The following is a 144,179-nucleotide window of genomic DNA, read 5'->3' as shown; positions in this document are numbered from 1 at the left end:
CGGCATGAATGAAATCAATGAGCGGACATCTGTTGCAGACCTTTGCCTTCTATGTTTGACAAGCTGTACCCACCAGATGCGTTTAGGAACGTCTTGTTCCTTCCTCAGTGGTGAAAAATGTAATATTACCTGCTCGCTAGATATTTAAGCATTTTAGAGTTGATGATAAAATATGGACCAGTCTATTCTCAATGGTTTTCACTTTCATTCATTTGGTTGGGTGCACATCTTGCGTTATTGCACCTCTATATTAATCACATAGTGGTAATTTCATTCTATTCAGTAGAACACTCAGTTGGTTATATATAGCAATATGAAATAAAATAACGATAACGAAAAATAACAATATTCTAAGAAAATACTAAAAATAATAACTGAATCGTAGGAGGAATTTAAAGCTATCAAAAATTTTGTCAATTAAAGAGTTAAAGCAAAATCTACACTGAACAAAAATATAAACACAACACTTTTGGTTTTGCTCCCATTTTGCATGAGCTGAACTAAAAGATCTGAAACATTTTCTACATACACAAGACCCATTACTCTCAAATCTGTCTAAATCTGTGTTAGTGAGCACTTCTCCTTTGCCAAGATAATCCATCCCACCTCACAGGTGTGGCATATCAAGATGCTGATTAGACAGCATGAATATTGCACAGGTGTGCCTTAGACGACCCACAATAAAAGACCACTCTGAAATGTGCAGTTTGATGACACAGCACAATGCCACAGATGTCGCAACGTTTGAGGGAGCGTGCAATTGGCATGCTGACTGCAGGAATGTCTACCAGAGCTGTTGCCCGTGCAATGAATGTTCATTTCTCTACCATAAGCCATCTCTGGGGAAGATATATTGACAACATCCTAGTTATTTGGGAAGGATCACACCAATCTTTATTGTAATTTATAAGAGAATTTAACAACAATCAGTATAATTTGAAGTTACCCCCAATATAGATACACAGACTGGAATTTCTCGATTTGAGAATCGAAAAAAAAGGAAGAACATTCATCTGTAGTACATAGCAAAAAGAAGTGGTCAGAAATACAGGGAGTGCAGAATTATTAGGCAAATGAGTATTTTGACATCATCCTCTTTATGCATGTTGTCTTACTCCAAGCTGTATAGGCTCGAAAGCCTACTACCAATTAAGCATATTAGGTGATGTGCATCTTCCTTTCCTTTGGCAAAATGGGTCAAAAGAAGGACTTGACAGGCTCAGAAAAGTCAAAAATAGTGAGATATCTTGCAGAGGGATGCAGCACTCTTAAAATTGCAAAGCTTCTGAAGCGTGATCATCGAACAATCAAGCGTTTCATTCAAAATAGTCAACAGGGTCGCAAGAAGCGTGTGGAAAAACCAAGGCGCAAAATAACTGTCCATGAACGGAGAAAAGTCAAGCGTGCAGCTGCCAAGATGCCACTTGCCACCAGTTTGGCCATATTTCAGAGCTGCAACATCACTGGAGTGCCCAAAAGCACAAGGTGTGCAATACTCAGAGACATGGCCAAGGTAAGAAAGGCTGAAAGACGACCACCACTGAACAAGACACACAAGCTGAAACGTCAAGACTGGGCCAAGACTGATTTTTCTAAGGTTTTATGGACTGATGAAATGAGAGTGAGTCTTGATGGGCCAGATGGATGGGCCCGTGGCTGGATTGGTAAAGGGCAGAGAGCTCCAGTCCGACTCAGACGCCAGCAAGGTGGAGGTGGAGTACTAGTTTGGGCTGGTATCATTAAAGATGAGCTTGTGGGGCCTTTTCAGGTTGAGGATGGAGTCAAGCTCAACTCCCAGTCCTACTGCCAGTTTCTGGAAGACACCTTCTTCAAGCAGTGGTACAGGAAGAAGTCTGCATCCTTCAAGAAAAACATGATTTTCATGCAGGACAATGCTCCATCACACGCGTCCAAGTACTCCACAGCGTGGCTGGCAAGAAAGGGTATAAAAGAAGAAAATCTAATTACATGGCCTCCTTGTTCACCTGATCTGAACCCCATTGAGAACCTGTGGTCCATCATCAAATGTGAGATTTACAAGGAGGGAAAACAGTACACCTCTCTGAACAGTGTCTGGGAGGCTGTGGTTGCTGCTGCACGCAATGTTGATGGTGAACAGATCAAAACACTGACAGAATCCATGGATAGCAGGCTTTTGAGTGTCCTTGCAAAGAAAGGTGGCTATATTGGTCACTGATTTGTTTTTGTTTTGTTTTTGAATGTCAGAAATGTATATTTGTGAATGTTGAGATGTTATATTGGTTTCACTGGTAAAAATAAATAATTGAAATGGGTATATATTAGTTTTTTGTTAAGTTGCCTAATAGTTATGCACAGTAATAGTCACCTGCACACACAGATATCCCCCTAAAATAGCTAAAACTAAAAACAAACTAAAAACTACTTCCAAAAATATTCAGCTTTGATATTAATGAGTTTTTTGGGTTCATTGAGAACATGGTTGTTGTTCAATAATAAAATTAATCCTCAAAAATACAACTTGCCTAATAATTCTGCACTCCCTGTAGTTTCTTTTTAAGCACGAGTTGCCATCTTCCAAGATGGCAACTCAATGTTCCAACTAGTCAATTTTGGCGTCTAAAGAGAAACTGTACATAATTGGAACAGTTTGAAAAGGAAGCACAGAGTATGAAAATTCAGTTTTTGGAAAAACAATACCCAGTCAAGTTACTTGACAAATCAATATTGAAAGTGAGAGAAATGGATAGATCCCTGATCTTCAAAGAGAAAGGGTGTATAAATAAAAGCATGGAAGAAACATCTAAAATTGTCCTGCCTTTCAATAAAGAATATAATAAGATCAGTAAAATTATTCGTAAACATTGGTATTTATTAAGGGAAGACCAAATTTTGGGACCTATTCTTCCAAGCCAACCACCAGTAGTGTACACTCGTGCCCCCAATTTGGGGTTGCATAACACCAACTGTCAGAAACAATAGAAATAAAACTATAACAACCCCTTGGTCTAACCTGAAAGGTTTTTTATAAATGTTAGAATTGTAAACAAACAAATTTTGACAGAAAAACTAAATATGGTAACATCTACAACCAATGGCTTTAAGTGGGAAATCAAAGAAACTCTCACATGTAATAATAAGGCAGTTGTCTTAATGCAGGGGCGTAGCTAAAGGCTCATGGGCCCTGGTCCAAGAGTTCAGCTTGGGCCCCCGTTCCCTTAAACCTTTGTTCTGCATGAGGCAATAATTGAAACTGCACCCCCCTCCTCCATACCAAATTCTTAACCTTACCCCTTCTGTCCAGCCAGAGGTTTAACTTGCATACACTTTATATAATATCAGTGTCTTCTTATGTAGCACAAGGGTCTTTGGGCCCCTCATTGCTCCTGGGCCCGGTAGTGACTGCTACCTCTGCACCCCATAAAGCTACACCCCTGTCTATATGATAGAATGCCCATATTCAAAATAATATATAGAAAGCACAAAGAGGACATTAAAAATAAGGAGTCCACAGAAAATCTGCTACTAAACAAGATAGTCAAGGCGGCAGATCATAATGAGGTGGTTATTATGGGGGACTTCAACTACCCAGATATAGACTGGGAAACTAAAACCTGTACATCTCATAAAGGTAACAGGTTCTTTGCTATAACCAAAGACAATTACCTTTCTCAACTGTTTCAGGACCAGACTAGAGGGACAGCCATACTGGACTTAGTATTAACCAATAGACCTGATAGAACAACAGATGTGCAGGTTGGGGGACACCTGGGAAATAGTGACCATAAAGTAATAACCTTCCAATTATCATTCAAAAGAGTGTTTCTTCAGGGAGGAACAAAATACCAAACTTCAAAAAAGCAAAATGTAGCCAACTAAGAGAGGCCATAAGCCTAACTAACTGGGACAAAGTCCTCAAAAATAAAAAATACAGCCAGAAAATGGGATATTTTTAACAGCATCCTAAAATCTAATTGTGAGAGGTACATACCTTATGGGAATAAAAGGTTAAGGAACAAAAAAGAAACTATGTGGATAACCAGAACTGTAATGAAAGCAATAAATGACAAAAAAAATAAAATTTAAATCACAAAAATAGGAGGGTAGCGAGGAAGCACTGAAAAACTATAAGGAAAAAAATTTAATATGTAAAAAACAAATAAAAGCAGCCAAACTAGAGACCGAGAGATTCATTGCTAAAGAGAAAACATGAACGCTAAAATGTTCTTCAATTATATAAATGGTAAATCTGAAGGTGTCTGCCTTCTACAGAATAATGAGGGGGGAGTTGCACAGAGCGATGAGGAGAAAGCAAAGTCATTAAATATATTTTTTTCTCCACTGTATTCACTGAGGAAAATAAACTGTCACATGAAATGCAGAATGTAAAAGTAAGTTCCCCATTAAAAGTGCCCTGTCTGACCTAGAAAGAAGTACAGTGGCATCTTAAAAAGATTAAAATAGACAAATCGCCAGGACCAGATGGCATACACTCCCGTATCCTAAGAGAATTAAGTAATGTCATAGCTAGACCCTTATTTCTGATATTTAAGGACTCTATACTGACAGGGAGTGTAACACAAGATGGGCGCATAGCAAATGTGGTGCCTATATTCAAAAAGGGTAAAAAAACAGAGCCTGGAAACTATAGGCCGGTAAGGTTAACATCTGTAATGGGTTTGAAGGTTTTCTAAAAGATCCTATCTTGGAGTACCTCAATAAAAATAAGCAAATAAAGCAACATCAGCATGGCTTCATGAGGGATCGGTCATGTCAAACTAATTTAATCAGTTTCTATGAGGAGGTAAGTTGTAGACTTGACAACGGTGAATCAATAGATGTCGTATATCTGGACTTCTCCAAAGCATTTGACACTGTACCGCATGAAAGGTTAGTATATAAAATGAGAATGCTTGGACTGGGAGAAAATGTCTGTATGTGGGTAGGTAACTGGCTCAGTGATAGAAAACAGAGGGTGGTTATTAACGGTACAGACTCAGATTGGGTCACTGTCACTAGTGGGGTACATCAGGGGTCAGTATTTGGCCCTATTCTCTTCATTATATTTATTAATGATCTTGTAGAAGGCTTGCACAGTAAAATATCAATTTTCGCAGATGACACTTGTGACGGTAGTAGAAAATATCCCCGTCAAGCATTCCCTTCTTCCCATGAAAGAAAGTCACCCAATATTCCACGAGTAGGAATATCCCTGGAATCGCCGAGTAATCCACACATGAGTCAACTTAATGCTGGAAACACGAGACTAACTTTACTGGCGCACAGAACTCACAATTTATGCAGCATAAAACTCCTCCTCTGGGCCCGGCTAGATAATTGAGTTTTAACAATACACACGGCTCAATTGTCTGCTGGCCAGAACATTTACAACTTTTAACACTTTCAGAATACACACAGCTCAATTGTCTGCTGGCCAGAACATTTACAACTTTTAACACTTTCAGAATACACACAGCTCAATTGTCTGCTGGCCAGAACATTTACAACTTTTAACACTTTCAGAATACACACAGCTCAATTGTCTGCTGGCCAGAACATTTACAACTTTTAACACTTTCAGAATACACACAGCTCAATTGTCTGCTGGCCAGAACATTTACAACTTTTAACACTTTCAGAAAAGTACTTTCCATCCCACATACAAACATAATTTCAGCCTCCCTGTTCGGTACACGAATACATTCATTCTTGACATTTGGAACCAAACAATATAGACCTTAAAATAGCAGGGAGAGAATTAAACTGAAGCATATAGGCAATTGCATCAAAGTCCTTCACAATGGCCCCCCTTTTTCTCCCTGCTCCGGCAACTCGGTTGGACCTTTCCTGGTCCAGTAGGGTTGACGGGTTCAGAGCTTTTAGTCCGAGGTTAAATCCGTTTGGCGTGACAATCCATCGGCATTCCCGTTTTGCTTGCCTGGGCGATAATGAATCGTAAAGTCATAGGGCTGTAAGGCCAAGCTCCAGCGTAGCAAACGGGCGTTGTCCCCTGAAACCCGGTTAAGCCACACCAAGGGGTTGTGATCGGTGATGAGAGTGAACGCCCGGCCATAAAGGTAAGGTGTGAGCTTTTTGAGTGCCCACACCAAGGCCAAACACTCTTTTTCAATGGTGGCATAGCTGACTTCCCTTGGCAACAGCTTCCGACTCAGGTATGCCACCGGGTGCTCACCTCCATCCTCCCCGATCTGGCTCAGTACTGCCCCCAGTCCAAACATTGAAGCGTCTGTGTGGACAATAAATCTTTTGTTAGGATCTGGGGTAACCAACACCGGAGCATTAACCAGAGCAGTCTTTAGTGCTTGGAAAGCCACCTCGCATTCCGGGGACCACAGGACTTGTCGGGGTAGCTTCTTTTTGGTCAAGTCGGTCAGGGGTTTGGCCAGGGCGCTATAGTCGGGTACAAAGCGTCTGTAATAGCCGGCTGTGCCTAAGAAAGCCATGACTTGTGTCTTGGTGTGGGGAGTGGGCCAATTGGCAACAGCCTCGATCTTAGCCGGCTCCGGCCGTTGCTTACCACATCCTACTCGGTGGCCCAAATATTGTACCTCCGCCATACCCAAGTGACATTTGTCGGGTTTCAGGGTCAGCCCGGCCCCCCTGATCCTATCTAATACTACCCCTATGTGCTCTAGGTGCGCCTCCCAAGTATCGCTATGGATGGCGATGTCATCCAGGTAAGCGCATGCAAAGCTCTGGAGACCCCCAAGTAACTGATCCACCATCCGTTGGAAGGTGGCCGGGGCGTTCTTCATCCCGAACGGCATAACCCGGAATTGGTATAGGCCGAACGGGGTGATGAAGGCCGACTTGGGTATGGCATCTTCTGCTAGGGGAATCTGCCAATATCCCTTGCATAGGTCTATTGTGGTCAGATACTTCCCTGCAGAGATACGGTCAAGCAGCTCGTCCATCCGTGGCATCGGATAGGCGTCCGTAACTGTCTTGTCGTTGAGGCGCCGGTAATCTACACAGAAGCGGGTTGTCCCATCCTTCTTTGGCACTAAGACTACCGGCGAGGCCCAAGGACTTTCTGAGGGCTCAATTACGCCTAGCCGAAGCATCTCATCTATTTCCTTCCGCATCCCTTCCCGGACTGCTTCGGGGATACGGTAAGGGGGCTGTCTCAGGGGTGCCTGTCCTGGAGTCTCTACCTTGTGTATGGCTAGGAGTGTGTATCCAGGCTCCTGAGAGAATGTGGCCTGTTTTGTTTCTAGTAAGCGGACAGCTTGAGCCCGCTCTTGCGGCTCCAGCTGTTCACCTAGCTGGACTTTCTTTATCTGGGTCATCCCGTCGTTACTGCCCAATAGGTCGGGAAGGGGTAGGGTCTCTGTGTCTTCTCCTGCTGGTGCACAGATAGCGGCTACCTCCTCTGCCCGTTCCTGATAGGCCTTGAGCATGTTGATGTGAAAGGTTCGTTTCACATCTTCATCCTCGCAGCTGGCTATCGTGTAGGTCGTGTCGCATATCTGTCCTATAACTTTATAGGGGCCCTGCCAGGCGGCCTGGAGCTTGTCTATTCGGACCGGTCTTAATACCATGACCTTTTGGCCTATCTGAAAGCTCCGCTGCCTAGCCCGTCGGTCATACCATACCTTCTGGCGCTGCTGGGCCGCCCGGAGGTTCTCTCGCACTGTCTGGGCTAATTCCTCCATGCGGTCCCTCAGCTCCAGGACATAAGGTACAACCGGGGTCCCCTCAATCTCTGTCTGCCCCTCCCAGTGATCCTTGATGAGATCTAAGGCCCCCCTCACCCGCCTCCCATAGAGAAGTTCGAAGGGTGAGAATCCGGTCGATTCCTGCGGCACCTCTCGGTAGGCAAAGAGAAGGTGTGGCAGGAATCGCTCCCAATCCTTGTATGCCCCCGTGAACGACTTCAACATTTGCTTTAGCGTTCCGTTGAAGCGCTCGCACAGGCCGTTAGTCTGGGGATGGTATGGGGAGCTAGTCAGGGATTTAACTCCACAGGTTTTCCATATCTGCTGGGTTACCTCGGCCGTGAATTGGGTACCTTGGTCGGACAGAACCTCCTTGGGAAAGCCTACTCGGGAAAATACTTTAACTAGGGCCTCTGCTACGGTCTCAGCCTGTATGTTAGAGAGAGCTACCGCTTCGGGGTAACGGGTGGCGTAGTCTACTATGGTGAGTATATACCGCTTGCCGGAACGGCTAGGTTGGGCCAGGGGCCCTATAATGTCCACGGCTACCCTTGTGAACGGTTCTTCAATAATGGGCATGGAAACTAGTTTAGCCTTTGTGTGGTCTCCCTTTTTACCTATACGTTGGCATACCTCACACGTTTGACAATACGCCCTGACGTCGTCAGATACCCCAGGCCAGAAAAAGTTCTGAGTTACCCGATACCCTGTCTTGCGTATTCCCAAATGGCCTGCCAAGGGTACGTCGTGCCCAATCCTCAATAACTCCTGCCGGTATTTCCGGGGAACTACCAGCTGGCGTTTTTGCTTAGGCCCTGGTGCATTACCCCGGGTCTCGGTGAGCCTGTACAAGCGGCCGTTCTCCCAGATAAATTGCTCCTTCTCTAATCCCCCTTGGCCCCTCCTGGCTTTCTCTCGATACTTTCTGAGGGAAGGGTCTCCGGTCACCTCCCGCCCAAAGTCCTCTGGGGTGTCCCAGGGTAGGGGTTGTACAGTCAAGGGTAGGTTGGGTTGGCTTACCTGGGTCTCAGTAGGAAGTGGATGGATCTCGGCAGCGCGACTTTGTGCTCTGGTGGTTACTGCGTGGGCCTCCTGAGCGGGGGTAGAGGCGAACGCCGAAGTCAGGGGGCCAATGTCGTTGCCCAAGATGACTTCAGAAGGTAAGTCTTTCATGACGCCCACATGAACAATGCCAGCTCCCGCCCCCCAGTCTAGGTGTACCTGTGCAGTAGGGATACGGTATACTGCCCCCCCTGCCACTCTCACAGCAATTGATTTCCCCGGTTTCTCTGATGCCTTAATAAGGTGTCTTTGTACCAACGTGATGGTTGCCCCACTGTCTCTTAATCCCCGGGCGGTTTTTCCATTAACCATGACCAGCTGACAATGGTGTTTCCTGTTGTCCGTAATAACAGATTGTACCATGAGGGCTTCGTAAAGGGTGCCCAATGGTTCTTCCTGACCCAGTTCCTGGGGATCCCAAGCCGAGTCTACACAATGGGCTGCTGCTGGGGGGCGGTACCCAGGTCGAGACCAATTTGACCTGGTGTTGTTGTCCATGGGGCAATTCTGCTTGTAGTGACCCAGCTGTTTGCACCGGAAGCAGCGTTGTTCATTGCCCTCCTGGCGTGGATAGCGAGGGCTAGATGTCACCGGTCTGTTAGGAGGTTGGTATCTAGCGGTGGGTGGGTATGAGGGCACCGTTGGTCGTGGAGGTTGTACCCGTGGTGTGACCGGGTTCGTCTTGCGAGTATCCGCATATTCATCCGCCAACTTAGCGGCCTCTGGTAGAGTCATGGGCCGGCGATCTCTCACCCAGTCTTTGACATCCGTCTGGATGTGCTCGTAAAATTGTTCCAGGAGCATTAGTTGCAAAATGTCCTCTGCGGTGGTGGCCTGGCTGCTGTTGACCCAGTTAGAGGCCGACAGGGATAACTGGCATGCCCATTCCACGTAAGAGTCTTTCGTGGTTTTGCGTGAGTCCCTGAACTTTTGTCGGTAGGACTCCGGGGTTACTGCATAACGAGCCAGGAGCACTTCTTTAACCCTGGCGTAGCTATGGATCTCCTGCTCTGGCACGGTCCGGAAAGCATCAGAAGCTTTGCCTGACAGTTTGCCTGACAATATTGCGACCCACTCTCCTCTATCTATTCGGTGCAGGTTACATTGTCGCTCAAAATCTGCCAGGTAATTATCAATTTCACAGTCTTTTTCATCAAAAGCTTTAAAAGCGCTAAACGGAATCTTCCTTGTGTCTGCTGTACTGTACTCACTGTTTGGAGAATGTGCGGCTGCTTGTTGGACTGCTGCCAGTTTTAACTGTAGCTCTGCGTCTCTTATTTGTTTAGCCTCCTCCGCTAACAGGTTCATCACTTTCAGCACCACATCCGCCGTTGGGTTCGGACCGAACCATGCTAGCTTCTCTCTCATTGCCTTGTTGGCTGGTGATTCCTCCTCCTGAATCACTGGTGTCCCCATCTCTTGTACTGCTGGCGTTGCTGCAACCAAGTTCTCCTGGTCTAGCTCCATTAATTCTGCTATAATGACCCGCTTGGTTTTGTTGCTAGCAATCCTTCCACGGACTTCCAGTAGTTCTTTCAGTGTATTTCTTTTAAGCAGGGTGTACCAGCCTTCCATTCACTGTTCCCAGTGTCTGCTTGGAATCCTGGTGTAAAGGAAAGTAGAAGGGAAAATCCCGCTGCTGCCAACCAGTTGTGACGGTAGTAGAAAATATCCCCGTCAAGCATTCCCTTCTTCCCATGAAAGAAAGTCACCCAATATTCCACGAGTAGGAATATCCCTGGAATCGCCGAGTAATCCACACATGAGTCAACTTAATGCTGGAAACACGAGACTAACTTTACTGGCGCACAGAACTCACAATTTATGCAGCATAAAACTCCTCCTCTGGGCCCGGCTAGATAATTGAGTTTTAACAATACACACGGCTCAATTGTCTGCTGGCCAGAACATTTACAACTTTTAACACTTTCAGAATACACACAGCTCAATTGTCTGCTGGCCAGAACATTTACAACTTTTAACACTTTCAGAATACACACAGCTCAATTGTCTGCTGGCCAGAACATTTACAACTTTTAACACTTTCAGAATACACACAGCTCAATTGTCTGCTGGCCAGAACATTTACAACTTTTAACACTTTCAGAATACACACAGCTCAATTGTCTGCTGGCCAGAACATTTACAACTTTTAACACTTTCAGAAAAGTACTTTCCATCCCACATACAAACATAATTTCAGCCTCCCTGTTCGGTACACGAATACATTCATTCTTGACATTTGGAACCAAACAATATAGACCTTAAAATAGCAGGGAGAGAATTAAACTGAAGCATATAGGCAATTGCATCAAAGTCCTTCACAACACTAAACAGTGTAAAGTAATTAACACAGAAGAGGACAGTATACTGCTACAGAGGGATCTGGATAGATTGGAGGCTTGGGCAGATATTTGGCAGATGCGGTTTAACACTGACAAATGTAAGGTTATGCACATGGGAAGGAATATTGTAAGTCCCCGTACATACTAAATAGTAAAACACTGGGTAACACTGACATGGAAAAGGACCTAGGAATTTTAGTGAACAGCAAACTAAGCTGTAGAAACCAGTGTCAGACAGCTGCTGCCAAGGCCAATACGATAATGGGTCACATCAAAAGGGGCATAGATGCCAATGATGAGAACATAGTCCTACCACTTTACAAATCACTAGTCAGACCATACATGGAGTACTGTGTACAGTTCTGGGTTTCTGTGAACAAGACAGACATAGCAGAGCTGGAAAGGGTTCAGAGGAGGGCAACTAAAGAAATAACTGGAATGGGGCAACTACAGTACCCTGAAAGATTATCAAAATTAGGGTTATTCACTTTAGAAAAAAGACGACTGAGGAGAAGGTTTGTACACAAACATAGAAGAGGATTCTTTACGGTAAGAGCAATTGTTATTTTTAATCATTATTTTATTTCATATAACTATATATACCCAACTGACTGTTATACTGAATAGATTGAAGTTACAACTATATGATTAATATAGAGGTGCAATAACGCAAGGTGTATACCCAACCAAATTAATGAAAGTGAAAACCATTGAGAATAGTCCGGTCCATATTTTATCATTAACTCTAAAATGCTTAAATATCTAGCGAGCAGGTCCCTACAGCAATATACAAAATTTCACCACTGAGGAAGGAACAAGACGTTCCTAAACGCGTCTGGTGGGTGCAACTTGTCAAACATAGAAGGCAAAGGTCTGCAACAGATGTCCGCTCATTGATTTCATTCACGCCAGCATAGGTGTCTCGGGATTCCAATGGCACATTCGCGGCAAAATCATCCAAGCTGAAATTAAGCGAAGCAGACAGTGGACACAAATATAGAAGGTGGACTGCACCGGCTAGGAGCCATAAGTTCAAATCCGTAGAATTGTAGTGAGCATTCATGTAATAAGGAGCGACATACTGGGCATCCACTATTGAGACAATTATAAGTGCCTGAACCTTTTATTAGTATATAAAAAAATGATAATATTTTTTTTATGTGTGAGCTCCGCATGTACAACAATATACTAAGGGACCGAAAAATATTTATTTTAATCTGTTTGTAATTAAATGTTTTTATTGATACATTGTTTTGTAATACATTTCATTGATTGAATAAAGACACCATATAAAAATTAACTGTGATCTAGCCATAATTTTACATATATTGGCTAAGAATCTCAGATTTTATCATATCAGATTGAGGGCTTAGTTTATATATAATGTTTGCATCTATTGTGTTAGTGCATTACTTTCTGTGATTTTTATTTTATAAATTTTGCCATGCACATCCACATATTCATTTATTACATAGTGCAGGGTGTTTTTTTAAAATCTTTTTCTGTGATTTTTGTTCTCCAATAGAGCTATCAATCCCTTTATTATATCTTTGGGGTGTGGGAGAAAACTGGAGTACCCAGCATACACAGAACAAGGAGGGAAAGTGTGTAATCCCTGTGTGTAAGAGCTGAACCAGAGGTGAGATACACTGAACTAAGCTTCTGTTTACACATACACACTGGACAGACACATAGTGAGTGCAGCACTTTCACACTAGCGTTTTTACTGAATCCAGCAGGGTTCAGCAAAAACACGTCCGTTACTGATCAAAGACCCATCCGCATCCGTTATGAATGGATCCGGTTGTATTATCATTAACATTGCCAAGATGGATCCGTCAAAAAACTCAATGGAGGACGGATCAGTTTTCTATTGTGGCAGAAAAAACGGATCCGTCCTCATTGACTTGCATTGGGGGTCATGTCGGATCAATCTTGCTCCGCAACCCATGACGGAAAGAAAACTACAACATGTTGCGGTTTGCTCTCTGGTATGTGAACGCAACTAAACAGAACGGAATGCATTTTGGAGCATTCCGTTCTGTTCAGTTCAGTTTTGTCCTCATTGACAATGAATGGGGACAAAACTGAAGCGTTTTTTTTCTGGTATTGAGCCCCTATGATGGATCTCAATACTGGAAAACGGAAGTAATCCCCCTTATACCCTCTCTTCTGGTCTGGAGTCTTGCAGATATTCCTTTACTCTGTACAAGCTGTCATATCACATGGTGTAAATAATAGAAGGATATATTTGGAATATTGGTTACGACAAACTAGTACAGCAACCCTGTTTATACGAGCTGAACCCTTAGCCACAGGCTCAGTCCACAAAAATTATTGGCTGCAGAGACAGCCAGTAGTACTCCAGAAGAGGGAGGCACTTTACTCCACACAGATTTTCGCATAACATCCCTCACCGAGTCTCTTGAGACACATTTGGGCTTTAGACACAGACGGGGACAAACCAGCCATCTTCTTGATGAATACATCTGTACAACAAACATGTGTAGAAGGTGGGTCTTGTGGATGTTGGGGTAGAGGTGGATTCCTGACAGGCTTAATAGTAGTCAGGCATCAGGAAAGAAAAGCAGAACCCAATGAAGAATCTGCCCAGAGTTCCAGTTGAGAACTGGACTGTGTAGATGAAGCCACACAGTCTCAACAGGAAGACATAGGCAGAACGTACAGGAAAATTCTCAAAGAATGGGATGTGCTCACTTGAAGCTATAAGGGACCAGTGACGTACTGGATGGTTTCAGAAAGAGCCTTTCCATTCACCACCAAGGGGTTCTTCAGGCATCGAATGGGTATACAGTGCTAGTTCACCACGACCTGATGCAGGAAGTTTCCTGCCAAGCCAGATTCTATGAAGGCCAGAGTGCTAAAGTGTGTACCACAGTAGGACAGAGATACTGGCAAGGTCAGCTTTGAAGAGAGACGGTTTTCACACATGGCCATCTCCCCCATGGTCCCTAGGTTAGGAAGTCCCACCTTGCAAGGAAAAATGAGGACATAGTGTTCCTTGGTATCACAATACAAACATAGGTCACTTAGGCACCTGCGTTGATGCTCCTTTTCAGATAATTTGAGGCTATTGACATGCATGGGCTCCTGGACTGAAGTAGAAGATGGAGGAGTCAGAGGTCTCTGGAATGTTTGAGCCAACTGAAGAGACTCTCTCACAAATTATTTCTTTGGCATGTTCTTGGAACTGGAGATCTATGTAGGTAGAGAGAGATGAAATCCACCAGGGTAGTCAAATTCTCTACGATATCAAGACCCACCAGTTAATCCTTAATACAAGCTGTGGGGCCCTCCAAGAATACTTCCACAAGAGCCTCATTGTTCTAGGCCAACTTAGAGGATACTGTATGGCATACTGGTCTACTATGAGGTTGCCATAGTGCAGTTAGAGAGAGAGGAAGCAGCAGGCGAGGTATGTCCTGGTTCACCAAGGTCTCTGAGGAATGTGGTAAGGAACTCTTTCAGGTCACTTGTCACAGGATCACCTTTCTTCCATAATTGATAAGCCCAGGCAAAGGCCTCTCCTGACAGAAGTGAAATTATAAAAGCCACTTTGGTCTGGTCTGAAGAAAACAGATGTGGCTGCAGCTCAAAATTAATGGTAGACTGGTTAATGAAGCTACAACACAGCTTAGGATTCCCATGATAGTGCGGAGGCTGTGACAAACATAAAGCAGAGTCTCCGGAGGCAGCTGTGGCTACAACAGTGGTTAAGGTGTTCAGATGGGTGGACACGACATGCACATAATCCAGCAGTCAGTCATGGCGGTCATGCTTTTGAGCCACCTCCTGGAAAAGCTCGGTTAAACTCATCCATGGTGGATCAGCAGGATCCATGGCCTGATCACAATGTTATGGTTGTGGATCTACTGTGCCAACCAACCAGGATTGGTAAGCTGCTGACCTACGGGGATCAGGAACACCAGTGTGGAGTACCAGAAGAACCAGGCTAGCTTGTGGTCAGTATCAGGCTAAGGTTAAAGTCCTTGAAGGCACCTTTCAGCATACTGACAGTTAACTGACTATAGTTCAGATGGCAAGACAAAGCAGACTAGTAGGACCTGTGTTGATCAGGCACAGTGAGAAAGACAAGCAGGTATTTATAGAGGAACTGATAAACAGAGCAAGGAGAGAAAGGGTTTAAGTTCTGCACTGGTGAACCAGAGGTGAGGTACACTGAACTAAGCTTCTGTTCACACATACACACCAGACAGATACATACCATAGCGATTAGAGCAGGAGAAACAGGCCTGCAGCATAACACTATGTTTGCAGAGTGCTGTTGCATTGTGTTTGCTTTTACTTTTAATAATGATTTTCAGACGTGTTAAAACAAAGCATCAAGTGGTGTCCTCATTTTGGTGATCTGTGTCGCTTCTAGCCTCCAGCCCTCACATCTTCTAATGCTATCTTCTAATATGTCATAAAGAAATCCTGGTCACCTGTCCAGTTCAAGTGAGAATAATAGAAACCTACTGTATGAAATACACACAGCCGATCAGGTACTCCCATAAATGTGCACAAATATGCCTTTATAAAAAGATACAGTCCTGATCAAAAGTTTAAGACCACTTGAAAAATGGAAAAAAATCCTATTTAGCATGGCTGGATCTTAACAAGGTTCCAAGTAGAGCTTCAACATGCAACAAGAAGAAATGGGAGTGAGACAAATCATTTTTTGAGCATTCAATTTAATGAAAACAACAAATAAACTGAAACAGGCTGTTTTTCAGCTGATCAAAAGTTTAGGACCACACCTCCAAAAAAAAAACTAAACCCCCCCCCCAAAACAAAAATCCAATTTCCAAACATGAACTCAGTAATGAGTAGCTCCACCGTTATTGTTTATCACTTCAAAAATCTGTTTCGGCATGCTTGATGCAAGCATTTCCATAAGGTGAGTGGGAACATTTCTCCAAGTGGGTGAAGACGGCCACACAAAGGCCATCTACTGTCTGGAACTGTTGTCCATTTTTGTAAACTTCCCTTGCCATCCATCCCCAAAGGTTCTCAATTGGATCATCAGGGGAACACGCAGGATGGGCCAAAAGAGTGATGTTATTCTCCTGGAAGAAGTCCCTTGTCCTGCGGGCATTGTGTACTGTAGCGTTGTCCTGTTGAAAAGCCCAGTCGTTACCACACATACGAGGGCCCTCAGTCATGAGGAATGCTCTCTGCAACATCTGGACATAGCCAGTGGCCATTTGACGCCCCTGCACTTCCTGAAGCTCCATTGTTCCACTGAAGGAAAAAGCACCACAGACCATTATGGCGCCCCCTCCACTGTGGCGCGTAGAAAACATCTCAGGTGGGATCTGCTTGTCATGCCAGTAACGTTAGAATCCATCAGGACCATCAAGGTAAAAAAAAATCTCATTAGAGAATAAAACTTTCTTCCACCTTTGAATGTCCCATGTTTGGTGCTCTGTTGCAAAGTCCAAACAAGCAGTTCTGTGGCGTTTAAGGAGACGAGGTCTTTGAAGAAGTTTTTTGTTTTTGAAGCCCTTCAGTCTCAGATGCTGTCTCATGGTTATGGGGCTGCAGTCAGCACCAGTAAGGGCCTTAATTTGGGTCGAGGATCGTCCAGTGTCTTGATGTACAGCCAATTGGATCCCCCGGCTCAGTGCTGATGAAATTTTTTTGGGTCTTCCACTTGAGTTTTTTGTTCCATAACCCTCAGGATCATTTAAGAAATTCCAAATGACTGTCTTTCTGCATCCCACCTCAGCAGCGATGGCGCGCTGTGAGAGACCCTGCTTATAGAGATCAACAACCCGACCACATTCAAAAAGGGAGAGTTTTTTTGCCTTTGCCATCACAACGTGTGACTACCTGACAGAAAATGATAATGAATCCACATCTTTGCACAGATTTGGCCTTTTAAAGGCATGTGGTCATAAAATTTCAGTTTAATCATTATTTTCAATTAATTGAATGCTCAAAAAATGTTTTGTCTCACTCTCATTGCTTCTTGTTGCATGTTGAAGCTCTACTTGGAACCTTGTTAATAACCAGCCAATATGATTTTTTGCCATTTTTCAAGCGATCTTAAACTTTAGATCAGGACTGTATGTAACATTAAATAGTGCACCCAAATACAATGCCTTGGTAAAGTATCCACCCCTCAAACTTTTTGGCCACAGGAAACTATATGGCTAAAAACCAACACTTCCAATCACCTCAAGAATACCATTTCCACAGAGCATGGTGGTTGCAGCATAATGCTGTGGGGAATTTTTTCATTAGAAAGGACTGCAAAACTGATCAGGATTGAAGGAAAGATGGACGGCAGTAAATGCAGGACAGTTCTTGAGGAAAATCTGTGTTAGTATACCAGAGATTTGAGATTAGGACAGAGGTTCATCCTCCAGCAGGGCAATGGTCCTATGCATACTGCTAAAGCTACACTGGAGTGGTTTAAGGGAAAATATTTCAATGTCTTGGGATGGCTTAGTCATAGCACAGACCTCAATACAATGAAGAATCTTTGAGATGACCTGAAGACTGCTGTATGCCAAGACAATCCATCTAATTTATAGGAGTTTGAGCAGTTTTCCAAGATGAATGGGCAAAAATTCCAGTGTTTACATGTAGTAAACTAACCCAACAGACCTGCATCTGAAATTGAAGCAAATTTCAATACTTTGACATTCCAGGGGGTGAATTACTGCCTGTGTCACCGTACATTTTTAGCCTTTGAAATTGCTAGGCATGTTGTATCAAATAGTAGAAACCAAAAACCCATTTAATTCCAGACTGTTATGTAACAAAGCAGGAAAAACATCAAGAAGGGAGAATACCTTTGCAAGGCACTCTATGGTGTATGCTAGAGTGCCCCACAAACACAGTGTCACATAAGCAGTGAACCAGTTAGGCTGTGTTCCCATAAAAAATGACTAGCGATTGTCTCTATACCATGGGGGAGATTTATTAAGACCAGCAGTTTCTGCATCAGATTTGTTATCCCCCGAGCCACCATAGAATGCACCTCATTTATGAAGAGGTGCATTCTTTGTCATAAATAAGGCACATCCTCCAGCAGTCCGTGCGCTTAAACAGAAATGTACGATAGCTCAGAGTTACTGTAGATTTCTGGATTCATTTAAGCCAGAAAACTTGCATAAATGAAGATAAATATGCCCTTGCCATGCTGCTTTTAGGGAAACTATGTGTTTGCAACTTTATAATATCACTTTTCAGGCACAAGGGAGATGATAAATCTCCCCCTTTGTGTTAGCAACAAAGTGCCACCATAAACAGTGCCTGCTAGAGAGCGCCACTATACTCATTTCCAGCCAGCCAACCCATTTCCTACACACAGACCCCTTATGTTTCTCCTTTTCGGTATAGCAGCAGAGGGTTTTGGTTGGTAGTGTGTATGCAAGCCACATATATGGCTTTCTTTTCAATCCTTCTTGTGGGGATCCAGCTGGTAGGGAATCTTTAAGACAGTGTTCCCTGGGAAAAAGTAGGCAAAGTTGCTCTCTTGCAGATTTAATAAAACAGTTTTTTTTTTTTACTGTAACCCAGGGATGCCCAACCTGCGGCTTTCCAGCTGTTGCAAAACTTCAACTCCCAGCATGCCTAGACAGCCTACATTGTGGGAGTTGTAGTTTTAAAACAGCTGGAGGGCCACAGGTTGGGCATCCCTGCTGTAAGCTATAGGTTGCCACCATATGTACCATAGTAAATATCCTAATAATTATATACTTTTAGTGTCATTTTGTGGCATATTTTAGTCTCCAAGATACTTTAAAAATGTATTCTATGTGTGTTTGATATTAATTAACTAGCACAGTTGCTGGTAAAATCAGGATAGTTCTAGTATATTCATGTATAACTACTGATGGACAGGGACTTATGAGTGGAAATTAACAAGAACAAGTTCTGCTTCCTGGAAAGTTTTTATTAAAATTTTATGAATTTAATTATGTACAGAACAAACACAGATTCTGGACATGACCACCTTATAAAGAGAACAGAAGCTAGCAGAAAACATGGGGGAAGTGTGGATAAATTAAAGAAATTGATGGAATGCAGTAGTTCGACTAAACTTTCCAACAAGGACAGTAATCATACATTTTTTTTATTGTGTAGGTAATGTCATGTTATGTGTTTTTGTACTACACTTTATTATTACCGTATTATTTATTATTAGTGAAAAATGTATACTCTTATTAGAAAACTGCCACTACAGTGTCCTCTCAACTAAGCATTGCTAAGGAGAAAAACCATCTTCGATGTTCCATTGACGCTCAGTTAGAGGATTTCGAAGGAGACCATGCTTATTAGTAGACTGACCCTACATATAAAAAAGTGAAATGACAGTAACACCATGAAGAAATAATTGATGGTGGTTTCTCTATTTCAGTAAAGATCACCAGTTTTATTTTTAGCTCTATATTATATCTAAGTAATAGTTATTATATATGGGCACTTGGGGTATAGGAAAACACCTCATAAAAAAGGACAACCCATTTAGCCAGGGCGTAAATGGGTTGCCCAGGAAGACATCATTTCTAACAGGTGCCAGCAGTCTGCCTGCCCTACTGAAAGGATCATACTTACCTGCTCCCTGCCGCTCCAGTCTTCTGAGTTGGCGACCTCGTCTTCATCTTCTGGTCCATGGTTTGTTTTCTTCCTCCAAGGTGTGGGCATGATAACCTGATCTTCTTCAGCCAACTGCTGGCTTCAGCAGTTGTTCGTCCACAAAAGACCTCTGAAGCCAGTGGTTGACTGAAGAGGATCAGGTGACCATGACCATGCAAGAGAGGAAAAAAACAAACTCTGAACCAGAAGATGGAGATGCTGGAGCTAGCACAGAAGACTGGAGTGGCAGGAAGCAAGTAAGTATGATCCTTTCAGTAGGGGAAAGCAGGCGGTTAGTCCTGGACAACCCCTTTAAAAGGGATTTCCAGGCAAAAAAATCTGTCTAAACTGCTCAGAGAATTTTTCAATAATATAAAACAGTAATGTTCACATCATGTATCCCCCTGCCGCTGCTATATGGATGTTTTGCGCCCCCACCACTATTTGCCTCAAAGTCCAGAAATTACTTCCTAATACGGGCATGAGATCAATGCAGCAATTCAATGGCAATTCAAACCGCTGCCATTCACTTCTGTGGGCCAATCGGAAATAGTTGAGCTAGCGCTCATATATTTTTGGACACCTCATAGAAATGAATGGAGTGCGCCCTCCACCGCTTTCAGGGCTCTGTTCTCAGTGTAGGTGTTGGCAACTTGCCATCATTGTCTGAGATGGGAAACCCCTTTAATATGATTTCCAGTTACTATAATGATACCCAGTGGCGGATTATAATTGGGGCGTTTGGGTCTGTAACGCCAAACGCCCACAAACTACGCCGGGGCACGGGAGCGCATAGTTCCCTGCCTCCCGATCACCGCTATAGGCTTCAGGCCTAGTAGGCCTGAAGCCTATGCAGTAGTAAAATCCCAGGCGCAGGCGGGCGTGATGACCTCATTGCGCGCCTTTGCCCGGACGCAGCACACTGATGTGTGCGCACAGCGTCCCTGCAGCATCTACGAGTGAGCGCCAACTGGGAAACAGGTAAGTATTAGCTTTTATTTATTTTTTGTGTGTGCCAACTTTGGAGGACATAACTGGGGGGCACAGGAGAATATTACTGAAGGGACAGTGGGGGCAAACTACTACATGGGGAGCAAACTACTACGTGGGGGCAAATTACTAGTGTGGGGTAAATTAATACTGTGGGGGCAATGTGGGGGAAAAGTAATACTGTGTGGGTGCAGTGTGGAGAAATTAATACTGTGGGGGCAGTGTAGGGGCAAATTACTTAATAAAGGGCAGTGTGGGGGCAAATTACTTAATGAAGGGCAGTGTGGGGGCAAATTACTTAATGGATGGCAGTGTGGGGGAAATTACTATATGGGGCAGTGTGGGGGAAATTACTATATGGGGCAGTGTGGGGGAAATTACTATATGGGGCAGTGTGGGGGAAATTACTAAATGGGGCAGTGTGGGGGAAATTACTACATGGGGCAGTGTGGGGGAAATTATTATATGGGGCAGTGTGGGGGAAATTACTACATGGGGCAGTGTGGGGGAAATTACTACATGGGGCAGTGTGGGGGAAATTACTATATGGGGCAGTGTGGGGGAAATTACTATATGGGGCAGTGTGGGGGAAATACTATATGGGGGCAGTGTGGGGGAAATTACTATATGGGAGCAGTGTGGGGGAAATTACTATATGGGAGCAGTGTGGGGAAAATTACTATATGGGAGTAGTGTGGGGGAAAATTACTATATGGGGGCAATTACTGGTGTCGGACTGGGGTACCTAGGGCCCACCAGTAAAATTTATTTTTGGGGACCACCATACGGATACATTCAAATATAATAAATAATCTAACAAGTTTTTTATATAAACATCGGCTGGATGAGATGCTGTACATATATATGTATGTAGTGCAGTAAATCTAATGTGTTATGTGCCACTTAGGGATTCCCCTGTACCCCTGTGGGCCAGTCCGAGCCTGGCAATTACTATCTGGGGGTAGTGTCGGGGCGTTTCTATTAGGGGACATTATTTTTGGGGCCACTATATAGGCATTATTACCTGGAGCACAATATAGGATATTATTACTAAGGGCACTCTAGGGGACATTATAATTGCTGTAGACACTATAGTGACCTTTGGGGTAATTTATCAAACTGGTGTAAAGTAGAACTGGGTTAGTTACCCATTGCAACAGATTCCACCTTTTATTTTTGAGGAGACCGCGATGTCCCAGTGAGCGCCGCAGCCTTTTTGCTCCTTACCAAGCACAGCGATGTCCATTTAATAGCACTGTGCTTGCAGCCCCAGTAATGATGGGACAGAGCTGCACCTAGACCATGTGAACGATGAATGTGATGTCATGTGGCCTAGGAAGAGACTGTGGCGCTTACCAAGCACCGAAGCCTCTTCATACAGAAAAAAAACTAAAACTAAAATGGAGAGGGTGGGGGCCTGAGTTGGGTAGACAGCCCCGGGCCTATCATGCACTTAATCCACCCCTGATGATACCATTAAAAGAAATGGGTTTACTTTCTGAACATTTTATCATTGCTATGAAGTTGCATAATACACTAGTGGAAAATAAAGCAAGAACACCTGGAAAATTATGTGATTGAGCTGATACTGACAGGGTATAAACTGCTTGTGGTGCTTGGTCAATGATAACACAACCAAGGTTGTGCATCTTTCATTTTGGATTATGCTGCAATGTATATGTTGATGCAGGGTCACTAACACTGGGTGACATTTCCCCTTGCTGCAATACTTTCTGCAACGGTGGCTTGGTAACAGTCATACAGATGTTGGTTATCCTCCTATGGTATGTTATTCCAAGGTGTTTCAGGATGTGTAGTTCAGCCAAGGTGGTTGTTTGCTGCTGCACATGTCAGATCCATTGCAGACATTCTCAATGGGGGAGAGATCTGGTGATCGACCTGGCCAGGGAAGCTGCTGGATACCCTCAAGAGCATATTGTGGCAGTAGGACTGGCAGTGGAAAACAATGTGCTAGAGATATCAAAGGTTCTTCAATGTTCCTTCCATGAATACCAGATGGGAATGTCCATGGTAGCTAATGACACCTGGTGTTGATCCTGTGTTTCACTGCACTATGTATGATGGCAGTAGGCACTCTCCAACCCTCCTGCAAACTCTGGTGTGGCCTCATTAGTTCCAAGGCAGCATCTGCTATCATCACTGAACACTACTGTTTGCCATTCATGCTTCCAATGGGCTTTCTTGCACACTAGTGAAGGTGCTTTTGGCGATGATGGGAGATCAGTAGAAAACCAGCTAGTGGAGTGTGTGAATACAGCCCTGCTTCAAGTAGATGTGTTCTTATGGTCCAGGTGATCACTGCAGTGGCTACTGCAGAACCGATTTGTGATTCTGTGGTTGTCCTTTGAGATGCAAGCATCTCTTCCTATACAGCAATCTTGGCAGGTATCTATCTGTCCTCAGTGGGACACCGGGGTGCCTAGGGCCCACCAGTAAAATTAATTCTTGGGCTCAGCTACATGCAAATACTACCTGCTCACACAGCGGGAGGCAGCAGTAAGGTGCTCAAGATGATTGATTATGGGATCCCTGCAGAGTCTTTGAGAAGGCAGATCCCTGGGGAAAGAGGATATTGGCTTGGTGTGTCTATGTGTCTAGAAGTCATCTTCATCACCTGATGCACCTACAATAATAAACTGGGTAGTCCCTTAAATAATCTATTCAGTTTTTTATATGGACGCATAGGCTCGTTGAGATTCTGTAAGCTGCCTATTCATATGTAGTGCAGTCAGTCTACTGTGGCATATGCCTGGGGGCTCACCCTTGCTCAGGGACCCACCAGGGGATTCGCCTGTTCCCCTGTGTGCCCGTCTGTTTAATTGATTGGAATGGAGATGACCCAGTAGAAAGTTCATGTATTCCAAAAGAATATATCTGTACTCCACTATTTATCAAGAATTTTCATTTGAACTACCTTCTCTTGAGAAGGGCCCCTAGGAGGGTGGATACTGTTACTCACTGCCTCCTGCTCCATTACCAGATCGCTGATGGTGGTCGCGGTCCTGGTGACCCGTCACATTGAGCGGCTCTGCAACCCAATTCTTCTTCCTTCACTGCTACACCAGCGCTGGACAGCAACTGTCCAGTTTCGGGTCACAACACTTCTTTCACCTGCGGCTGCCACATCAAATTGCTGTAGTTACACTATTTATTCTTTAAAAGGTTGTTCCAACTGGATAATCCTCAAAAGCCACCCAAACAATCATAGATAGGGGTCCTGAGGGCAAAGGTAGAAGGGTTGTCTTAATGGTAAAAACTCATTTAAAAACATTATTAGCACAGATAACTTTAAAGACAGAATTCATTTTCACAAAACATTATATCCAGCATCGAAAATAAAAGGAAAATTGTGACATGTAGGGCGGCTGAAGAACAAATACCACATTGATGACTGTTAATAATACATGTATTTCTTTGTTGAATATGTTTTTACATTACTATGTCTTGGAGTGTTACTGGCTGTTGTGGGTCTATACTTTTTACTTTGCTGTCAGACATGGGATTCGGAAAATATGGCACCATGCCCAATACTGTAGTTGTGAATATGCTATATCCTGTCTTTGCAAACAGCGTGGGGGTGCAGTGATGCAGGTGCATTGCACTGTCCATGTAGATCAAGGGGGCAAGACTCAACAAAGAACAGTTTTACCATCAGGGATTGTCAGGTGGTTCCTTGGTGCCAAATAAACTAGACTGGCTGATTGTACATTGCTGTTCGAAAAAGTGTCATGGAACCATGAACCAGACATACAACTGTGACGCTTTGCGATCCACAGCGATACTAGGAAATCACAAATGCGCCATATTTCTCAATCACAAAGACAAAAGAGCCTTCACTAAGAATCTTCTCTTTCACTAAAGGAGTAACTCACAGATCAGAGGTACAATTAGCACCTTCTTGCCAAAGAATCTTCCTGCCCCATGCCAGGTTTAAGTACCCATCAATCCGGTATTCTCTTGACAGAACCTCATAAAAACTTCCTTTCTGCAGCCATAGTGTCTCCAATACCAGCAGGGGTCTCACACCTTTAGCCTGGGCAGCGAGCTTCAGAAGAAAAAGGACAGATCCTTATCACACAGCTGGTTGGTACAGGAGGAAAGATGACCTGAAAGTCACCTCCAATCCATAAACTTCATATTCTTCCCATATTTTCCTAATATTTCATGGGTTATGGAAATGGGAAAGGAACCATCTTTTCAGAGATGGTTTTGGTTCTCCTAACCCACCTTCTAGGAAACCCGCGGACAAATCAGAGATTCCCGCTCTGAGATATAAAGGTTCTCGGGCACCCTGTATTTATCTTCTAGCTAGTCGTATTTGTTATCAGATGATGCGTAAAATTGTACTGATTATCAATATCTACTATATTTCTTGATTGGACGTTCGGGATATGGAGAAATGGGCAAAGCAAAGATGCTGCCAGGTTTTCTCCCTATGGGGCAAAAGACTGCCCCTGTTCCAATTACCCAAGGCTGGACCTGAACGTGTCATAACCACTCCCCGCTTCAGAGTAGGTAAAAACAGTGTCACACTCAGGTCCTGGGTCCTTCACCTACCATCTGACGTCGTCTAACATCTCGACCGCCCGCAGGGACACGGGCACCCCACCATCTTGGATTATTATTTCAAAGACTTTGCCTATTACTGGACACTACCACGGTAATTCTGAACTTACAGACATTCTATTCCCTTCCACCTCTTACCTATTTCTATCCAAACCAATCTGTTCAACTGGCCGGTATATTTATCTGTCAGCTTTAATATATATATTTTTGTGTGTAGTTTTAGAATAAAAACTAACGATTTCATCGTTCCAGTTTTGCCCTTGTTACTTGATGACCTGATCTATGCTAAGAACGCTGTCCTCAGAAGACATACTACCAAATTGTGTTATTTTTATAAATTGTTAATGTACTAGCTAGGTTGCAAATAACCGTTTCGTCCCTTTAGGATTAGCTAGCCGGGGTCTCTTCGCCCCGATTCAATACGAAGAGTGGTGGCAGCAAATTAATTTGATTTCCAGCGTGAAATCAGTAATTTTATTTTTACCGATTGTACATACAATCTTGATTGCATCCTTTCTGGGCCCACCAACCAATCTTAAACGTCTTCTGTGCTCACAGTGGATTCGCCTTCAGGAGTCTCTAGTGGAGACCTGTATGGCAACTGTGGCATAGTACGACGGGATTGGCGGGTGGTCGTCACATCAACAAGAGATGAATGGAAATAAGAAGGCTTTATTGAAAATAAAGCTGTAAGGCAAAAGTCCAAACGGATGGCTAAACCGAAGCAGGGTCTTGCGAAACCAGGGATCAGGAACCAGAAGGGTAGTCAGACGAAGCCAGGATCAGGAATCAGCAGGGTAGTCAGACGAAGCCAGGATCAGGAATCAGCAGGGTAGTCAGACGAAGCCAGGATCAGGAACCAGAAGCAGCAGCAGTCTTAGAAGCATGTGAGCACAGGAGGACCAAGCAAGGAACTGAAGCCACAGACCTCCTATATATATGAGCTAGGCATCCAGCTCCTCCCAGTGGGAAGGAGGAGCCGCAGGGTGGGAGGCTACAAGAAACCCAGAAACCAAGATGGCCGCCAGCACATGTCAAACGAAGGAGAACAGCAAGGAGGTAAGACCATGACAAAAAGGCTGATATAACAGGAGAGATTTGGGCCTGGAAAGCCAGTGTTTGCCAAGGTGAGATTAAAGTATAACTGTCATAAATTTTACCATATGTTACTGCTGCAGCAGCATTATGCATAAAGCAATTTTTAGTTTCTTCACATACCACTGTTTTCCTTGAGCTTTCCCCTTAGTTACAGCTGTTTTGAATCCTGCAATATGAGGATCTTCTCAAGATGGCTCCTTCGCCAGTTCTCTGAGGCCAAAACTGCTTTCCCTCACTTCTCATACACACTTGTTGTAGCCAGCAGCTTCCACCAGCCAATCAGATTAGAATACAGAGAGACACTCACTCTGAAGCCTAAAGCAGGTGTGCAATGCCCCTCTGTCTTCTGTTTATACTAAAGGGAAGACAGACACGCCACAGCAACAATCTTTTAAGGGACCAGTGGAAAGGGACAGGGGACATTAATAAAAGCTGTTATTATAAGGTAATTACGGATCATTTGACAATCATTGATAGACTAACTTGGGTATACATGACTAGCTCTAATAAGCTAGCAAATAAAAAAAAAAATATGACAGTAACACTTTAAGAAAGAAAATCCCTGAAGGGCCAGATTGTGTATATAGAAGTCACGGTGTATGTAGGAGAAATGAGGGACTCTGCACCAACCAGTTTCACCCTGTTACTCGGTTTGACAGGAACCAATGAAATGCAAGTGCCTTTCCTCAAGAAGATAACATTTTCATTTGTGTTACCTACACATATAATTAGCCTCTCTTCATCCCGTATCTGACTACGATCACATACAAAGCTCTCTGTGAGGGAAATAGAAGGGCAGTGCTGCTTTGTTGTGCCGAGCGTGCCCTGTGTGGAGTGCTGCTGGGTGTCAGGTGACTGGATCACGCAGTCTCTCTGCATTCAGAGGACTATGTAGGGGGAGAGCAGCTGAGCTGCACCGTGATACCAACAAGAAGCAGATCTGCTGGGACAACTTTTCATAGGAGGCAGGAAAAACACAGAGGCCTACGAAGATGAGCCAGAGTCTGCACACGAAAAGCCAGCAGCAACAAGAGGAAGAGGAAGATGACGAAGAGGATGGTATAGCAGGGGCATCCAATTATGAGGATGGAGACCCTTTCATGGAAGGAGACTTTGGCAGTGATGAAGAAGAGGGTATGAATAGTTAATAGGTATTGGTTTTATAAAGGGAATGTGCTCTGGATTGTGGGTTGAATATTCACGTTTACACAGCATGAACAGTGCAAATGCCTAATGTTAAATCTGTAGAGGCAGTTACCAGAAAGACGAGTGACAATTGTGTTCATGTTGTAGTATGCGGTGTCATAAGTGACATATATATTCTGGATATGTTACATAGGGGAGATATCTCAGCATCATTTTTTAATTCAATTTAGGCCATATTAAATATGTCAACTGCATGACTAACAATTTCACCTGACTGTGAGTGTTTGGTACTGGAAATTCTGCCTAAAGCCTCATTCACACGTCACATGTCTAAGCTGAAATCCGTGAGCAGGCGGTCAGTGATGCATCCATGAAGCTGTCCGTGAAGGATCGTGTTGGGTCCATATGTCCGTTTTTGCTGTTCGTGTTGCATCCGTGTTTCGCTGACAATGATCCGTGAAACACTGATGCAACACGGATGGCATCCGTGGTTTTCACGAACCCATAGATTATAATGGGAGTGATAGATCTGTGAACACAGACAAAATAGAGCATTCATCCGTGCTAACCACCAGGACCAGCTCCCCGCCTCTCCCATTGAAGTAAATGGGAGCGCATCGCGCATGTGCGGCCACCGCTCCCATTCATTTCTATGGGGCCGACAGAAATAGCCGAGCCAGCGGTGCGCCCTCCTCAACTTTTTCCGCTCCGTTCTCCTTGTAGGTGTGGGTCCCAGAGGTGGGACCTGCATCTATCAGACAATGGGGGCATATCCTAGCGATATGCCCTACTGTCTAAGATGGGATAACCCCTTCAACTCCGGGCACTTTTAGGGCGGGTTCACACAAGTTTTTGTGTCAGTTTTTTGAGTCAAAACAAGAAGTGGGTTAAATCCACTTCTGGCTTTGGCCTAAAAAAATTGTGTGAAGAATATGGATTAATATTTACTGTCAGCCATGTTCTCACATTTACCATTTGCTGAAAGATGGCAGAGGAAATCAAGCTCCACAGGGGGACCCTGCTTCAAAGCCGCAGCCAGATAGCAGAAAACTCCTAGCAGGCCACATTTGGTTACATTTCACACCTCCAGTCAGACAGCACGGATACTGCAGGAAGGATCAATGATATCTCCCAGAAATGTTGGCACCTACATTTCATAAGGAATTATGAATCGACCGTCCATCCCCGGCATAATTCACTGATCTTTTTGCGATCTTAGGGCAAAGCCAAACATTCACGTAGTCCTGGCTTGAGGCTAGGATGCCCGGGAGGGGAGATATACATATTTCCCCACAGAAACCACATAGCGGCACCATGTTTGGACTCTAGTTGTAGCCGGAACTCAGGCGGATCAGTTGGGCCCGGAACCATCTTCCTGCAACATTCTGGTCTGGGGCTATGAGCCCTAAGGGGTTTTATGGGTCATTTGCTGCCAGAACCAGAGTAGGGGGGGTGGACCCTACCTATAGGCGGGGAGGGGAGCGGCTTGCTACAGGTCATAAGCCCATGCAAGCCAGCGGGTGGTGTCTTTTTCTGAAATGTGTTTGGAGGGACCTGCAACCAGCCGACATTACTGCCGCCGACGTGAATACAGCTAAGAACTCATCACTAACCGAAGGACTCATATATCTGGTAAACTGACTTATCGTTCTGCTTAACCCTGTTATACCTATATCACCTGTATCTGTAACCTCAGACCGCTGTATATATCCTCTGTTTATATTGTGTCATCTAGTGTGCCCAGAAGGCGATTAAATATATAATTTAATCTTGTGCTATCTTGTATCTCGATCACGAATCCCCTCGTCCATGTTTCGGCCTAGTTAGACACTACCACCGCGGGTTGGTTTCTTACCCTATATAATCCCGTTAGCGGACTGGGTTTATTTCAAACAAGAAACTGGTCTCAGTATACCCGGGCTGAGAACACGCTGTTTCACTGCGGCAGTGAAAAAGCTCTATCAGCTTGTTTCCTCTCTGTGCCCGCGTGGACAGGAGGTGTCTGTGTAAACTGTACCAACCTGACCTTACCTGCTCCTCTGGAGGGCGTAACGTCACGCTTTGGTAACAAGTGACCATACTACGTCTCGTTAGCTCGACGTAGGTGACGTCAAGCGGGCACGAGGCGTGGTATTTGTCACAAATAGCCACAAAAACCTATGTGTGAACCAACCCTATGGCTTCTTTTACATGGACCAATGATCTGGCAGATTATTGGGGATGTGTTTTTATGAGTGCTTGTTCATCAGGTGATCGTGTCGTTCCACTGGCACCAAAAATCATCGATCTGTGTAAAAAGACCCTTACTGTGTCAGGATTTGCCCCCTAGAATGTTGCTGGCTGTGGAGCTGTCAAGAACAGCTGTTAGTCTCAGTCCCCAGTGTTGGATATTGTGTACTTTACTGCTGGATAAAGTTTCCTTGTAAGCATCTCAATGTATGGATGGCTGGAATACTGTTTCTAGAGTTATTGAGAGCAAGTGTTTCATGTTCATGTCTTGATTTAACGTGCAGTTGGGTTGGTGCCATTTAATAATTTGTTTCTTTGAAGTGATAAACTTTTGCTGTTGATGCAAAAACAGTACTAGTCATTTGAGTCTTGTGGTACATTAGAAGCCTTTTGGATACAGTTTAACCCCTTGGCGACATGTAACGTACTATTATGTCACAGCGGCAAGTGACTTGGCACATTTTGACATAATAGTACGTCATGACTATCACGCGGGCACCAGAGCTGTGCACACCCGATCAATGCAGTGGCCCGGTTGTTACTAGCATGCCTGTATCCGCCAGCATTACTGTAAATGCAGATGCCGGTGGATGAACCCCTTATATGCAGCTATCAACACTGCCCGCGACACTTAAGAGGGCCGCAGAGGGAGGGGGCTCCCTCTGCCTCTTCATAAGCCCCCGTGCTACAGTGACAGGGGGCTGATGGCTGCCATGGCAACCCCAGGCCACGCAAAGGCCTCGGGGTCTGCTATGTAGAGAAGCTTGTGAGACCTAGCCCTCAGTTTACAGTTAAAAAAAAAACTCGGCTCTATAAAAATATCACATGACCTACTCCCTCAGGTAAACGCTATAAAAAAAAACAAGTATAAACTGTCCTAATGCAGCTATTTTTTGTCACCTTGCCCCCAAAAAGTGTAATATTGAACAATCAAAAAAATCATATGTATCCAAAAATGGTACCAATACAAATGTCAACTCTTCCCACAAAAAACAAGCCCTTACAAAAGATGATTGGCAGAAAAAAAATGGAGACATTTCAAAAATGCTTGTAAAACTGAAACAAAAAATAGACATATTTGGTATCATCTCGTCCGTAACAACCTGCTGTATAAAAATAACACATATTCTATTTTGTCAGATGAATGTTGTAGAAAAAACTAAAACTAAAAATGGTGACAGAACAGCCATTTTTTGTTTACCTTGCCTCACAAAAAGTGTAATATCGAGCGATCACAAATCATATGTACCCAAAAATAGTACCTAATAAAACTGTCACCTTATCCTGTAGTTTCCAAAACGGGGTAACTTTTTGGGAGGTTCTTCAAATGCGAAATGGCAACTTAAAATTATCCAAGTGAAATCTGCCCTCCAAAGTCCATATGTTGCTCCTTCCTTTCTGTGCCCTGCCATGTTCCCATATAGCAGTTTACAACGACATATTGAGTGTTTCTGTAAACTGAAGGGTTTCTGTCATGAGAAATAACGTTAGTGATGTGCTAATGTCAGCAGTACATAACAGTGTGCTTTATAACTTTATAACTCCCTGCCTGCCGCCGTTCTCTTAAAATAAAGACTTATACAATATGCTAATGAGCCGCTAGGAGCTGTCTTTAAAGCAGAATGGCTTGGATGAGTAACAGAATTTCAGAATTATTACCACATAGAGTGACTCCTTGTGTACTGTGATATTTTTTTTTTATGGTGGAATTTATCAAGAGATTTGCAGCTGTTTTCACTGTAAACATCATGATTAGGGTTTGTTATTATTACTCTTGTATTATGTTTGTCTTTCCTTGGTATACATTTATACATATTAATAATTAGCTCTAGATGCCATTTTAAAGCTAAAGAAGCTAGCCCAGTTTGTCCAGTCTTACATCACCCATCCCATGTATTAATCTGGAAAAGTGGCTATAATTACTGTTGTCCCTCCCCTGTGGCTTTTATCTTTTTATTTAATACCTCTGTCCTTCCCCTGTACTCCCTTGCATTTTTTCTTCCTCTTCATCATCCAGATGTCAGCAGTACACAGTGATCACTACCATTACCCACTACTGCTCCATCAGCTCAGCTATAGCAGTTACCATGTTAGCTACTGTACATCTATGAGCAATTTATAACCATGGAAAAAATGTAACATACTTTAGTCATTGAAATGCTGATAGATATGGCCTTTAACTATTTTATTTTCTGTTATGGTTGTATTCAGTGTTCATAATAGAGTTGCTAATGTAATGTGTACTTACTAGTTTCCTTGTATTTGTATCATTGTATACTTTGGTCAACGACACTCATGTTGTAATTGAGGCCCAAAAACTACAGGTGGGTACGTCTACAATGAACGTACTTTGCAACAGAATATATCCATGGCAAATTCGCTGTGGAATGTGCAGAGAAATTTGAGGCAAAATCACCATGATTTTATGGATTCCATTATGGATTTCACCTTATGGATTGCAAAATTGACAGGCTAATGATTTAAAATCCACAACACATTATCTGCCAGGGTTGCCAACCAGAATTTTTATTTTTTCAGGACAACTTATCACAAAATCACGGACACCTAACATTTTGTTACGGACATATTGGAAAACCATAATGAATTATAAAGATGATAAAGTAATACATGTTTATAGCTCAAGATACTGTTAAGAATTCACTACCAGCATTTACTGTAAGCTGTAAAATGCTGGTAATTACCACCAAAATGTTCGTCCAGTACCACCAGCACATATATTTTTTTTCACGGACACAGGAAAAAAGTTGCCTATTTTTACGCACTGTGCAGAAATTTTGGGACGTTTGGTAACCCTGCTATCTGCATGGATTCTGCACATAGTTTTTTTTCCAATGTGTAGATAGGATTTTGTAAAACTTAATAGATTTTTTTTCCCCGCTTAAAGTTATGACCACACCAAGTGGTCACGACGAGGTTGTTAAGTGTATGCAGTGGAGCACCGAATGGCTGTATAAGCTGCAGCAGGCTCCAGATCATTAATAAGGAGCGCTATGTTTAATCAGTCTGTATTGTTTATGGCTGCGTGGTATTGCGGGTGCCGTGCTGCCAATAACAATGCAGACCTTCTAAACAGTCCTAATTAGTTAATTGGAACCCACTGTGACTTGTATGGCTCCGCAGCTGCTGCGCGAGCGTGTCACGACCACGTTGTGTGGTCACACCCAAAAGGGCTTGTGCACACAAATGTAAGGCCTCAGTTTCCGTATTGTTGACTGCAAGCAGCAGGGTCCACAATATACGGACACTGGCCATAGGTACTCCCTACTCCAGATGCGGACCCATTGCTATCCACAAGAGACAGGCAAAAAATATTTTGTGGAGTAGAGGCATGGATCAGAAGCCCACGGAAACACTATGAAGCAGAGAGATAGCAGTCCGCAGCATGAGCATAGAGCCCTTATCTTCGTAGGCATGAACCCTAACACTGCAGATTTTACACCCACAATTCTGAGGCTGGAATTCAGTAGCCAATGCGTCCCATGTGACCATACCCTTAGGGCTGTTTCACACAAATGTGTGCAGTCTGGAAATCACATGTTTGTGCAAGCGTGATCCTCCATCCTGGACAAGGCTCGTCTTGCAGGAACGCACGACATTATACTGATTTAGGTTATGTACCTCTGCATGACCTTATTTCTACAGAATCATAGTGACAGCTTTATGTCAGCATAATCCTATAGAAGGAAAGTCAAGCAGAGGCACACAGCATTATAAATCAGTATAATGCTGTGCACTCCTGCATGACGAGTGGTGTCCAGCTGGGGGATCATGCTCCCGAACAGAGCGTGATTTCCAGACTGCACACACTCGTGTGAAACATTTTGTTTTGTTTTACCAGAATTTTGGTGTTTTAAAAAAAAATATAGGCATTTTTCTTTATGTAGAAGTTTATGGAAAAACATTTTTAAAAAATCACAATACCTAGCACATGCTGGGTTTCAAGGAAAGACACAATAGTTTAAAAATGCATCAAAACTGAAGAAAACACCATAAAAACCAGAATTGTTTGTAGAGCATTTAAAGGGTGACCTATCCTTATCCTCGGTGATCAGCTGTTTTGAAGTAGCTTCAGTGCCAGAAACAGGCATGGGAACTACATTGCTCCATCCACTGTGTCATGAACGAAGATGGTTACTGCAGCGCTGTCGGACCCCCACCAATCTGATATGGATTACCTTTTTTAAGAACAGGTTATCAAAACTTCAGTCCAGCGGAACTGCTTTAATATTACCATATTGAATTTCAGTGTTTTTGAAAAAAAATTGCAGATGTTAGTTTTGATGCTATAAGAAAATATTACACACCGCATTTTTTTTTTTGTTGTGTTTGCATGTTTTTACTGGTTTTGTCTTATTTTTTTGCACATACGACGCTCTTGATTTGGCATTTTTTTTATTTAGGCAGGTTTTTCATAAATTTTTGCTAGGAGAAGATTTATCTGATAAAAAACAATGTGTGACTCAAAAAAACCAGAACCAAAAACATGTATAAAAAGACTGCGTCAATTTAATGGTGTTTTTTTTTTTCATAAGCCACAAAAGCAACGTAAAATTTGTGTTCAAAGAGAGCAGATGGTTAACTTGAGTGCTCAGATTGCCCTACTCATGTCTAGCTGTTTTCTTACGTCTTTGCTCATGCTCCTTATTTGGTCTACTGAAGAGCTGTAGCAGGTGTTTGCTGCACAGATTAGTTTAACAAGGGCGGAAGGTCAGTCCAGATTTCCTATTCCTTTACAGGCAGGAGAGACAAGAATACAGATAGTTATTATAGGCCCTGTTTCCATTATGCATACATCTACTGTGGTTAAAAACCACGCACAATGTTGTGGTTTAGTCCAGATTATGGACATAGTCAACAGATTGCAGAAACTCATAATTAACTCCTGCTTGTTTTATTAAAGCCAACAGTCCGGAGAAAACAGGTTGTGTCCAGCAAAACTCATCAAGAACATAACATAGTAAAAGTGTAACTGAGGAAGTTTATGGCTCAATAGGATAAACTAAATTGTAATTTAAAAAATTAGTTAACCCTGAGTTTGCTCCAGAGCTGGTTGGAAGCCTTTTATGCCAATGGATAGTCTCTAACTAATTTAGAGCTACTACCTCTCTAGAAGGAAATCTAACTTCACACTGTTTAGAACAAGCAGAACCTCTGTGACAAGTAACACAACTTTCACACTTTGTTCGATCTCACTAATAGTAACATAGTACATAAGACATTTGTCCATCCAGTTCGGCCTGTTATCCTGCAAATTGATCCAGAAAAAGGCAAAAAACAAACAAACTGAGTTAGAAGCCAATTTTTCCCACTTAAGGGGAAAAAAACTTCTTCCCGACTCTAATCAGGCAATCAGATAACTCCCTGGATCAACGACCCCTCTCTAGTAGCTATAGCCTGTAATATTATTACGCTCCAGAAATACATCCAGGCCCCTCTTGAATTCCTTTATTGTACTCACCATCACCACCTCCTCAGGTAGAGAGTTCCATAGTCTCACTGCTCTTACCGTAAAGAATCCTCTTCTATGTTTGTGCACAAACCTTCTTTCCTCCAGACGCAGAGGATGTACCCTTGTCACAGTCACAGTCCTGGGGAAAAATAGATAATGGGATAGATCTCTGTACTGACCCCTGATATATTTACACATAGTAATTAGATCTGTAGTTGCCCCATTCCAGTTATTACTTTAGTTGCCCTCCTCTGGACCCTGTTATGTCTGCCTTGTTCACAGGTGCCCAGAACTGTACACAGTACTCCATGTGTGGTCTGACTAATGATTTGTAAAGTGGTAGGACTGTGTTCTTATCACAGGAATCTATGCCCCTTCTGATGCAACCCATTATCTTATTGGCCTTGGCGGCAGCTGCCTGACACTGGTTTCTACAGCTAAGGCTACTTTCACACTAGCGTTCGATCGGATCCGTTCTGAACGGATCCGATCATATTAATGCAGACGGAGGCTCCGTTCAGTACGGATCCGTCTGCATTAATAACTTAGAAAAAATTCTAAGTGCGAAAGTAGCCTGAGCGGATCCGTTCAGACTTTCAATGTAAAGTCAATGGGGGACGGATCCGCTTGAAGATTGAGCCATATGGTGACATCTTCAAGCGGATCCGTTCCCATTGACTTACATTGTAAGTCTGAACGGATCCGCTCGCCTCCGCACGGCCAGGCGGACAGCTGAACGCTGCAAGCAGCGTTCAGCTGTCCGCCTGTCCGTGCGGAGGCGAGCGGAGGGGAGGCTGAACGCCGCCAGACTGATGCAGTCTGAGCGGATCCGCTCCATTCAGACTGCATCAGGGCTGGACGGAGGCGTTCGGGTCCGCTCGTGAGCTCCTTCAAACGGAGCTCACGAACGGACCTATGAACGCTAGTGTGAAAGTAGCCTTAGTTTGCTGTTCACTAAAATTCCTAGGTCCTTTTCCATGTCAGTATTAGCCAGTGTTTTACTATTTAGTATATACGGGTGACTTGCATTATTCCTTCCCATGTGCATAACCTTACATTTGTCAATGTTAAAGCTCATCTGACACTTCTCTGCTCAAGCCTCCAATCTATCCAGATCCATCTGTAGCAGTATACTGTCCTCTTCCATGTCAATTTTTTTACACAGTTTAGTGTCATCTGCAAAAATGTATATTTTACTGTGCAAGCCTTTTTCAAGATCATTAATAAATATATTGAAGAGAATAGGGCCCAATACTGACCCCTGAGGTACCCCACTAGTGACAGTGACTCAATCTGTAACAGAAAGATGTAGACTCCAGCACTCACTTTTGTTGAAGTGTCTTTTTCTCCATCTTTATTTGGCAAGTATTCACAGACATATAGGACACGATTTCTCTCTGGTGTATTGGCTGTTGAAGCATTTCAAAAACTTCTTATTCGGAACAGTGACTCAATCTGAGTGTGCAACATTAATAACCACTCTCTGTTTTCTATCATTGAGCCAGTTACTTACCCACATACAGACGTTTTCTCCCAGTCCAATCATTTTCATTTTATATACTAACCTTTTATGCAGTACAGTGTCAAAAGCTTTGGAGAAGTAGATATACGACATTCATTGATTCGCCGCTGTCAAGTCACACTTCTTCCTGGGTCAGACAGGGCACTTTTAATGGGGAATTAACTTTTACATTCTGCATTTCATCTGACAGTTTATTTTCTTCAGTGAATACAGTGGAGAAAAAAATATTTAACAGCTTTGGTTTCTAGTCATCGGTCTCTGCAACTCCCCCCTCATTACTCTGTAGAAGGTCGACACCTTCAGATTTATACTTTTTACCATTTATATAATTAAAAAATCATTTTAGGGTTAGTTTTGCTATCTTTGGCAATTAATCTCTCGGTCTCTAGTTTGGCTGCTTTTATTTGTTTTTTACATATTCAATGTTTCCTCGCTACTCTCCTGTTTTAGTGATTTAAATGCTTTCTTTTTGTCATTTATTGGTTTCTTGACACTTCCATTTATCCACATAGTTTTTTTCTTTTTCTTAACCTTTTATTCCCATAAGGTATGTACCTCTCACAATTAGATTTTAGGATGCTTTTAAAGATATCCCATTTTGTGGCTGTATTTTTTATTTTTGAGGACTTTGTCCCAGTTAGTTAGGCCTATGGCCTCTCTTAGTTGGCTAAATTTAGCTTTTTTCAAGTTTGGTATTTTTATTCCTCCCTGAAGAAACACTCTTTTAAATGATAATTGGAAGGTTATTACTTTATGGTCACTATTTGCCAGGTGTCCCCGGACCTGCACATCTGTTGTTCTGTCAGATCTATTGGTTAATACTAAGTCCAGTATGGCCATCCCTCCAGTCGGGTCCTGAAACAATTGTCTTTGGTTATTGCCAAGAACCTGTTTCCTTTATGAGATACAGTGAGAAACAAAAGTATTTGAACACCCTGCAATTTTGCAAGCTCTCCCACTTAGAAATCATGGAGGGGTCTGAAATTCACATTGTAGGAGCATTCTTACTCTGAGAGACAGAATAAAAACAAAAATCAGGAAATCACATTGTATGATTTTTAAAGAATTTATTTGTCTTGCACTGATGAACATAAGTATTTGAACATCTGAGAAACAGCAAGAATTATGGCTCTCAAAGACCTGTTACTGTGCCTTTAAAAAGTCCACCTCTACTCCACTCATTAATCTAACTTAGTAGCACCTGTCTGAGCTCTTTAAAGACCTCTGTTCACCCCACAGTCAGTCAGACGTCAACTACTACCATGCGCAAGACCAAAATGCTGTCAAAAGACACCAGAGACAAAATTGTGGACCTCCACAAGGCTAGAAAAGGGCTACGGGACAATTGCCAAGCATCTTGGTGAAAATAGATCAACTGTTGGAGCAATTGTTAGAAAATGGAAGAGGTTAAAGACAACTGTCAGTCTCCCCGGACTGGGGTTCCATGCAAGATCTCACCTCGTGGGGTATCACTGATGATAAGAAAGGTGAGGAATCAGCCAAGAACTACAAGGGAGGAGCTGGTCAATGACATGAAGAGAGCTGGGACCACAGTTTCAAAGGTCACTGTCGGTAGAACACTACGACATCATGGTTTTAAATCATGCATTGCACGGAAGGTTCCCCTGCTCAAGTCATCACATGTCCAGGCCCATCGGAAGTTTGCCAATGACCATATGGATGATCCAGGGGAGGCATGGGAGAAAGTCATGTGGTTAGATGAGACCAAAGTAGAACTTTTTGGTCTAAACTTCACTCGCCGTGTTTGCAGGAAAAAGAAGGATGAGTTGCATCCCAAGAACACCATCCCTACGATGACGCATGGTGGTGGTAACATCATGCTTTGGGGGTGCTTTTCTGCGAAAGGGGACAGGACAACTGCACTGTATTAAGGAGAGAATGAATGGGGCCATTTATTGTGAGATTTTGAGCAACAACCTCCTTCCCTCAGTCAGAGCATTGAAGATGGGTCCATTTCTTTCTGTCTGTATGGCATGTCAGTTTTTCATGTCAGTGAAAAAAAAAAATAAACAGAAGAATGCCCCCCTACCATCTTCTAGCATTAGTAAAAAACTAGACTACATACTGATAGCGCTCGTTTGTTGTCCATTTTTTTTTTTTTTTTTTACTGATCCATTGACTTGAGAAAACAGAACATGCTATGGTTTTCTATCAATGTGCAGATAGTTAGTGAAAAAACTGGAATGTGAACATACCCTTTGACTATTGTGGGTCAGTGTTCCGTCCGGATGGAAGCATAAGGAATCATTTATCAAACTTAGTTGCCCATAAACACCAATCAGATCCCACCTTTCATCTTCCAAAGGAAATGTCAAAAATGAAAGGTGAATTCTAATTGGTTGCTATGGGCAACTAAGCCAGTTCTACTTTACACCACTTTGATACATTACCCCAATAGTTCATATGAAAGCAGCCTTACAAAAAAAAAAAAAAAACTTAGGGCAAATTTTGTCAATGAGACCTAATTCCCAACGGTACATGCACCTACAAAAAGTCACAAACCAGTATGATCTCCTTGAATCTTTCATACCCTCTGAATTTAACACTATCAGTGATTGTAAGGAAGTGCAGGGCACCTTAGTTTGTATTTTTGTATGTTATTATAACTATGTAGGCCATTATATTTTGTACTTTTAGCTCCACTAAAATATCCACAACATTGAGTCAGTATTAGGAATTTGAATTATCCTTGGCTATTGTTGGTTTAAGGACTGTAGTTCTAATTGTAGTTCTGTATAAAGTCGTTTCAGCTTAAAATCCACCCTTCCACTGTATTGTAGTTAACTATATATGTAAGGAGCTACTTGTAGATGATATGGCTTGTTAGGAAGTGTTAAATACCAGCCTCCTTTCCTTGTTATAAGCTGAGTATATGGAAGAAAAGGAGACACCTTGGAAATGTGGGCTTCACCTGTCTTGGGCATGTGCACTCCAGGGTCATATGATGAAGCAGCCATATTTGTGTGGGCACTTTCCAGACAGTCCTCTTCATGCCTCCTGACAAAGCACACATTAATTGCACATCGAGGCATGGTCACGCACTGCTTCAGTGTTCTCATTTTGGCCTGTAGTAACTTTTATCTTGATGGTATACTGTACATGTATCTAACATGGATTTATACAGGCTTTGTTCAGATTTTTTATGTAGTTTTGGAAGACAAAGGCGGGAGTGGATTGAAAAAGTAGCATTCATCTGTAAAGGGTGAGTTCCACATTCTTTATACAGTTTTTAAGACTAAAGTCAGGAATGGATAATAAAGAAGGACACATAAAGACTGTGTGGGAGTCCCCATCTGGTCATGCCTCATCACTCCACCCATGCCATGACCAATTTTAACAAAATTGCTGAATGTGGTAGAGTGGCAAAAAACTGGACTTTTTTTGCACCACCATTCAGATGCAGGGGCCTGATAAATCTCTGCCACTACCACCCCTCCCCATTTCTTCTGCTCTTTTTGAATCCACTTTTGGCTTCAAAATTGCATTCAAAAACCTATATATGTGACAACACCCTAAAATTTAACCTGCTGCTGGTTTGATATAATACAGAATAGTTGGCTTTATAACCAGTGCTACCTAGATTGATACACTTCACCTATTGTGAAATATTACTGCTTTCACAGTCCATATTGTATTGGAAAATACAATTTGATTATATAGCAGTGTGGTGGTGGCATTTTGTGTTAACAACTGTTCACATTTTATTAATATTTCCAATGTAATGTTAATTTTCAATAAACTGCATTATTTTATGTGATTTGTATAGGCAAAAGATAGATTCTGTTGGAGCAGACTCAAGTATAGCCCCTACTTAAAGGGGTTGTCCAGCCTTTTTTAAGAGATGGCCCATATTCAGGATAAGCCATCACTAGCTGTTCAGTGAGCGTGCAGCACCCCGAACCCCATGATCAGCTGTTTTGTGTACCCCATTGCTTTAAGTCAGCACCGGAGCTACAGAGCACTGTCTACATTGTAGTGGACAGTGCTCGTCATGGCAGTGCTGCTCCCATAGACTTCAATTTTGATGGTGGTCTGTAGCACAGAACAGCTGATCGGTGGGGGGTGAAGGCTGCTGGAACCCTGACAATCAGCTAGTAATAGCCTATCCAGAGGAAAGGCCATCACTTAAAAAAGGCTGGCAACCCATTGAAGGTATGATACAGTATTTCAAGCACCCACATTTGCTGAGAGATTCCATTCTATGCAAGGGCTGCACATCAACATGAAGATCCTAATGTTACATTATGACCGAGCATATATTAATTGTCAGTCGCACGCAACGTTGCCATCATAGAAAACAATGACATTTTCTTGTGATCAGTCTGATTTGGCAGTTTTTTTCTTACAGTGAAATCACAGCCCTAAAATAATCACACAACAGCACATCGCACATAAATTATGCAAATGTCCACATTATAAATAGTACTATTTAAAGTAGCCAGAATGTGGAAAGGGATGCAGAAGTCCCAATAAAACATACAGAGAACATTTAAAAAAAGGTTTATTATACGATCAACTGGATAGAAGAACTACAGGATTCTGTTACTTCAATTGTATCTCCTAATAGGAATATGGTGGGGATAAAAGTAGTATTTCCATTACAGGTTTTGTCGATGTAAAATGAGGCCCGTAATCGTCAGCAATGATGGCCCCAGAGGTCAGACCTTGAAATAACTTATTTTTATAACCAGGTTAAGATAGCCCCTTTAATTATTTTTAGTAGTGAAGGAGTAAGAATTGAAATGTTACCTGTACTTGTAAAAAACTTGTCCTAGTGGCACATCAAAGATTTTTGAAAGGTGGCGTCCAAGTTCTGCGACCTCCAGTGATCGCTAAAATGATGAGATAGAAGAAGTCACACAGAGCAGTGTGTCCATCTCTAGAGATGGACTGGGTAAGGGCTCATAGACTTTCTACTGAGTCCATCTTCTGCAGTGTACAGGTACACTTCAGTGGCGTAACTGACTGTGGCCCATAGCAAAATTTTTAACCCCCCCCAAGCAAATTCTTTGTAACCTCTAGCTCACGTGCAATCCCCACTCCTTTGGCTAGTCAAGATCGAGCTCTCAGAAGACAACCAGCAACAGCTCCATCCATTTCCTGCAGTGTCACGGTATATAACATCATCGTATAATACTTTTGAGGGGGCACTGACAATAAAATCTCCTCCTGAGGGGCCACTTGTGAGTTCGGGACTCAAGGAAACCACTTCCTCTGCTTTCCCTCTAGCTATGCCCCTGGTACACTTTAAGGTAGAGGGAGGGGGGACTCATTAGGATTAAATTAAAATGTTTTTTAAAGTAGGTTAAGATGGCAAGGTGCTCTTGAAGAGTTTAAATAATCAAACCAAGGGCCTGCTTTAGAATGCAGTTACAAATTGCTCAGGCTTTGTCTGGAATGTAGTATGACCAGCTTGTTGCTTCACCATCCATGAGTACTTTGCAGGACTTGAAATCACATGCAGTTGTGGTCAACATTATTGGCACCCTTGATTGTTTAGTATGAAAAAGCCAATATCTTCAGAAATAAGTGCACATGTGCCAACTTTGTATCATTAGAATATTTTAAAAGCATGTCCAAATACATAAAAATAAATAAATATAGTATATGACATGGACAGGATTACAAGCACCCGCCCCCAATACTTGGCTGCTCAACATTTGGCAATGATTGCAGTCTCCAAATGTTTTTATAGCCATCTGTGAGCTTCTTTGGTCCCAAAATCAGCCCAATTACATTATGTATCCTCCATTACGTTTTCTTTTAATAGGCAACATTTCATTGTCTATAATAAATAATGCTGGTATGTGTTGAGAAAGAGTGATAGTTTGATTCTACCTGTTCATAGAACATTTTCCCAGAAAGATTGTGGTTTGTCTATCTTTTGGCAAAGTTTAGTTGCTGTGAGGTCCTCCTTGGCATTTACCCATAGACTGTTTTGTTCAGTATGGTGTATGGTACGGGTTGAAATGGGTTACCTACTACTACCATGTAACTTAAAGGGGTTGTGCTAAGTTTAGAATTGTCCCCTATCCACAAGCTAGGGGATAATTAATTGATCGTTGGGGGTCTGACTGCTGGGGCTGCTGTACTTGGCTGTCTCTGGTGGTCTCATAGAGAATTAATGGAGCGGCAGGGTGCATGTCCAACCTGCCACTTCATCAGATTGGCTGAACAGAACCCCCGTTCTTGGGATTGTGGGGATCCCAGGAGTTGGGCACCAAGCGGTCAGTTAGCTTTCACCAATCCTGTGGATAGGGAATAACTTCTAAATTTGGCACAGCCCCTTTAATGGTCCAACACAATCACCAGTTACCAGGTGCTATTTTAAAGCAATTACAATAGAAATAGTGACCTGGCAAACAACTACAACACACCAAAATCCAGTTGTGGAATTCTGGATAAAATGGTCACAGTACATGTGTACTTGGAGCTATTAGTTATCCAAAAGAAGCGTAAATCTTCTAACCTCTTCAACGTGGATGCAGTACTAGCAGTGTTTTCCTCTTCAGTCATTTTACATTTGTGTCAAAGTGCATCCAGTCACTTCTCCTGCTCTACAGTAACCTCTCTTGGACAACTTTCTAAACAGTAATACACTCTTTTTCTATGCCATTTTGGTGCCTGTTTGAGCATCTCAAGCGTCACCTATTTCACTATAAGACATGCATCATTTGGATCCACACAAAATCACCTAAACAACACTGTGCCTGATAGAAATCAAATGGGGACGTCATCAAAAGTGCAGCCTCGTACTTAGGGTCTGTAACTTCAGTTGGTCATAACTCAATGCAAGTAAGATACATATTTAATACACACTAAAGGTCCATTTTTTTACATTTTAAAGCACAATAAATGGCCCTGCATGAGCCACTTACAGCAGTGTGTGATCTGTCAGTGGACTTCTAGAAATTGCATCAGATGTGTCTTTCTTCCTACAGGATGCAGTTTACAGAAACTCTTAATTTTTGAAAACTCTGTGTGTAGGAGGCTTTGGAATTCTGCATATTGCTATTCTAACTCATGTATTCATTATACTGATCCTTAGTCATTTTGTTTTCCTTAAGTTTTAGATTTCACTGATCCTTTCAGCACAGAGGTGAAGCCAAGAATACTTTTAATGGGATTACGAAGAAGTGGGAAATCCTCCATCCAAAAAGTAGTATTTCATAAGATGTCCCCAAATGAAACTCTTTTTCTGGAAAGTACGAACAAAATTTGCCGGGAAGATGTCTCCAACAGTTCCTTCGTAAACTTTCAAATTTGGGATTTTCCGGGCCAGATTGACTTTTTTGATCCAACATTTGACTATGAGATGATATTTAGAGGAACAGGAGCACTGATATTCGTCATTGACTCACAGGTGAGCACTATCACAAAAGTAAGAAACCATAGAAATGTTGTATTGACATAATAACAACCCACAAAACTAAGTAAATACTGTAAATAAAGTTTAAAAAATGTGGTGAAATTAGGGTACTTTCACACTTGCGTTTTTCTTTTCCGGCATAGAGTTCCGTCACAGGGGCTCTATACCGGAAAATAACTGATCAGGCATATCCCCATGCATTCTGAATGGAGAGTAATCCGTTCAGTTTGCATCAGGATGTCTTCAGTTCAGTCGTTTTGACTGATCAGGCAAAAGAGAAAACCGTAGCATGCTACGGTTTTATCTCCGGCGAAAAAAACTGAAGAAATGCCTGAACGCCGGATCCGGCATTTTTTTCCATAGGAATGTATTAGTGCCGGATCCGGCATTCAAAATACCGGAATGCCGGATCCGTCCTTCCGGTCTGCGCATGCGCAGACCTTTAAAAATGAAAAAAAAAAAAAAAACGGATCCGTTTTGCCTGATGACACCGGAAAAACGGATCCGGTATTGCAATGCATTTTTCTGACTGATCAGGCATTTTTCTGACTGATCAGGATCCTGATCAGTCAGAAAAATGCCTGATCAGTCAGAAAAAATGACATCCGTTTGCATACAGTTTGCCTGATCAGGCAGTCAGTTCAGGCAACGGAACTGCCTGCCGGAATCAAGCAACGCAAGTGTGAAAGTAGCCTTACAGGGTTTTTTTTTTACCCCCCCCCCCCAAAACAAAAACTATTTCATATATTATATGTACCCCAAAATGGTGCCATTAAAAATGCAGCTTGTCCACAAAGAACAATCGCTTACATGGCTATGTTGACTGAAAAATAAAAAAGGATATGACTTTTGAAAGGCAGAGATGCTGTGCTCCAAACTAAACGGCATCCTTAAAAACACACTGTTTGCAACATTTTCAGAAAGACTGGCGTACACAGATTTGGACTGGCTCACAAGGGTACAGGTGAATCCCCCAGTGGGCCCCTGAGCAAGGTGGGCCCCTGGTCTCCCAGCCCCTGCACAAGTGACACATAACACAGTAGACTTACTGCACTATATACATATATTCAATGAACAGTACCTCAACCAGCCTATGTTCATATAAAAAACTTGATAGATTATTAAAGAAACTCCCCAGCTCATGAAGGTCTCCCTTGTGCTAAAGTTGATGCTGAGAAGTATATGATTCCTCCACCACCCGCATAGTCTGCCAAAGGTTCTCTCGTCTCTGTAGACTCTTGCACAGCCTGTGTGATTTATCTCTCCCTCATGCTATTCTCGCCATCTATACTCGGATACAGCTCACCTTGTGCGATCTGGTCTCCCTGAAAAGGATCTGTCTCCAGAAACAAAAATTATTTTTATTTTAAAAAAATCAATACCCCTCCAAAAATAATAAATGTTTACAAAATATGACGTATAAAATCTGAAAACAATACCCTACAAACCAGTATGTAACTGACCAGACTCCCCACAGGAGTCAGGTCAGAAACTTACAGTTTGTGTGATCTCAGCATGCCCAGCACCTTCCTACAGCCCACCATGGCATCATAGACTGTCAGAACGCGAAATCTTGCTAGTTATCTTTTGATTCTGACTAAAAGAGTACTACCTACTATATTCATACAGAAATGAATAAAGTATATATAATACCCTAAAATGATCCTATTATACCAAATCGAAGAGAGCATTATGTTTTAAAAAGCTTTTTTTTTTTTTTTTTTCCAGGATGATTACATGGAAGCTCTTGCTAGATTACATCTTACTGTGACCAGCGCATACAAAGTAAATCCTGACATTAACTTTGAAGTTTTTATCCACAAAGTAGATGGCCTGTCAGATGATCACAAAATAGAAACTCAAAGGGATATACATCAGAGAGCAAACGATGATCTTACTGATGCTGTACTTGAGAAAATACACCTCAGGTAAGCCATTTAGGCAACTTTCACACAAGTGTAATAAAAGGTACATTTCTACACAGATCAACCAGACTAACAACAACATAGATCCTTATGATGCTGTTAGTTCAGGTAATCATTGACCAGGTCCTCCCGTGTAGTTCTGGGCTGATTCCTGACATTTCTCAGAATCATCCTTACCCCATGAGGCGAGCATGAAGCCCCAGACCGAGGAATATTGACAATCTTGTGTTTCTTCCATTTTCTAATAATTCTTCCAACAGTTGTCTTCTCACCTAGCTGCTTGCCTATTATCCTGTAGCCCATGCCAGCCTTGTACAGGTCTACAATTTTGTTCCTGGTGTTATTAGACAGCTCTTTTGTCTTGGCCATGGTGGAGAGGTTGGAGTGTGATTGAGTGTGTGGACAGGTGTCTTTTATAAAGGTGAAGAGTTAAAACAGGTGCAATTAATAGAGCTAATGAGTGCAGAGTAAAAGGGCTTTTTAAATAAAAACTAACAGGTGTGTGAGAGCCAGAACTCTTCCTGGTGGCTAGGTGATTAATTACATGCAATAAAATGCTAATTAATTATTTAAAAATCATACAATGGGATTTTCTGAATTATTTTTTAGGTTATGTCTCTCACAGTTGAAGTGTACCTAACATAAAAATTCCATAGTTACATAGTTAATACGGTTGAAAAAAGACATAAGTCTACCAAGTTCAACCAAGGGATAGGTGAGGACGAGAATCCCAGAAGGAAGTGAGACTCAGATTTCTACACATTTTCATAAGCATTAATGTCATTTACTTTTAAGAATTCATCTAAACCCTTTTTAAAACTGTCCACTGTTCCTGCTGTGACCACGTCCTGAGGAAGTCTACTCTGCAGATTCACAGTTCTTACTGTAAAGAAGCTTTGACGCTTCTGGAGACAGAACTTTTTCTTCTCCGGTTGGAGGCAGTGCCCCCTTGTCTTTTGAGGGCATTTGACATGGAACAGTTTTTCACCGTATTTTTTGTATGGCCCATTGATATATTTGTATAGGTTAATCATGTCCCCCCTTAGATGTCTCTACTTAAGACTAACTATAGTATAATAACTATAAGACCCTCCATGCCCCTTATCAGTTTAGTCGCTCTCCTCTGTACTTTTGCCAGCTGCAGAGCATCCTTTCTATGGACTGGTGCCCAGAACTGGACTGCATATTCCAGATGAGGCCGCACCAATGCTTTGTAAACCTCTCCATTCTTTGTAGGTGGGAAAATTTGCAATATCGCCAGTGTATCAAATACTTATTTTCCCCACTGTATGTTCTTTTATATTTTAACAGCATTTGTGGCCCATGGGACAGTTTTTTTTCTTGTACTTCAATATCCCTTTAAATATTAGCAGATATATCATTGGATTATAGATACTTTAATGTTTACATTGCGCCAGATGATAAAGATGAGGTCTAATATACTGGTAGAAACCATACAGATAGTTTAGTAAGGAGCAATTTATTACATTTATTAATGTGCATTTATTTCATAGGTCGAAAAGAGGGACATTTAAGGAGTAAAGAGGGACAGAGGGACTTGGGTTAAAAAGAGGCACTGTACCTTCAAAAGAGGGGCACTTGAGATACATGGCTATTGACTTGTATTGTGCCTCAATACAAGTCAATGGGAATGACTTAGCAGTTTCTAAACATAAACAACTGTTTGACAGAGCTAAGCAAGACAGTCAAAAGGTCACTATATCAGTTTTTTTTCCTTCTAAGTTTCAGCTCTGCATAGTCCCTCATAGTAACTGTGGAAAATTACTAGCTTCTTGGTGCAAAGGCTGGAAAGCCTCCCAGTATCCCCTGGCACTGCATTAACCGTTCCCACAGCGCAGTGCAAATACAATCCAAGCGAATAGGATATATTAAAATAAACATATAAAATGCAATTCAACAATATATAACCGTATAACAGTGTAAACAACAGCACAAATCATAGTATAAGTTAAAGAGGACCTTTCACCAGAATTAAACTTCTAAAGTAACTATACAGGCATGTAGAGTGGCGCCCAGGGACCCCCCTGCACTTACTGTTATACCTGGGCGCCGCTCCGTTCTCCCTCAATTGCCTCCGGTATCTTTACAGTTAGGCTCCACCTAGGGGAACCTGCCGGCGCCTCCTTCTCCCATGCTGCAGCGCTGGCCAATCACAGCGCTCAGCTCATAGCCTGAATGGCTTTTTTCTATCTCAGGCTATGAGCTGAGCGCTGTGATTGGCCAGCGCTACAGCATGGGAGAATAAGCTGACGGCAGGTTCCCCTGGGTGGAGCCTAACTGTAAAGATACCGGAGGCAATTACGGGAGAACGGAGCGGCTCCCAGGTATAACAGTAAGTGCAGGGGGGGGGGGGGGGGTCCCTGGGCGCCGCTCTACATGCTTGTATAGTTACTTTAGAAATGTAATTCTGGTGAAAGGTCCTCTTTAACCCTTCAAAAGTAGGACGTGATGGATTTCCATGGCAGCAATAGGAGCAAATATCTACAAATTTCCAGACATCAAAGTACCCTTCCTCCAGGGCACTACAAATCTACCATAAGAAACTATATATTTGTTCAGAGAAAAATGCCTTGTTCTAAAGTTATCAGCTATTTCTTCTCTTTTCTAAAATGACATTTTCTTTAAAAATCATGAGGCATCTGTCTTGGACAGCTGCTGCTCAGTGAAGGATCATATTATATCAACCCATATGAATCTTTGGAGAAGGAAGAGGGACATGTGAACAGGAAATTAGATCCTAGCCCAGGTGCTTTATTTACAACCAAACAGGTCACTACTTTGTAATATCCTATATGATTCTGGGGCTGCTTCTGAATAGGGGAAGCTTAGGAAGCAGATTCTTCTCTACTTTCTGTGTATAGAGGATGGCTACTAGTCGCTAACCACCAGACCTGGGAGAACTGCAAGCTAGATATTAAGCATGCATAGGAGAAAACTGATTAAAAAAATGCCAGATACAAATGATATAATGCCAAAAAAATAGTATTATTTATTCCTCACGTGTACATTTGGATTAATGCAAAGTTTGTTGAAAGGTTAGGTACACTTTAACAATCTTTCTGTCCTACTGCAGACAGTAACTCCTGCTCCATCCAGTTGTCTTTCATCCATACACAGGACAGTGAGGAGAAGAAGGGGACATAGCTGCTGGGCCACAGAGAGAAGATTTTTTTTATACTTTTCTCAGTTTTAATAGTAATATGAGGATTTTAGGAAAGAAGAAAATAAAGGAAGGAATAGTGCGTCTTTTTGTGCATTTTCTGTGTTTAGCAGTTGGCCACTTTATGGCTTCTGTTGATCAATGTGTTTGTAACATGATTATATGGCACTTACTAATATAGCCTTTAATATTCTGTGCCATTTTCTTTATTTCACAAGGTATGCCCCATCATTGGCCAAGTTGTCCACCCAGAGGTACTGTCCATAACATGACTGCTGAAGGAAGGTCATGTGACCAGGCATATCATATCACTGCATCCTTTTGGGGGTTTAGTGCAGGTGCAGTGTGTTTGAATGGAGGAGGCCGAGTGATGTGTCTGATCACACGGCCCTCCATCAGTGGCCATCTTATGGACTGGAGTTCTATGCAGATAGCACGGATGATTTGCCCAACAAGGAGACATGGATAATGAAATATAATAAATGACTCAGAATATCAACAAAGGCTATGTTAGTAAGTGTGTATAGTTGGCTTACATACATATTGGTCAACGGTAGCCAGAAAGTGGTGCTGAGTGATGTGTCTGGTCACACGGCCCTCCATCAGTGGCCATCTTATGGACTGGAGTTCTATGCAGATAGCACGGATGATTTGCCCAACAAGGAGACATGGATTATGAAATATAGCAAATGACTCAGAATATCAACAAAGGCTATGCTAGTAAGTGTGTATAGTTGGCTTACATACATATTGGTCAACGGTAGCCAGAAAGTGGCCAACCCCTTTAAGGAATGAATTTATTATGCAATATTCAATATTATCAGTATTGTCTTCTTTTACTGATGGAGCATAGATTTTAGTTTCCCACTCAGGGCCTTTCTCTATGTGCCAAAGCCAGCGGCTCCCTCTCTGATAAATCAGGTGTATTCATTAAATTACACAGTAGATGGTCATTCCTTTAATAGGAGCTGTGTAATGCTACATATGCCCTGCAGCAGTTTGCCTAAGTAATTGCTGGTTGCCATGCATGAGAGAAGCTGGAATTTTCTTTATGAGACAACCCCTTCATCATGCAGGTCAGGCTAGGAATTTAAATTCACCATGCCTACCATTACAAGAAGACTATATGCTGTAGAATACGTCTGTATGTGTAGTCTATAAAACATACTGTAGATTGTAGGCTGGGAGGCAGCAAGGAATTTACATTTCCTAAGGAGCTTAGCATGTCATCATCTAGGAACATGTGCAGCTGTTCAAAATGAAACAGGCTATAGTTACAGCTTTCAAGTTTCAGTTCAAAGCATATCAAAGTGATATTAATATTCGGTTGTCACAATGTACTACTACTCTATCAATCGTCTTGTTAACTATAAGGACGCCTTCACATGTGGCAGATTTTGTTGCAAAAAAAATTCTGCAACTAAAAATCTGTTCCATTCATTTGAATGGGAATGTTTTGGCAGGCAGCACATGAATTTCTGCAAGCCCCATTCAGATCAATAGGACAAATTTTCTAAATCTGCTGTTTGCGAAAGTACCCTAAATGGGCAGATTAATAAGAACACTAACAATGATACTGAAACTGTGTTGAGGGATAAATGTTCTTCAAGTTCCTGCTATAAGACTAACTAAACTATCAACCCATGAAAAAAAAAGGCTTAACTACATTTATTTTTATTTTTCCCCCCAGCTTTTATCTAACAAGTATATATGACCATTCGATCTTCGAGGCTTTCAGCAAAGTTGTACAAAAACTAATTCCACAACTTCCAACCTTAGAGAACTTGCTGAACATATTTATATCTGTAAGTAACTGTAAAATACATAGCAAATAAAATATAAAATAACTGACTATATTGCCATACAAAGGTTTTAAGGTTTGTTCTACAGTATATGGTTTTTCATTGAGATTTCATAAGGTTTACAGGTCTTAAAGGAGTTGGCCACCTTGATTTATTTATTTTTTTCCAAACCCCCCCCCCCCCCCTAGTCAGACATACAAAAGGGAAAAATAACTGCTACCCATTCACAGTTGCAGCATCTTTGCTCTCCGGCCTCGGCTGTCTTACTCGGGTCCCCCATTGTAAATATCTGCTTTGACGCCGCTGCAGCCAATGACTGGCTGGCGTGGTGACCTGACCCCCCTGTGTCACGTGACCTACATATCATGTCATAAGAGGATACAGCCAGTTATTGGCATCAAGGAAGATTTTTTCAGCTGGGGAACCAAGTGAGGCAACTAAGGAGCAGGGACCCAGCAGAGGCGAGCAATATATGTGCAAGGGTCATCCCAGTCCAACAAAAAGGTTATAACAGGCTTTTCCTAGTCTATGTTGATTGAAAAATAACAGAAAAATAGGATTCGCTCACCACTCTTGTCAAAAACTTGTTGCATCCAGACCTGGGTGCATGGAGAATTCCTTAACCGGAGACAGGCACTGACATGGAACTCCAATGTAAAAATAAGTCATTTCTCCAGCACTCCTTAAAAAAATAATTCCTTAAGGCCTCATGCACACGACCGTAGTTATGGTCCGCATCCGAGCCGTAGTTTTTGCGGCTCGGATGCGGACACATTCACTTCAATGGGGCCGCAAAAGATGCGGACAGCACTCCGTGTACTGTCCTCATCCGTTGCTCCGTTCCGAGGCCCTGCAAATAAAATATAGCATGTCCTATTCTTGTCCTTTTTGCGGACAAGAATAGGCATGCCTACAATGGGCCGTCCATTCCGTTCCGCAGATTGCGGAAGGCACAAGGACGGCTTCTGTTTTTTGCGGATCCGCGGTTTGCGGACCGCAAAAAAACGGCACGGTCGTGTGCATGAGGCCTTATAGTAAATACATTAAAAACATCAGGCCATGAATAAGAACACATTTTACTGTGTCCGAAATGTGTATTTTTTTTATCCTTTGTACAAGATATTTTAATGCATTTACAATAAGACCTCATACTCATGACCATACGTGTTTTGCAGTCTGCAAATCGCCGATCTGCAAAACACGGATCCCTGCTGCATGCATTCTGCCATTTTCTTTTTCACTTCAGTAGAAATGTCCTATCCTTGTCCGCAAAACAGACAATAGCAATAGAAAATAGATATCTTTTTTTTTTCCGGGCCATGAATCAGGCGTGCATATGTGGAGAGCACACGGTGTGCTGTTCGCATCTATTTGTGTTTTTTTTTCCAATGGAAAAAAAACTGAATGTATACCCCACCCCATGCTTTGACCTTGTGCTCTAAAATGATAATGTCATTTTTTTGTCCACATTTTTTGCAGCCCCATATAAATAAATGGGTCCACGTGTAATCTGCAAAAAATGTGGACCTGTTGCATGAGCCCTAAGAAATCGGCCAACCACTTTAAAGAAGCACTCCAGGATTTAGTTTTACCTATATAGTTCAGGATAGGCCATTATTAAAGAATAAAATAGAGGCTCTTGTATATGCCTTGGGTATAGCTGTTTTATCTGTGCAATTTGTGAGTTGTCTGCCATCATCATGATTCCTTATCCTTCTCAGATTTGGTCTCCTAATGAGTTCTACATTTCCCATCATGCCTAGCTTGCAGAGACCGAGGGAGTTGAGACTCCTGAGAACTGCCAAGAGGGATTTGATAGGTGATGATGTTATCCTGTAGTTCACATAGAAAGAGTGTTGGTAGACTGACCACTTCTGTTTACATATTAGAGCAAGCTCTGGACTGGTGGTCAGACTTTAGATCACATGACCACGTTCCCAAAATAAAAAGGTTCAAAATGTATGGATGCAATTGAGTTTAAAGGGGTTATCCAATGTCTCCAAAAGCCCCCCAATGTGACAGCCCCCCAATGTGCCGAGCCCCTCACAGGTAAGGCCCAGCACTTGGGAAGGGGGGGGGGGCTATTGGAGACGTTGGATAACCCCTTTAAAAAAAATAGATTACTAGATTACTGGTGGTCAGTTAGCAATATATGTAAAAGAAAAACACATGGAGTGCTTCTTTAATAGTAAACAGATGTGACGCATGATCCACAAATATTCTTTCACCCCTTTAGGACAGATGGACTGGTTTAAGACTGCCACTCTGACGCCAATGGTGTGTGAGGGGGGTGTGGCTGTTAAGGTTGTCAATGTGGGTGGTACCTATAATGCAGAACTAATCAATTTAAATGAAGAGTGTAACTTCTCTCCTTTAAATAAACACTTATACTTAAAGAGGACCTGTCACCATAAAATGCAATGTAATCTGCAGACTCTTTGTTATAGAGCAGGAGATGTTGTGCAAATGAACATATAGCTTTATGGGAAAAGATTCATTAAAACATGCAATTTATAGTTTTAAATCTCTGTTCTTGCTGACTTACCTGTAAGCTGTGTTATCAGTGATTCATAGCAGTCTCTGTGTAAGTGTGTATACATAGATAGCTGTCAGTCACTGATAACTGTACACGGTGAGGTGTTATCAGTGATTTATAGCATTCTATGTGTAAGTGTGTATACAGGGGTAGTTGTCAGTCACTGATAACTGTACACAAGGGAGGTGCTATCAGTGACTGACAGCATTCTCTGTATAAGTGGGTATAGCTGTCAGTAATTGATAGCTGTACATGGGGGAGGTGTTATCAGTGATTGATAGCACTCTCTGTGTATGTCTGTATACATAGATAACTGTCAGTCACTGAAAAATTGTACATGGGTGAGGTGTTATCAGTGATTGATAGCATTCTCTGTCTAAGAGTGTATACATAGATAACTGTCAGTTACTGATAGTTGTACATGGGGGAGGTGTTATCAGTTATTGATAAGATTCTCTGTGTATGTGGGTATATTTAGATAGCTGTCAGTCACTGATAGCTGTACACAAGGAAGGTGTCACAGTCAGTGTGGGGGGAAAACTCCACACTGAACACAGGAGGGAAGGGGAACAGTAACTGGGCTTGGAAACTAGAGAAGGAAGAGGTCACCTCCTAAACAACCCTAATCCAGGCCCTAACTACCTATCAATATGGATAGACCTTGAAGGTAAGAATATTCATATGCAGGATACCTAGGACCTTATTTCCCTATAAGGCCCTAGAATAAGGTTAGGACCAGAGACAACCCATTCCTCCCCAGATGGACGAATGGAAGTCTCTGTCTTAGGCCCAGATACAAACACAATACAATAAGAAAAGACAAGACTTAGCTTAAAGTAGAAAACTGGCAACTCCAGAAGCACCACAGAGTACAACCAACCAGCTAGTAAGAAGACAGGAAGAAAATCTATAAACCGCACCTCCATGAGTGAGAAGCGGCTACTTATGGGGAAGGTAAATTACCAACAAGCAACACCTGAAGCGAGGGGTGTGGCATTCACCAGAACACAGATAAAATAAGATCCACAAGAAACTTGTTAAATATAACCCACATGTTGCCAGTCTCTCTGATCTACTGGTACCTGCCACGGGAACGTTCGTGACAGAAGGTGTTACCAGTGATTGATAGCTTTCCTTACATAAGTGTAAATACATAGATAGCTGTCAGTCACTGGTAGCTATACACAGGTGAGGTGTTATCAGTGATCAATAGCATTCTCTGTGTAAGTGTGTATACAGAATTAGCTGTCAGTCACTTATAGCTGCACACAGGGGAGGTGTTATCAGTAATTGATGGCATTCTCTGTGTAAGTGTATACAGAGATAGCTGTCAGTCACTGACAGTTGTACACAGGGGAGGTGTTATCAATGATTGATAGCACTCTTTGTGTAAGTGTGTATACAGAGACAGATATCAGTCGTGGATCGCTGTATTAAGGGTGGACTTAAGTTCAGAAAAAGCAGAGATATAATTGTATAAATTATGTATACATAGTTTTTTTTCCACAAAACTATGTATATATCAGTCTGCTCAGTTCCTTCTACTGTATAACATGGTGCCTGCAGATGGCATTGCAGGTTCTTTTTAAACTACAGTACAGACCAAAAGTTTGGACACACCTTCTCATTCAAAGAGTTTTCTTTATTTTCATGACTGAAAATTGTAGATTCACACTGAAGGCATCAAAACTATGAATTAACACATGTGGAATTATATACATAACAAAAAAGTGTGAAGCAACTGAAAATATGTCATATTCTAGGTTCTTCAAAGTAGCCACCTTTTGCTTTGATTACTGCTTTGCACACTCTTGGCATTCTCTTGATGAGCTTCAAGAGGTAGTCACCTGAAATGGTCTTCCAACAGTCTTGAAGGAGTTCCCAGAGATGCTTAGCACTTGTTGGCCCTTTTGCCTTCACTCTGCGGTCCAGCTCACCCCAAACCATCTCGATTGGGTTCAGGTCCGGTGACTGTGGAGGCCAAGTCATCTGGCGCAGCACCCCATCACTCTCCTTCATGGTCAAATAGCCCTTACACAGCCTGGAGGTATGTTTGGAGTCATTGTCCTGTTGAAAAATAAATGATGGTCCAACTATACGCAAACCGGATGGAATAGCATGCCGCTGCAAGATGCTGTGGTAGCCATGCTGTTTCAGTATGCCTTCAATTTTGAATAAATCCCCAACAGTGTCACCAGCAAAGCACCCCCACACTATCACACCTCCTCCTCCATGCTTCACGGTGGGAACCAGGCATGTAGAGTCCATCCGTTCACCTTTTCTGCGTCGCACAAAGACACAATTTCCACTGGTCTAATGTCCATTCCTTGTGCTCTTTAGCCCAAACAAGTCTCTTCTGCTTGTTGCCTGTCCTTAGCAGTGGTTTCCTAGCAGATATTCTACCATGAAGGCCTGATTCACACAGTCTCCTCTTAACAGTTGTTCTAGAGATGTGTCTGCTGCTAGAACTCTGTGTGGCATTGACCTGGTCTCTAATCTGAGCTGCTGTTAACCTGCGATTTCTGAGGCTGGTGACTCAGATTAACTTATCCTCCGCAGCAGAGGTGACTCTTGGTCTTCCTTTCCTGGGGCGGTCCGCATGTGAGCCAGTTTCTTTGTAGCGCTTGATGGTTTTTGTGACTGCACTTGGGGACACTTTCAAAGTTTTCCCAATTTTTCGGACTGACTGACCTTCATTTCTTAAAGTAATGATGGCCACTCGTTTTTCTTTACTTAGCTGCTTTTTTCTTGCCATAATACAAATTCTAACAGTCCATTCAGTAAGAGCTGTGTATCCACCTGACTTCTCCACAACGCAACTGATAGTCCCAACCCCATTTATAAGGCAAGAAATCCCACTTATTAAACCTGACAGGGCACACCTGTGAAGTGAAAACCATTTCAGGTGACTACCTCTTGAAGCTCATCAAGAGAATGCCAAGAGTGTGCAAAGCAGTAATCAAAGCAAAAGGTGGCTACTTTAAAGAACCTAGAATATGACATATTTTCAGTTGTTTCACACGTTTTTGTTATGGATATAATTCCACATGTGTTAATTCATAGTTTTGATGCCTTCAGTGTGAATCTACAATTTTCATAGTCATGAAAATAATGAAAACTCTTTGAATGAGAAGGTGTGTCCAAACTTTTGGTCTGTACTGTATGTAAACCTCTTTAAACCTTCTGTTGTCTAGGGAGACAGACTTTTACATTGGGTGAAGTCTGCCAGTCATGCCTTTGTCTTCTGTGTTTTTAAATTGTACATATATTTCAGATGGTAGAAAACAGATCCACCACTTATGTTCATGCTTTATAATATACCAAACTGTTATGTATATTAGGAAACCTAACTGTGACTAAGCTTTTCTACAGATCTACAGCAAAATATACAGTAAATTAGGCAGCGTGCTAGAAATACACAATTAACCATAGTAGCCATTCCAACTCCACTGCTGTACCATATAATCACCTCCTGTAGTACACTGTAGGCTGGCATTTACGCTTGTGCTTACAATAGCTGTACTGTATAAGATGCCTATACTTCTTTGTATTACTCCTACATGTATTTCTTTGTTACAGAATTCTGGAATTGAGAAAGCATTCCTGTTTGATGTAGTGAGCAAAATCTACATAGCAACAGACAGTACTCCTGTGGATATGCAGACATATGAATTGTGCTGTGACATGATTGATGTAGTCATTGATATCTCTTGTATCTATGGGTACGTTCTTACTGCTCTGACTTACTTAAAGGGGTTGTCTCACTTCAGCAGATAGCATTTATTATGTAGAGGAATTTAATACAAGGCACTTACTAATGTACTGTGATTGTCCATATTGTTTTCTTTTCTGGCTGGATTAATTTTTCCATCATATTATACACTGCTCATCTCCATGGTTACGACCACCCTGCAATCCATCAGCAGTGGCCGTGCATGCGCACTATAGGAAAAAGCACCAGCCTATGTGCGATCCCATAGTCCCGGCCACCAGAGAGGCCAGCGCTTGTTCCTATAGTGTGCAAGCATAGCCACCACTGATGGATTGCAGGGTGGTCGTAACCATGGAAACGAGCAGTGTATAATGTGATGAAAAAATAAATCAAGCCAGCAAAGGAAGCAATATGGATAATAACAATACATTAGTAAGTGGTTTGTATTAACTTTCTCCACATCATAAATGCTATTTGCTGAAGTGAGACAACCCCTTTAAATCATATTTCTTCAGTTTGTGTGATGCATTGCAAGCAAGTGCCCACTGTTGCTAGTATGTATCTAAGTGTATAATTTTTCTGAGTGCCAATTTCAAAACATCTCCCGGCAGGAAGACAACAGGGTACAGCATGATATAAGCGCTATATAAGCGAGTATAATAAATACATAAATAAATAAATAAATATATATATATATATATATATATATATTATAAATAAATATATAATAAATAAATAAATAAATAAATAAAAATATGTGACAACTTTTGATTTGATTTTGATTTCTATTGACATCTATGGAATTCAATGTGACACTGTTGTCAATGGCAGTCTGTGCCAATGAGTAGCATACATCTTGAAATTCAGTACCAGTCTGTGAGCTGCAGCATTGTATAACAGCTTCTGCATTCTGCAAATGTGGCAGGTGTCCTTATCCCTATCTTTACTATAGGAAAAATTGTCACATCGAACATGCAGTCTGATCAGCAGGCAGCTTGTTATGAAGCTGGATTTTGAGAGTTGACTGATATATGGTATTGTAGTACAATTTGTCATTTATTCATTGAAATTCCTGCTCATTCTGGGCTTAGGAGTCCAGTCAGTGATTTACAGTTACGTGAGTATGTGTACACTTAGACACTTCTAAGTCCAGAATATGCAGGGAATTCAATTAAAAAAACATACACATTATACTAAATCTTTTCCAACAAAACTATATATGAATCTTCTCCGCTCCTCCTGCTCTATAACTTGCTGCTTGAAGATTAGACAGCATATTCAACATGACAGGTTGTATAAATTTATTAAATACATGTCCCTCTACTATTTGCTACTCCCTTGTCTCATCTAATCTGTTTTTCTAGTTATCGTTGAACTAAGCCCCCCCTAGTGGTGGAAATTCATACAACTAGAAACATTCACAATACAGTCCTGATCAAAAGTTTAAGACCACTTGTAAATTGGCAAAAAATCATATTTTACATTGTTGTATCTTAACAAGGTTCCAAGTAGAGCTTCAACATGCAACAAGAAGAAATGAGAGTGAGACAAAACATTTTTTGAGCATTCAATTAATTGAAAATAACGATTAAACTGAAACAGGCTGTTTTTCAGCTGATCCAAATTTTAGGACCACATGCCTTTAAAAGGCCAAATCTGTGCAAAGATGTGGATTCATTGTCATTTTCTGTCAGGTAGTCACACGTTGTGATGGCAAAGGCAAAAAAAACTCTCCCTTTTTTAACGTGGTCGGGTTGTTGAACTGCATAAGCAGGGTCTCTCACAGCGCGCCATCGCTGCTGAGGTGGGACGCAGTAAGACAGTCATTTGGAATTTCTTAAATGATCCTGAGGGTTATGGAACAAAAAAGTCAAGTGGAAGACCCCAAAAAATGTCATCAGCACTGAGCCGGAGGATCCAATTGGCTGTCCGTCAAGGCACTGGACGATCCTAGACCCAAATTGAGGCCCTTACTGGTGCTGACTGTAGCCCCATAACCATCAGACGGCATCTGAGACTGAAGGGCTTTAAAAACGTCTTCAAAGACCTCGTCTCCTTGAACGCCACAGAACTGCTCATTTGGACTTTGCAAGAGTGCACCAAACATGGGACATTCAAAGGTGGAAGAAAGTTTTATTCTCTGATGAGAAAAAATTTAACCTTGATGGTCCTTATGGTTTCCAACATTATTGGTATGACAAGCAGATCCCACCTGAGATGTTTTCTACGTGCCACAGTGGAGGGGGCGCCATAATGTCTGGGGTACTTATTCCTTCAGTGGAACAATGGAGCTTCAGGAAGTGCAGTGGCGTCAAACGGCCACTGGCTTTGTCCAGATGTTGCAGAGAGCATTCCTCATGACTGAGGGCCCTCGTCTGTGTAGTAACTACTGGGTTTTTCAACAGGACAACGCTATAGTACACAATGCCCGCAGAACAAGGGACTTCTTCCAGGAAAATAACATCACTCTTTTGGCCCATCCTGCGTGTTCCCCTGATCTAAATCCAATTGAGAACCTTTGGGGATGGATGGCAAAGGAAGTTTACAAAAATGGACAACAGTTCCAGACAGTAGATGGCCTTCATGCGGCTGTCTTCACCACTTGGAGAAATGTTCCCACTCACCTCGTGGAAACACTTGCATCAAGCATGCCGAAACAAATTTTTTAAGTGATAAACAATAACGGCGGAGCTACTTATTACTGAGTTCATGTTTGGAAGTTGGATTTCTGTTTTTGGGGGGGGGGGGGGGGTTAGTTATTTTTGGAAGTGTGGTCCTAAACTTTTGATCAGCTAAAAAACAGCCTGTTTCAGTTTATTCGTTGTTTTCATTAAATGAAATTAAATTAAATGCTCAAATTTTTTTTTGTCTCACTCCCATTTCTTCTTGTTGCATGTTGAAGTTCTACTTCGAACCTTGTTAAGATCCAGCCATGTTAAATATGATTTTTTGCCATTTTTCAAGTGGTCTTAAACTTTTGATCAGGACTGTATTTTCCAACTGCAAACAATACTATACAGTACCTTTCCCTTTTGCATCGGCTTATGACTGGATATATAAATTTTACCGCACATAAATATTGTGCTCTCCTTTTGTGTGGTTTTTCGAATATTTTGATGGAATGTGACCAGTAATGCAGGAAAACAAGTGTGTAGAAGAACAATTATAATTATATTAATAGTAATAAAAGTAAAATTCTGGTTGTTGTAAAAAATAAAATTTGTACTGCTATTCTGTCATTGGGATGTGCAGTATGTTCACATGATGTAGGGGCCCAAGCTCATACTGCAGCCTAGAGCTTTTGGCACTGAATGACTTAAAGAGGTTGTCCGCTTTTGTTATTTTGAAGACCTATCCTCAGGCTGATCAGCTTTTGGAAGAGAACGCAGCGCTCATAGAGCACTGTGTTCTCTTCTGTCTTTGCTTACTCGCCATCGACATTGCAGCAGTGAGCTGGTGTAATTACAACTTTGCCATCACATTCACTTCAATGGGAGAGCTCCTTCCTATTCAAGTGAATAGGACCCTCTCTGATCTGCTGCTGATGACCTACCCTGAGGATAGGTCATCAGTATAACAAAAGCAGACAACCCCTTTAAGGTTGCCATACACATTCAACAGTTGTCTGCTGAACGATCATTCGGCCGACACTCTCCTGGCCCTCTCTTGACTTCTTCATACACATATACATTTTGTTTAATCTGAAAGTGTATGTGTATTTAATGTGGAGAGAAGAGAAAGCGGCTGCCAGACAGCTTTGGTGGTGGCTTATCTCCAGATAGAACAAAAGGATGGGGCAAAAATATTCACTTCACCCGATCATTCTCTCCTTAACATCATCTGTCGGGGAGAGTCAAGAGCTCCCGCACATACAGCTGACACTCTGCTTGAAATGGCGTATATAAGCTGTTTAACCCCTTCCAGCTGTTTAACCCTCTATGGAAGGGATTAACAAGGAGGGAGCTCCCTCCCTCTCCCATCCCACCCGATACTTGACGGGATTACAGAGGGACGAGGGTTCCCTCCCTCATCAGCTGCTGCTCTGTTGTGACAGCGTCCGATGGTTACCATGGCAAGGGGACGCCTTCCCAGGCTCCCAGCTTGCCATGGTATTGGTAAGCCGGATCAGGCTTCTGCTAAAGGCAGCAGCCTGATCAAGCTAGTGTAAAGTCACAATACACTACATTACACTATATAGTGTACTGTAGGGAATTATATAGGCATCAGACCCACTAGATCTTCAAGAACCAAATGGGTCTGGGTCAAATATATATTTTTTTTAAGTGAAAAAACATAATAAATAAAAAAAAATATTTTTAAAGCCACACATTTATCACTGATAAAAAAATAAAATACACGATACATGTTTGATATCACCGCGTCCGTAATGATCTGATCTTTGAAAGGGTCATGTTACTTTCCCAGCATGGTAACTGCCATAAAAAAAAAGAAAAAAACTATGATAAAATAGAAATTTTGCCCACCTCACTTTCCCCATAAAATTATAAAAGTGATAAAAAAAGTTGTATGTACGCCAAAATGGTACCAATCAAACCATCACCTCATACTGTAAAAAAAATTTGCCCCTACATGAGACAATCGCCCCCATAAATATGGCTCTCATACTATGGAGACACTAAAACATTATTTTTTTCTAAGATGCTTTTATTTTGTTAGAGCAAAGTAAATTAAAAAAGGTATAATTATTAGGTATTGCCTCGTCCGTAAGTACCTGCTCTGTAAAAATCACATGACCTAACCCCTCAGGCGAACACCGTAAAAAAAAAAACGGTGTAAAAAAAGCCATTTTTGTCACCTTACATCACATAAAGTGTAATACCAAGCGATCAAAAAGGCGTATGCCCCCCAAAATAGTACCAATCCAACCAGCATCTAATCCTGCAAAAAATGACACCCTACCTAAGACAATCGGTCAAAAAATAAAAAAGCTATTACTCTCAGACAATTGAGACACTAAAATATGATGTTTTTGCTTCAAAACTGCTATTATTGTGCTAAAGTGAAATAAATAAATAAAATAGTATGCATACTAGGTATCGCCGCATCTGTAATCTGCTATATAAAAATATCACATGACTTAATCCCTTAGGTGAACACCATAAAAAAAAAAAAAACTGTGCCAAAAGGCAATCTTTTGTCACCTTACATCACAAAAAGTGTAATACTAAGTGATCAAAAAGTCATATGCACCCCAAAATAGTACCAATGAAACCACCATCTCATCCCGCAAAAAATGACACCCTACCTAAGACAATCAAAATGAAAGAGCTATCACTCTCAGACAATGGAGACACTAAAATATGTAATTTTTTTGCTTCAAAACTGCTATTATTGTGCTAAAGTGAAATAAATGTTCCAAAAAGCCATTTTTTGTCACCTTACATCACAAATAGTGTAATACCAAGCAATCAAAAAGTCATATGCACCCCAAAATAGTGCCAATCAAACCGTCATCTCATACCAATTTTTTTTATTAGGTTAGTACAATAAAAAGGTATCCCTGCATACCGCAATACTCTCGTATTTTGTAATCTTATTTATATATACCGTATTTTTCGCCGTATAAGACGCACCGGCGTATAAGACGCACCTAGGTTTTTGGGGAGGAAAATAAGAAAAAAAATATTTTTAACCAAAAGGTGTGCTGTGGGTTTGGAACTAGGTGGTCTGTGGATGGCACTATTACTGGGGATCTGTGGATGACGGACACTGTTATGGGGGGATCTGTGGATGACGGACACTTATGGGGGGATCTGTGGATGACGGACACTGTTATGGGGGGATCTGTGGATGACGGACACTGTTATGGGGGGGATCTGTGGATGACTGACACTGTTATGGGGGGATCTGTAGATGACGGACACTTATGGGGGGGGATCTGTGGATGACGGACACTGTTATGGGGGGAACTGTGGATGACGGACACTGTTATGAGGGAACTGTGGATGACAGACACTGTTATGGGGGGATCTGTGGCTGGCACTGTTACAGGGGGGGGGATCTGTGGATGGCACTGTTATACATGTGTCATCCACAGACCCTCCCAGCCCATAACTGTGCCATCCACAGATCCCCCGCCGCTCCAGTATACTAATATAATATGTCTTATTCAGTTAATAGTTATTAAATATGCCTCTTTATTCCTAAAAGTACCTTAAATCCTAAGCGCTTAAGTACAATGCCTGCAGGCCGGGCAGCCGGCGCGGCGCGTCACTCACTGACGTCACTTGCCTGCGCCGCCTGCTTCATTCATAAAGTAGGCGGCGCAGGCACGTGACATCAGGGAGTTACGCTGCCGCCCGCCCGGCCTGCATTGTACGGATGCGCTTAGGATTTAAGGTACCATTAGGCATAAAGGGGCATATTTAGTAACCATTAATTGAATATGACATTTTATTAGTACACCGGAGCGGCGGGGCGGGCCTTTAGTACAGTGACTGCACCGCCCCGCCGCTATTGCCGGCCCCAGCTCCTCCTCCCAGTCCCTCCCCGAGTCCCCGCTCGCTTTGCATCGCATCCAGCGATGTAAAACTGACTGCATTCGCCGTATAAGACGCAGGGGCATTTCTCCCCCATTTTGGGGGAAGAAAAAGTGCGTCTTATACGGCGAAAAATACGGTACTTATTTCGTTTTTTTTCAGTAGTATGATTAAGTGGTGAAAATTATTAGTGCCCCCCCCATTTTTGACTGTGGTATTTTATGTGCCCCCCCCCCCCGTATATATTGTTCCTAGAGTCGCCACTGCACAGGGGGCAATGGTTGGCACAATAGGGGAACTGGATGGCACATGGGGGTAATGAATGGCACAATGGGGGCAATGGATGGCACAAGTGGGGCACTGGATGGCACACGGGGCACTGAATGGCAAACAGGAGGCACTGGATGGCCCAAGGGGGTAATGAATGGCACAATGGATGGCACAAGGGGGCATTGGATGTCACTAGGGGCACTGTGGATGTCACTGTTATGGGGCACTGTGGATGTCACTGTTATGGGGCCACTGTGGATGTGTGGATGTCACTGTTATGGGGGCACTGTGGACGTCACTGTTATGGGCGCTGAGTATAAGTGATAGGGCTCGTGCGCAGAACCGTATCTGTTTTGCGGTCTGCAAGTTCTGGATCCACTAAATAAGGTTACTGTCCGTGTGTGTTGCACATTTTTTTGAAGTCCTACTGAGTTCTTTGGGTTTTAGATCTGCATTATGTGGACCAGAATAGGACATGTTCTATCTGTCGCAGAATTGATATACGGATGTGGAAAGCACAGGGACGTCATCAGTGTGTTTTTTACATCCGTATGTCAGTTCCAGTAAAGACAGAACATGTCCTATTCTGGTCTTCAAAATGAGGTCCTCAAATCCATAGAACTCAATGGGACTGCCAAAATTGTGGATCGCAAAATGGATACGGTCGTGTTCATAAGGGTTTAGATACACAGCTCAGCAAGCAGGATCATACAAGATAGGCTTAGATACACCACTCAGCAGGCTGTGTCATACAAAATGGGATTAGATACACAGCTCAGCAAGCAGTATCATAGAAGATGGGATAAGATACACATTTTAGCACACTGTATCATAGAAGATGGGATTAGATACACACTTTAGCAGGCAGTATCATAGTAGATGGGATTAGATATACACTTCAGAAGGCAGTATAGCACACAACAGGATGTGTATCAGATAAACATACATGATAGGATTAGATACAGATGTGTTTGGATACACTTGCTGTTTATCACACTCTGGAGAGGGAAGAGCCTGTGGACGGTCAGTGGTGAGTTTAGATACACCGCTCAGCAGGCTGTATCACACAGGATAGGATTAGATACAGATGTGTTTGGGTGTGCTTGCTGCTTCCAGCTGTTTATTACACTGGAGATGGTGAGGGAAGAGCCTGTAGACGGTCAGTGATGAGTTTAGATACACAGCTCAGCAGGCTGTATCACACAGGATAGGATTAGATACAGATGTGTTTGGGTGTGCTTGCTGCTTACAGCTGTTTATCACACTCTGGAGATGGTGAGGGAAGAGCCTGCAGACGGTCAGTGATGGGATTAGATACACAGCTCAGCAGGCTGTATCACACAGGATAGGATTAGATACAGATGTGTTTGGATGTGCTTGCTGCTTCCAGCTGTTTATCACACTCTGGAGATGGTGAGGGAACAGCCTGTGGACGGTCAGTGATGAGTTTAGATACACCGCTCAGCAGGCTGTATCACACAGGATAGGATTAGATGCAGATGTGTTTGGGTGTGCTTGCTGCTTCCAGCTGTTTATCACTCTGGAGATGGTGAGGGAAGAGCCCATGGATGGTCAGTGATGAGTTTAGATACACAGCTCGGCAGGCTGTATCACACAGAATATGATTAGATACAGATGTGTTTGGGTGTGCTTGCTGCTTCCAGCTGTTTATCACACTCTGGAGATGGTGAGGGAAGAGCCTGCAGATGGTCAGTGAAGAGTTTAGATACACCGATCAGCAGGCTGTATTACACAGGATAGGATTAGATACAGATGTGTTTGGGTGTGCTTGCTGCTTCCAGCTGTTTATCACACTCTGGAGATGGTGAGGGAAGAGCCTGCAGACGGTCAGTGATGGGATTAGATACACAGCTCGGCAGGCTGTATCACAAAGGATAGGATTAGATACAGATGTGTTTGGGTGTGCTTGCTGCTTCCAGCTGTTTTTCACACTGGAGATGGTGAGGGAAGAGCCTGTGGACGGTCAGTGATGAGTTTAGATACACCGCTCAGCAGGCTGTGTCACACAGGATAGGATTAGATGCAGATGTGATTGGATACGCTTGCTGGTTCAAGCTGTTTTTCACACTAGAGATGGTGAGGGAAAAGCCTGCAGACGGTCAGTGATGGGATTAGATACACCACTCAGCAGGCTGTATCACACAGGATAGGATTAGATACACATGTGAGGGCAGAGCCTGTGGACGGTCAGTAATGGGATTTAGACACTGAGTGAGAAGTAGAATCATGTCTGTGTGCAGAAAGATGGACATAGGAGTCATAGATGGAGTAGCTGCTGCAGACAGAGCAGTGGGGGGCGTGGCCAGCCTGTGACTCATCTCTGTGCAGTGCAGCCAGGCTTGTGTACCAATAAAGATATGTATTCAACAAAACATGAAGGGGAGAAAGTAAACAGATCTGCCAGGATAATGTGATGTCTTGCAGGGGGAAGGAAAGCTCGGACATGAAAAACAGGTATTGGGGGTATATGTAAGGATGGTGAGGGGTGTTAGGAGCACATAAAAATAATTTTGATTTTGGGGCCGGACAACCTCTTTAACATGAATCCAGCAAGGCAGTGTTCTTTTCTTCCAGCACATGGTACATCTGTTACTGCATTGATTTTTCTTTATGCTTTTTTGCTCACACTATTTCCTTTTCTATTGCCAGGTTAAAAGGAGCGGGCACACCATACGATAAAGAATCACTGGCAATTATTAAATTAAACAATACTACAGTTTTATATTTAAAACAAGTTACAAAATTCCTAGCCCTTGTATGTTTCGTGAGAGAAGAGAGTTTTGAAAGAAAAGGTAAGTGTTTAACAAGGGAGAATAACATATATATATATATATATATATATATATATGCTGCACAGCATACCTTGCCCTAGCCTAGTGCTAAAGAGATATTCAGATGGACATGTTATTCAGCGCTACCAAACATACAGGAGAATAGAGTACTACATATCTATTCCATCCAGTGACTTCTCCTCTAATGTAGACGTTCTCTTTCCTCATCTTCTCCATTGGGTGTAGGCCACATCAACAACATTTTTCAGCCATGTCTTGCTCTGCAGAGTTTGCCACGTAGACATCTTAGATTCCTAATTTTTCCATAATCCTCCCCACCCTGTTGCCACCACTGTACTGTGCTCGCCAATGCCCCCAAACACTATACCACAGAAATAATAGTGCCATACAGATCGTCCCCTCATAGTAATAGTGCCCCCATAAGTGACATCAATGGTGGTGAAGGAATAGAGTATTTTCTCTAACTCTATACCAACTAATAGTTGGCTTACTTTGAGGGAGATTTTTATTCTTAGGTCTGACCCTTTTCAGTGAAGGCCTCCCCCTGAGTTAAGCATGCTGGAAAAAGTGTAGAAACCCAAGATAAGCCAAATTGCACCAATTCACACCCCTTGGTGCAGACACATTAGTCATTCTGGGGCCTTGTGTTAAGCATGTCATTAACGAAACAAAATTATGGTGCATAAACTTCATATACAGTATCTGGTGTAGAAAACATCCGCAGTGACATTGATATATCCCCCTAATGTTTTTGACTCTTGCATTTTTTTTTCTAAATTCATATGAATTATATTTTATAGCAATTTGAAATAACAGATTATCAAAGATTTTATGGAATAAGATATTGTTTAATTTTTTTTTTTACCATTTAGACAGCCGGCTAGACATTCACTTTAAATGTGATAAGGAATTTAAAAAAAATATAAACTTGCAAAATTCTTTGTAACTTTGAAACTACAAACTTAAACTCTGTCCAGTCCATGCTGGCCATGTTAAACTGGGTAGGGACTCACTGCATTGAAAATGACAACTTCCAGTGGTCAGTTTATACGTAGATTACCAGAAGCAAATCGGAAGAATTGTTATTTCACGAGGAAGTATTTACTAAAACAGACAGGCCAGTAGTGCTTTAATAGTGTTTTTGCTGTCACCTCCCTGGCACAACTGAACATAAATATTCTGGAGGATAAAAAATAGACAAAATAAGGCATAAAGATATGTTAAAGGTTTGCATAGAAACACCACTTTAGTGCATGTGCCCACAGACAAACAACAGCTGCATATTAGGTTCTTTTCCATAAGGGACCTATAAAGAGCCATGATACACTCATGAGACTCAGTATACAGCAAAATATATTTTAAAAAGTCATACACACCTTGCAATCCCTGCATTGCAACTGGTCCAACTATGCCTAGGTTTCTTCTTCACTTACCCTGCCTGGACCACCCCCATAAATGTAAGAAAGGCATTACTGTATTGTTATAAGTGTTACAAATTTGAAAAAACTACACAGTCCCAATCTGCAGATATAACACTATGCAAAAATGAGAAGCAGACGAGTCCATTTGTGAAAACACATAATCTGTATTTCACGTCAGCACATTGTGTGTGCTAATCCAGATCAAAGCATTATGTGAGCTGTTACAGGCTCTGAGATAAAACCTAGAACTTAAGTGTTGTTTCTCTAATTCTCAAAATACAAGAAAATGCTTTACTCTTTTCTTCTACGAGAACAATGAATCTCTAATGTATTAGAATTCTCTTTAACCCCTAAGCACTCTGTGCTGTATATAAGTACGGCACAGTGGGCAAGTTGTTCCTGAAAAACACCATGCAGCTATAGCACTAGGATGCCGGCATCGGGGGTCAGCTGTATATTGCAGCTGACACACATTTGCAATGGCTGGGGTCAGAGATTATTCTATTCCTGGCCATGTAACTGCTTAGATGCCACAGCAAATAACGATTGTGGCATTTAAGTGGTTAGACAGAGGAGAGGCTCTCTATCACCCCACTAATCCCTCACTGACATGAACATAGTGTGCTGATGGTTTGTCATGGTAGCAAAGATTCCCAGGTCTTCCATCTTAGTACGCCCATTCAGTTGGCAAGCATAATACACTTCAGTACCCAGTATTGCAGTGTATCATATTTTTGACAAAGAGACTGCACAATCAAGTCCCCTAGAGGGAGTAAGAAAAATAAAAAAAGAAGTATCATTTCTTTCCTAAATAAAAAAGTTCTGGCTCTCAGAATATGAAGATACAAAAACAAATGATTTTTTTAAACGGAATCTGTCGCCCTGATTTTGGACTATTACCTACAATAATACATGAGCATTACTGCAAATAGGGAGTCCAGATGTCTATTTTTTCTTTTCTTACTGTTCCCAGTTCCCCTGCTGTCAGCACTCAAAGCTAGACGGAAATACACAGTTTGGACTGCTGTGCTGTTTTTACACAATGCATGCATGTCAGTCCTGACAATGTATTTCAATGCAGCTCTGACCGCTGACAGTAAGGGAATGGTGGGCAATAGAAAAAATAAAAAATCTGCAGTACTACTCGTGTATTAGCCCTCATTCACATTTCCATCTTTCACTGACAGTTGCTGTCCAAATTTTCCACATACAGCACATGTACCCATTGATTTGAATGTGTCTGATCACACATCAGTATTTTCTTACTGACCGTGGGTCAGTGAAAAAATCATGGAGACATGCACTACTTTGGCCCATTATGCGGACCAAACACGCCCATTGCATCCATATTTGTTTCCTGTTTGGTCCATTTTTCACTGACCACTAACAGGAGATGCTCTGGAAATTAACAGCTGAGCAGTGTTCATGGAATATGGATGACACAAGAAAGTAAAAAAATGGACACATGGACTAAACACGGACATCTTCACTGATGGAAAACGGACTGATTTTTTTTTACAGACGTGAAACGGGCACAGAAATGAGAACAAGGTCTTTCTGTAGGTAAGGGTCCAAAATTGGGGTGACAGATTCCCCTTAAAAGAGTTTTTATTGTGTAAAAACATAAAAATTGCTAAATAAAGTTAACATGGTGTTTGTACTGCACGGTGAATGCCATTAATAATGCAGTTCAGAAACTGCTGTTTTCTTTTGCTTCTGCTCTCCCAAAAATTTATAAGCATTTTCATACATTATATGTATTTCAAAATAGTGTCATCAAGAATACAACTCATCCCGTAAAAAAAAAAAAATAGCTATGATACAGCTACATCGACTTAAAGAGGACCTTTCATGGTTTTTATTTATTCTAGATACCGTAAATACCTTTACCACCCTGCCTGTTATTCTAGATACCTGCCACCCTGCCTGTTTTTTTCAAATATCGCTCCTATGCCCCTCTGCAGTTTTCCCGCTCAGTATGTTAATCCTGAGCATCGGTACAGGGAGGAGGAGACGCCAGGGTTTCTCAATGGGCGTCTCCTTCTCCCTGGCTGTGTTGCTCTCAGCTGTGATTGGATCGAGGCACAGCCAGAGAGAAGGAGATGCCCATTGAGAAACCCTGGCGTCTCCTCCTCCCTGTACCGATGCTCAAGATTAACATACTGAGCGGCAAAAATGCAGGGGGCACAGCGGGGCATATGAGCGATATTTAAAAAAAAAAAAAACAGGCAGGGTGGCAGCATCAGCGGGCATACCCCGCAAGGTAAGGTATTTTTCAAAACTAAATGAAAAACATGAAAGTTCCTCTTTAAAGATAGAAAATGTATGGCTCTCGGAAGGCAAGGAGGAAGAAATGGAACAAAATAATTGCTGTTTGACACAATAGACTGTTAATATTGAAATTCTATGGAACTATTTGTATAAGGATCACAAACCAATTTACAGGATTTCCTTCATAAAAATCAGCTATGGCTCTTACTCTTCAATCATTTTCAGCATGTTATAGGTGACAGGTTGTCTCGAATGCGTGTTTAATCACATAACTTGCCCTTGCTTGAGAAATGTCTGTTTTTCCTTTGTTTGCAGGTTTACTAGATTACAATTTCCATTGCTTTCGTAAAGCAATTCAGGAAGTGTTTGAGGTAAGGGTGAAAGTGCTCAGATCTCGCAGACACCTAAGTCAAATCCGGAAAAATAGAAGAGCTGCCAATGGCACCCCAGGAGTTCCTATGTAGAGATGAAGAATTATGAAAACCTTTTGTTGCATCTGTTGGGATTCGGTTATTTTTCTGCAGAGCCATGGCTAAAGGATAATTCTTATCCAGTAGATTCTTCATCAGAGACTTTACATAACTTGTGGACAATCTTAGTATAGTAGTAATAATTTATCACACGCTCAGCACACCTTGCAGACTGCACCATGCCGTCATGTAGAAAAAGGGAAATATTAAAGGGTTATTCCTATCTCATAAAGTGATAGGATATGCCATCACCTTGAATGGTGTCGTGCTGCAGCGCCTTTATTCTCAGGATTGCTGGGGATCCCAGAAGACGGAGCCCCGCTGATCATAAAGCAATACCAAGTGTAGTACAGGTCACCTACACAGTATATTATTCATTGATTTAACAGATCTGATCCAACATAATCACTGCTACATTAAGTAAACCATTGGCCTCCGTTCCCCAAACATAGATGCCCCCCCCCCCCCCCAATTACATTCTGCTGCACCAGGGAGTTCTGCAAGGAATGGGAAATGTAATTGTCCCATCAAAATGCTTACCTGTTAGATTAAAGGGAATTTTGATGGATGTAATCAGTTACCAATAGGATCCATTCCCGAAGTAGCTAATGTAAAGTAATCCTGCTTGGAGCTTCTTTACTGAGCTGCTATAATGGCGATGGTATTTGTTCTTCCTTGCTGATGACGCCAATGACAGGTTATTTCTTGCTATCTCCTGCATTAGCCTCCTTTTCTGAGGATGCCAATCAAACATCTCAGAGAGACTATCTTATGAATTTTAGTATGCAATGGTTAATAGTACGGCATTCAAAAAAACATTGGGGGAGATTTGCTATTCAAAACACCTGGGTACTTTGCAACACTTTTATTAACTGTTTTAGACAGTTTTATTAAAAAGGGCATGGTTTAGGGTCCATTCACACGTCTGTAGTGTATTGCGGATCCGCAATACACCCCGCCGGCACCCCCATAGAACTGCCTATTCTTGTCCGCAATTGCTTAAAAATAGGACATGTTCTATTTTTTTCCAGAGCCGCGGACCAGAAAATCGAAGGCGCGCTCCGGAAATGTGGATGCGCATCAATTCCTGCCCCATAGAGAATGAATGGGTCTGCACCCATTCCGTAGAATTGCGGAATGGGTGCGGACACATTCACAGACGTGTTAATGGACCCTGACTTGCACCAAAAATGTGCAAAATATTTTGTGCATTTTTGGAGGAAAACTAAGCCTACAAAAAAGTGGTGTAAAGTTAATCCGTATCTGATCCTTAGGGGTCCGAGACCTGGCATCCTCAACAGAGGCCACAGTATAGGTTACCAAGCACAGTTCCATACATTGTTTAGCACCTGCATCTGGTATTGCAGCTCAGACCCATTACCTTGAATGGGGCTGAGCTGTGCCCAGGCCATGTGAACATTGAACATAATGTCATTGGCCTAAGAAGACACCACGGTGCTTACCTGAGTGCCACCGCCTCTTCAAACAGTGATCGGCAGGGTGCTAGGAGTTGGACCCCCACTGATCAGATATTGATGCCCTATCCTGAGGAAAGGCCATCAGTTTCAAAATCCTACACAACCCCTTTAATATTAAGTTTACACTGTCTTAAATTTAATCTCCACTGGCCTTCATTTGGGTGAATTGCAGCCATTCACATCATTCATGCAAAATGTTCACTTTAACGACTGAATACAAAGTATCCGAATAGTGATCAAGTGTTTTATTACATATAGTGACACAACGAGGAGTTTGCACCAGACTGCACTTTGTACAGTACACAGGCTCATGAGGGTCCATTTCAATAAGACCCCAGACCAAACAAAAAAATGTACTCAGACCTATTCTGAACCTTTTTGTTCCCAGGCTCCTCTTCATCTTTGAATGTTTGGGACTGAAGAGGAGCCTAGCAGCAAGAGAGGTATCATCAGTTTTATATATTGGATTAATCTGATAGTGTTTGAATAAAAAAAAATACAAACAAACCACACCGCTCTTCGCCTCAGGTGGCACGCCCATATGATAATCCACCACTGGATGGATCTGATTCTCTGTTAAGACTTACTACAAAACACTTGTACATGGTACGACTATGAAACAAAGTATGATAGTATAATAAATATTTTTCTAGGTTTTCTGATTTTTATAATAAAAATGTAAAAGGTATTTTTGCACATTGAGAGTTATAATGCACTTTTTATACAGCTAATTAAAATGACAGATTGCAAATTACATACATCTAAATTATACTAAAATCAATGGGACATTTTAGTGATGCATTAATCTAAAGTCTAGTTTATCTATATCTGCTGTGCAGCCTCGGGGAAAAAGAGACTGTAGTGTTCTTCATTAGGTCCACTGATCAGAAGTCTAGAAAAACCTCCAGGAATATATACATATATAATCATCCTTTTTTTTAATAGGCACTTTTATAAGCATGCAACAAGGTTTAGTGGCCATTTAAAAGGGACACTTTCATCAAAAAAGGTAATTTATTAAATTAAATGGGGGAGATTTATTAAGACTGCCATTCTGATACACCGGTCTCTTCAGGTGCCAGAGTGAGATGTGCCTAATTTATTAAGAGGCAGATGCCTCTTAATAAATTAGTTGCATCTCTGCCCTCCATGTGACAGAAACTCAATTCTACACTTAAATCTATGGCAACCCCTAGCAAAAAAGTTATGTCGCACACACCATAGTTGCACCATAATTTGCTACCTTTTAAGCTTCTTGCCACTTTTCTGAAGTGTCGAGAAAAATGGGAGGGTCAGGGCTTTGTGCGGCCCACCAGATTTACTATAACTTACGCCAGAAATGGACATAACTTATAGCTTAAATCTACGGCAACCCCTACGGCGACATAACTTTTTTGCTAGGGGTTGCCGTAGATTTAAGCTATAAGTTATGTTTGTATGCCCCCTACAAATTACAAAAAAAATTAAAAAATTATGAGCGTTACACATTAAAGAGCAAGAACAAGAAGTATATGAAGAGTTAAAGCAGCCCTCCCCCTTCAGCTGGCTGTGATCTCAGCCAGCCTGGAGAAGGAGAGGGGGCAGTTGGGTAGATTACAGGCTGCAGTATAGGATAGACAAATATATGAGTAGTTAAAAAAATGCTTTATACAAGTTTTAGATAAAATGTAAATCTGAGTAAATATTGACTTACATGTTAAAAGGGATTTTCTTTTTTTGTAATAGTACCTATCAAGTCATTATTCCATTAAACTGCTACTCCCAATACTGTGCTCACTGTGCTCCCTAAATACTATAGTGAAAAAATAGTGACCCCCAGTAGATATAATGTCTCTATAGTGCCTCCAGCTATTATAATGCCTCCCAGTAATAATGTCTGCTAAAATGCCCTAGTAATAATAAAACCCTACATTGTGCACACAGTAGTAATGCCTGTATAGTGTCCACAAAAATAATGTTCCCCTATTTGTCCCCTGTAATAAAACAGCCCCTACAGTCCCACCAGCATTAATATCCCTTATTTTACCCCCAGTAAAAATTCCATTATAGTGCCCCCAGTATTAATAATGTCCCATATAGTACCCCAGTATTAAAATGCCCCCAGTGTGTCCAGTAATGGCACATATAGTGCCATCATATTAAAAATGCCTCCAGTAATGCCCCTTATACTGTCCCCAGTATAAAAAATTCACCTAAAGTGCCCCCAATAATGCAGTCAGTTATCCCCCACAGTGCCCCTCCAGTAGTAATGTCCTCCAAAGTGTCTGTCCGATAGTACTGTCCCCCCACAGCGCCTCTCCGATAGTAATGTCCCCCACAGTGCTCCTCCGACAGTAAGGTCTCCCACACTGCCCCACCAATAGTAATGTCTCCCAAAGTTCCCCTTCAGTATGCATGTCCCTAGTGCCCCCCACAGTGCTCTCCTTCCTGCTAGTAATGTCCCCCCAAGTAGGCATTGAAAAAAAAAATAATAATAATACTCATCTGTGTCTTGAACGCCAGCGTTCACGATGGAGGCTGCAGCCTCTTCTGGACTACGACCTAGGATGATGGGATGCAGGCAGCCAGATGCACAGACGACACTGCTCTGCGTCCCGGCAAAGGCGACCGTGATGATGTCATCACGCCCGCCTCGCCGGGATGTACGACTTACCTACTAGCCCTGAAGTCATAGGTCTATGAGGGTAATCAACTGCAGAGCGGCGCCATTTGCAAATTTTCATTTGCATTGACAACAATTTTGGTCGCCATCTGGAGCACTGATTTTGAGGATAACTCCTCCTCACTGGGTCAAGGAGACAAATTGTGCCTGTGTCGTCTGAGACTTGTTAATACAGTAATTTCTTTCAAACCTACACGTAAAGGGCATCTGTCAGCAGATTTGTACCTATGGCACTGGCTGACCTGTTACATGTGCACTTGGCAGCTGAAGGCATCTGTATTAGTTCCATGTTCAAATGTGCCCGCATTGCTGAGAAAAATGTTTTATTATATGCAAATGAGCCTCTAGAAGCAATGGGAGTCGCAGTTACTCATATCGGCTCTGCTCAGGTCAGCCATTTTCATAGGTACAAATCTGCTGACAGATGCCCTTTAAAGCTTTTTTCTTTTAATTTCCTGATCCATTGAAGTCTAAGGGAAATACATAAATAGGGAGTTCCTTCCTAAGGGTGCTTTCACACGCAGCAGATTTTGTAACAGAAAATTCTGCGACTGGAAAGCGAGCATATGCAAGCTCTATTAAGGTGAATGGAACTGATTTTAAGTTGCAGAATTTTTGCCACAAAATCTGCCGCGTGTGAGGCACCATAAAAGGTCCTTCTACATGTGTTTAAAAAAAAAAAAAAAACACCTGTGGACGGTCTGACAACCTACAAGGCAACTGTTTCTAACTGATTATCCTGCAGACAGGGATAACAATGACTACAGTTCAAGAAACAATGAAATCGATTTCTCAAAGATTGTTGCTTCAGCTACATATTGTAAATTTGGATAAGGCTACATGCACAAGACCATATGTGTTTTGCGGTCCGCAAAAAAAAGAAAAAAAGATGACATCTATTGTAACAATGCAGAAAACAGACAAGAATAGGACATGTTCTATTTTTTTTGCGGGGCTACGGAATGGACATACTGATGCGGACAGCACACAGTGTTCTGTCCGCATTTTTTGCTGACCCATTGAAATGAATGGGTCGGCACACTATCTGCAAAAAGAAAAACGGAACGGACACGGAAACAAAATACGTTTGTGTGCATGTAGCCTAACTATGATAAAACATATAACAACACTTTCTCTTACTCTGCTCTGTATTATAATCACCATCCACTTTTTTGTATGCGGCAAAACCACACTTAAAGGGGTTGTCCAAGTTATTTTTTTGTTCTTTGTATGTTTCTAAGTAAAAGTAAGGGGTTTTCAATTCACTCACTTCATCTACAGTGGCCCTGTTCTCCTTTTTCGCTGAGGGTCACATTACCTGGGATGTCAGCTTCTTTCCCTGCTCTCATAACGTCCTGCACAAGCCTGAGGGAGCAGGAGGAGCAGGTCTACCTCTGTGCACAGAACGTCACTGTGGAGGCTGTGCTGGTTGGAGTGACAAGTCACGCACCCTGCACTGCCCGATCTGCTGGCTGAGCTGTCTGCCCTGTGTCTCCTCTCCCACTGGATTCTTCAGCAAAGTTTAACCCCTTCTACTATCAGCAGCACAGACTCCGAGCTGGAGGTTCTGCCTCAGGTACTGTGCAGCTGCAGGGAGACAAATGCTGAGTGCAGGATCTACCCTCCCTCCTCACCCCAGCAAAGACCGGAGGAGTTCTCTCCTCTGTACTCGTCTGCTGGCTGTGAGGGAGTGTCTGCAGAGCATTGCACAAGAACATGTAGGGGGAAGTTCCTGCGTGCATCAGCAATGTCATTGTACTGTACAGATGGGACTTGTAGTCCCAAACATACAATATGGGTATTCAAGCAATCAGACTGCAGACAGGGCAGCAATTTTTTCACTCCCTTTGCAGAGCAGGGGAAGGGGAAGGTCAGTCTTTGTTGGCACTCACAAATATTCATGAGGAAAACCTCAGAGATTGTTGTTAACCCCCCCCCCCCCCCTGCAACTGCATGTAAGGAAAAGAGCCAGAACAGAACTAGGGAAATGCGTAAATATTACTATTATTTTCTTTTTGCCCAAAACTTGGTTAGCTGATGTATATATTGCTGACCATCAGATTTACAGTTCTTTATTTATTTATTTTTTACATATCTCGGACAACCCTTTTATATGTTACAATTGTGTGCAGCCACTTATTATAGCCTATATTTGTATTTATTAGGTAATTGAGTGGCTCATTGGTTGCTTTACCAAAGTCCATTATTTATGTGGATGTCCTTTCAGAATGGCCACAAAACCAAGCAGGTGGGTCTTTCAAATAAGACTTTAATTTGACCAATTTTTCTGGCATAAAAACTGGGTAAAACTGCAGCATTTCCGGCACAATCATGTGACCATTAACAATTTAAAAACCATGCCAGCCACATGTGGCCCCATTACTTGGGACCATGCCCTGAAAGTACACACTTAGGGTACGATCACACAGTGCCATCGTGTGGCGTTTGGGATGCTGCCATGCTGCAATCAAGACTCACACCACTACACCGAGCACTAATTAAACGGATGACCTTACTGTATAAGCCAGTTTGCCTTGTTTAGGGCCATGTGGCCATTAATAATGCAGACCGGATTAAACAGTGCGGTCTCACTAACTTAATTAGGGCCAGGTGGAGTTCACAGGCCTGTTTCACACGGTCAATATTTTGCATCAGTATTTAGTCAGTATTTGTAAGCCAAAACCAGAAGTGGGACCTACAGATAAAAGGTATAATAGAAATACTGTATTTTTTGCCCAATAAGACGAATTTTTTCCCCCAAAGTCCCCCCCCCCCGAATTTCCCTGAGTCCTTTATGGAAGTGCTTATTAGTACCGGAGGACCGATGGCAGGAGAAAGAAGATCGCTGGCGATGAGGAGCGGCGGCTCCTGGAGCAGGAGAGGTGTTTATTTTATGTGATATGAGGCTGCTGGGGGCTGATGAGAGGCATGAGGGCTGATAAAAGGCTGGTGAGTGGCATGGGTGCTGTTGAGAGGCATGGGGGGGCTCATAGGAGGCTGCTGGGGGCTGATGAGAGGCTGCTGGGGGCTGATAATCTGAGGCATGGGGGCTGATGAGAGGCATGGGGGCTGATGAGAGGCAATAGGGGCTCTTATCTGAGGTCTGATTGGGGGTCATTCACATTGGGGTCTGAGCTGAGGTCTGATTGGGGGTCTGAGCTGATGTCTTATTAGCATTGGGGGTCTGATTGGTGGTCTGACCTGAGGTCTATCAAAAAATATTTTTTATTGTCCTCCTCTAAAACCTAGGTGCGTCTTAGGCTACTTTCACACTAGCATTTTTGCTGGATCCGGCAGGGTTCAGCAAAAACGCTTCCGTTACTGATAATACAACCATCCGTTATGAATGGATCCGGTTGTATTATCTGTAACATGGCCAAGACGGATCCGTCATTAACTCCATTAATAGTCAGTGGGGGACGGATCCGTTTTCTATTGTGGCAGATTGTGTCACAGTTAAACAGATCCGTCCCCATTGATTGTGGGTCATGACTGATCCGTCTTGCTCCTCATCCCAGGATGGAAAGCAAACTGCTGCATGCTGCGATTTTCCCTCCGGTATGAGAACGGAACGGAATGCATTGACAATGAATGGGGACAAAACGGAAGTGTTTTTTTCCGGTATTGAGACCCTATGACGGATCTTGTGAAAGTAGCGTTATGGGCTGGTGTGTCATACAGGTACAGTCAGGTCCATAAATATTGGGGCATTGACACAATTCTAACATTTTTGGCTCTATACACCACCACAATGGATTTGAAATGAAACGAACAAGATGTGCTTTAACTGCAGACTGTCAGCTTTAATTTGAGGGTATTTACATCCAAATCAGGTGAACGGTGTAGGAATTACAGTTTGCATATTTGCCTCCTACTTGTTAAGGGACCAAAAGCAATATAACAGAATAATAATCATAAATTAAACTTTCACTTTTGAATACTGAAGTCTGGAACGCATAGACATGACCAGCCACTGGGTTTCATCCCTGGTGATGCTCTGCCAGGCCTTTACCGCAACGGTCTTCAGTCCCTGCTTGTTCTTGGGGCATTTTCCCTTCAGTTTTGTCTTCAGCAAGTGAAATCCATGCTCAATCGGATTCAGGTCAGATGATTGACTTGGCCATTGCATAACATTCCACTTCTTTCCCTTAAAAAACTCTTTAGTTGCTTTTGCAGTATGCTTTGGGTCTTTGTCCATCTGCACTGTGAAGCGCCGTCCAATGAGTTCTGAATCATTTGGCTGAATATGAGAAGATAATATTGCCTGAAACACTTCAGAATTCATCCTGCTGCTTTTGTCAGCAGTCACATCATCAATAAATACAAGAGAACCAGTTCCATTGACAGCCATACATGCCCATGCCATGACACTACCACCACCATGCTTCACTGATGAGGTGGTATTCTTAGGATCATGAGCAGTTCCTTTCCTTCTCCATACTCTTCTCTTCCTATCACTCTGGTACAAGTTGATCTTGGTCTCATCTGTCCATAGGATGTTGTTCCAGAACTGTGAAGGCTTTTTAGATGTCGTTTGGCAAACTCTAATCTGGCATTCCTGTTTTTGAGGATCACCAATGGTTTACATCTTGTGGTGAACCCTCTGTGCGTTCCTTCTTTTTAAGAATGTTTGAAACAGTTGTTTTGGCCACGCCTAATGTTTTGGCCATCTCTCTGACGGTTTGTTTTGTTTGTTCAGCCTAATGATGGCTTGCTTCACTGATAGTGACAGATCTTTGGATCTCATCTTGAGAGTTGACAGCAACAGATTCCAAATGCAAATAGCACACTTGAAATGATCTCTGGACCTTTTATCTGCTCATTGTAATTGTAATTGGGATAATGAGGGAATAACACACACCTGGCCATGAAACAGCTGAGAAGCCAATTGTCCCATTACTTTTGGTTCCTTAACAAGTGGTAGGCACATATGCAAACTGTTGTAATTCCTACACCGTTCACCTGATTTGGATGTAAATACCCTCAAACTAAAGCTGACAGTCTGCAGTTAAAGCACATCTTGTTTGTTTCATTTCAAATCCATTGTGGTGGTGTATAGAGCCAAAAATGATATTCCAATATTTATGGACCTGACTGTATGTGTGCCTCTTCTGTATTTTGTAACCACTCCTGCTTGTGGCTTACAAATTCTGCTTAAAAAATACTGACCAAATACTAACTGTGTGAAAGAGGCCATACGGCCACTCAGTTCTTGATCAGAGCACAGTCGTAATTTAAATTTTTATGAGGCCATGCACACATCTGTATGGCTGTTCCGTAATTTATAGAATATTTCCTATTCTGGTCTGCATTGCAGACCAGACAGTACACACGGACAGTATCTGTATTCTGCGAGTCTGTGGTTTGCCGACCATTACCGTATATGGACACAGTCATGTGTATGAGGCCTAAGTGTCTTCAGGAGACACCTCCCCTGATGTGCGTGTAGTCAAGAAATTTGATTGTGACCCCTGGGGGACAGAGACTGATGTAAGTAAAACATTGTACATGAATACATTGTGTGTACATTGCTATAGAATATGTGTCATGTAAATAAATGGACAAAATTAGGAATGCTGTCATGCAAAATGCTTTCTTATTGATATCACTAATACAGGTAATGTTGAGTCTGAAAATAAAACAGCACATAACAATACAAATAAATGTTTTATTTTGTCACAAATAAATGTCTTTGCAATTGATCTTCAGAAAACACAAGACAACTCACTGTCCAGAAGGAGAGGAACAAGTACAGTATATTTTGCTATATTTGCATGACTAAGGCCTCATGCACACGACAGTTTATTTTCACGGTCCGCAAAAACAGGGTCCGTAGGTCCGTGATCCGTGACCGTTTTTTCGTCCGTGGGTCTTCCTTGATTTTTGGAGGATCCACGGACATGAAAAAAAGTTTGATGTTGACACAATATGGTGCCATTTCAAACGGATCCGTCCCCATTGACTTTCAATGTAAAGTCTGGAGTTCTTTTATACCATCGGATTGGAGTTTTCTCCAATCCGATGGTATATTTTAACTTGAAGCGTCCCCATCACCATGGGAACGCCTCTATGTTAGAATATACTGTCGGATATGAGCTACTTCGTGAAACTCATATCCGACAGTATATTCTAACACAGAGGCGTTCCCATGGTGATGAGGACGCTTCTAGTTAGAATACACTACAAACTTTGTACAAGACTGCCCCCTGCTGCCTGGCAGCACCTGATCTCTTACAGGGGGCCGTGATCAGCACAATTAACTCCTCAGGTGCCGCACCTGAAGGGGTTAATTGTACTATCATATCCCCCTGTAAGAGATCAGGGCTGCCAGGCAGCAGGGGGCAGACCCCCCCCCCTCCCCAGTTTGAATATCGTTGGTGGCACAGTGTGCGCCCCCCATCGGGCCCCCCTTCCTCCCTCTAGTGTAATAAATCGTTGGTGGCACAGTGTGCGCCCCCCATCGGGCCCCCCCTTCCTCCCTCTATTGTTATAAATCGTTGGTGGCACAGTGTGCGCCCCCCATCGGCCCCCCTCCCTCTATAGCAGTAACAACATTGGTGGCAGTGTGCGGCCTCCCATCTCCCCCCCCTCCCCCCCTCCCCCCCGATCATTGGTGGCAGCGGAGTTCCGATCAGAGTCCCAGTTTAATCGCTGGGGCTCCGATCAGTAACCATGGCAACCAGGATGCTACTGCAGTCCTGGTTGCCATGGTTACTTAGCAATAGTACAACAGTAGAAGACTCATAGCTACCTGCTGCGATGTCTGTGTCCGGCCGGGAGCTCCACCTACTGGTAAGTGAAAGGTCTGTGCGGCGCATTGCTAAAGAACTGTCACTTACCAGTAGGAGGAGCTCCCGGCCGGTCACAGACATCGCAGCAGCAAGCAGGTAAGTATGAATCTTCTACTGTTGCACTATTGCTAAGTAACCATGGCAACCAGGGCTGCAGTAGCTTCCTGGTTGCCATGGTTACCGATCGGAGCCCCAGCGAATCGGAACCCCAGCGACTCCAATCGGAACTCCGCTGCCACCAATGATGGGGAGGGGGGGGGAATGGGAGGCCGCACACTGCCACCAATGTTGTTACTGCTATAGAGGGAGGGGGGCTGATGGGGGGCGCACACTGTGCCACCAACGATTTATAACAATAGAGGGAGGAAGGGGGGGCCCGATGGGGGGCGCACACTGTGCCACCAACGATTTATAACAATAGAGGGAGGAAGGGGGGGCCCGACCGGTGGGGGGCGCACACTGTGCCACCAACGATTTATTACACTAGAGGGAGGAAGGGGGGCCCGATGGGGGGCGCACACTGTGCCACCAACGATATTCAAACTGGGGAGGGGGGGGGGGGGTCTGCCCCCTGCTGCCTGGCAGCCCTGATCTCTTACAGGGGGATATGATAGTACAATTAACCCATTCAGGTGCCGCACCTGAAGGGGTTAATTGTGCTATCATATCCCCCTGTAAGAGATCGGGTGCTGCCAGGCAGCAGGGGGCAGTCTTGTACAAAGTTTGTAGTGTATTCTAACTAGAAGCGTCCCCATCACCATGGGAACGCTTCTGTGTTAGAATATACTGTCGGATATGAGTTTTCACGAAGTGAAAACTTAGATCTGAAAAAGCTTTTATGCAGACGGATCTTCGGATCCGTCTGTATGAAAGCAACCTACGGCCACGGATCACGGACACGGATGCCAATCTTGTGTTCATCCGTGTTCTTTCACGGACCCATTGACTTGAATGGGTTCGTAAACCGTTGTCCGTCAAAAAAATAGGACAGGTCATATTTTTTTGACGGACAGGAAACACGGATCACGGCCTCGGCTGCAAAACGGTGCATTTTCCGATTTTTCCACGGACCCATTGAAAGTCAATGGGTCCGCGAAAAAAAACGGAAAACGGCACAACGGCCACGGATGCACACAACGGTCGTGTGCATGAGGCCTTAAAGAGGTTTTCCGAGACCTCGCAGTTGCTATGGGGCCAGTGGCAAGAGGGGGCCCGGAGTGCATAGAAGGCCCCGCCCCTGTGTCTGTAGTTATGTATTTTATCATTGCCACCATCCCGAGTCCCTATCTGGGAAGCTTGGGCGGGCCCTGCTTCCCCTCTGCTCAGTCCCCCCCCCATTGTGTGCAAACCGCCGATGGGCGATGCCCCACCTGTGGTCTGTGTCCTCCTGACTGACCCTTACCCAGCCAGTGACATACTGCAACGCCGCTCATTCTCCTGTTTGCTGGGCACTCGTACTGCACTGGCCAATCAGCATTTACTGGTGCAAAGCTCCTGCTGCTGATTGACCAGTGTGCGAGTCGCAGGCTCAGCAGACAGCAGCAGATCAGAGCAGAACTGTGCAGGCGGGTGGATGGGCAGGGCGGCAGTCTTGTGCTTACCGCGCTCACGTCACATGATGCGGCTGCCAGTGCCACCACCTGCCTCATACTGCCACCAGTTCCACTGAGACCTAAGTCCCAACTCCAACCAGTCCCCAGCATCGCTGGCTTGCCCCTGGCCTGTTGTGTGCCACTGCAAGTCTGCCACCAAGGACAAAGTAAGTTGTACACTCACAGCAGCGAGTGACAGACTCTACGTTTAAAAAAGTTCATGGTGGGGGATGGCTATTGGTGGGAAAAGGGCAGCATTGAAAAGGGCAGCATTGAATTTAAAATTTAGAGGACAGTGTCATGGGTGGATGGTTAGTGGGGGAAGATGGCAGCAGAAAGAAGAGTTCCTGCAGGGTTGGGGGAACACTATTCTATAAGGATTATTATCATATAGAGGACTCAGGACAGTGCACCGCAACTCCATCATTAACCATTTAACCCCTCAGGTGCCGCGATCAATTAATAGTAAAACATTTATAGATTAATGGTTAAAAAAAAAAACACTGATATATTAAATGTTTAAATGACCCCAATTTTACATATAAGAATATATAAACAATAAACAAATTATATTAGGTATTGCCGCACACGAAAATGTCTGCACTATTAAAATATAAAAAAAAGTAAAAACGCCTTAACGGAGAAAAAATTTAAAAACACGCAAGGGCAGGTGGTGGGATGGGCCAGGGATGGGTAGTGGGTGGAATTAGGGGACCCAATTCAGATTCTTGCTATGGGGCCCAATGATTTCTATGTATGCCCCTGCCCGGGATTAACTGTCCTAGGCCAAATTATACCCTGGGGTGTAAAATAGCCTAGACCAGACTATATCCCTCCAGGCCATAATGTTATCACTTCACTGGGTTTCTCACCCTGTCTCTAATTTGTTAAAAAGTGTACAGATCTAGGCCACACTATATCCCTCCAGGCCATAATGTTATCATTTCACTGGGTTTTTCACCCTGTCTGTAACTTATCTGACAGTAGATGGCACTGTCCCATCAGCGCCGAACATGGTATGGTGCAATCGGACGTGACTTAATGCCCAGCCCTGTACATGTACGGCGCGCTGATCGGGCGGGTGCAGGAGCTGCGCCCACCCGATCTGCAGCAGGGGTCCGGCAGTCACTGATAGCCGGACCCCTGCTGTATGCGCTGGCATCGTTCAAATCAACGATGCCGGCACATTAACCCTTCCACTGCCGCGGTCAGCGCTGACCGCGGCACGTGCGGGCTTCAGACGTGTGCGGGGAGAGCCTGTGAGATCCAGCCCCCTGGATCTCGCAGGCAAGCTGGCTGAAGTGTATTACAGTGTATGACTATGGAGACACTAAAACATGATTTTTTTTGTTTCAAAAATGCTTTTATTGTGTTGAATGTAAAAAAAATTAAGAAGTAGACATATTAGGTATTGCCGCGTCCGTAACAACCTTCTATATAAAAATAACACATGACCGTAAAAAACACCGGTGAACACCGTAAAAAAATAAAATAACAAAACTGTCAAAAAAGCAATTTTTTGTCACCTTACATCACAAAAAGTGTAATAGCAAGCGATCAAAGAGTCATAAGTACCCCAAAATTGTACCAATGAAACTGTCATCTCATACCGCAAAAATAATACCCTACCTAAGACTATCGCCCAAAAAATAAAAAAACTATGGCTCTCAGAATATGGAGACACAAAAACGTTTTTTTTTGGTTTAAAAAATGATATCATTGAGTAAAACTAACATAAATAAAAAAAACTATACATATTGGGTATTGCCATTTCCGTAACGACCTGCTCTATAAAAATATCACATGAACTAGCCCCTCAGGTCAACAGCCATTTTTTTTGTCACCTTACATAACAAAAAGTGTAATAGCAAGTGACCAAAAAGTCATAAGTACCCCAAAATTGTACCAATCAAACAGTCATCTCTGTAACGGGGCGTTAAAGGCGCACTCGGTCTCCCATCAGCCGCAGACCTGCTGCTTAGCTTTGGGAGCGAGGATCTGTGTTCAGCCTCGTTCCCACCCCAGGTAGTTGACCCGCCTCGCCCTTCCGTTTTTGGTGGTACCTTGCTTGTTCCACCTCTCTGTCCGCTCTAGTGCTACCTCTCCTTGGCTGTCCGCTTCCCTGCTGTCTATCTCTCTGCTTGCACTTACTCAGGTCAGGGACTGTCGCCCAGTTGCGCCCCGTCACCTAGGGCGGGTGGTGCAAGTAGGCAGGGACAGGGGACCAGATGGCAGCTCAGGGGGTTCGCCTCCTCTCTATCTTTATGCCCGCGACTCTACCCCGTGACAATCTCATTCCGCAAAAAATGAGACCCTACCTCAGACAATCATCCAAAAAATAAAAAAAAACTATGGGTCTCAGAATATGGAGACACTAAAACATGATTTTTTTTGTTGAAAAAATGCTGTTATTGTGTAAAACTTATCGCAGCGCCCATAAGAACCTGCTCTATAAAAATATCACATGAACTAACCCCTCATGTGAACACCGTAAAAAAATAAAAAATAAACACGGTGTACAAAAAGCCATTTTTTGCCACTTTACATCACAAAAAGTGCAATACCAAGCAATCAAAAAGTCATATACACTCTAAAATAATACCAATCAAACCGTCATCTCAGACTGAAAAAAATTAGCGCCTACATAAGACCCCAAAAAAAAACTAGGGCTTTCAGAATATGGAGACACTAAAAAAATGTTTTTTTCAATAATGCTTTATTATGTAAAACTGAAACAAACAACCAAAGAATGTAGTCATATTCAGTATTGTCGCGTCCGTAACAACCTGCTCTATAAAAATACCACGTGATCTAACCTGTCAGATGAACACTGTAAATAACAAAAAATAAAAATGGTGCCAAAACAGCTATTTTTTGTTACTTTTTGTTACTTTGTTAGTGCCAAAATGGGGTATTTTTTTGGAGTTTCTACTCTAGGGGTGCATCAGGGGGGCTTCAAATGTGACATGGCAGCTCAAAATTACCCAGTGAAATCTGCCTTCCAAAAACCATATGGCGTTCCTTTCCTTCTGCGCCCTGCCATGTGCCCGTACAGTAGTTTACAACCACATATGGAGTGTTTCTGTGAACTACAGAATCAGGGTAATAAATATTGAATTTTGTTTGGCTGTTAACCCTTGCTTTGTTACTGGAAAAAGTGGATTAAAATGGAAAATCTGCCAAAAAAGTGAAATTCTGACATTTCATCTCCATTTTCTATTAATTCTTGTGGAACACCTAAGTTTGTAAAATCGGTTTTGAATACCTTGAGGGGTGTAGTTTCTAAAATGGGGTCATTTTTGGGTGGCTTCTATTATGTAAGCCTCACAAAGTGACTTCAGACCTGAACTAGTCCTTAAAAAGTGGGTTTTGGAAATTTTCTGAAAAATTTAATGATTTGCTTCTAAACTTCTAAGCCTTCTAATGTCCCCAAAAAATAAAATGGCATTCACAAAATGATTTAAACATGAAGTAGACATATGGGGAATGTAAAGTAATAACTAATTTTTGAGTTCTTACTATCTATTATAAAAGAAGAGAAATAGAAATTTTGAAATTTGCTAAATTCTCACAATTTGGGGTAAATATTTTTATTTTATTTTTTTTGTAAATAAAAATGACATTTTTTTACACAATTTTACCACTGTCATGAAGTACAATATGTGACGAGAAAAAAGTCTCAGAATGGCCTGGATAAGTAAAAGCGTTTTAAAGTTATTACCACATAAATTGACACAATTGCTAAAAATGGCCTGGTCCTTAAGGTGAAAAATGGCTTGGTCCTGAAAGGGTTAATGTTATGTATTGCAACTTGTTATGTATGTTTCTCTCTGCTCTCTATGACACCAAACTTTTTCCAATTTTGGCAACCATGGAAGACCAACTCTATGACCAACTTTTGAGATTCTACACTGTAACAATATATGTACCCCCAATGGATTTATGATCTACCCCTAGAGAAACGTGTAAATGCCATTTTCCAGTTCAGGCCTTCTCACAGCTTTTCCTAGGCCATGAAATATCATGTTCATCGGTCACGTGGCCTAGGAGCAGGTCAGCCCCATTCAAGTAAATGGGACTGAGTGCGATACCAAGCACAGCCACTGTATAATCTACGGCGCTGTGCTTGGTGAGCTGAGAGAAGGATGCGGCGCTCCCAGGAGCAATGATGCCTTCTCAAACAACTGATCAGCGGGGATCCTTGGTGTCCGATCCCTACCGATCAGATACTGATCAGAGGACAGGTTATCAGTATAAAAATCTAGGAATACCCTTTTAAATGCAGAGCCGCTATAGGAGAGTTAAGCTAACAGGGCAAGCACTCAACACTTTGGAAGAAGTGGAGAGCACACCAAATATCCACAAGATGGACAAGAATGAAAACAAGTCAGGCGCCAAAGCAAACGGAGCGACTACGGAATATACCGGAGAGAGAAAACAGCCTTGGCCCAGAAGAATTTTAAGGAAGGTGATACCTAAGGACCAGCACCCCAGAAAAAGACCCCTCTAGATTGATCAACAGTCACAACATGGCATGAGAAGAAAACAAACTGAAAATGGTGTCTGGAAACCAAAGGCCAGAGAACTGCGAACGTCACAAATCTTGCCCCACCATGGGGGAAGAAGTAGAGGTGTCAGAAGGTGACAAACCCCAACTCCATACCAGGCTGTCAAAGAAGAAGAGCACTTCAGCATAACCATTAACAAATCAGGGCTAGAGAACCTGGATGTCAGGCATGACCATGGCCCACAAGAAAAGAATATCGAGGGAGAGAAGAGACACAATGGGAACAAGGCAGTGAAACCGACCCCAAAAAAATGCAAAAAAATTGGGGAGTACCCTGGTAGGAAAAGAGTGTCCTCCAGGATTTAAAAATGGCCCCTTTAGACCTACCTCCAAGGGGTTTGTCTCATAAGAAAGTTCCTCAAGGAGAATGACAACGTGGTAAGCAGAAACATGGAGAGTAGGACCTTAAGCTCCATAACAAGAGAAGAGAGAAGCAGTCTGATACCTATGGAAGGCTGCCTGAACTGGCAGACCTAACCAGAAGCTAAAGAAAAAGTACCGAGGCAGGGAACAGGTAGAAGCAACATACATGTCTGAAAACATAAAAGTTGCTTAACCCCATCAGACACTATCGACCGCCACTGCGGACCAACTAAAGAAGAAGAGAAGGAGGATATGAGCGGAATGTACAAAACGGCCAGACCGGAACCAGATATGGGATAAATACTGCGCCAGGAAGGGAGTGCAGACGTCGAACGCCAGAGTGCCAGAAAAAAAAACAGTAATGGAACCATACTAGTCGTGCAGATATTCTACAGCAGAAAGTGGGCCTACAAGAACCCAACAGCTATGGAAACTGGCCAAGCAAGCAGAAACAGTATCTTGGGAAGTGCAACTACTCGCCTTTCGAAAGGGGAGAAGTAGAAGAGAACTAGTGTAAGTGGTGACAACAAGGACAGTACGACCGCTGTACCCAGTGTTGGGGCAAATACCCCAATGCCAGATGAGTGGTGGACTCCAAATTAGACGTTATGGATATCCATAGAGAAAAACCAACACAGGCATAGAGCTGTGTTTTGAGTTTCTACTTTATTAAAGAAAGCAGAGGTTAATAAAGCGATTTTCTGGATTATTTCCAACTGAAGACATAGTCAAACATTTACGTCATTAACTGATTAAAAACACAATCTGAGATGAGCATCTTCTTGGCTATACGCCTAGAACGTCTCCTTAATTTTAACTGTGGGTGCTGGACATTCCCCTTGCTGCTGGTTTCCTAGATTTTGCATATCTGCAACTGTGCGAGGAATCATCTCAACATGTCTCATAGTCTTTTCTACCTTTGTTCCTGTTACACACTCTGCTCAAGCACATCAATGTGAGCTTAATTGCAATGTAAATGAGTGCAACAATCAACAAAATCTGTATTATTCCCTGTACTATACCCATAAGCCACCCACCAACATTTTTAAACCAGTTTGCTGGATTCAAGAAAGAGTCCTTGTAAGCACTAGTGCATCCAGCCATTTGTCTCTCTTTTATTTTTCATCTTTTCGATACCTGCTCTTACTTGAAGGTTACCTTGTGGATCTTTATGACAACAAGCAGATTCTATTATTTGACACATTCCTCCTTTCTTAGCAGTAAGATAGTGTAAAACTAGAGTATGCTGGTTAGTAAGTATGATTAACTGAGATTGTACATAATTAGTTTGGTTTACGAGGCCTAACCCATCCCATATTTGGTAATCTAGGTAGTCAGTGGAGTTAAACTTAAAACTTTCATTTTCTGGTCTTCAGATAGATGAGAAGTCTCTACAATTTACCGTATGTCAGCAAGTTCTAACCATGGTACCGTAATCGCTAAATAAGGCATAGTCTTTGAACTCACAGGACTGTGAGTACAGATCCAACAGTTTTTATAATTGTCCACATCTGTCATATTTTTTTTTTAACATGACCTGATGATGCCTAATAAGGGCATTGTCCCAGTCACTTTTTAGGTTCACATGTAAAGCTTGAATGCTCAGACCCAGGAGTAGCAGTGCAAGGATCTCCATCCTCAGGGTTGGGCACTTTTTTTGCAATGTGAGGCTTGAATCCAGTTAGTCTTTCCTTACACCTTTACAAAGGTTGCAGCTTTCAACAGGACTTGGAAGGGACTATCAAATCTGGGCTCAAAGGTTTTCCTCACGTGCCTCTTTATCACTACCCAATCTCCAGGCTCAAGACTGTGTGTGCCTTTTACTGAATCAGGGTCTGGAATGGAAGCAAACACTTGTTTATGAGTAGGATCTAACCTTTCAGTAAGGGCCTTCATTTAACTGACCATACTATCAATCTGCAACTGTTGAAGAAAATACAATCCTAGCCTTGGAGCACTGCCAAACAATACCTAAAAGGGGGACATCCCTGTCTTCTTGTTCAGAGTGGTTCTTATAGAATATAAGGCTAGAGGAAAAAACTCTGTCCATGGTCTACTTGTTTCCTGCATGGCTTTCTGAATTTTCAGTTTTATTGTCCTGTTTAATTGTTCGACACGGCCGCTGTTTTGTGGGTGGTACGCCGTATGGAAGGCTTGGGTCACCCCTAAGGCTTGCATAACCTCTCTCATCACTTCACCTGTAAAGTGGGAACCTCTATCTGACTCAACTTCAGGAACACCATACCTGCATATCAGTTCACTGACCAGTTTCTTTGCGGTGTTCTTTGCATTTGCCTTAGACACATGATAAGCTTCCGGCCACCCTGAAAAGAGATCAACACACACAAGAACAAACTCATATACTCCTACCTTAGGCAGTTGTATATAGTCTATCTGCAGTCTCTGGAATGGGTAAAATGGCCTAGGAGTGTGCTTGCTTGGAGTTTTCACCACTTGGCCGGGGTTGTTCAATGTACAAACCATACATCCTTGTACAAATCGAGCGGCTACTGCAGAAAACTCTGGAGCAATCTACCCTTCATTTACCACGCTTACCTGTCACGGCGGGGAGTGGGGAAAACCCCCCACTGTGCAATGGCTGAAGCTACAACGGCAGATAGCAAGGAACAGGGAGCAGGTCACCTCCTAATGTAACCCTGAGCTCTCCCTAGACTCCGAGTGCATGGGCATCCTGAGCCATAGCTGGGTACAGAGGGCGTGGAAGACAAATTCTTTGTTTCCCCATAGTCCTTGGTCATCTGGCCCAGCCCCTTGTTTAGGCCATAGTTCTTTTTCTTCAGGTGGGGCCTGCTCAGACAATTTGATCAGTGTCTTTGGATATATTCACAGGTTTTAAGGCTCTTACCAGGGTGGCATCAGCATTCAGTAGCCAGAGAACAACCAGCTTGGCTGCCTTATCAGCTCTGTCATTGCCCTTTGCCTCTGCCGTGGTACACCTTGTGTGATCCTTTACTTTCACAATAGAAACTTATTCTGGCAACAGTAAAGAGTTCATTAGTTCAAGCACAGAGAATGGGCTGACCTGCAGAAGTCAAAAAGTCTCTAGCACGTCATATGGGTCCATAGTCATGTGCAATCCCAAAAGAATACCTGGAGTCCGTGTAGATGTTCACCTTCTTCCGTTCGGCCATTTTACACACCTCAGTGAGTGCCTTCAACTCTGCCTCCTGCGCAGACATGTGCGGAGGGAATGGTTCAACAATGGCCACCTCATGCTGTGTGACCACTGCATATCCAGTGTGGAACCGGCCATCTTCTCCCATAAACCTGCTTTCATCTACAAAATACTCAACATCAGGGTTATCAAGAGGTTTTTCATGCACATGAGAAAATCCAGAAGTTTCTTGTTGCATCAACTGTATACAATCATGAGGATCATTTTCAGCTAAATCAGACAAAAGCTACCTGTGCTACCCTCCCCCATTTCTGAATCTGTAATTGGTAACAGAGTAGCAGGATTCAGAGTAGTACGTCTTTTGAAAGAAATATTGTCTGGCTAAGGAGGGCACATTGGAGTCTGAGTTGTCTAGCGATGGAAATGTGTTTTAGCTGAACCTGACTAAGAATATCCTGGATGTCATGTGGTGTTTGTACCACTAGGGAGTAGTCGAGGACTATCTCTGATGCTTTTTCCACCATGAGCTGGACAGCTGCCAAAGCCCTGACACATGAAGTAGCTCCTCAAGATACAGGATCTAGTATGGCAGAGAAGTATGCTACTGGTCTCTGCCTATCTCCATATTTCTGGTTTAACACTGCTATGCTGTGTTCCTGGAGTTCTGAGCAAAACTGACTAAACGGTTGATCATAGTTTGGGATTCCTAATGCCGATGCAGACAATATTGCCAATTGGAGAGTGAAAAAGGACTCGATTGCATGTTCCATCAGACAAAAAGGTTCTGATGACAGGCAATGATACAAAGGCTGCATAAGCATAGATGCATGCCTTATCCAGGGTCTGCAGTACGAGACCAGATCCAAAAACATCCTGAGGGGTTTTGGCCCCTGAGGGAGTTTTATGTCCTTCACAGCTTGTTTTCTCTCCTCAGTAAGGTGCTTGAATCCTCTGAGAGACAATGTCCCAGAAATATGACCCTTGATTGGCAATATTGCAGCTTGTCTCGGAAAACTTTGCAACCACTTTCTGCAAGAAATATCAACAATGACAGCGTGGCTTCCCTACAGCTTTTCCAGTTTTGTGCACACAGGAGTAGATCATCAACTTATTGAAGTAAGGGTACTTTCGCACTGGCGTTTTGGTTTCGGTTTGTGAGATCTGTTTAGGGATCTCACAAGCGGTCCAAAACGGATTCGTTTTGCACTTAATGCATTCTGAATGGATAAGGATCAGCTCAGAATGTATCAGTTTGCCTCCGATCAGTCTCTATTCCGCTTTGGAGGCGTTTTGGTGTCCGTCTGAAACTGAGCCCAATGGATCCGTCCTGACACACCATATAAGTCAATGGGGACTGATCCGTTTTCACCGACACAATATAAAATGTCTTGGCTATGTGTCACGGAAGGTGTACAGGAAACAAGACAATACAAAATGAATATATGACTCACTGGATCCAAAACTAAGGAACATAAAGGGAGACCCCTGCATAAGACCTGGCACTCTCCCTGACTGCTCAGCCTATGCGAACATCCCAATGGTAGATGATCGCATATCCTCGTACCTCGACTGTATAACACCTGAACACCCTATAATAGTGAGCGGACACGACCACCGGCTCCCTACACTAGACGCGGAGGGAGTCAGGGTCACCTGGGATCCAGCAAACAGAATGTACAACACTTATCTTGTAGAAGACTGGGAAATAGGATCAGCATGCACACACACTCCAGGAAGTTGTATAAACCGCACACTAATGCATTATGGGGAGGAATTTAAAGGGATGCAATCAGTCCAACTACATGACAGCTGAGAGAGGCTAACGAGATGAGGAACTGAAAACCAAAACAAAGGAAGCTCAAGGAGGAGGTTCTGAAAGGCATCTGTCAGAGCTTCTCAGATGTCTGGTGGTGACACTATGTTAAAGATAATATAAACGGATTTGTTCTGAACGGATGCATGCGGTTTTATTATCTGAACGGATGCGTTTGTGCAGATCCATGACAGATCCGCACCAAACGCGAGTGTGAAAGTAGCCTAACACAACATCATCAGGAATTGATCAACCAGATAAAAACTGACTGGAGGGCCTGCATATACATAGTAGGTGAATTCTGTGCTCCCTGGGGTAAAACTGTCCAGGCATATTGATTACCTTTAAATGTAAACGCACAGATATTGACAGTCAGAATGTAGGGGAACACTGAAAAATGCATTTGCTAGGTTTATCACAGTGAAACTTGTGGCAGTTGGTGGCACCTAGGACAACAAAGTGTGCGGGTTTGGCACAATGGGAGTCTGCAGCATAGTGACCTTGTTGACCTCCCTAAGATCATGAACCATCCTGTATGTTACTGGTTTCTTCTTAACTGGGAACAGGGGTGTGTTTGTTGGTAAACTGGTCCTTACTAAGACACCTGTAAGGCCACTGCTTGTTCTTGGGCATGACTCAAGGGGTGCTGTTTAACATGGGGTGGTTGGCAACCTGGTTTGAGATGAACCATAAAAAGGGTAACATTAAATTTCCCAATGTCCAACTTTGTGGATGCCCATAACTTGTTTGGGACCACCTGTAACTCCTCACAATCCTTGTAATGTAACTGCCATCCTGTCTTGGGTTCTAGGTACAAAACCATAACTTGACACAGAACCTCATCCAAGGCTCCTATATCTACCCATGTGGTACCATCCTCATTGAAATGTATATGTGCCCCTAGGGCTTGCAACACATCAGTGCCCAACAAATTATAGGGAATATTTTCTTTGACTAACAATTGTGATACAACTGTGCTATTTTTAATTCTTAATTTTAACGGCACTGTTTCTTGGCCAAAAATTGTCTCCCCTGTGAAACCTGCTGCAGGTACATGATCTCCACTCATCTGCCATGACTGAACATGTTTTGAATTTATCACTGTATTGGCTGCCCCCGTATCTACCAAGATACGGGGACTTGTTTTTTCCCAACTTGTACTGGTATTTGAATTTGACACCCTTGTTTAGCTATACTTATGGCACATAAGGACATGGGGTTGCCGGTCTCCTATTGTGAACCAGCAGAGACAGGGTTAACGTCTGAGGTTCCTTGTGTCAGTTGATTCTCCGGCTGCTGGGGAGGAGCATGGCAGTTTCTGTCCTGGCTTTCTACAGCTATAACATTTGAAATCATTCCTCCTCGGCCTTCTCTGTCCCTGCAGACCTTGCCATGTTTTCTGTTGACCTTGGACCATGTTTACTTTGGCGGGTCTGGAGCTAGACATGTCCAATTCCAGACCCTTGGCAGCAGCAAGAAGTTGAGGCAGTGGTGTCACCCTCCACTCAGGCTTATAGGCTTTCAGTTTAGCCTGCAAGGCTGGTCTCAGTCCTTCCATGATGGCAGACATGACAAGTTTTTCTCCCATTTGCCCCGCGGCATCCCACCCCATGTCAGTCCAGACAGTTCTTAGTCTTGACTCAAAGGAGACTACATCCTCTTTATCCTCCTGCACTACATCCTTCAGGCTTCGTGAACTCTCATACTCCTTTGTCCTGGCCCATCTACCAAAAGTCCTGCAGTACTCTGTCCCTGACTGTTCTGTCCCTCCAGGCCACATTTGGGTCATTACGTAGGGTACCATGATTGATAGTGCTCCGTGCCTCTCTGTGATCTTTTTACTACAAAATCACAGTGACAACTTTATCTCACTGTGATTTTGTAGTAAAAAGGTCACAGAGAGGCACGGGCACGGAGCATTATCAATCATGTTAATGCTCTGTGCTTCTGCTGTCCGCAGCGGGTTTTGGCTCTCCTTCACGCAGCGGATGTCACGCACGGCATCCACTCGTGTGAAACAGCCCTAAGGAAGGAGAATAAGGCTGTACATTATCCAGTGGTAGTGCAAGTATTCGATCTAAGAAAGGAGGGCAATACTACAAGCTGTACAGTGGAATTGGAATTACTCTGCCTAAGGAAGGCAGACAATGCTACAGGCTTTACAGTATCCAGTGGAATTACTCCGCTTAAGGAAGGCGGGCAATGCTACAGGCTGTACAGTATCCAGAAGTAGTGCAAGTACTTCGCCTATGAAAGGAGGGTAATGCGACAGGCTGTACAGTATGCAGTGGAAGTGCAATTACTCCGCCTATGGAAGTTTAAATAAGCTGTTCTAAGAGCTGGCATTGTCTGGAGAACACTTTGCGCAAATTACTAACGTAGCCTATTATCCTCCCTCTCAATACTGCTTTCGCTGTTTCCCAATGAGTCGAAACATCTGATGCACGCGGAGGGTTATCCCCCTGAAACTCGAACCACCAACCTTGCAGGATGTCTTTAAAATGTTTGTCTTTTGCCAGGAACAAAGGAAAACGCCAGATAAAATCCGCTCCCCTTGGGTAGGAATTCTGCAAACATATAGAAATGGGTGAGTGATCAGAGATAACCAACTCATGTATCTCTGCTGTGTGGACCCTGTTGTATTTGTACAGGTAAGTAAATAGTCAATTCGAGCCCATGCCTGATGGGCATGTTAAAAATGAGTGTATTCCCTGTCATCCAGATGTAATAAGCGCCAGATATCCCATAGTCCAGTAGAGGACATGAATGGTTGCAGGACAATATCCCAGGTTCTCTGATCGCTTACTGTCCCGTCTGCTCTCCTGCGATCTTCCTGGATAGAAGCTACCGTGTTAAGATCCCCTCCCAAGATCTTATTGGGGGCCCCATCTAAGTGCAGCCTATTCTCTAGAAGAGAGGAAAAATGACTTGTTATCTCCATTTGGGGCATAAACATTGTGTATACTATATTGAGAGCCCTCATGTCATGTCAGCCTATGCCATCTACCAACCTCATCATGGGACTCAGGTAGTATTTTCCCAGGAACCATATATTCGTTCAACCTAGAGCTTCTGCAGTCGGAATTTTTTTTTTTCTCCAAATGAGTTTCCTGCAGTAGGACTACATCAGGTTTTAAACGTTTCAGGTGTCTCAACAATTTTGAATGCTTTTGGGGAGATCGCATCCCCTTCACATTCCAGGAGAGTATCTGCATCGCAGCTCTGGGTTGTCACTATTCCTCACACAAAAACCCCCGAGAGATGGGGCAGGGAAGGGGAGGAAGGAAGGAAGGGAATAAAAGGAACAAAAACAGGGGGAAACCAGTAACTACAAATACCCTGACTAAGCGAGACTAAGGACGAGACCGTGGATATATAGGCCAGGTATATAGAGTCTTTTCCCTATCTAGGTAAGGACTTCTCTTTTTTCTACCATAGTGAGCTCCTTGGCGTACCACTAAATGACATATGGCTATGCTAAAACCTCGTGGCCCAGGTCTAACTAAACTTCTCACCCATTAACAACCAACAGTACTGAACATAAAAACAAAGCACGGTATCAGATTTATCAAATATTAGGTCGCACTACTGTGTGGGGTGGCCCAGGATGGGTGCTCTCAGCCAACAGATTCACCCATCTATAAGCTACAACAATATTTCAAAGAAAGGGCTGGGCACTCTCTATATCTAGAGTCAATGGTACTTTATTCAATAGATAAAATAAATTCTATGTAATAATCACAATGTTAAAACTTAATTAAATACACAGGTCTGGCCAGACTAAAAAGTACCTACAAACAATTATAAAACCACAAGGTAACTAAAACACAATGGTTATCTTGTTGACTGAAGGTTATCTTGTTGACCAGTGCTTATTCCGTCTATGATTGCTTTGTCTACTCACGTAACAGGTATACGTAGGCGGCTCTGATCAGCAGTCCGCGGCGTCCCGCGTGGCAATCAGAATAAGATCTTCCGCTACTGCTTACAAATGTGAGTATCGACTTTAGCATGGAACAATAGTATGCGATGTATCCAAAGATTTCAAAGGGATTTCGACAGATTGTCATTTAGTTAAACGATGTAAGTTTTTCACTTACTGGCGCCAGTAGTTTCTTTATAATCCACGGCTCTGCAGATACATACGATATACCCTCAGTGGATTTCTTCCAAAGGGGATTAAAGCTGCAAAGGTTGATGGTCCTTCTGTTGAATCGGGGGGGTCCAGTATTGCCACGCGGGACGCCGCGGACTGCTGATCGGAGCCGCCTACATATACCTGTTACGTGAGTAGACAAAGCAATCATAGACGGAATAAGCACTTGCGATTAAAGATTAAATGTAATCGACAGACATGTACTGAGATTGTATTGAGATGACTAAAGAAACTAACCAAGCTTATAGCGAAAATTGGATAACCCGCGATTATATGCAAAAGGTGTTGGACATTGGATCGAATTCTGGGATTCATTAATACTTTTTTCTTGCGATTATTTATTCGAATTTTTTGTTGAAAATTTACACGAAAATTTGAAGATTGGTCAACAAGATAACCATTGTGTTTTAGTTACCTTGTGGTTTTATAATTGTTTGTAGGTACTTTTTAGTCTGGCCAGACCTGTGTATTTAATAAAGTTTTAACATTGTGGTTATTATATAGAATTTATTTTACCTACTGAAAAAAGTACCATTGACTCTAGATATAGAGAGTGCCCAGCCCTTTCTTTGAAATATTGTTAAAGCACGGTATCAGACCTTCTCATTTTCCCCGCTCACCCTTGCCCACTAACCCGACACAACATTCCCTATAATATAAGGGAGAAGCAGTTCATCTATGCGGGGATCTGTCGTAGGTGAGCGCGGTGATGTCAGCGCAGGTCCTGCTAAATGAAGATAGAAGATTTCTATTGTTAAAGATGTGTGAATTTTATTCTATATTTTGTATATCTAGGATTGTAATGAGTTAACTTTTTCTACTTCCAAGTGCCCACCCACCCCCCTCTTTGTTTCAAGACTGGAGAGGAGAGAGAGGGGGGCAAAGAGCTGTGCTGTGGGAAGTGTCTGATTTCTCATCTTTCTACAGGTGTCCCATAGAGTGTGGTGGAATGCGTAAGCCAATCATATGGCTTGATGATATGTATATATTATTCACTGCCTACAGAGAAGCACCTCTTTGAAGTGTTACATATGACGTAAGCAGTATTCTTGTTAGAATAAACTCCATTACAAAATGGCGATGGTAACCAGATGTTTACATTAGTTCACATCCCAAAGTAGGACCCAGTGCGCAGAAGCCAGGGTGCTATCTCCTCTCTCTTATCTCTTCTTCCTTTTTGACCAATGAAACAATGTTTTAGCCTCAGTGAGGACTGCCCTCTTCTGAAGATGTATATACGCTTACCCCATGTAATAAAAGTTAGAGATTGCTTTGACCAACTTCTGTGTCAGTGTCTAGTCTCTCAGCCACGCGTGAATATTAACCCCTGGGGGGGGGGGGTACATTGATTTGGAACACCAGAGTGTATCTTAAATGCCCTAATTTAGGGCGGTTCAACACTATCTTCATTCAGCAGGACCTACGTTGACGTCACCGTGCTCACCACGTGGCGAGCGCGATTATGTCACCAAAGGTCCTTTTGCAGGTCCTGAAAGAAGAAGCAAGAAGAGGATGCCGGCTGCGCGATCAAGTGGGAAAGGGTAAGTTAATTTTGATTTATTTTTTAACACCTCAATCTACAGTTTACAAAGCATTCTGTATTAAGAATGCTATTATTTTCCCTTATAACCATATTATAAGAGAAAATAATACAGGGAATACACTTTAATGGGGTCCGGGGTTGCTTTCATCCCTATCATCTCCTAGCAACCATGTGTGAAAATCACACAGCATCCGCATTTGCTTGGAACAGGTAAGTTAATTTTTTTTATTTTTTAACACCTCAATCTACAGTTTACTATGCATTCTGTATTAAGAATGCTATTATTTTCCCTTATAACCTTGTTATAAGGAAAAATATAAAAATCTGCAGAATACCTAACCCAAACCCGAACTCCAGTGAAGAAGTTCAGGTTCGGGTCTGGGTACCACAGTCAGTTTTTTATCACGCGCATGCAAAATACATTGCACCCGTGCGATAAAAACTGAACATCGGAACGCAATCGCAGTCAAAACTGAATGCAATTGCGTACCAACTTGCATGATTTTCCCTGATCGCAGACACAACGCATCCAGACCTAATCCGGACACGCTCGTCTGCAAGAGGCCTTAGACTACATGCACACGACAGTAAAAAAAAAAGTCTGTTAAAAACGGACACACTGTCAGTTTTTCATAGCCATTTTGCATCAGTGTGTGCATCCATTTTCTGGCCCTGGGTTTTTGTCCGTTTTGCATCAGTTTTTCATGTCCGTTAAAAACGGACATGAAAAATTGATGAATTTTATTGCAGTTATTTCTAGACCCACCATTCTGAGAACACTCACAGGATGGGAGGACCCCAGCTTTAACAATGTCCTCCATAGGCCCCTTTCACACGGGCGAGTATTCCACGCGGATTCGATGCGTGAGTTGAACGCATTGCACCCGACCTGAATCCTGACCCATTCATTTCTATGGGGCTGTGCACACGAGCTGTGATTTTCACGCATCACTTGTGCGTTGCGTGAAAATCGCAGCATGCTCCTCTTTGTGCGTTTTTTTACGTAACGCAGCCCCCATAGAAATTAATGGGGTTGCGTGAAAATCGCAAGCATCTGCAAGCAAGTGCAGATGTGGTGCGATTTTCACGCACGGTTGCTAGGAGATGATCGGGATGGGGACCTGATCATTATTATTTTCCCTTATAACATGGTTATATGGGAAAATAATAGCATTCTGAATACAGAATGCATAGTAAAATAGCGCTGGAGGGGTTAAAAAATGAAAAAATTTAACTCACCTTAATCCACTTGATCGCGCAGCCCGGCTTCTCTTTTGTCTTCTTTTTAGCTGTGTGCAGGAAAATGACCTGTGGTGATGTCACTCCGGTCATCACATGGTCCGTCACATGATCTTTTACCATGGTGATGGATCATGTGATGACCGGAGTCACCACAGGTCCTATTCCTGTACACAGCAAAAAAGAAGACAGAAGAGAAGCCGGGCTGCGCGATGAAGTAGATTAAGGTGAGTTTATTTTATTTTTTTAACCCCCTCCAGTTCTGTATGAAGAATGCTATTATTTTCCCTTATAACCATGTTATAAGGGAAAATAATACAAACTACAGAACACTGATCCCAAGCCCGAACTTCTGTAAAGAAGATTTTTTTCACGCGCGTGCAAAACGCTTTACAATGTTTTGCACTCGCGCTGAAAAATCGCGCATGTTCCCGCAACGCACCCGCACTTTTTCCTGCAACGCCCGTCTGAAAGAGTCCTTAGTGTAGGATTTTTTTGGTTGCTGCCCCCAGCTAAAATAATTTCTCCTATAGTGTAAGATTTTTTTTTTTACTGCCCCCAGCTTTAAAAATTCCCCCTATTTTGGCCTTAGTTAAAATAATGTCTTCCAAGGTGTAAATATTTTTTTTTATAGTGCCCCCAGCTTTAATAATACCTCCATGTAGGCCCCCAGCTAAAATAATGTCCCTCGTAGTGTAGGAATTTTTTATTTATTTTTTACTGTCCCCAGCTTTAATAATGTCCCCCATGTAGGCCCCCCGGTAAAATAATGTCCCCCATAGTGTAAGCTTTAATAATGCCCCAAATGTAGTCCCCCATCTTAAATAATATCCCCCATAGTGTAGGAATTACTTTTTTAATGTCCCCAGCTTTAATAATGCCCCCAATGTAGGTCCCCATCTTAAAAATTTTTCAACATAATGGCCCAACACTAATTTTTTTGTTGATTTTACAAAAAAAAATTCACCTTATCCACTTGCTCGCGCTGCAGCAGTCTCTTCTCTCTTCACTGAATGGGACCTGCCGAAGGTGCGCGATGACGTCACTGAGCACTCCTGCATGGTTACGTCACCACGCATATTACAGGTCCTTCGGCAGGTCCTGTTTAATGAATAAGAAGAGAGTGCCGCACCGCGAGCAAGTGGATGAGAGAAGTTTTTTTTCTAACCCCTCCTGGGTAAAGTGTACCCGTTTTTAATGGACGGTTGCACTCCTGTCAATCAGCTGTTAAAAACATTCCCATTGATTTCAATGGGTCCGTTGGGCTGTGAAAACTGACAAAAATAGGACATGTTAAAAGAACGGCCATGTGAATAGCCCTATAGACTTTCATTGGTGCTAAAAATGGCTGTGTGACGGCCGTTACTTAGGCTACTTTCACACTCGCGTTTGGTGCGGATCCGTTCAGATAACACAACCGTCTGCATCCGTTCAGAACGGATCTGTTTGTATTATCTTTAAAGGGAACCTGTCACCGGGATTTTGTGTATAGAGCTGAGGACATGGGTTGCTAGATGGCCACTAGCACATCTGCAATACCCAGTCCCCATAGCTCTGTGTGCTTTTATTGTGTAAAAAAACAACAACGATTTGATACATATGCAAATTAACCTGAGATGAGTCCTGTCCCTGAGATGAGTGCTGTCCCTGAGATGAGTCGGACAGGACTCATCCCAGGTTAATTTGCATATGTATCAAATCGTTTTTTTGACACAGTTTCATCAGACGGTCGTCCGTCTCCAAAGCGGAATGGATACTGAACTGATGCAAACTGATGCATTCTGAGCGGATCCTTTTCCATTCAGGATGCATCAGAGCAAAACTGATCCGTTTTGGACCGCTTGTGAGAGCCCATGACGGATCTCACAAATGGAAAGCCAAAATGCCAGTGTGAAAGTAGACTTAGACAGCCGTCACACGGCCATTATTCACTGTCGTGTGCATGAGGCCTTACAGGATTATATTTGTACATTTGCCCCAGTGTCCGACATTGTTGCCTGTTTTTATAGGCACTGTGGGGGGCTAGAACCACGGGGTCCTCAGTGATGGGGTATGGGCAGGTAATAAATGTCCTGTGTGAGACAAACCGAACTCGGCTTTGGTTCCAAGGAACTAGTCGGCACCGAAGCAAAGTTCAATTTCAAGTGGTTTTCCACTTTAAAAATCAACTACCTGAATTAATCCGAAGTTTTGAACGAAGCGACTTTGGATGTACCATTCGAAGCTCACTTCGCTCAACACTAGTCGTACATCGGGAGTGCTGAAGGTTGCTGATTCCTGATCTACACCCTGGGATTGTCAGGGGGGGGGTCTCCAGAAATAAGAGACCTCTAGGATATCCACCACTAGGGAAAGAACTGGATGAATATGCGGAGTGTGCCCCCTTGTGGCAGGCATATTATGAAATATGAGCCACAGCACAAGTTTTTCTAAAGAATCTTATCTTCGGGACTCACTACGGAGAGTAAAGCCCGAGCGTGACGTCAGCCTGTTTATACACACGTGGAAATCCAGGTCTCCACACCTGTCAACCAACACAATTCCGCCAGCTACCTACTGAAGAGTGACGTAGAGACTCCGCCCCCACCGCGAGCACGTGACTTGTCCAGCGCGATGCGGCGTGACGTGAGTGGGCGTGTCTGAGTAGGCGGGGAGCAGGCCGCTGTCAAGCAGACATGGAGACCCGCTACAACCTGAAGAGCCCGGGTAACTGGGGAGCGGGTGTTGTTGTGTAGGGCCGTGTATTGTGTGGCGGGGGGCTCTGCTCGTCTTTCACTGCCCTCATGGAGCATTGTACAGCCAGGGACCTGGTTACTCTCGGTTGTTTATAGGAGACTTGGGAAGTGTTTATGTGGCAGTAGCTGCTAGGCGTAGTAGTCGTTAAAGCCCTGTCACCAGCTGATGAGTGACCCGGCCAGGGCTGCCCGTCCTATCAGGCCACATCAGCCATTGTTCACTTTCATTTTCAGTATCTTGAGGCTTGTATGTCTGTACATCCGGGGACCACAGACTGGTAACTTGCAGGGCTCCTAGGGTAGTCGTGGACTTCCATAAAATAAAAAACTTTTCCGTGTAGCGTTACCTCCTGTTCCCCTGGAGCCGCTCTCTATAGTTATGTCACTCTGGCGGCTCCTGATTGGTCACAGGAGATGTCAGTGAGGTGACATCATGAATGTAAAGGTATCAGCAGCACCTGGGGCGGCGCATGCGCAGCCACCCTCCATTCATTTCTATGGGGTTGCCAAAAATAGCTTGGCTATTTCTGTCGGCCCATAGAAGTGAATGGGAGTGGTGGCTGTTCATGCGTGGTGTGCGTTCCCATTCACTTCTATGGGAAGAGCGATTGGTGGTGATTGCACAGCGCTCCCCGCTCTGTTCTCGATATAGGTGCCGATTCCAGCGGTGGGACCTGCACCTATCAGACAATGGGGGCATATGTTAGCGATATGCCCCCATTGTCTCAGATGAGAATACTCCTTTAAATTCTCAGAAGAGAACAGTGGAGCGGCAGATTCCTCCATCCTCTAACATGTTAGTCTGGGAAGTGGCGGATCTGGCACATGACGGGCACCGACAGAACCCACTGACTGTAATGAGATCTGTTGGGTTTCCTTCATGGCTTCAAAATATCGCTAACTGAACCTCCGCAGATGAGAAAGGGGTTGGCCAACTTCTAATGTATATTGTCATGTGTGCTCCATACAAGTATACAGACCTGTCACCCTCCGCATCCATGGCCTGCAAGATGGCAGCAGCTGCTTCCTCTGGCTACTCCTGGGGGCCCTCCTATTCTGCGCAGGCACTGAATGGCACATGCACAGAAAGAAGCAGCAGAATTCCCTGTATCTTTGCATGTTCCAGCTGATGTAATGGACAGGGGCCCCCATTAGATCAGCTGGGGGACAGTATACAGTCAAGTATGTTTGACCATGGCATTTTGACAAAATGCAGTAGAAACTGGCCAATCCCATGTCTAGTGGTAGAGTGGTTGCATGCCGCTTGTATGGAGGCACATGGGCTCTTTGGAGCTGTAGGCACTCAGTGTGCCGCCATATGGTGCCCACTGTAGGGAAGAATATCTCTTATGTTGTTGATGGCACATAATGGGACAGACACAACTTGGCCCCATAAATCTCTGGGTGTTTTTCATGTTTTTTTTTTTATTATGGAACTCCTCCACACGTATTAGGACCGCTAGGACCTCCTGAGAATCGGTGATTCATGTCCAGTAGACATAATGTAGTCCTGGACTCCGTTTGTTCACATTGACGCTACTCTACTGCTAATCATTTCCGTTGTTCTGCTCCGTTGCAGGAAATGACGCAAGTGCTGGATCGGTCAGATGAAAAGCAGCATTGCCTGACGGACTCAATTGACAATAATTGGACTTGTCTGCTTTCTGTTAGGCCACCTGCACACTTTGCCGAATACGTGCAGGAAAACCACAGCCTGGCACAGTACCAGTAAGGGTACTTTCACACTAGCGTTCAAGGAATTCCGTTGCCGGAACTGCCTGCCAGATCCGGAAATCCATGTGCAAACGGATAGCATTTGTTTCTGAATGCGAATCCGTCTGACAAATGCATTGAAATACCGGATCTGTCTCTCCGGTGTCATCTGGAAAAAACGGATCCGGCATTTATTTTAATAACATTTTTTTAAAGGTTTGCGCATGCGCAGACCAGCATTAATACATTTCAATGGAAATTTATGCTGGCAAGTGTTCCGGAATTTTGGCTGGAGAAAATACTGCAGCATGCTGCGGTATTTTCTCCGGCCAAATACCGTAAAAGTGACTGAACTGAAGACATACTGAACGGATTGCTCTTCATTCAGAATGCATTAGGACAAAACTGAAGCATATTTTTCCGGCATTGAGCCCCTATGACGGAATTCAATACCGGAAAACTTTAACGCTAGTGTGAAAGTACCCTCAGGGCTCATGCACACGACCGTATGCCCTCCGAGACATAATATCATATGAGTGCCGGACAATAGTCCCACGGGCAGCCTGGTGCTGTGCGCTCCCGTGGGCATGAAGTATGCCGTTCCGGGACATATGGCCCGCTCACGGACCGTATGTCTCGGAGGGCATATGGTCGTGTGCATGACCCCTAAAGCGTATGAGATTACACAATTCTCATGTACACTTTACAGAAGTTTTCCATTCGGAAATTGACCTGTTGTGTGGATTTAGCAATTCCCAGCATGTCAATTTGGTCTGCGGTTTTAGCTACAGATTTCACCCTTTTCTAATGAAGGGTAAGAACTGCGGCAAAACGGCATTAAATCCGCACCAAAAACCGCTGTTAGAAATTGCAGTTTGGGTGCAGAAGCGCACAAAAAGTCATGCGGATCTTCTGCACGTTGACCGCGTGAAGGTACCCTTATCGTGTCTGCCATTTTACCGGGCAACATAGCAAACCATGCTGTGCTACTTTGTCAGAAAAGCCGTTTTGATTGATATGCAAATGACCTGATATGAGTCCTGTATCCGGAGATGAGTCAAGCGGAAAGGAGCCCAGCACTGCCCCGCGTCCTCCGAATCTCCTCCTTGCTGGCTGACGTCACAGAGCTGGAGCGCTGAAATCTCGCGATGCGCGAGCTAGCGCATGCGTCGGCATCATGTTCATTCCCTGTACTGGCATCAGCACAGAGAACGAACTACGCATGCGCTAGCTCGCGCATCGCGAGATTTCGGCGCCCCAGCTCTGTGACGTCAGCCAGCAAGGAGGAGATTCGGAGGCCGCGGGGCGGTGCTGGGCTCCTTTCCGCTTGACTCATCTCCGGCTACAGGACTCATATCAGGTCATTTGCATATCAATCAAAACGTTTTTTTAACACAATAAAAGCGCAGAGAGCTATGGGACCTGGGTACTGCAGATGTGCTAGCGGCCATCTAGCAGCCAATGTCCCCAGCTCTATGCGCAAAATCCTGGTGACAGGTTCCCTTTAAGACTGGCTTCTAAAACGCTGGTCTTAATAATTGTGCCCCACAGTGTGTGTGAATCTGAATCCTGATCAGTAGGGATTTATTTGATCCATAGAATACTTGTTTTTATTTAACTTTTTGGACTTTTGGGATTTTGTCGAAAATTGGTCATAAAACTCATTTTGCCTGTGAGTAATGTATTTTCTCTGTGGGAGTGCGCCAGTGAAGGTTGCCCCTGCAGTCCTCGCTGTGTGGGAAATAACAGCCGTTTTTTCTTGATAAGTGCAGTTTGCGGTAGAATTTGTGCTTACTGGCTGAGGTCTAGCCTTTCCTTTACTACTGGAGGAGTTCAGCTAAACTAATCAAAAATGTCAGCTCTTCTGAAACGAGACATCCCCTTAAGGGTCCATTCACACGTCCTGTTTTTTTTCATCCTGAAAAACGGTCCGTTTTTTGCGGATCCGTTGTTCCTGAAAATGTTTCCGTATGTCATCCGTTTTTTGCGGATCCGCAAAAAACGGAAACATGTATACATTTCAATAATCAAATAAAGTTGTTTGGATTTCTTTGAAAAAAAATTGAAAAAAAAAAAATAATAATAATTTGTTATGTGTTTCCAGGAACGGAATCCGCAAAAAACGGATGACATACGGAATGACATCCGAATGTCATCCGTTTTTTGCGGATCCATTGACTTTGTATTGTACCAGGATCCGATTTTTCAGGACAAGAATAGGACATGTTTTATATTTAAACGGACATGCGGAACGGAACAACGGAAACGGACAGCACACATTGTGCTGTCCGATTTTTTCCAGGACCCATTGAAAATGAATGGGTCCAGATCTGGTCCTGATCTGTTCCTGAAAAAACGGAACAGATCAGGAAAGAAAAAACGGACGTGTGAATGGACCCTAAGGGTGCATTCACATGACCGTATGTATTTTGCGGTATGCAAATTATGCAAATAATACGGATAATGTGCGTGTGATGTCCATGTAGCTTCCTTTTTTTTGTGGAACCATTGTAACAAGGCCTATTCTTGTCCGCAAAAGAACAAGGATAGGACATGTTCTATCTTTTTTGCGGTACGACAGATCGGACATACAATGTGCTGTCCACTAATGGGTCTGCAAACCATATGACTTATAGCCAGAGTAGGTTTTAGTAGTTTTTCCTTCTTTTTTCACTTTCAAGAAGGTGCCATCTGATCTGGTGTCAGGGAATCTGCATTGGGGGATTAGGAGGCATTCTTCCGGAAATTCATAGAATTTCTAGTTATTTACTCTCTCCATGCCCCCTTACTGATCAGTGCCAGGTCAGCCACCATTTAGGCTACTTTCACATTAGCGTTTTTTGCATATCAGTCATGGATCTGCAAAAACACTTCCGCTACAATAATACAACCGCATGCATCTGTCATGAACGGATCCGGTTGTATTATGTCTTATATAGCCATGATTGATCCGTCTTGAACACAATTGAAATTCAGTGGAGGACGGATCCGTTTTCTATTGTGTCAGAGAAACCAGATCTGTCCCCGTTGACTTACTTTTTGTGTCAGGATCCGTCTTGCTTCGCACCTTGCAGCGTTATTCTGTCCGCGATGGGAGCGCAACCAAACGGAATGGAATGCATTTTGGTGCATTCTGTTTCGTTCAGTTTTGTCCCTATTGACAATGAATGGGGACAAAACTGAAGCATTTTCTTCCACTGGTGAGATCCTATGACTGATCTCAATAGCGGAATTGAAAACGCTAATGTGAAAGTCGCCTTATTTTGGCACTCGCTGTGCCACGCAGCACTACTAGCATTTCCATATTCTCTGCAGTGCTAATATGACTAGGTTCCCAGTGCTTCCCGGCTGCTGGTTTCAGTTCATACATTGTGAAACTGCTTTAGTTGCTTTTTATTTTTGCTTAAAGGGGTATTCAGTTATTACCAGTCATCCCCTATTTACTGCATAGGAGATAATTGTTAGATTGCTGGGGGTCCAACTGCTGGAGCCCCCCCACACACACACACAATTGCAAAAATGGTGGTTCTGTGTCTCTGTTTGAATGGAGCCATGGTCAAGCATGTGTACTACTGCCCCATTAAACGTCTGTGAGACTGCTGAAGATAGCCGAACTCTATATTGGGAAGTCCCATAGAGATGATTGGAGTGGTAGTGCATATGTTTGTCTTGCTGCACCATACATACAGGGCAAGGTAATCAGTGGGGCCCACAGGGGTTGGATTCACTTACAACATAGGGGATAACTTGTTCTGGCAGGAATACCCCTTTAAAGACTATGGATTTTTTATTAGAAATTTCTGCAATTGAAAATCAGTTTCATTTCATCTGAATGGGATTTTATTGGCAGCAAGTACATGGATTTCTGCAAGACCTATTTAGATGAATGGAAATTATTTTCAGTCGCAGACACTTCTGCAACAAAATCCCATGAGTGTGAAGGCACCCTAAAGACATTGGCAAAGGACTTCCCTTTTAGTGTGTTTTTTCTGCCAGGTACTTTTTCTAAGCATTTTTTAATAAAGCAAATATACAGAAAATTGATGCATTTTGTGGATCGCCACGGCCGGCCCTATGATAGAAATGTCTGCGATTGCGGATAAGAATAGGACATGTTCTATCTTTTATGCAGGGCCATAGAATGGAACGCTGTGTGCTGTCCGCATCTTTTGCGGCCCCATTGAAATGAATGGGTCCGCACCCGTTGCGCAAAATTGCAGAACGGACGTGGACCCTGAACTACTGACATGTGAATGGACCCTTAAAGGGTTTTTCAGGAAGTTTAATTTTGACTGTCTATCTTGAGGATAGTCTGCATTTTTTGCGGCCCTATTGAAATGAATGGGTCCGCATCCGATTTGCAAATAACGCAGAACAAAAATACGGTTATGTGAATGGGGCCTTATTGTGATTGGTAAATATAGCCGTAATCACTTGAGTTGTCATAGGTCACACAGTTTTCCTGGAGCCTTGCGTTCTGCCTGCCCATTGCGTCCAGTCTGCACTTAATATCTTGGGTACCATAGTGAAAGAGTTAATGGCCCTGGTATGTTACATGATTCTGGTTTGACACTTTCACTTTAAGCAGCCTGATGCTTATTTCTCATTCATTTCTAGTGTTCTTGATAAGCTATGCATGAAAATATGTGGGCAGTTTCCTTAAAGGGGTATTCCCATCTCACCCCTTGCATTTCCTGCTGTCTACTCTGAAGCTACGTGGGCGGTACACTTCCTCTGCTCCTACAGAAACCTGTAATAGCAGTGCTTTAGGAGATGCTCCTTGTAACCCTTGATAATATGAAAAAAAGGGCCATCACCAGTGAGATCTACAGCCCGGACAGCGTCCGTTTCAGTGCCTATGGATGTGACCGCTCAGGAGACCTGAGCAGAAGGAATGCTTTAGACTGTTATCTCGGAGCTGCTCTCAGGTTTCCACTACTGTGTGCTGAGCCGTCTTGTCCCTTCTCCCCAACCCCGATCCTACCGGACACAAGGCAGGATCCTGCAGTGCCATCTCCCGTCCTACATACCATGATTGTGGAGTACAGCATTGCTGTGCCCCGCTGCTGCTCACCTCCATAAGCGCTGCCGCTGCAGTGAGTACGGCATGAAGGCTGTGGGTCCCTGCTCTGTGCACGATGCTGGAGGCTCAGCAGAGGATCAATACAGAGCGGCTTCACAGTTTAGGGACTGAAAGACGGCTGTTCACTTCAACAGCACAATGGCCGGCCTGGGAGCTAGCGCGAATGAGAAAGCCATGCCCGGTCCCGTCGGCCAGGCCAGCCACATAGAGACAGAGGCATTTGCGCAAGCGCATCCACCACTGTAGAAGGGGAAGGAGGAGGGATACCTAGCAAACGATTAAAAAAATAAAAATAAAAGGTAATTGCAAAAGTTTATAATTTTACATTAGGCATCAAGATGAGAATACCCCTTTAACGTTTCTGCAGATCGTGAATTGTACTGAATTCTGTTTATTTGGGTTGTTTTTCAGCTGTGAAGCGACTCATGAAGGAAGCAGCAGAACTGAAAGACGCTACAGACCACTATCATGCCCAGCCACTCGAGGTATCAGATTAAGTCCATCTCCACTGTAATTGAGCCGAATATTGGCTTCCAAAACTGCATAAAAAACCTGAACGTGTGGCAGCACCCTTACCGCTACTCCTCTGTGGGCATAAGTCACAGATGTGTGGACTTTTCTGCAGTAGGCAAATATGGATTTGATGCAGTGTTCGCCTAATATGGTGGCAACTGTAGTCTCGCGAGCAATATGCAACGTTGTCCAAGTCACCGCCAGAGTTCAAAGCTTCATTTTAGAGAACAGAATCTTTTAACAGTTCACTTTGGCAGTGCCTTGGACCTTGGTGAGTTTGGAGCTCAGCCCCAAGAAAGCACTTCGTGCTGTGTAGTTGATTTTTAAAGTGGAAAACCACTTTAAAACTTGAATCCGAACTTGGCTTCGGGTCTGACTAGTACCTCGGAACTAAAGTCGAGTTCGGTTTCAACTTTTAAAGTGGTTTTTCCACTTTAAAAATCAAGTACCGAAGTTATTCAACGAAGTCATGCGCGACTTTGCGAATAACTTACTTCGGCTCATCGGAGCCCATACTTTCTAGTATTGTATGGAGACGGCTCCCCGTACAGTATTATTCTGAGGTTTTGAACGAAGCAACTTTGGATGAAGCATCCAAAGCTCACTTCGCTCAACACTATCATTATGTTCTAGGGTTGAGCGGTGAACTGGTGTCAATGATATACCGCGGTATTAAGACACAGCAATATGGCAATATCGCTGTTTCCAAATAACCACGGTATTTGTTGACGTCATAGGAGCGGTCATATGCGAGCTGACCACTCCTAAATCTGTGTCAGCCAGCCCCTGCATCGTGCATATGCGTACCGTACATATTACTTCCTGCAGCGGCAGCCCCCGGTTCCTCCTCGTGAAAAGTCAGTCAGCAGTCCGTGTCCAGGCCAAGGTGGGGGAAGAGAAGTGAGAGACCTTATTGGCCCAGGTGTCAGAAATAAAGGTTGTATTGTCTATGTCTTCTGCGGCCCTGGCCCTGCCTGCAAGCTGCACTGCACATGGTGATGGCACTTGATGAACTATAATGTCTCCCTGTTGCCCCCATACAGAAGCAACAAGAAGACATTACTGTATGGGGGCCACAAGACATTATTATACTGATGGCGGCAGGGGTTACAAATTGTTGTCCTATACAGTATAATGTCACCTTGTGGCCCCCTTACAGTATAGTTCCTAAGTCCAGACAATATAATGTCTCCTCGTGGCCCCAAGTGTGTTTCCTTCTAAATGGGTATTTATCGCGATATATATCGTTATTGCGATAAATTTCTTAATATTGTTATCGTGGGAATCTTTTTGATATCGCCCAACCCTATTCTGTTCTATAAAGCTCTTGTACAGTAGCTCCGGGTATGATGGCTTTAATATGGACAATAAAATCTGGCTTTCTGAAGCCAGCGGTATGTTGAGTGGTGTTGGCGAGTTTTGCGCTTGGTTACAAGAGATATGATTCTTTTAAAGGGATAGTGCAGTTTCTTTCCATTCTATATATAAAAGAGGGATTTTACCAGGTGTTTTTCATGTACAGTTCCAACTTTTCATATATTTTACTTGTATCTGTTTTAATTTATTTTAACTAATATTGTTTTTTATTGTTAAAGGATAATCTTTTTGAATGGCACTTTACTGTCAGGGGTCCACCAGATTCAGATTTTGACAGCGGCATTTACCATGGCCGAATTGTTCTTCCACCTGAATACCCCATGAAACCTCCAAGTATCATTTTGTTAACAGTAAGTCAGTTACCTTATTGCACAAGCTTCTGACTGATTTGGATAATGTTTATGCACTTATTGTTATCATTACTTTTTATTTTTTATTTGCCAGGCTAATGGTAGATTTGAAGTTGGGAAGAAAATTTGCTTAAGTATTTCTGGGCACCATCCTGAAACGTGGCAGCCATCTTGGAGTAGTAAGTGCCTGTTTGCCTTCTCACGATGCTAATAACTCTTCTTTTGAACCTTGTGCAAAACCTTATTTTACAAGGCTGAAGTCTCTCCCACTCATTTCTTTGAGTTTCTCACTTGGTGTCCACCCACTGCCTCCTTTTATGAATTTGCATGTTTAAAGAGGACCTTTCATCAGTTTTGACATAAGCTAATGATGGTATTACCTTGTAGGGCGGCCCGCACTGATGCCATGGGTGTATTTTATTTTATTTTTAACCCCCCCCCCCCTTCCCCCCACTCTCCTTCGTCCACTGTGGCCCACCGGTGAGCATTAAACTCGCAACAGGAAGGAGACGCAGTCTTCTGCTGTGGACGTCTCCTCCCCGGCTGTGAGCGCGATCCAATCGGAGCGGACCGCTCACAGCCAAGGAGAACGAGCTGTGGGTTTGAAAAAAAAATACACCCATGGTATAAGTGGGGGCCGCCCTACAAGGTAATACCATAATTAGCCTATGTAAAAACTGAGGAAAGGTCCTCTTTAAGGGAGCCTGCCCATGGTTTTGAAACCTCAGAACTACTGACAGAGGTGAATAAGTGGGGGATAAAGCTGTTTAAACATATCATGGTGGGTGTTGAGGCTTCTGCATTACCAAGGAAGAAATGTTTTCAGTTCTGCAATTGTAGGTGCCATGGAGGCAGCCCTTTCATGTTCAGTGTCTTCGGCTCTCTCACTGGAGGCTTCGCAACCCCTCCCTCTGCTTTGGCTTTAGCGAACTCCCTGTTGAAAACTAAAGCCAACACTCAAGACAGAGGGGAGTAGTTGAGAAGGCTTTACTAGTGAGACTGGGACACTACATGAAGGGGCCCTTTCCAATTTCTTATCTTAGTCATAGAAGAACTACTGACAGCCCCCATTAAAGAGATTTTCCAGTACTTACCTATTGATGACCTAACAGTAGTATAGGGCACCAATATCTGCAGGGGTCCAGCTCTCAGTAACGGCGCGGATTAATTGATTTTACCAGTTGTAGTTCCAGAACAAGGCAGCGGAGCTTCGCGGCTCTGTACGCTGTGTAGTGCCTTTATCTGGTTACTGCATCGCTGCTCCAGTTCACTTGGCGCAGTGTATGGATGTATGCTGCGTAGTTTGTAGTAGAGAGTGCTGTGTGCGACCCCCCCCCCCCTTCCCCGTCTATCTGATATTTATGATCTATCATATAGGTCATCAATTAGTAACTCCTGGAAACAGCTTTAACCCCTTAGGGACACAGCCTTTTTACACCTTAGGACCAGGCCATTTTTTGAAAATCTGACCAGTGTCACTTTAAGTGATGATAACTTTAAAACGCTTTGACTTATCCAGGCCATTCTGAGATTGTTTTTTCGTCACATATTGTACTTCATGACACTGGTAAAATAAAGTTAAAAAAAATATTTTTTTTTGCATAAAACAATGTCAAATTTACCAAAAATTGGGAAAAATTAGCAAATTTCAAAGTTTCAGTTTCTCTACTTCTGTAATACATAGTAATACCCTTAAAAATTGTGATGACTTTACATTCCCCATATGTCTACTTCATGTTTGAATTATTTTGGGAATGATATTTTATTTTTTGGGGATGTTACAAGGCTTAGAAGTTTAGAAGCAAATCTTGAAATTTTTCAGAAATTTACAAAAACCCAATTTTTAGGGAATACTACAGCTCTGAAGTCACTTTGCGAGGCTTACATAATAGAAACCACCCAAAAATTACCCCATTCTATAAACTACACCCCTCAAGGTATTCAAAACTGATTTTACAAACTTTGTTAACCCTTTAGGTGTTGCACAAGAGTCATTGGCAAATGGGGATGAAATTTGAGAATTTCATTTTATTGCCTAATTTTCCATTTTAACCAATTTTTTCCACTAACAAAGCAAGGGTTAACAGCCAAACAAGACTGTATCTTTATTGCCCTGACTCTGCCGTTTACAGAAACACCCCATATGTGGCCGTAAACTACTGTACGGCCACACAGCGGGGCGTAGAGTGAAAGGTGCGCCGTTTGGTTTTTGGAAGGCATGTTTTGCTGGACTGGTTTTTTGACACCATGTCCCATTTGAAGCCCGCTGATGCACCCCTAGAGTAGAAACTCCATAAAAGTGACCCCATCTAAGAAACTACACCCCTTAAGGTATTCAAAACTGATTTTACAAACTTTGTTAACCCTTTAGGTGTTGCACAAGAGTTATTGGCAAATGGGGATGAAATTTGAGAATTTCATTTTTTTGCCTAATTTTCCATTTTAACCCATTTTTTCCACTAACAAAGCAAGGGTTAACAGCCAAACAAGACTGTATCTTTATGGCCCTGACTCTGCCGTTTACAGAAACACGCCATATGTGGCCGTAAACTACTGTACGGCCACACAGCGGGGCGTAGAGTGAAAGGTGCGCCGTTTGGTTTTTGGAAGGCATGTTTTGCTGGACAGTTTTTTTGAAACCATGTCCCATTTGAAGCCCCCTGATGCACCCCTAGAGTAGAAACTCCATAAAAGTGACCCCATCTAAGAAACTACACCCCTCAAGGTATTCAAAACTGATTTTACAAACTTTGTTAACCCTTTAGGTGTTGCACAAGATTTAATGGAAAATAGAGATACAATTTCAAAATTTCACTTTTTTTGGCAGATTTTCCATTTTAATATTTTTTTTCCAGTTACAAAGCAAGGGTTAACAGCCAAACAAAACTCATTATTCATGGCCCTGATTCTGTAGTTTACAGAAACACCCAATATGTGGCCGTAAACTGCTGTACGGGCACACGGCAGGGCGTAGAGGGAAAGGTGCGCCGTATGGTTTTTGGAAGCCAGATTTTGCTGGACAGTTTTTTTTACACCATGTCCCATTTGAAGCCCCCCTGATGCACCCCTAGAGTAGAAACTCCAAAAAAGTGACCCCATCTAAGAAACTACACCCCTCAAGGTATTCAAAACTGATTTCACAAACTTTGTCAACCCTTTAGGTGTTGCACAAGATTTAATGGAAAATAGAGATACAATTTCAAAATTTCACTTTTTTGGCAGATTTTCCATTTTAATATTTTTTTTCCAGTTACAAAGCAAGGGTTAACAGCCAAACAAAACTCATTATTTATGGCCCTGATTCTGTAGTTTACAGAAACACCCCATATGTGGTCGTAAACCGCTGTACGGGCACACGGCAGGGCGCAGAAGGAAAGGAATGCCATACGGTTTTTGGAAGGCAGATTTTGCTGGACTGGTTTTTTTTGACACCATGTCCCATTTGAAGCCCCCTGATGCACCCCTAGAGTAGAAACTCCAAAAAAGTGACCCCATTTTAGAAACTACGGGATAGGGTGGCAGTTTTGTTGGTACAAGTTTAGGGTACATATGATTTTTGGTTGCTCTATATTACACTTTTTGTGCGGCAAGGTAACAAGAAATTGCTTTTTTGGCACCGTTTTTTTTTTTTGTTATTTACACCATTCATCTGACAGGTTAGATCATGACGTAATTTTAAAGAGCAGGTTGTCACGGACGTGGTGATACCCAATATGTATACAATTTTTTTTATTTATGTACGTTTTACACAATAATTTCATTTTTAAAACAAAAAAAATGTTTTAGTGTCTCCATAGTCTAAGAGCCATAGTTTTTTAAATTTTTGGGCGATTATCTTAAGTAGGGTCTCATTTTTTGTGGGATGAGATGACGGTTTGATTGGCACTATTTTGGGGTGCACATGACTTTTTGATTGCTTGCTATTACACTTTTTGTGACGGAAGATGACAAAAAATGGCTTTTTTTACACCGTTTTTATTTTAATTTTTTTACGGTGGTCATCTGAGGGGTTAGTTCATGTGATATTTTTATAGAGCCGTTCAATACGGACGCGGCGATACCTAATATGTATACTTTTTTTTTTATGTAAGTTTTACACAATGATTTCATTTTTGAAACAAAATAAATCATGTTTTAGTGTTTCCATAGTCTAAGAGCCATAACTTTTTCAGTTTTTGGGCGATTATCTTGGGTAGGGTATGATTTTTGCGGGATGAGATAACGGTTTGATTGTTACAATTTTGGCGTAGATGCGACTTTTTTGATCACTTTTATTACCTTTTTTTGGGAAGTAAGGTGGGCAAAATTCCAATTTCATCATAGTTTTTAATTTTTTATTTTTATGGCGTTCACCGTTCGGGTAAAGTAACATGACCGTTTTATAGATCAGGTCGTTACGGACGCGGCGATACCAAACATGTGTAGGGAATTTTATTTTTTTCATTTTTAATCAGTGATAAATGTGTTTTTTGATTTTTACTTTATTTTTCACTTTTTTCACTTTTTTTTTGACCCAGACCCACTTGGTTCTTGAAGATCCAGTGGGTCTGATGTCTGTAAAATACAGTACAGAACCTATATAGGTATCTGTAACTGTATTTTACTTACACTGAACAGATCTATGCTTTCAGCACAGATCTGTTCAGCACCATGGACAGCAGGACGCCTGAGAGGCGTCCTGTTGCCATGGGAACCTTCCCCGTCTGCTCAGTAGTGGCCAGAACTTCGCAGACGGGGAAGGGTAAGGACGGGGCTTGGGGGGGCTGCCTGGGAGCTCTCTCCCTCTCCCATCGGGGGGCTGCAAAGGCACAGCAGCCCCCCGATCGGAGAGGGAGGGAGCTCCCTCTTACTGTTAACCTTTTCCATACAGCGGTCCGTACGGACCGCTGTATGGAAAGGGTTAAACGGCTGACATCGCATCACCGATGTCAGCCGTTTATACCAGGGTGCCAGCAATGTGCTGGCACCCTGGTATAACCCACTAGACGCCAACGATTACGCAATGGGAGGCGGGCGGGGGATCGCGATCCCGCCTACCGCACCGCCCGCCTCCCGCACCGCCCGCACCGCCCGCAACCCTCCCCCTGCACCTCCCACCGGGCAAAAATCACTAAGGGGTGCAGGGGGGAGGGATACATTTATATTTTACAAATGCAAAAGTTTCTGATCCCCGCGGTCAGGGACCGCGGGGATCAGAAACTGCAGAAATCGCAGCAAACCGCAGGTCTGAATTGACCTGCGGTTTGCCGCGATCGCCGACATGGGGGGGTCACGGGACCCCCCCGCGCATTTAGCCTAGGTGCCTGCTCAATGATTTGAGCAGGCACCGGGTTCCGATCACTGCCAGCCGCACGGCAGTGATCGAAAATGCACAGGGCGTACATGTACGCCCTGTGTCCTTAAGTACCAGGGCACAAGGGCGTACCTGTACGCCCTGTGTCCTTAAGGGGTTAATTTGGTGAAGTAGTAGTAGCTCATAATGTCCTGTATTTCACAATCCAATTTTACTTCTAATGATTTAATATCAGTAGTGATCCTTAAGTAAGGCATCTGTACGAGGCCTATGAGCACTTTAAATACTGGGTCCCTGGTAATCCTTATGAGGGGCAGCATTATTGATTGGACAAGAGCCACATACTCACAGGGCTCTCCTCCTAAGACTCCACCTGCTCATCTTTTCCAAATGGACCATGAAAGAAGTGAACTGCTGTCTCAAAAATTTACATTTCTGCTTTCTCATTATAGTAAATTTAGCACATATACTATATATTTGGTTACTTCTAGCTGTTAGTGAATAGAAACAATATTGTTAACCTTTAAAGCTTTTCTCCCACTGCTGAACCTGGCCCACTTTATTAAATGTAATCACTCAGCAAAAACTGAGACACAGTAGCAAACACTCGGCTGTTTCTGCGTAATGAGGAGCCTGCTGTTTTCTGTCGGCTATGGTTAGAGCAGCATGGAATTAATAATGTAATGCGCAAACTGCAAAACAATTCTACACCTCAAAAGAAGAGTTCTTTAATGACATATGAACAGCCATGAGAAGGAGTCCTCTGGCCACCCCAAGCGCTTAATAATTCTCAAATCAGAGTTACAACATGTAGAGATCATCTTTTCAGTGTTTTTGTGGCCTTTATGAAAGAAATAAAAGTATGTTCTGAGGTTCCCTTCTTTATGGACGTAAGGAGATTTGGCATAAACACTTATCATCTATTGACAGGATCGGTAATAAATGTATGATTGCAGGTGGTCCAGCGGCTGGGACCCCCTGTGATCACAAGAATGGATTCCCTGAGTACCCTTTACGAATTAAGTGTTGGTTTGCATTCCACCGTTCTGTTCACTTGCATGGTCCCATAGAAGCAAATGGAATAGTGCTCACACATGCACACTACTGCTCCATTCACACAACCAGTAGTCAAACCTCCAGCAATCCTCTATTTATCGCCTGCCATGTGAATAGGTTAAACCACATTGACCTCAATTGGTTTTAACATACTTCATGAGTATCTGTATTCTAAATGAGCGTATCGCTTCTTTGACTAGTATTACTTATTCAGCTAATAATAAACCAAATTTGTCTTTATCTTTTAAGTCCGAACTGCATTGTTGGCCATTATTGGATTCATGCCTACAAAAGGAGAAGGTGCCATAGGTTCCCTAGATTACACACCTGAAGAAAGGAAAGCACTTGCCAAAAAGTAAGTAAACCACATCTTGGATTCCTACAGTGGGAGTTGGGCCCAGTTTCTGGACAGTGGTCAGTAGGCGTATTTCATCCTGAAGCACCCATCACCTACCACAGACTGCTGAGGGTCCAACTGGTCCTGGGCTGGGGAGGTATAGTGGACACTGGTGATTGGTGGGGGTCCCAGTGGATAAGTGATAAATGCTTCAGGACGGAATTCCCCTTTAATGGAAAAATCCACTAAAATGTATGCATTTTTATAAAGACAACTTTATATCAAGAAGTAAAGAATCAAATATAAGTTTGTAAAGTGACTGATTAACCTGGGAATCTTTACCCTCTTTGCACCTGCTATTGGGTGGAATACCAGTATTTTAGTAATGCTGTCATATTTCAACACTATGATTTTTTTCAAATGACACATTTCCATTTTGGTCCCACCCTCTCGCCCTTGGACATCTTCTTTTTTATTTTTTTATGCTTTTATTGTAATTACAATTGGCAAACACAACGTAGAATTGGGAGAGGGTTAGGGCCTAATTTGCCCCCAAAAAACTGGTATGTGTGCTTTGTATCACAAATTATACCACATATTATGTTGGCCTAACCAGATATGCCTTCATGCTACGCCACGAACCTTTGTCTAGCATGTTGGAATCACTTTTGACAAGGGGGCATTTCATAGCGTGAAAAGCAAGGCTGAAGATGAACTGTTGTCAGCCAACCAATAGATTGGGTCAACGTAGACAAGTGTCTAAAGTTGCACCAGATCGATCATCCTGCATCTTCGACTCTCTAGTATGTTTACACTGTCTAAATATTAGCATACAGTCTCGGGCTTCAGTGAACTTGACCTCTATACCTGAAAAAATCTTTGCTGTTATTCTTCATTCTTGCCTCTTCATTCAGGTCTCAGGACTACTTCTGTGAAGCGTGTGGAATAAGTATGAAGTCTGCTTTGCTACCACTTAACTCAGAGTCCAGTCGAGATGATAGAGAAGACAGAGAACTTGCTAGACAAATCAGTTTTACGGTATTCAGATATTTGTTTACATTTGTATTTTGTATACTCGTCGTCATAAATGTTAACAATATAATATGCAGGCACTCAACATCTGGTACACTTAAAGGGGTTCTGCACTTTGTTTAAACTGATGATCTATCCATCTGATCGGCAGGGTCTGACACCCAGGACCCCCGCCAATCAGCTGTTTGAGAAGGCAGCGGCGCTCCAGCAGTGCTGCGGCCTTCTCACTGTTTACTGCTGGCCCAGTAACGTCACGACTAGTATCAAGTTGCCTGGGCGCGGCTAAGCTCTGTTCACTTGAATGGAGCTTAGCCCCTCCCAGGCCAGTTGATACTAGTCGTGACATCACTGGGCCAGCTGTAAACAATGAGAAGGCCGCAGCGCTGCTGGAGCGCCGCTGCCTTCACAAACAGCTGATCGGCGAGGGTCCCAGGTGTCGGACCCCCGCCGATCAGAAACTGATGATCTATCCAGAGGATAGATCAGTTTAAACAAAGTGCAGAACCCCTTTAAGTCAGATATGAATTGTTGTATACAAAATCCTAATTTGTTCTGGTAATATCAAATACATATTAACTTAAAACCCCAGCATAAAATACATAAATAATGCAATCCACAAAATTTTTAAAAATAAAATGTGCTTGGATCCATATAGTTTTAAGGCATATATAGAATCGCAGGTTCAATGTTCCAAAATGTAAGTTTAAAAGAATATGTTGATTTTGTTGACTGACACAGATCTTCTTCTATGTATACATATATGAGACGGGGTGTAAAGTTCTTTCTGATTATCTCCACAGTCCGGTATAGGTTTTAATACACATCCATATACATCTTGTTAGTTTCAGCAATTCACTCAAATAACTTTTTAGTTGTAAGGTTTCCGCATACAACTTTAAGATCTGTGCAAAATGATGTAACAAAACACTTGATCCTCCAAGGAATGTATATATGGTTTTGTTAATATACTCCTTCCATGAGTGATCACAAACTTAAAAATGCGGCTGGCTTTCCATTTATATTCATACATATTTAACCTTGGCACTCAACACCGGTTGCTGCGGAGGACACAGCCATTGAAAGAAGCGGGGTGAGTGAGCTGATTATCGGGTGGGACGCCATCGAAATCGGCAATAAAAAGGACAACTTAATAGTGAGTACAATAACCAAACTAACCACCCGCTCCCACTAATACACTTTGCTCCATAATACTCTGCATATGTATGAATATAATGGAAAGCCAGCCACATTTTTAAGTTTGTGATCACTCATGGAAGGAGTATATTAACAAAACCATATATACATTCCTTGGAGGATCAAGTGTTTTTTTACATCATTTTGCACAGATCTTACCAACAAAGTTTTATGCGGAAACCTTACAACTAAAACTAACAAGTTATTTGAGTGAATGAATTGCTGAAACTAACAAGATGTATATGGATGTGTATTAAAACCTATACCGGACTGTGGGGATAATCAGAAAGAATGTCTCTCTGTCTCTCTGTCTCTCTGTCTCTCTGTCTCTCTGTCTCTCTGTCTCTCTGTCTCTCTGTCTCTGTGTCTCTGTGTCTCTGTGTCTCTGTGTCTCTGTGTCTCTGTGTCTCTGTGTCTCTGTGTCTCTGTGTCTCTGTGTCTCTGTGTCTCTGTGTCTCTGTGTCTCTGTGTCTCTGTGTCTCTGTGTCTCTGTGTCTCTCTGTGTCTCTCTGTGTCTCTCTGTGTCTCTGTGTCTCTCTGTGTCTCTGTGTCTCTGTGTCTCTGTGTCTCTCTGTCTCTCTGTCTCTCTGTGTCTCTGTGTCTCTGTGTCTCTCTGTCTCTGTGTCTCTGTGTCTCTGTGTCTCTCTGTCTCTCTGTCTCTCTGTCTCTCTCTCATATAAAGATCTTTGGAAGTCAACATAGTCTTTTAAACTTACATTTTGGCACGTTGAACCTGCAATTCTATATAAGCCTGAACACTATATGGATCCAACCAAATTTGAGTTTCACAATTTTGGTGGATTGTATTATTTATGTATTTTATGCTGGGGTTTTAAGTTACCGTAATATGTATTTGATATTACCAGAATAAATTAGGAATTCATTTCTGACTTAAGTATACCAGATGTTGAGTGGCTGCCTATTATATTGTTAAGATTTTTCCTGTTTTTCAGTGACTGGGTGAGTCACTTAGGTCAGAGCACTATTTCTATGCTGATAGTCGGAGAGCCACTATAAATACTCTTTTATTGTAATTATTCAAGGCCATAAATGTCCGATAGGTGCAGGTCCCACCTATGGCACATCCACAAGATGCCCCAAAAGTGTTGAGATTACTTTACACCCGCATAATGAAATTCCTTACTGTAGTTATAGCCATAAATACTATGGTAAAAAGGAAGATAACTATTTACTAGAACAGATTTGGGGAGACTTGGTCAGGATTTGCAATAGGGAAATCTGCTTTGGATTTTCAGTGAAATCTGTGGCTGAAGCACTGATTTCGGCTGTGAATTTTCACATGGATTGGCTGTATTGAGTGTCAAGGAATCTTATCTGTAACTTTTCAGCATTGAATCCTTGTGACTAAAACACATGCTGCATATTATTAAATCCATACCACAGTCATTCTTCCACACGGATAATTCCGGCACATGTGTATAGTGCATAAAGGACCCCATTCACATGGCATTGCCAGTAGAGTTACTGCACAGTGTGTCCAGATTTAGGCATAGAATCCGGTTGTGAGACTAAACTGGTGGCATTAAACATACCACAGCTGCACCATAGTCACAGTAAGGGTCCATTCACACGTCAGTATTTTTACCTTTCCAAATAAGCGTTTCTTTTTTTGCAGATCCGTTTTTTAGTACAACCTTTCGTTTTTTTTTTTTTTTAAAGTGCTTCCGAATCCGTTCCGTGTTTCCATTATTCATTTTTTTGGGGGTTTTTTTTTCTAAAAGAAAAAAGAGGAGGAGGAATAGATGTTGCTAGGGTACAAAAAAAAAAAGTGGTGAAAACAGAGGACATCTTCTAGAACAGGTGCCATTTTATCTCTGATAAATGCAGTGAATGCACATGTCTGGAAGCTGCAATTTTCCAATTAGCACCAAAAAATGACAAGCACGTACAGTATACTGCTCTAGGACAGATGGAAAAGTAAAATTACACATATTATAATATATTTACTCACTTATTTTTTCCCTCTTGGCTAAGTTGCCTGAGTCCCAGGAGGATGGAAAAAGTTAATGGGCAATTTCCTCCCAACACCGGTCCTTTAGCGACCTATTTTGGTAGTCCTCTTGTCTGGTATCCCATAGAGAGGGCCGTTCCTGGATCATAGTGATCAATCAGTCCACTTTATATGCCATTTTGCAGGAGAGCAGAAGATGACCTGAACTTCTCTCACCACAGGCACAGAGGGCTGGGCTTAATTTATGCAAAATCGGATGACATTCGGATGGTTTTGTGCATGTCATCCACATTTATGCGGATCCATTGACTTGAATGAACAACAGACCCGAAAAACGGACAGAAAGTAGGACAAGCTTAATTTTTTTTCAGGATCCGCATACTCAAAAATAGGAAAACGGAACGGATTCCGTGATTCGGACAGCACTATGATTGGTGTCCGCATTTTTGCAGAGGCAATTGAAATTAATGGATCCGAAAAAACGTTCCGATTTAATTCGGAACGGAAACGGAGTGTTATAACGGACGTGTGAATGGACCCTAATGGTGCATTGGGCTACATTCTCATCTATGGCATGTCTGACCTGGGGGTCTATTTCAGCATAAACGTAGGCCCGACAAAAACTGTGGCATGCAGTTTTTATAGTCAATGGGGATCTAGAGGTGAACCGGCAATGACTGATCCGATTAACTTTGCCGGGCTGTTCTCTGCTGGAACAGGCTGACGGATATTTTCACTGGAGATGTGAATGTAGCCATAGTAAATTCTGGATGCCAAAATATAACTTCATGCTCACATAGTAGATATTTCCTGTAGTACACCAAAGTTTTTTATTATTATTTTTAACATCAGGCTCAAGTAAATCCTCCAGGAAATTCCCAAACAGAAGGAAACAAGCAGCTGCAAAAGTCACCTGAACCAGACCAAACGACTCCTACAACTCCTCAGGTTTGTTTTGTTCCCTTTATGTGCAGAGTTTAAGATATTCAAGGTTATTGTGTTTTGTTTCTTACGTTGTTTAAGTTTCCTTTTATTATAATCAGTGTAAATGCTTCCTGGTTGCAAAAGTCTATTGCTTGAGGATAGTGAAAGCAGAATATTTTATTCCCTTGTTTTACTTCAATCATTGTCCTGGATAGGGTTGTTGTGCTACAAAATTTTTGATTTGATTTCGATACCATAAAAAAGTATTGCGATATTTGATACCACGCAAAATAAAACGCCAAAAAAGCCACGTGCATTCCGCATTTAAAAAAATTTCGAATCTCGCATTTTTTTTGTTTCTGTTCTGCCGTTCACCGCATAGATTTTTTTAAAATATTTTAATAGTTTGGACTTTTCGGACGTGGCGATATGTGATATGTTTTTATTTATTGTTTAAATATTTTATATGTAAAATTGGGAAAGGGGGTGATTTATACTTGGTGTGTGTGTGTGTGTTTTTTTTTTTTTTTTTTTTTTTTTTTTTTTTCTTCAGTTTATTTAATAACTATTTCCCCCTTTAGGGGCTAGAACCTGGGATCTTTTAATCCCTTGTCCTTTTCACCCTGATGGATCTCTATTAGGGTGAATAGGACTTCACACTCTCCCTGCTGCCCTGTGCATAGTGCACACAGCAGCATGGAGCCGACTATGGCAGCCAGGGCTTCAGTAGCGTCCTGGTTGCCATGGTAACTGATCGGAACCCCGGGATTACACTGCTGGGGCTCCGATCAGAAACTGCCACCAATGAGGGGAAGGTGAGGGGACCCTGTGGCCACTGCCACCAATGAGAAGGTGAGGGGACCCTGTGGCCACTGCCACCAATGATTTTAATACTGGGGGGGGGGGGGGGGGGGCGCACTGCGCCACCAATGATAATTAACCCTTAATACAGGAGACGGGTAATGGCAGCAGATCAGTGGCAGTTAACCCTTCAGGTGCTGCACCTGGGGTGTTAACTGCCACTGATCGCAGCTCCCTGTCAGAGGTAGAGTGCTGGCTATGCGATTCTGCTGCCGGCACCTGTCTCCTGTATTAAAAGTTAAAGACAACCTTTGATGAGCATGCTACATAGAGCGGCGCCCAGGGATCTCCCTGCACTTACTATTATTCCTGGGCCCGCTGTGCCCCCATTACCGTCTCCTGCTCCATATGCTAATTATTACTATCGAAGCAATGGGCAGGTGACATCAGCTTCTCTCCTGGGCGTTCCTTCTCTGGACCCATTTAAAGTCCTGCTATCATTGATGGCGCAGTGCGCCCGCCTCTCTCTTCTCATTGGTGGCAGCAGCAGCACAGTGGGAGGGAGAGACTGCTTCCTTCTCCCCTGTGCTGCTGAGGGAACATGAGCGCGCTTACACCAGCGCGCTCATGTTCTGTGATACTGGACTGCGCAGTAGCGCAGCCCAGTATCGGAAAAATGTAAATCCCGGTATCGTATCGATACCGGCACAAATGTATCAATTGGGTATCGACATTTCGATACCCGCAACAAACTTAGTCCTGGATATGGGGTGCATAAATATTCAGTACTGTGCAAAGTAAGAATGGTTTCATGTATAGAAGTGCTAATAGTTTATTTTTATCAATTAACAAAATTCAAATAGAATGAACAAAAGAGAAATCTAAATTCAATCTATATTTGGTGTGGCCACCCATTATCTTCAAAACAACATAATTTCTTCCGGATACACTTGTACACAGTTTCTGAAGGAGCTCAGCAGGGAGGTTGTTCCAGATATCTTGGGGGATATCTTGGGCAGACTTCAGTTATTTGGTCAGTTATTTCCATCAGTTATTGTGAGCCAAAACCAGTAGTGAAGCCTACTCGGAGATCAAGTGTAAGGGAAAGATCTGCATCTGTTCTCTGTTTTTGACCCACACTTGGATTTGGCTCACAATAAGTTATGGAAATAACTGATCAAATAATTGAAGTCTGAACTTGGCCTTAACCACAGATCTTCTGTAGAGGTAGGCTTGCTCAAATCATTCTGTCTCTTCATGTTATCCCAGACATACCGTATTCAATGATGTCGAGATAAGGGCTCTGGGGTCCCATATCATTATTTCCAGGAATCCTTGATCTTCTTTACACTTAGGGTCCATTCACACGTCCGCAAAAGGGTCCGAACCCGTTCCACAATTTTGTGGAACAGGTGCGGACCCATCCATTCTCTATGGGCCCGGACGTGAAGCGGAGAGCACACTATGTGCTCTCCGCTTCTGCATTTGTGGAGCGCGGCCCCGAACTTCCGGTCCGCAGCTCCGCAAAAGATAGAACATGTCCTATTCTTGTCCGCAGCTGCGGACAAGAATAGGCACTTCTATAGCGGGTGCTGGCCGGGTGTGTTGCGGATCCACAATTAGCGGGTCCGCAACACACCACGGACGTGTAAATGGATCCTTACTGACATTGGCAGTACATTGGGAGTCATTGTCCTGCCACAGAATACATTTGGAGCTAATCTCATGCCTCTCTGATGGTATTGCATGATGGATAAATGTCTCTGTATTTCTCAGCATTGAGGACACCATGAATCCTAACCAATTCCCCAACTCCATTTGCTGAAATGCAGCCCCAAACTTGCAAGGATTCACTGCTGGCTGCAGACACTCATTGTACTGCTTTCCAGCCGTTCGGTGAGCAAACTGCCTTCTGTTACAGCCAAATATTTCAACCGGCTGCCATTTTCCTGTACCCTAGTTCCTATGTGTTTGTGCATAGTTGAGTGGAAACAAGGCCAAGCACCTCAACCATGCACTGTAAGGTGCAGGGGAAGGAGGGATTAAGTAAAAGCAGTATTATTTGATACTTGGAAGGGTGAAACCTGAACATATATATCATAGTTCTGTACACTGAACTAAGTGACAGCGTACATACATCAAATAGCACCGTATTATTTGAGAGATCTAAGTATATATATATCACAGTGCTGTACACTGATATTTGACAGCCTATGACATTTGAGTATATATATATATATATATAGTATAGTGCTGAATGCTGCCTGAAGTGATAGCGTATAAATAATAAATAGCACTGTATTAGGTGAGAGACCGGAGTATATGTAATATAGAACGGTACACTGAACTGAGTGACAGCCCACAAATATTAAATAGCATTGTACTAATAAACAGTGTCCATAAACCAAGGATTATGCTGGAAATGATAGTTGCACCTTTGGAACAATTTTGTGTTTGAACGCATAAAGATACCGGATATCTAGAAAGAGAATTGCAAAACAATAATTCTATATCAATGGACACTTGAAACATTAAAGGGAACCTGTCACCTGGAAAAGACAATTTACACTAATCACAGTACCTTCTTAAAGTATCTCTCATAGTGTGCCCAAAGATGTATTCATATCTTCTTTCTGCGTTGTGCTGTCTCATAAAATCGACTTATAAAACTGTGTTTGGTACCTTTTTGAAGTCGTGCTGAAGTCACGGGGGCAGCAGCCTCCTTGACTCAACCGTCGGATAAGCCCGCCCCTCTGCATATTGATGGACATTTTTCCCTGTAGCCGGGACCGCGCTCTTCTCGCGCATGCGTCGTGCGTGTCCTGCCACAGCATGATCCCGGCTACGGCTCTCTCCCTCCCTGGCATCATCTTGTTCACTGCGCCTGCGCCTTTCCTATAAAGCGCGCTTGCGCCCATCGCTTCTCCCCTGCAGCGTGAGTGCGATCACTGTCTGCTTGCACTGCAGCGCAGGCGCAGTGAACATGCAGATGCCAGGGAGGGAGCCGGAGCTGGGATCGCGCTGCGGCAGGAAGCGCATGGCGCATGCGCGAGTAGAGCGCGGTCACGGCTACAGGGAAAAATGTCCATCAATATGCGGAGGAGCGGCATAGAGCGGGCTTATTCGACGGTTGAGTCAAGGAGGCCGCTGCCCCCGTGACTTCACCACGACTTCAAAAAGGTGCCAAACACAGTTTTATAAGTCGATTTTATGAGATAGCACAACGCAGAAAGAAGATATGAATACATCTTTGGGCACACTATGAGAGATACTTTAAGGTACTGTGATTAGTGTAAATTGTCTTTTCCAGGTGACAGGTTCCCTTTAAATGACCAGGTTGTGATTTTAACACAACTTCTTTTTCCTTTGGGGATCATCATTTCCTTTATTTATAATACCAATAAAACTCATGTTTTAAATGTTAGATCAAAAACAGGGTTTCTATGGTCTCTGGCCATTTGATTAAACAATTATTAAATTATACCCTGGACCGCTTGGTGGGTAGATGAGTTCTAAGGGATTAAGTAATATACCTAATATATCAGACCTGGACGGATCATAGACGGCCACCAGCAACAGGCTGAGGGTCTGGCTTCTTGCTTCCAATAAGAGCAATCGGGTGACTTGGCAGAATATATTTCCCCTTGGTTGTTACAGCAGTGCACCGCTTCCCCTCTAGCAATGCTCCCTTTCACTTACCCACTTGTCACAGTAGATGCCCCCCCCACACTCTTTCCTAATATTAACCGTTTTTTCTCTGTACACACTTTGCCAGTTAAGCCCCCAGAAGTCACTTCAGGCTTTCAGTTCCAAAGGCAAACACAACAGCCCCCTCCTCCTCCCATCATTTGGGAATGAACATCCTGATGACATACATAGGGGTTAATCACGGGTTTTATTTTTTCCACACAAATATAACACTGATGGAAAAAATGTGATCGGTTAATTTAATTCACAACAATATCATTTTATTAACCTTCTTGGCGTTTGACACATTGGTAGCAGGAAGGTAAATAGGGACTTTCAATCATTTATTTATTTTTTCTTTTCAAATATGAAATTTGTTGAAAGCCTCCTGTTTATATAATACTGCTTTTATAATTGAAAGTATTAATTTGGCATTTGCCTAATTCTGAGGCTGTGGTACTTATATAACACATCCATTATGGGAGTGCATGGAGTCTGGTTCTGAGCCAAGGCAGCTGCCACCAGACTTCTATAAATGCAATCTAAATTCAGTGACAAATTGTGCTCAAATCCTAGATAAGCCCCGCGTAATTTATTTATTTCTTTCTTTTAGCGGTGCTGGGCCTGGGGATTGCTATAGACAAAAACACGTCTAATAACGTCAGACCATCTGTTGCAGCAAGCTTTGCATTTTCCAGGCTCTGTAAATGGGGGAATACCCTCCAATGACGACTTGACACAATAATCAGCGCAATGATTAAACGCTCCGACCTTCATCTTTGTATCGTACACAGAAACTTACAAAAAGAACGAGCACGGCCCCAGTGTAATGGATGGCCAGCTCTTTTCTCAGTAGAAGTGTATTGCTGCATTTATACAGGTGCAAAAAAGAAATGACTGAACAGACGACGTGTACGTTTCATATCCGGATTATGATTGCTAGCTGGTTTCATGAATAGTGCATAGTTATTGTAAAATACATTCATCTGCTGTTCAGGCTCAAACGTGATTATAGCAAAGATCTGAGCATCAGTAACAATTATCAAACCAATACCATATTGTTTTCAGTATCTCTGCTTGCTGTCACTCAGTAGGAACCCTCATTATTTACTTCCAGTGGATAAAAAAAAAAACATTTTGTGAATCAATAATTAGAGCCTGCTCCTGAGCTCCACCAAGCCTATTCGGATTAGTATATCGTACAAAGTGTTGCAGATGTAGCTAAAGGCTCATAATTGCCATGAGAATGCAGAATCCATCACATACTGGCCTCCTCCCCCCCCCCCCCGCCACAGTGTTTTGGGAGTCTCCATCCCCTTAGGAGTAACAGGGTGGAGACTACCGAAACATCATGACATGGTGTGGAGGCCAGTATGTGAAGGACTCTGCATCTCTTATGGCAAGCATGTTGGGTAGTATTAGAATAAAGGTGGAAGTTTTTAAATCCAGAAGGACTGTAAGTACACATTGACTGGTCCCCTATCTGCTTGTGATGTTAGCACCATTTGCAGCACGTTAAAGGGGTTTTCCAAGATTATTTTTATTTTTTTACTGATCGTTGGGGGTCCGACACCCAGGAATCCCTCCGATTGGCTGTTTTGAGAAGCTTACCAAGCCGTACGTTGTATAGCGGCCGTACTTGATATTGCAGCTCAGCCTCATTAACTTGAATGGGGCTGAGCTGCTCTTAAACCACGTGACACATGAACGTGTCATCACTCGGCATAGTAAGGGGGAGATCGTAGACAACCACTATTGTCTCCATTATATGGAGACATGATATAAGCTGAAAGCTTTAGGGGCGTGTCTTTTAGCTACAGCTAAGGGGGTGTGTCCATGCTCTCCCTATCACGGCTCAGGATGCCATTGAACGATGAAACGGCATGTGCGGCCTTCTCAGTGAGCAGGTCAAAGAAATAAAAAATAAAATAAAAACAGCAGGTGGCGCTATACAGATAAATTTTATTGAATAACTCAGTGGCTATGCTAAATTTTTAATTACATGTAATTACAAAAGAATTCAGATCCAAGTGCTAGTTTGAAAACTGTAGAATATTTTTCGTGGGACAACCCCTTTAAGTAAATTTGTCTAGTCACAAGACCCTACATCAGTGGACACTTTATGGACAGGATCTCCGTGTGGATGACATGAAAGACATGGCAAACAAGGGGACAAATCTTATGAAACATAGAAAATGGCACAGAATATGAGCAAAGGCTATATTAGTAAGTGCCATGTAACCATCTCGCATATATATTGGTGAACAGTACCCAGATAGTGGTCAAAACCTTTTAGTATGTATTTGGTCAGTATGGTTCTTGTTTTCTTAGCTGTCTTCTCCCACCTACAGGCTGAGAATCAGGATGGTCAACCCAACTCTGGTGAAGAGGCTACAGAGCCAACGCCTGCTGTAAACACCTCTAGGAGCCCTAGGCAGAGACGGGTACATCAGAGAAGGAACCCAGCTTCACCAGGTCTCATTGAAGTTCAACACCATGCTGTTAATGGCAGCAACACTGGCTCAGCAATTCTCATAGTTGTGCTGACATTTGCATTGGCAGCTCTTCTTTTCCGTAGACTGTATTTAGCCAATGAATACATTTTTGACTATGATCTATAATGTTTGCAGAGAATGACAGGAATGTCTCAATAAACCATTTGTATCAGGTATGTTAGGATTACAGTCTACAGATTGTATTTAATGACTGTTTATGGTATACTGTGGCATTTTTGCAGGGATGTTGTTGGCCAGACATATGCAGAAATGTTAATGCTAAAATATATATCCTCGGGGGAATGGTTAGCGATGAGATGCATGTATGTTTTATATGGAGGACTGCAGCACTCCTGTGATTTCACTATTTGAATTTCCCGTGTGACATCTCCCATATGCTCCTGTGTCAGGCCATATACATACATACATACATATATATTATTACTTCTTCAGTTGGTTTAATATTGCAACTTGCGATGGAGAATGGCATAGTTTACCTGCTGCCAAGCTTGCCCCTTCTCTACTGTTGCCCTTTCCCACTCTAGATTTGAACATACAGGACAGACCGGTTGGTGACACACCGCCTAACCGCATCCTTCTTTGGGATTGTCAGTCATATTACTTGTTCTAGCTCATGGTATCTCAGCAAGACTCGCACTCACTTCTTTGTCCCAAAAGTTTGGTGGAGAAGACTACATATTTAAATCTGTGGAGAAGATTTACTGAAGAACAACCTACGTTTTAAAACCCTGCCCCATGTTCTTTTGCATTGCAGTGTACAGAATAGATAAACATAGAGGACTTTTTTCTTTTTTTTATATGCACCCTGTGCCAATGGACTGATACAAACCGAGTTGAACTAAATAATAGCGTTTTGGGATCTAAATCCACCATCAATGAGAATTCATCTTGCTGATGCCCAACATCCGGCTACAAGCTTCCAGTTTCTCGCCATTCGATCTGGTTTTGCATTACAGTGAAGTTAATCTTACACTTTAAGCCTGGGCTACACATATTCTATTTTTTCTGTACTGTTACTGATTTTTGACTATTAAGTGACAGGAACAGTCCAAAAGATTACATATAACTCCAATGCTTTGGCATGCAGCTATGAAACTATATAAAGTGTCTGTGAAGGTCTATCCTATCTTTAACGAAAGCCTGTCACTATGAAGAACCTTTAAAGGGGTGTGGCCAGGATTAGAAAAACATGGCTGCTTTCTTCCAAAAAATGGCACCACACCTGTCTACAGGTTGTGTGTGGTGTTGGAGCCCTGTAGACCCAACCCGACCAGACACAACCAATGGACAGGTGTGGTGCTGTCTTTGGAAGAAAGCAGCCATGTTTTTCAATCCTGGACAACCCCTTTACATTTTTAGTGTGATACCCTATACTATTGAATGTAATTGCATCCACTAAATTAACCAAAGTACCAAAAAGAGTCACCTGATCCCTCAGCCAATTAGCTGCTTTACATAAGATCATGTGATGGTTAATCAGGGAGTACATGGCATTTTCGTAGCTACTGAATGGAAGACGGGGTACATGTAATTCCACAGAGCCAGAAGAACTTTTTTTTCCCGCCCCACCCCTATGGCACTTTAGGGGCTATTATTTTTATATAATTACATCCATTATTGGAATTATATTGAAGAATCGTACTAATGACGCTTTTTTTTAAATAGGTGCGTCATAGTTACCATTCTCTTTAAGACCTCTTTCACACTGGCGTGTGCGTCCTGTTTCCGTATTGCGGCCCGCAAAATGCTGGCCTTAATACACGAGCATAGTCCGTGGGGCAGCTGCAGCGGATCCAGCCGTTCCGCAAAAAGATAGGACATGTTCTATCTTTTTGCGGAACGGAAGTACGTAGGGTTCTGTTCCGTTCCGCACCATTCCGCATCTTCGGATTTGCGGACCCATTCAAGTGAATGGGTCCGCATCCGTGATGCAAAATGCCCACGGAACGCCGCCCGTGTATTGCGGATCCGCATTCGTGTGCAAGAGGCCTAAAGGGATTGTAGAAAAACATGGCTGCTTTCTTCTGGAAACAGTGCCACACCTCTCCACAGGTTGCTTTTGGTTTTGCAGCTTATTCACTGTAATGAAGGTGAGCTGCAATACCAGACATGACAGTTTTTGGAGGAAGACCATTCAAATTCCACTATAAATTATCCAGAGGCACTTTGGTAAATTGAAGTAGTAAAATGCAACTTCTCTGCTTTTTCTTTGCACCCATTTTAGTTGATAGACCTTTCTTCATTGCATATACTATGATTTATGTCCTGGCTCATTTTAACCATAAGCAGGAAAAATAACAAAGATTAGCCTAGTACTGTATAAGTGGTACCCATTGATATCACAACTGAAGATCTGCAATTCTTTGGTAAGAAATGTACACAGAAAGTACATTCATGAACTTTAACTTGGATATTTTCTAATTTTATCTTTTGTTCTTAAAATTATTTAACACTTTTATAGGAAACATTAAACCTCCCCTTAAAGGGAAACTTCAATCATATAATGTTGATATGTGTTCCACATTATATATGTTACCTTGGCCCTGTGTTCCTACACAGACTCCTTTATTATTATCTAATTACATGATGTGACGTAATATACTACTGGGTGTTCTCAGGGTAAATGAACGATGGCTGGAGTTTCTCTTTAAATGGGGCTGTTCATGATTTTAACATTGATGTCCTATACTCCGTATAGGCCTTCAATATCTGATCGGTGATGGTTTGACATGCCGCAGCCCTACTGATCAGCTGTTAACTGGTAGCGTAGGTGCCGGAACTACACAACTCCATCCATTGTGTAGTGGATGGAGCTGGTAACTGAAGTACTGCTCTCATTGAAGTGAATAGGAGCAGTGCTGTAGTTACCAGCTCCATCCACTGCTCAATGAATGGACCTGTGCTGTTCAGGCACTGCAGCTGAAAAGTAATAGCTGATTGGCGGCGGTGCGGAGTGCCAGACTCTCAACCATCTCACATTGATGGCCTATCCTGAGGGCAAACATTTTAAAGGGGTTATCCGGCAATTTATATTGATGACCTATCCTCTGGATTAGGTCATCAGTATCTGATGGGGGTCCAGCATCCAGGACCCTCAAAGATCAGCTGTTAGAATAGTCTGGCACTCCCTGAGCGCCGCAGCCTCTTCCTAGACAATGTGACGTCACCATACATTGGTCACGGCCTAATTGCAGGTCAGCCCCATGCAATGTATGGCGCTGTGGTTGGAAAGCTTTGGGAAAGTCAACTGCACTCACCAGCACCGTGGCTCTCTGAAACAGCTTATTGGCTGGGGTACCAGGACTCGGACCCCCGCCGATGTGATAGGTCATTATGAATTCCTGGATAACCCCTTTAAGGGTATGGCCACACGTGGTAGAATGCAACATATTTCCATGCAGAAAATCCTCAGTATTTTACAACAATATGAATGAGATATTAGAAAGTGTAATCCATACTCTACAGAAAATGTCTTCAACAAATCCAACATAATTTTATATGCCGTGCAGATTTTAAATCATAATATGTCTATTAATGCTGCGGATTGCCACAGAGGGTGAATTCCAATTTAAAATTGCATTACTCACTAGTTGATTTTCCATACAAAAATTATGCCACGTGTGCCATAACCTAAAGCCCCTCTAATTCTCCATATCCTTCCCCACTCATCCTTTCATTTTCTTTAGCCTTTTAAAAATGGGGGCCAGAATTTTCTGTTTTTACAGAGCACATGATCAGTATCAGGTAGGTTTCTAATATGTTTAACTGTATATCTTGCTTTTTAATTTAAAATTACATAAAAAATTATTCATTATTGGCAGTTATAGTTTGCTGTATGTAATGATGTAAATGTATTGTTCTCTGAGAAACATGTAAGCAATAAATAAAACATGGTGTATGCATTTTAATTCTGGCAATTTTTTCCTTAGGGATGGTTCACCTTCAGAGCCGTCTTTAATGTTCTAATGCATTGAAAATGTGCAAATCGTTACAGCTTCTATGCTTGTCTATGTTTCTCTATGGTATCTTCCAGGAATGCCTATGTATGAACTCCATTGTCCTAAGGATATCTATGGACTAAACACTGTTAGTTTTACAATATAAATTTACGGTACTCTTGTAGACCAGATCTTGTGAATTGAGCCGCACACAGAGATATGTAAACCTACACCACCACTTCCTTAGCCAAGGATCTTGAGCTGTACTCTTTGGGACTGATTTTGCCTTGTAAACTGTTACAGAAAGATTTTCACTGGGTCCCCAGTAACTCTGTAGCGTTCAATGATATCTTGCCCTGATTAGAGGGAGAGACCCCTGTCACCAGAGGGAGCTAGAAAGATTAGATCGATGCCAGATATATGCAATGGAGCCTCTCCAATGTGTGTGTCCCGGCAGGTCTTTTTTATTTACCTACAATTCACACAAAATTGCCCTTTTTTAGTGTTTGTTTTTCCCCATTTTACCACCATGATGGCATAATATAGGAGATTGACCCCTGACCTCTGTAGGGGCAGGAAAACAGAAAAAGATTAAATTGCCCCCGCCCACCACCCACCTCAGTGTTTTTACTGCCCCTATAGTGGCCAGGACAGAGAAAGGCCTCCCTCTCTGCTTGTCAGGAGGTGAAGATGTATCTACATATGATTTTGTTTTCCCCTGCAGGGAAACTCATCGGAGGCAACGGGCCTTCCTTGGGTTTATAAATCCCCTGTATCGGTTCCCCTGCTTGCCGGCGGTTGCTTACCAAAGCTGAGTAGGGGGAATAAGCGGGCCTCGCATCTGTAGAGCGGATGCCTGTCCCGGAGCTGCACGCGTAATGTGCACCTTCCTTTCCCCTGGTGGAATAAGCAGGTATAGGCCGGAGATCCCATGTGTTGCGTGCGGGTGTCTGAAGTCACTTCCGGTGGCGTTCCCGGAAGTACGATTCACTGGGGTGATGTTTGCCAGTATAAAGGCAGTGTGGAAGCCACGGAGGGTCCTGATCTGACGTCTGAACATGTCAGCCCCTGAGCAGCCTAGAGAGCTTGATGCTTCGGCGCCAGTGAGCGTAAACTCCCTGAGCAATATACAAAAAAATTATGCATTGAATGCATTTCAAGTATTGTGAGAGGGGAACAACCGTCTATGATGGAGGAATTAAGGACCATAATAAACGGCAAAGTTAAATCCTCTCTGGCTTCATTAAAAGAAACCAGCCTGGGTTCTCTTCCCCTTAAAAGGCAAAAAATGGCGGCCCTTTCCTCTTCTGATTCTGAGGACATAATGGATAAGGCAGCGCCTTCTAAGCAATGGGAAGATGATGATCCCCTTTTCGGAAGGAGAGGTTATTGAGAATGCAAAAAAAATTTATTTATTTTTTCCACTGAAGAAATGGGGGATCTCTTAAAAGCAGTTAGAGCCACTATGGGCATTGAGGAGGTCCAGAAACAGCACTCTATACAGGACAAAATGTTTGGAGGTTTAAAAACCAAACATTCCAAAGTGTTTCCTATAAACAAAAATATTAAAGAGATGGTCCTTGATGAGTGGTCTGACCCAGAAAAACGTCGCGGTATATCAAGAGAGTTAAAAAAAAAAATCAACTTTTGTTTGATCCCTTCGGCTGCTTGACGTGATGACGTAGTGGACGTCGCGCTCCCGGCTCTCCCCGCTGCTCTGCTACCTCGCTGCCGCTTCGAGTATGTTGGCGTCTGTGTGCCGAATCCTCCATCTACCCTCTCTGTGACCGGGACCGTGTGATCAGCGCTGCTGCCTTTTGCCCAAAGCCTGCCACGCTGCTGATATCGGCTGTTAGGTTCAGGCTGCCTCCGGCTCTTTCTTGATTGTGCCGTGCTTGATGCTGCCGCTCCTGCCTCCTTTCCTGCTCTCCATTTCACTGTGAACAGTTTTGCCGTCTGGAGGTTTTCTCTCCTTTACCTCCGTGGAGTGTGCCTCCGGTTCCTGCCTGATCCGCTACCCCCCCTTGTTCTGATGTCAGTGAGTAACTTTGTGTTCCCTCATATCTGATGGTTTTTTGAAGAAGCTATAAGCTTCTCTCCTCTAGTGACTAACCTCCCTATAACTGCTGACTCCAACTAACCTTGAACGGACTTTGAATAAGTTGTGTATGATTGCATATGATTATAAGCTGCATTTGATCATAAGATCACAAGAAAGCCAACTTTAAAGTCTAAAATATAAGCTGGAGAAGGGGGAAAAGAAAAAAAAAAGGAAATAAGAGGAGAAAGAGTATAAAGAAGAGTGGACATAAAAAAAGAAAAAAAAAAGGGAAGAGTGGAAAAAAAAAGGGAAAAAAAACAAGAACTAAGAAGAAGGCACTGAAAAAAAAAAAAAGGAAAAAAAAAAAAAGGAAAAGGGGGATAAGGAAAAAAAAAAAAAAGGAAAAAAAGAAAAAGAAAAGGAACAAAAAAAAAAAAGAGAAAGAAGGAGAGCAAAAAAAAAAAAGGTATATATTTAAAAGAGAGAAAGGAGGCGGAATAAGGGGGAAAAAAAATCAAATAAATATCTAAAAAAAATATATTAAAAAAAAAAAAAAAAAAATTAAAAAATAAAGAGGAATAAGATATGGGCCCAAAAGCCCCAAGGCGTTCGACCGATCTATCAGGTCAGAAACATGGGTCTAGAACGGCTGAACCAACAAAACTTGACCAGTTTCTGAAATCCCCAAGGGTCAATACGAGGGGCGGACAAAAGGAATTCTCTGAAAAAAAAAATTATGAATTAGAGGTAACTGAGCGAGAAATACAAAAAGGCGCTAGATACCCTGAGGAGGAGGATGGAATAATGGGGGAAGTTATCCCTGATGACAATTCGTCCCCGCTGGAAGAAATACTCCTAGCGGTTAAACAGAACGGAGATTTAATACAGGTGGTTACAACCCAACTTGGATCTATTCAAGTTGATGTGGGACTAATAAAAGATGAATTGACCAAAATGCGAGACAGACTCAACACCCTTGAAAGTTCTGTCACCCTTATACAGAAGGAATCCAAAAAAATAAATACGGAAGTTTCTATACTTAAAGTGGAAAATAATCTCCTGAAGAAAAAGGTAGTGGACCTTGAAGATAGGTCACGAAGATATAACGTGAGAATAATAGGGATTCCAGAGGGTGAGGAAGGAAAAAATCCAACCGAATTTGTACAGAAACTAATTCTTGAGAACTTTGGTAAAGAGTCATTTTCTCCTCTTTTTCATGATTGAAAGAGCTCATCGGGTCCCAGGAGGAAAACCAATTCCAGGGAGACAACCTCGGACAATCCTTGCTAAGTCACTGACTTCAGGGGACAGAGATGTCCTCCTGAGAAGGGCGAGGGAATCCTCACCGGTTGTGTATAACGGGATTAGACTGGCCTTTTTTCCTGACTTTTCGAAAGAAATACAAGAAAAGAGACGCACATTCATGATTGTTAAAAAGAAGCTAAGAGAGAGGGATATTAAATATTCTCTTATATTCCCGGCAAAACTGCGGATTATTTTTGAAGATAAAACTTTTTTTTTTGATACCTCAGAAGAAGCCGCGGACTGGATTGAGCGAAACAATCGATGACTCAATTGGGTTATGAATTGACGGGAATAATTAGTAATATAAGGGGCTCATACCCCTAAATGTAGTCGTCTTTGCTTCAAAATGGCGGTGTGGGGGTGGTTGACTGGGGGGAGGGTCGAGGGTTGGTCATAGGAAAGAAATCTACTACAATATGTGGTGGGTTGCCTGTGGGAGGGGGGTGAGGGGGGGGGTTGGGTTGTGGTGCGTCAAAGTAGGTGTGGTTCCCTTTTTTTTCAGTTTACTATTCTCTTTTTCCATCTTGTTTTCTCCTTTTTCCCTCTCTCCTAATCTTCCATTGAACTATTGTTGATGACGATGATTAGAACTTTTTCTTGGAATGTACGTGGTTTGGGGGAAAGAGGTAAGAGACAAGCGGTTTTTGACTTGACTCAGGCCCATCTACCAGCAATAGTATGTTTGCTCGAGACCCATCTTACTGAGGAGACCACTAGAGTGGTCGACAGGGGATGGGCTGTGCATACGTATCATTCTACCCTCTCCAACTACTCGAGAGGTGTTACGGTGTTGATACATAGACTTATTGACTTCGTTTGTGAGGCATCCTCTGTTGACCAACAGGGAAGATTTATTTTTCTATATTGCAGGTTAGGGGGAGAGTTATGTATTTTGGCCTTTGTCTATATCCCTCCGCCATTTTCTCTTCTGGTTCTTAACTCTCTTCTATTATTCATGGATAAATGGCCAGAATGTCCAACATTGATTATTGGTGATTTTAATTGTGTCATCGATCCTTTACGTGATAGGGTCTCTATGAGTGCTAGGGGTGACAGTACGGTCCAGGGGTCCCCCCTCGCACGGTTCTGCCTGGAGGCTGGATTTGAGGACGCTTGGGAATATCTGGGACAGGGGAAAAGGGTTTTTTCATGTTTTAGTAAAGCAGGTAAATCATTGTCTAGAATTGACCTAGTACTGATAAATAGCAAATATATGAAATTGATAAAACGAATGAAATATGAAACAAGGTCAATATCTGATCACTCCCCGTTAGTACTTGAATTATGCTTCTCTCAGGATAGATATATATCAAAACCTCCCTTTAGACTAAACCCTTACTGGCTATCAGTCATAAAGACACATGAAATAATTCGAAATGAAATAGGCCGATTCTGGGATATCAACGACGGCTCAGCAAAAATTCAAGTGGTATGGGATACCTTTAAGGCGTACATGAGGGGATTGATGGTTAGTAATATCACGAATCTTAGAAGAGAATATGGAAAAAAACAGAAAAATCTAGAGAAACATGTGATCTTAGCGACAGAATCCTTCCATATAAATAAGACGGAGAAAAATAGGGAAAATATGCAAAAAGCCACACAAATATATGCTAATTTTTTACTGGATAAAGCTCAACAGAATCTTTTCTTTAAAGGGCAAAAATATTTTACAGAGTCTGGGCGACCCGGTAGGCTACTCTCCAGAGTAATCTCCAATCAACAACCTAAAAAACATATAGAGAAGGTTCGAGTGAGGGATGGTAGAACAGTTACTGGTCAGGGTCCGGTGGAGAAGGCCTTTTTTGATTATTTTCTTGATATGTATAAGGCTGATTCTAATATTACAGACGATAAGATAGATCTCTACCTAGATAGGATTAACTTTTCAACTATTACTGAGAACCAAAAGAAAGCATTAGAACTGGAGGTCTCAATTAAGGAACTTGAGGGAGCTATTAAATTATGTTCATCTAATTCTACTCCCGGTTCAGACGGGCTTCCATATGAATTTTATAGCAAATATGGGGACTGTATTTTTCCTAGATTACTGGAGGTCTTTACTAAATCAATGGAGGATGGGAGGTTGCCAGATTCAATGATGGAGGCTACAGTGATACTAATTCCAAAAAAAGGCAAGGACCCTCTAGATTTAGAATCTTACAGACCAATTTCACTGCTTAATGCAGATGTAAAGCTTTTGGCGAGGGTCCTTGCTACAAGGCTCTCTGGGGTCATCTCCTCCATAGTCCATCCGGATCAGAGCGGTTTCATTAAAAATAAGGGTACACATTATAATCTACACCGGCTCTTTTCTAATATCCAGGCCCCTGGGGGGACCGCCCGCTCCATCCTGTCATTAGATGCCTCTAAGGCCTTTGACAGGGTGGAGTGGCGTTTCCTCTGGAAGGTTCTTGCTAGGATGGGCTTTGGAGAGAGGTTTATACGTACTCTTAGGCTATTGTATGGATCTCCAAGGGCTAAATTGAGTCTTAATGGAATTTTGAGTAGCAGTATCGAGTTAAACAGAGGCACCCGTCAGGGTTGCCCACTATCTCCCTTATTATTTGATATATATATCGAACCCCTTGCGATGGCCATTAGGCAGGACGATCAGATCAAAGGATTTGGTACGCTAGGAACACAAGATCGTATCTCACTATATGCAGACGATGTTCTGTTTTTTATAGATCATACGGAAACCACTCTCCCTAGGATTATTCAAATGGTTAAATTATTTGGTGAGGTTTCTGGTCTTCTTATAAACTGGACCAAGACTAGTCTGCTTCCAATAGACCCCCTACCACAGAAAGAGATTCCTGTTACACAGTTGGATATTGTTGATACTTTTCAATATTTGGGTTTGACGATATCGCCTCGGGTCGAAAATTTTGTAGAACTTAATTTGATCCCCATAATAGTAAAGATCAGAGCTAAAATAGGAATTTGGCTGAAACTTCCCCTATCTAGAGCTGATCGAGTTTCACTAGTCAAAATGGTGATATTACCACAATTGCTCTATGTGCTCAGGAATACACCTATTTGGATACAAGACAAACATTTCAAACTTATAGAGAGACTAATTAATGATTTAATATGGGGAAGAAAGCGAGTTCGAATTAAGTTGGAGTATTTGTATAGATCAGTGGAGTGCGGGGGTTTAAATCTCCCCTACTTTAAGGGATACTTTATTGCAGCCCAGCTATTGAGGTGCTATGAATCAGAGCATAGCGCACTACTGGGGAAGTTGGTAAATAGTCATGCCCACAATAATATTTTTTCCTTGTTGGAATCTGGCCTATTGAAGAGCTATGAGCAAGGCTACAGAGAGACTATAAAACTACTCCTTAAGGTGTGGGCTACAACTAGGACATGGTTGAAAGTTAAGGGTTCACTTACATTTACGCCACTTTGGCATAATTTGTATTTACAAAGGCTGGATGAAATTGCAGCTGACACATTTTGGCAGAAGAATAAAATTTTATATATTTCACAGGTAGTTAAAGATAGAGAAATTAAATCCTATATAGAAATGATACAAAATTTAAAAAATCTTTCATGGTTTAGGTATTTCCAATTGCGTTCTGTGTTATCCAGCTTGGATGATAAGCGGCTGTTGGATATAGATAATGTATCCTTTCTGAATGATTGGGTAGGAGGTACACATTCCAGAATAAAAATTTCAAATATATATAAGTTATTACTTAAAGCACGGTTTAGTGACATACACTCTCCAGGACAAAAAGCGTGGGAGGTGGACTGTCCGAATGTACAAATAGAAGGGTGGGATAATATTTTTGGGAATCTATCTTCACTATCCCAGAACTTTAACCATGTCCTGATACAATTTTATATCTGCCACAGATTATATATTACTCCATTGTGGATGAACAAATGTGGGTTAAGAGACTCGTCCAACTGTCCCAAATGTGACACTGTAGGAGCAGACTTTCTCCATATGATATGGACCTGTCCAGAACTTATAAACTACTGGAACGGTATCAATAACTATATTATGTGTAAACTAAAAATTCGAATTCCTTTTGAACCACAAGTATTTATTCTCAATGATCTCTCCAAATTAAAAAATCATAAGTATCAAAAGATTCTCTTGAGTAGAGTATTGATGTTGGCTAGAGTTTTGATCAGCCGCACCTGGTTTGCCCGATCCACTCCAAACAAAAACACATGGATAAATTTAATTGATAAGGTAATGAACTACGAAAAAATTTTATACAGACGGAGGGAAAATGAATATCAATGGACCAGGATATGGGGTGGTTGGAGGTCTGGTTAGCTGAGATCAAGTTGTTTTATATATAAGGTCCTACTTTGACGCACCACAAACTGGGAGGGAGGGAGGGGAGGGTTTTCTAAATATTTTGAAAAGATGAGTGGAATATACGTACATATAATCACTTGGGTTACTAAGAATTGAGAGACTGTAATAAATTTTTTATTGTAAATGTTTTGTAGTTTTCCCAATAAAATTAAAAAAAAAAAAAAAAAAAAAAAAAAAAAACTCCCTTCCATTTGAAGACTCCTACCAGTTGCGAGATCCAATGGAAAGGAAGGCAGGAGACTAACATAGCTGTAACATCTGTGGCAAGATCGATGTATTTGTGGCTCAATGAACTTGAAAGCCATTTAAAAAACAAAACCCCAAGGGAAGAGATAATAGATTCATTACCCCTTCTCAAATCAGCCACCACTTTCCTGGCTGATGCTTCAGCGGAAACAGTAAGGCCCCTTGCAGACGAGCAAGTCCGCATCGCAGCTCCCGGCCTGACCTCTCAGCACTGACGGGATTCACAAAGCATTATATTGCGTTATGATGCTATGTAACCCTTACAGTTCTGGAATGTATTGGATAACACTGGCAGCATTATGTGTGACTTTTTGATAACATTTTATTACATATTTTGGAGTAAGAGAAGCGATGAAAAATGGCGAATTGGCCATTCAGATTTTTCCGTTACACCATACACAGTATTGGAAAAATATTTTAATAATATGGGTGTTTTTGGACGCTGTGATGCCCTTGATGTTTATATTTTTATTATTTATTTTTTATTCTAAGGAAATGGGGTGTGATTTCAATTTTTTTTTATTTTTTTTTTAGATTTAGATCATTTTTTTTCATGTTTTTATGTTTCCAAGTGGTACCTTAGAACCAAACCTGTGTTCAGGAAATGTTTTTTTTTTACAGTAAAAATGTATTTATGAAGTTATTGCGCGAAGTCTCGCAAGACTTCGCAAAGCAATGCCAATACATTCTAATACTGTACAGAGCTCCTGCTCCGTATAGTATTAGAACGAGGTTTTATGCGAATCGACTTTGGATGTTTCATCCAAAGTTGATTCGCTCATCCCTAGTAGCCACTCTAGTAGGCTACAATATCTACTACTTTGTTTTTTATAGACTATTTCTAAATTCCCATAGGGAGTATAGTATTACATGAATTGCTGATTTCCCATGTTAGCCTGCCACCTGCTGGCCAACATAGGAACTGCACCTCTAATACGCTGGTTCTCTTCAGAGAGACCCAGCCTATTAAAATGAATGACCGGCATCCACAATTGCCGCCCGGGGATGCTAGTCTTAACCCGGAAGCGCACACATCTGTGTTTTTCACCCTTTAGATGCCGTGATCACATTTGAACATGGAATCTAAAGGCTGTAATGACTGCGATCAGCATTATTGCCGTGGGCCTCTACATGTACGGTGCTGGTAGCTAAACAGTTAATCAGACCTCAGCTCACATCCCCAGCCAGACCCCAAGTGTACATAAGACCCTCAATCAGACCTCACATCAGACCTCCATTGTTAATAAGACCTTAGCTCAGACCCCAATGTGAATGCCTCCCAATCAGACCTCAAATAAGATCCCCATTATAAATAATTCCCCCCTATTCAGACCTCAGATGAGAACCCCATGCCTCAGAGCAAATAAAATAAA

At 42.7% G+C, this 144,179-nt stretch overlaps 2 protein-coding genes across 4 annotated transcripts; both read left to right on the top strand.

The window, feature by feature from the left end:
• The first annotated feature begins 27,118 nt into the window (after nucleotides 1-27,118).
• On the top strand, nucleotides 27,119-71,259 carry RRAGD (Ras related GTP binding D). Of its 3 annotated transcripts, none has more exons than XM_044290665.1 (7): nucleotides 27,119-27,487; nucleotides 43,815-44,104; nucleotides 45,839-46,038; nucleotides 50,907-51,021; nucleotides 57,134-57,276; nucleotides 66,707-66,849; nucleotides 70,857-71,259. In XM_044290665.1, exons 1-7 carry the CDS (start codon nucleotides 27,346-27,348, stop codon nucleotides 71,003-71,005), a joined length of 1,182 nt encoding a protein of 393 aa, XP_044146600.1. In that variant the 5' UTR covers nucleotides 27,119-27,345; the 3' UTR covers nucleotides 71,006-71,259. The 3 variants fall into 3 exon arrangements, with proteins under 3 accessions (XP_044146600.1, XP_044146599.1, XP_044146601.1); XM_044290664.1 differs by having other exon boundaries at nucleotides 27,122-27,487; nucleotides 43,809-44,104; XM_044290666.1 differs by having other exon boundaries at nucleotides 27,378-27,504; nucleotides 43,809-44,104.
• Nucleotides 71,260-102,969: 31,710 nt separating this feature from the next.
• UBE2J1 (ubiquitin conjugating enzyme E2 J1) lies at nucleotides 102,970-132,829 on the top strand. The gene is made up of 8 exons (XM_044289546.1): nucleotides 102,970-103,057; nucleotides 110,294-110,367; nucleotides 111,991-112,122; nucleotides 112,217-112,301; nucleotides 118,721-118,826; nucleotides 119,723-119,846; nucleotides 123,859-123,954; nucleotides 130,770-132,829. The coding sequence occupies exons 1-8, from the start codon at nucleotides 103,027-103,029 to the stop codon at nucleotides 131,037-131,039; spliced, it is 918 nt and encodes a 305-aa protein (XP_044145481.1). The 5' UTR covers nucleotides 102,970-103,026; the 3' UTR covers nucleotides 131,040-132,829.
• Nucleotides 132,830-144,179: the final 11,350 nt, after the last annotated feature.

This window comes from Bufo gargarizans, chromosome 4, assembly GCF_014858855.1.
Source record: "Bufo gargarizans isolate SCDJY-AF-19 chromosome 4, ASM1485885v1, whole genome shotgun sequence".
Lineage (NCBI taxonomy): Eukaryota > Metazoa > Chordata > Amphibia > Anura > Bufonidae > Bufo > Bufo gargarizans.
The sequence above is the reverse complement of the archived record's forward strand: the minus strand, read 5'-3'. Positions and strand labels throughout refer to the sequence as shown.

What these genes read in the sequence shown, in the direction of transcription:
- RRAGD (XM_044290664.1), top strand. Translation starts at nt 27,346, where the DNA reads ATGAGCCAGAGTCTGCACACGAAAAGCCAGCAGCAACAAGAGGAAGAG. An exon ending in TGGCAGTGATGAAGAAGAGG is followed by an intron (nt 27,488 to 43,808) that starts GTATGAATAGTT and finishes GTTTTCCTTAAG; the next exon opens with TTTTAGATTTCACTGATCCT. An exon ending in AGAGAGTTTTGAAAGAAAAG is followed by an intron (nt 66,850 to 70,856) that starts GTAAGTGTTTAA and finishes CTTTGTTTGCAG; the next exon opens with GTTTACTAGATTACAATTTC.
- UBE2J1 (XM_044289546.1), top strand. Translation starts at nt 103,027, where the DNA reads ATGGAGACCCGCTACAACCTGAAGAGCCCGG. An exon ending in CAAGTATCATTTTGTTAACA is followed by an intron (nt 112,123 to 112,216) that starts GTAAGTCAGTTA and finishes TTTATTTGCCAG; the next exon opens with GCTAATGGTAGATTTGAAGT. An exon ending in GTGGCAGCCATCTTGGAGTA is followed by an intron (nt 112,302 to 118,720) that starts GTAAGTGCCTGT and finishes TTATCTTTTAAG; the next exon opens with TCCGAACTGCATTGTTGGCC.